This window comes from Emys orbicularis, chromosome 2 (genome assembly GCF_028017835.1).
Source record: "Emys orbicularis isolate rEmyOrb1 chromosome 2, rEmyOrb1.hap1, whole genome shotgun sequence".
Taxonomy (NCBI): domain Eukaryota; kingdom Metazoa; phylum Chordata; order Testudines; family Emydidae; genus Emys; species Emys orbicularis.
The window spans coordinates 129,589,736-129,727,547 of NC_088684.1; the positions used below are offsets into that span (position 1 = coordinate 129,589,736).

The window sequence follows — 137,812 nt, forward strand, 5'->3', positions numbered from 1 at the left end:
GAGGAGGATAAAAAGAAATACTGAATAGCTATCCATTCAGTGAGCACCGGGATCCTGTGTGGACTGCATTGGGGGGAGGGGGTGAAGTGTGTGATCATGTAATTAAAGACAGTATTATTTCATAATGCGCACACACAAGGTGGTTGCATGGGCAACCTTAATTCTGGCAATTTGTTACTTTTCAGTGGTTGACTTTGTAACCGTAAAATTTTTCACATACTCCTTTTGTATCTAATTAATAGAAACAGAGTCTTCCTTGGTATTGAAAGAATGGCAGTTCAGGTAGGAATTTCTCTCTAAAGACCATGGGGTGACGGGGTCTGGCTTTTGTGCTCCCCCAAGAACCCCACTGAGATGTAGGTTTCTACTCCAAGCTTCAGTCAACAGGCCTTCAGTTTTCCATCCATAGTAATTACCTTGTTTTGCCTTTTTTTGTTTTTAATTTGTAAGTGAGGTTCTCCACTGCAGAGCGACTGTAGCAATAACACCGTCCTACTCCGAGCTGCCCCGTGCAACATCTGCAGTGTCCTGTCTGCTGAACAGCCCATGTCTCCTGGTAGTATTGGCCACACCATACAAATGCAGAGGGGTTGCATCATTGGCCGAACTGCTGACTGAGTTCCAGTTGCAGAGTCTAATTCTGGGCTGAGCTACTTGTAGGTGCGGGGGCGACACAGGTGTAATGAAGGGCAGCATTTGAAGGCAATGGTGTTGCACAGGGGTGTGTGATACCATAAGATGCAAGTCAGGGGAGAACCAGAGCCTGCATGTCTTGCTAACTCCGTGGCTGGAGGAATGGACCCCTCGTATGTGTGAGATGAAAATGGTTCTTCAGTCATCCTGCCTAGACGATGTCATTTTAAACATGGCACTTGGTCTTTTCCTGAAGTGGAGCAGGCCATTCACCTCAATCACAAGCCTGAGCCCAGCCCATACCCCTTCATTGCTCCACTGCTGCAGGTGTGTGACCCAGCACAAGAATCCAGTTGTTTGACTTGGAAACATCTTCTCCAGTGACTGCCCTTCTTTTTGGATGTAGCTGCCAAGGAAGGGATGAATAGACACAGATTATAAAGCCAGATGAGATCACTGTGATCATCTAGCCTGACTTCTTGTATAACATGGACCATAAGACTGCCCTGAATTCATTTTCGTTTGAACTTGAGCAGAGCTTTTTGAAAAAACATCCGATTTTGATTTTAAAACTGCAAGCAATGGAGACTCCACCATGACCCTTGGTGAATTGTTCCAGTGATAAATTACCTTAACTGTTAAAAATTTGCATCTTCTTTCTAGTCTGAATTTGTCTAGCTTCAACTTCCAGGCATGGGATCTTGCTATAACTTTGTCTGCTAAACTGAAGCACTAGAAATGCTTTTCAAAGTTGTGCTCTCCATGTAGGTATTTATAGACTATGATCAAGTCAGCCTTTAACTTTCTTTTTGTAAACTAAACAGATTGAGCTTGAGCCTATCACTATAAGGCATATTTCCCAACCCCTTAATCATTCTCGTGGCTCTTCTTTGAACCCTCTCCTGTTTATCAACATCCTTCTTGAACTGAGGACACCAGAACTGGACACAGTTTTCCAGTAGCAGTTGCACCGGTGCCAAATACAGACATAACATAACTACCTACTCCTGCTCAATATTCCCCTGTTTATACATCAAGGATCACATTAGTCCTTTTGCTACGGTGTCACCCTGGGAGCTCATGTTCAGCTGATTATCCACCACAATCCCCCAAATCTCTTTCAGAGTCCCTGCTTCCCAGGGTAGAGTCCCCCATCCTATAAGCAGGGCCTACAGATTCTGTTCCTAGGTGTATGACTTTACATTTGGCCATATTGCAGCACAGCACTGGGCAGGAGATACTAGACTTGCAATCTAGACAACAGAACCTATGATTAGTTACAAAGCACCGACGCTTGTGCCAGCGGTGCTGCATGTATGTGCCGGCTTGTTGGCATGCAGTCCCTCAAACATGCCCCTTTGGGTGTAAGAGATGAGGGGTTTTGGGTGGTGTGTGGAGTTGGTCTTTAATGAGCGGAGGAAGACTGGTGTAAGGCTACGTCTTCACTACAGGGGGGGGTCGATTTAAGATACGCAAATTCAGCTACGCGAATAGCGTAGCTGAATTCGACGTATCGCAGCCGACTTACCCCACTGTAAGGACGGTGGCAAAATCGACCTCCGCGGCTCCCCGTCGACGGCGCTTACTCCCACCTCCGCTGGTGGAGTAAGAGCGTCGATTTGAGGATCGATTGTTGCGTCCCGACGAGACGCGATAATTCGATCCCCGAGAGGTCGATTTCTACCCGCCGATTCAGGCGGGTAGTGTAGACCTAGCCTAAGAGAAGGCAAGACTGGAAACTCTTGGGTGCAGGGGCTGTCTCTTTGCTTGTGTCTCACCGAGAACAATAGGGCCCTGTCCTGCTCTGTGAGCGACTGCAGTATAAATATTACATAATGATCTCCAGGAGTCTCCTTGAATAAAGCCCCAAGGAGCGTGTCTCAGTGAGAAATGGATTTCCCTGACACTTCATTGTTTTGGTGGCTATCCCAGGCAGTGTTTGTTGTGGAGTTTGTTCTCCTCTGATGTTAGTGGCATTCGCCCAGTTTGTATTGCTGTGTGCAGATGGCCTCAGGGGCTGCCTGAGGGGCGGGTCAACTACAGCGAGTCAGAAAATGGAAATTCCTTATGACTATTTTCCTCAAAGTTTGATTAGGATGGAAATTCTGCGGCCAGCTGCCCTCCAATGCCCAGCGCAGCGCTCCAGACGCTTGACAGCACTGCCTCCGAAGGGCCGGGCGGCTCATGCAATTCCAGAATGTTTCCTGCAGATCATCATTTTTTTACGTCTGCCCAGCCACTTGTCACATCCGTTCAGAGAAGTGAAGAGCTGAATAAGCTGCAGCAGATGCCGTGGTTTGAATATAGATTAGAATTAATTGAATTTCTGGTGTGAGCATTCCTGCCCTGATATTGATATCTGAGCCCTTCCTCAGACATTAAACAATTCCTATAGCAGAGGGCAAGTGTGGCACCCCTCTCTACTCCTGCAGGATATGTGAACTCTGGCTTTCTTTGAACGCTGTTCTCTGTGGCTGCGAGCAGTGGAAAGGCAGAGCTATGGTCTCAGGAGGGACCACGCCACAACGCTCCTCCAGGGAGCAGCTTTACTCCACAGAGCTAACCCTGCTTCCCAGTGACAGAGCCTTGGCACTCACGGATGGTTGAAGGCAAGAGGACTGAGGAGCAGGCGGGACAGAAGGGTGGTAGCAAGAGGAAGGCATACGGGTGGGTAGGGGGAGAGAGTGATTTTAGCCTGGGTTCACGATTGAGACCCTGGCTAGGCTTCTACCTCACTGCCATGGGAGGAACTCGGGGGGCTGTGCACAGTGGAAAGGGTCTCCACCGCAGCCCTGCATGGGCTGTCATGGCAGGACATGATGGGGATGCGGCTAGCTTGGAGCGGCTGCAGCCTCTTTCCAGCTCCTAGCCTGGAATAGCAGGGGAGGGGGCTGCACAGCAGCCCTGGTCACTGACTCCATGTTGAGCAATCCACATACCCAGTGCCCGACTCTGGGGCTTTGCAGGATGGGAGTGGAGTAGATTTCACACACCCCCGAACTCAATAGGAGCATAGAAGTTTCTGGACGGGATCAGACCAGGGCTCCAGTTAGCCTGTGTCTGGCAGTGACCAGCACTAACTGCAGCGGGGGCAGTGATGGGCTAACCTGCCCTCAGTGGCCATTTCTTCCCTAATCTCCAGTGTGTAGAGGGGGTGCATGCCTTGCCATAGGAGGGTTTGTAGTCCTTTCTAAACACTCATTTATCCATTTAATATTTACTGTCACAACTCCGGGTGTTTCTGTTATCCATGTACATGGACAGTCTCAAGCCTGGTGAATCTTGCCCTAAGTTATCTGGTGGCAGTGATTTCTGCTTGCTAAATTATACGGTGTGAGAAAGTATTTCCCTCTGTGGGTGGGGATTGGCCAGCCCAGGTGGCAAAGCCCTGTGGAGAGGCTGGGTCTTTGACAGCCTGCTCCCTGACTTGCAGGCCTAGGTGGGAAAGGGTTTGACAAAATGCAAAGCAGAACCAAATTTATAAAGATGGCTTCTCTCCTGCTGTCTGAGCCCATGTGACCCAATAAAGGGCCCTGGTTTGCAGAGCCCGACATCCTGGCATGTTGTAGGCCTAGAGAATCCAGGAGGCTGTGCGGAGAGTAAAGGGCATATTAGGAAGGGCTTGAGCCCACCTGTGGGACTAGTCCTGAACCCTGGTTCTCCCATTGCTCCTGTGGAGAGTTCCCACTCTCCTTCCTGCAGGAGTGCGCGAGGAGCAGGAGCCGGTGGCGTCTCGTGTTCCTTCTGCACCCTCAGGATTCTCAGTCTGCCCTGCACACCGGCATACAGCATTCCTGGCCACCAAGAGCAAGGTGTCGGCCTTCCGTTCGTCTTGAGTTCCCCAGGCAGGCATACTGTCTGAGCACCCAGGTGCAGCTGTAATCTCTCCAGTTACAACAGGACCAATGGATCCACCCAGGATCAATAGCTGGGATCGATTAACTGCAGGCTGATGAGGGGCTCAGCATGTCTCTCAGACCGGTGGCTGTCCAAGTGAAAGCATAAACCTGCACTGTAAGCAGTAATTAAGAAGCAGTTTGCCCTTGGCCCATGCTGCTGGGCACAGTGCCAAGCTCTGCAAGTTCCCAGAGCTGGGATTTTTCAGAAGCGACTCAGACTGAGACAGGTGCCACTTGGCTCTCTGACCAGCCTGGCCTCTAGCCGGGAAACAACAGTGGGTGTTAAACCCGGGGGTGGGCTGCTCCCTGCCCTGGGGAGATGGAAGAGGGGAATGGAGTAATCCAATGGGCACTCCTCTACAAGTACGAAAATTGCCTTCTCTATTCGGGCGAATCTAGAGCTGAGCTAGCGGCATAAATGCTTATCCGTGAATATTCATTCGACTCAGCAGCAGCTGGGTTTGCGCCCCTTTCGTGTTTACATTCTGTGAACATGTGAGCGCTTGAGCTTTACTTGCACAAAATACGTGTGACCCAGATGGTATGTGCAGTGGTAAAATTGACAGTTTTCATTAGCTAAGTCATCCAGTCAGGGAATGAAAAGAATAGCAAAGTGAGTCATGTAACAAGCCAATGCAGCGCTTATTCTCAATGTGCTGTGTACGTATAATTCCCAGACCAAGAACTATCCGCTAGAGAAATTCACAGAGAACATAGAATATTTCATGTGTTTGAAAACTTCACCATCTGCTTGTGATTGGTTCATGAACAGGCACAAAAAGGAGCGATATGCCGGGAAGTGGGGTGTTGTGAATTATTTGCTCAGTTCTAGGAGAATTCCTTTGGCCCTGGAGATATGAGCCAATCCAATTGGTATAATGTGCCATGATGTATTAGCAGCCAGGTGCTGGTGAGGAGCCCACTGTCCCCAAATGAAGCCAAACATTCAGGTCAAAAGATTTAAAAAATAATAATTAAAAAACAATTCAGACTTCAGGCCCCCAATCCATGTGTATTTGGTATCAGTCAATTTCACACTGAGGCCTGTCCCTATTCTATAGACTTTGTCAGCTGGACTCTAATGGGGACTGGCCTCACCACATTCCCTCTCCTAAAGCTAGGGTGACCAGATGTCCCAATTTTTGGGTCTTTTTCTTATATAGGCTCCTATTACCCCCCACCCCCATCCCAATTTTTCACATTTGCTGTCTGGTCACCCTACCTAAAGCCCCAGCTGCTCCTGACTGGCTCTGCAAGAATACCATCATATGTATTTCAGCTGGGATTATTTTTAACCATCCTAGACACTCTCCGGGGCACACAAGTGGGGTGAGGTGATGGCCTCCCTCACTCCAGTCAAGTTCTGGAGAAATCCTTGATATCACGGTAGCATTTAAAGCTATTTAAAAGGCATGACTCTTCTTTTTGCTTAGCCCGGCCAAGTGGTGTTTCATTATCATCATTCATGTATTGTGTGTATTACAGGAGTGCGTGGAGACCTACCTAAGATCAGGAGTACATTGTGCTAGGCACGTTCCCTCCTAGTAGCATGTTGTCCACAGACATGGAAATGCAGTTGTCTGTATGTCTGTCTGATTTATTGCAGTTCTTTTTTATTATACATAATTTACTAATGTACTGAGATTTTAGAAGGGTTAAGGAGGTGACAGCTCTCCAAGCCAATGGAGGGAGAGAAAACAGCAGCAGCAGAGAATGGGAGACAGTTACATGTTAGCCTTTGGCTTGGAGAGATGTCACCTCCTTGCCCCTTCAAACCCTTACTCCTGGAAGTAAGGGCAGCTCTTACTCACTGCAGTCAGTGGGACTGTTTATGTGAATCAGTGATGCTTGAGTGAACAGTGATTTGCAGGGTCAGGCCCTAGATCTTGTGCCTGAGGGGACATTATTCTCTTGGTGCTTGCTGTAACGAAGGGTTTGTGAATGGTAAGGATTCAATTTATCACTGAAATTGCTCCACATTCAGCTCTGTCAAATGTCATGTAATTCCATCGGTTCATGTGCATTAGTGTTGTGTGTGTTATGATAGTGCCTTGGGACCCCAACCCAGAACACAACCCCTTGAGCTGGGTGCTGTACCCCCACAGAGTAGGAGTCTGGAGGCCTTATAATCTAAATATTGCCTGTGAGGCATCTTCTAGTTAGATTTGAATCAGGGGCTAGGGGGTTCCGCGCCTCTGGATTTTTCCCTGTTGGGATCCTTGCCAAGACGAAGGACAGGGAACTCTCCTGTTTGTGTAACTGAAAACTTCTGCCAGTGTTGGAATTGATTGATTTGGAAAGGTTTTTGCAATTGGCTCAGACTATCTGGCCCTGCAGTTTTAAGTTTCTCAGTTGTTACTGCTCTTTAATACCTTTATCTACTGTATGATTTTGTAATGTGTTTCTGGCTTTCAAGTGTGATCTGGTGACTCAGTATATGTACAGTTGAAAAGTCTGGCTTTCATGTTCTAAGGCTGTGTTACTGCATACAGAGTTTGCTGTAAACCTGAGTGAAAGCTGATTGATTTCTCAAACTTTGTTCAAATTTCTCTTGTCTCTCCATGGCTGTCCCTGCCACTGAGTAGCTGAGGGATGCTTTTTATGTCTAGCTGCAGGACATCAGTCAGTGCAGACCAATGTGAGTTCATGTCACAATCTCGTTATGCCTCTATCTGTGCAGCATGTCTCTCCCAGCTGCTTGTGCATTGTCCCAACTAATTGCTATCAGCTCCGAAGTCCCAAAGCACCTGGTTGGCCCATTTCTAGGAAGGGCTGTTTCCACCCTTTCCCCTGCCTTATTCTCACAGAGAGGCCTTCTCTACTCCCACTGCTGTAAAGAAAAAATATTCAGTTGGGGAACTCTTCACAGCACAGTTAGATCTGGTACGGTAAGAGCCATTAAGGCAGCATTTGCTGATAATGACTGTGCAGTTACCGTGGGTATCTGCAGGGCCGCCCAGAGGGGGGAGGCAAGTGGGGCAATTTGCCCCGGGCCCCACAGGGGCCCCCACGAGAATATAGGTTTCAGAGTAGCAGCCGTGTTAGTCTGTATCCGTAAAAAGAACAGGAGTACTTGTGGCACCTTAGAGACTAACAAATTTATTTGAGCATAAGCTTTCGTGGGCTACAGCCCACATAAATTTGTTAGTCTCTAAGGTGCCACAAGTATTCCTGTTCTTTTTACGAGAATATAGTATTCTATAGTATTGCAACTTTTTTTAATGGAAGGGGCCCCTGAAATTGCTTTGCCCCAGGCCCCCTGAATCCTCTGGGTGGCCCTGGCTATCTGCTATTCTAAATAGAGCAGGAAACTGGTAACCCTGCAGTTCCACTCTGAGCTAATTCCTGGTGAATGGTGAGCCCCAGATCTCGCTGTGCCATGCTAGGTCTTTTACCCTCTGCTTTGCACTCCTGGGTTGCCTGGGCCAGCTCTGCTGTAATGAGAGCATTCAGCATGAGGGAGGCAACTTTCTAGCTGTCAGCCTGAGTCCTCCAAGCCAGTGGTTCTCAACCAGGAGTACGTGTCTTCCTGGGGTACGCAAAGGTCTTTCAGGGGGTACATCAACTCAGCTAGATTCATAGATTCTAGGACTGGAAGGAACCTCGAGAGGTCATCGAGTCCAGTCCCCTGCCTAGTTTTACAATAGGCTACGTAAAAAGCACTAGCGAAGTCAGTACAAATGAAAATTCCACACAGACAATGACTGGTTTATTCTGCTCTGTATACTATACACTGAAATGTAAGTACAATATTTATATTCCGATTGATTTATTTTATAATTATATGGGAAAAAATGAGAAAGTCAGCCGTTTTCCTGTAATAATGTGCTGTGACACTTCTGTATTTTTATGTCTGATTTTGTAAGCAAGTAGTTTTTAAGTGAGCTGAAACTGGGGGTATGCAAGACAAATCAGACTCCTGAAAGGGGTACAGTAGCCTGGAGAGGTTGAGAGCCATTGCTCCAAGCCACCTGCCCCAGCTCAGACCTGCTACACCCAGCTGATAAACACAGCAGTAACTTTGGTGTCTGCTGTGTGTGCAGAACCCCCAGGAGAGCAGCTGGGCAGCATGTGTAGTTTCTGACATTGGGCTCTCACACTGGATGTTGCACTGTTCAGGCTGAGCTGCCAGAAAGAGGCTCAGAAAACCAGGTCCAAATCAGAGTGTCTTTCAGATTTTGCTTCTCTGGATTATTTCTGGGGGCTCCCTGGGGGGTTTATGGAGGTTGACTTGGAGGGGAGCCACCCAAGCACCTCAAGGTGGATGTAAAGCAGTTTAGTCCTGGGGGAATTCTGTGCCACTGCACGTGCGCAGCATTCATGACCCCCGCAGATTTCTTTGCTTCCCCACAGAAAAATGACTTCTGACAGGGAAGAAAGGGAAGTTGCAAGAGCAGTGATGCACCACTCCCTAGCAGTGATGCACCACTCCCTAGCAGTGCAGGTGCATTATTTCAGGAACCCAGAGCAGCCAGCGGAGAGGTAAATCACTGCAGGACTGGGGACACCCCAGCCAGTGGCTCCTACCCTGAGCCGGGATCAGCTGCTAGTCCCGGCTGGGCTGGAGGCAGGAGAGGATGGGACTTCCTCTTCCCCTGCAAGGAGTGGCTGCGTCTGCGTCAGACCCACCCCCAGAAACCTGCCCCAGCTGCAGGAAGCTCAGCATCCTCCCCTGCTTCCTGCCCCCATCGCTCCTCAGCTGCAGGCGAGGGGTTATTGTACAGGGAGCTGCTCCCCCATCCACCCAACCCCTGTGCGTCCAGACCTCCCATACCCAGACACCCCCACCAAGCCTCACCCCATACGCCCAGAACCCTCCTAGCCCTCCATACTCAAACCTCACCTCATTGAACCTCAACCCCTGCATCTGAAGCCCCCTGTCCCCACACCCCCTTCCTCCGGACCCCGACCCCTGCACCCAGAGCACTCTCCACTGAGTTCCCTGCACTCAAACCCCCACCCTGATGAGCCCCACCCCCTGCACCACCCTGAGCCCCCACCTCCAGACCCCCATGCCGCTGACGCCCAATTAGCTACACCCAGACACCCACCCCACCAAGCCCCAGTCACCCAGCAACCCCTGCTGAGGCCCCCCAGACTCCTCTGCTGAGCCCCAACCACTTTCACCTGGAAGCCCCTGCAGAGTCCAGTTGCCCCTGCACTTGGAACACCCCCCCCCAAGAAGCCTCTGTGCCTCCAGATCCCCCCACACCTAGACCCCCCCACTGAGCTGCCTGCACCCAGATTGTCCCACACAGAATCCTCTCACCCCACACCTGAATCCCCCCACACTGAGCCCCTCCACACTTGGATCCTGCCTTGTTGAGCCTGCCTGCCCCACACCTGGTGCAACTGGCAGAGAGCGGCAGGGCCCCAGGGTGTTTCTGGGGCAGGCCCAGGCCTTGTGCTGTGTCAGGGTCGGGTGCAGCCTCACCACTGAGTCCATGTCCCCAGGGTAGGGGATGGGGATACTGGGGAGGCTACAGGGTGATCTCCCACCTTCATGCAGCCAGTGGTCTGTGCTCCCCACTGCCATTCTGGAACCTCTGCATTTATGTATTAACAAAACTTTCAGAATTTTGCAGAATTTTAAAATATTGTGCACAGAGTTTTTAATTTGTTGGCACAGAGTTTTTAATTTGTTGGCACAGAATGCCCTCAGGAGTAAAAGCAGCAAAAGGGTTTGTTAGGTAAAGGGAGAGCGGGAGAGGTTTCCAGGTCCTAGAGGAAAGTGCCCCTCACTTGCTGGGGTGAGTAAAATTGGCCCAGGCTTTTTCCAGGAAGGTGTGGTCTGCCCCATGTTTCTGGGAGCTGGAAATTGGCCTGGTTTGGCCGAGGCACTTGCTGCATGGTGCTTTCTGTCCATAAAGGCGAGAGACCAGAAGGGTGGGTAGTAAGAGCTATAGCCTCTCCTGTGTGTGTGTGTGTTCATCAGACTACTGGCCTGCCTGCTCTACTGCAGAGCTAACCGACAGACATGGACCAGGCCAGGTGTCCCATGTGCGTTGTCAGCAGTCTGCCTTGGGTGGCTCTTTGGAAGCGGAGGGGCTGGTTGTCAGAAGGGCAGAGCTGCGGCCACACCCATTGAGGTCCCTTGGAGCTATGGGTTCTCAGCACCTCCCACGACTAACCAATGCAGCAGCAAAGCAGGTGGCTAGACAAGGCTTGCAGAACCTTATTCCAAACTGCAGAGGACCTGTAGCCCGCAAAGAGCCTCCTGCTCTGCTTTAAGGGGCTGTATGCAGCACTGCAGAGCATTGCTGATCTTCTCATCCCTGCCTGCATGACTGCTGTACTGTTTTCCATCCCAGTTTCCTCACCCCAAGCCGAGTACCTTTCTGTATCCAGGGCTAGGCAGCAGCAATGGAATTGCTAAGGATTTAAATTATTTAGCTTCAGCTACTGACTCAGCTTTAAAACAATATGCATGTTTCTTACAGTAACAGCCTGGTGGCCAAAACCTGAGGTGCCGGCTGCTCCCTGAAATCACAGGCGGGTGAGTGGAAAACAGGGATTATCACCAGACAGGATTAAAGAGGAAATACAGTGCAGGGACCAGGTAGCTGTTGATGCACCCGTGCATGGTGAATACACTCACATTGCAGTCACCTGATACAAACTTATCCAACACCCAGGATCCATTGCAAATGCTTGATGGGAAAAGTACAATCACCTTCCGAGAGATTCAGATCTGCACAGCTGTGGTTGCACCAAGACCATAACAGGGTTCAAAAAAGAACTAGATAAGTTCATGGAGGATAGATCCATCAATGGCTATTAGCCAGGATGGGCAGGAATGGTGTCCCTAGCCTCTGTCTGCCAGAAGCTGGGAATGGGTGACAGGGGATGGATCACTTGATGATTCCCTGTTCTGTTCATTCCCTCTAGGGCACCTGGCACTGACCACTGTCGGCAGACAGGCTACTGGGCTAGATGGATCTTTGGTCTGACCCAGTAGGGCCATTCTTATGTTCTTATGTAAATACAGAAAGCTGCTGCATTATCGTACCAGTTCCCGTCAGTGCAGCAAAACACATGGCTTCCCCTAAATACCATAGCAAGCTGTTAAAGGAAGGCATTTACTCTTCCCCAAGGCAGTGTATTTAAGAGCTCTTTGCCGCATGGCCTCCCCATTCCCTTAAGTGAAAGAAAAAGTACAGCTGAGGATGGTGTCTTGAATATTGGCACCAGGCAACAAACAGTAAAGCGAGTGGTGCCCAGATTTCTCTGTTCTAGTTACAGTACGCAGATGATAACAGCGCGGTCAGAGGAAGGAGCCTTGCATTCTTTCAGGACTATATCTGAGCACAGTTGAAGGTTTTCTTCAAAGTCTCTCAAGAGAAACTCAGGGACAGAACTTTGCAGCTTTAAAAAACTCTTTGTAGCTAAAGAAAAAGTTATCTTTGCAGATCACCTTTTCCTTCTCGCTCCTGTCACAAAAGCCAGGCTTTGATTGCTGGGGTCCTGACCAAATCCTAATCTGGTAACTGCTTTCTACTGCCCTATATTCCCCCTGCAGTTGCAATTGGAATACAGTATTCTTCTCACTTCCTACCTAAAACTGTAGTACAGTATAATAGTGGCAGAACGGCTGCAGTGTTCCAGCCCAGATGTGTCTGCATTTCAGTGGGGGAAGAAATTAATTTGTGGGAAGTTGTATGGCCTGTGTGTGTGTGTGTAATATGGCCATATCCTAGCATCAGATGACCATGGCTGAATTAAGGGAACTGCATGTTTTTCTAGCCCAGATTTGGATCCTAGTTTACGAAGTGTCTGGAGGCCCCTGGGGGCAGAGGGGACAGTGTAAACTGGAAATGATAACTGGTACTAATTGTGAGTTTTCTTGAACTTCTGTTTCCTGCCACAAGTTTGACCTTCTATAAAGGACATCTTGTTGTGTGCATTGTAAATGGCTTTCCTTTGCAAACGCTCCTCAAGGGTCTCTGTAAGGAGAACTCCAGGTGCTCAGTCACCAGAGATAGGGGCATGGTATAGAAGCTTAGGCCTTGGCTACACTTGCAGCTGTACAGCGCTGTGAGTTAAACCTGTCTTCGTACAGCTGAGTAGGGAAAGCGCTGCAGTCTGTCCACGTTGACAGCTGCCAGCGCACTGTTGTGGCCACATTTGCGGCAATTGCAGCGCTATTGGGAGCGGTGCATTATGGGCAGCTATCCCACAGAGCACCTCTTCCCATTCTGGCGCCGTGGGTTGTGGGAAGGGGGCGTGGGTGCGGGGCATTCTGGGTCCTGTCCCAACGCCCCGTGATGCATCGCTTCGCATCCCAGAAATCCCTTTGTTTCCGTCCACCTTTGGTGCCATCTTTCAACGGTTTCTGTGCAGCGCGATCTGTCTGCGGGAAATGGAGCCCGAACTGCTGAGGCGTATGCTGACGAGTCTCGCCAGCACGTCACGTTTGGCTGTCAAACTATTCCTTAAGATCCAAAGTGACAGTGAGAGTGAGGAGTCCGACGATGCTATCGAGCCGCGTAATGCATACGACACTAAATTGCTTGTGGCATTCACGGACATGCTCAGCACCGTGGAACGCCGCTTTTGGGCTCGGGAAACAAGCACTGAGTGGTGAGATCACATTGTCATGGAAGTCTGGGATGACGAGCAGTGGCTGCAGAACTTTCGGATGAGAAAAGCCACTTTCATGGGACCGTGTGAGGCGCTCGCCCCCACCCTGCGGCGCAAGCACACGAGATTGAGAGCTGCCCTGCCAGTGGAGAAGCGGGTAGCTATTGCAATCTGGAAGCTGGCAACTCCAGACAGCTACCGGTCGGTCGCAAACCAGTTTGGAGTGGGAAAGTCGACTGTTGGAATTGTGTTGATGCAAGTTTGCAAGGCCATTAATCGCATCCTATTCAGAAGAACCGTGACTCTGGGTAACGTGCAGGACATAGTGGATGGCTTTGCACAAATGGGTTTCCCTAACTGTGGAGGGGCGATAGATGGGACGCACATTCCTATTCTGGCACCACCCCACCTAGCATCCGAGTACGTTAATCGGAAGGGGTATTTCTCTATGGTTCTCCAGGCGCTTGTGGATCACCGTGGGCGTTTCATTGACATTAACACAGGCTGGCCCGGAAAGGTGCATGACGCTCGAATCTTTCGGAACACTTGGCTGTTCAGGAAGCTGCAGGCCGGGACTTTTTTCCCAGAGCGGAAGATCACAGTAGGGGAAGTTGAAATGCCCATTGTGATCCTTGGAGATCCTGCTTACCCGTTAATGCCGTGGCTCATGAAACCCTACACAGGGAGCCTTGACAGCAGCAAGGAACGGTTCAACTACAGGCTGAGCCGGTGCCGAATGACTGTGGAGTGTGCCTTTGGCCATTTAAAGGGCCGCTGGCAATCTCTGTATGGGAAGCTGGACTTGGCCGAACACAGTATCCCCGCGGTTATATCCGCGTGCTGTGCCCTCCATAATATTTGTGAAGGGAAGGGTGAAAGCTTCACTCAGGCATGGACCTCCGAGGTTGAACACCTGGAGGCTGAATTTGTACAGCCAGAGAGCAGGGCTATTACAGGGGCCCAGCGCGGGGCTGCAAGGATTAGGGATGCCTTGAGGGAGCAATTTGAGGCTGAAAACCAGCAGTGATATCTGGTGCCCTGCACGGGAGTGAAGTGCAGTAGTTCCAATCTTTAGGAATCAGTGTTTGCTAAGCAGACTTGCAGTGCCTGTTTATTTCCTGGGCTAAGGAATCTTTTACTTTATGCATTAATAAAGAATGTTTTCAAAGCCAAAAAATCCATTTATTGAAAAGAAAATTTATTTATTGAAAAGAAACACAACTGCTTGGGAATCAGAAAGGGCAAGGGGGTGGAGTGGGGAACGGTACAATCAGAGATTCGCGTATGTCCTGTCTGGTGTGCTGTGCAGTGAGTGCTGCACTTCAGGATAGCTATACTGCATGGTGATGGGGGTTGAGTGCAGAGGGTAAGGGTCGTGGTTTTCAGGGCTGGGTGGTGAAGATACTGGTGTTGGAGGCAGCTGGTGGCGTGAAGAACCGGGAAGTTGGGGAAAGTGGGTTGGAGGTAACAGTGGGGCACAAGGGAAAGAGTTTTGGGACAAGGGCTGTGGGGGGGGGGGGTGGCGTTTGCATTTGCGGTACTGCTCCTTCTGCATGGCTACAAGCTCCTGGATAGCGTCTGCTTGGCGCTCCAGGATGCTTATGAGCCGATCCGTGCTTTGCTGCCGGTGCTCTGTGCTTTGCCGCCGGTGCGCTGCGTTTTCCTGGCGGATTCTGCTTTCTCTCTCCCTCCAGTTCTGTGCTTTTTCATTCTCTTTAATAGATTGCCGCATCACTTCTTGCAGCATGTCTTCTTTGGTTTTTCGCGGTCTCTTCCTGAGTCTTTGCAGTCTCTGAGCAGGCGATAAGAGGGACGGCTGAGGTCTCAAGGTTGTTGCAGCTGTATAGGCAAAATGCAACATTTAACAGAGGCCGCATTGTTTATACCAGACAGAGTAATGATTTCCCCCGCACTTAAGGAGGGCACACACAGGGTCTACACAATAGCATAATTTTCCCATCCCAAACAGAGCACACATAACCCACGGGAGCCTCAAAATGGTGAGTAAGGGGGACTGATTGTTTCAGGGCTGTACTGTCCTCTGGGTTTCTGTGCCTTGGGGAGAGCCAACAGCTGCAAGGGCACCTACACTGAACACTGTCCCAACATTTTCCACAGGAGTTCGTCCTGGACGATATCTCGCTGCTGAGGGTGACCTGGGAAGCAAGGGAGGGTCTTCTACTGCAATGTGGCTTCCGCCCTGGCCCATATGCAGCTTGCCTGTGTGCAGCAATGGTCCCCCCACCCCTCGCAGCACAGTGGCGCGGACACGTTAGCCTGGCTGGGACAAGGACCACGGTGGCTCTCCCGATAAACCTGCGCAAGCGCATTGCACACGTTCTGGATGAGACATTCGAAGAGATTACCGAGGCCGATTACTGCGATGTGATAAACCACATCAATGCACTATTCTGCATCTAGGCATGCATGCCTAACCCTCCTCTCCCAAAGAGCCCGCACCAAAAAAATTCCTTCCCGAAAAAAAACCCGCTTACCGGGAACCTGCTCTTCTGTTTGTCCTCCACCACGTACCGTCCGCTGTGACTGGCTACCTTCCTCCTGGCTTGAGAAGAGCTCCTGGCTGCATGGCTCCAGGGATTCCGGGGTGTCTCCATCCGCCCCACCACCCTCACTCCCGTTTTCCTCCTCCTCCTCCCACCCCGGCTCTGAAGTGTCCATGGTGGTGCTCGGAGTGGAGGTGGGGTTAACCCCAAGTATTGCATCCAGCTCTTTGTAGAATCGGCAGGTCACGGGGGGAGCACCCGAGCGGCCGTTTATGTCACGGGCTTTGCGGTAGGCACTCCGCAGCTCCTTCACTTTAATCCTGCACTGCAGGGCGTCCCGGTCATGGCCCCTTTCCATCATGTCCTTTGATACCTTCCCGAAGGTATCGTAATTCCTACGGCTGGAGCGCAGCTGGACTGGACAGCTTCCTCCCCCCAAACACTGATGAGGTCCAGCAACTCGCCATTGCTCCATGCTGGGGCTCGCTTGGCGCGTGGAGGCATGGTCACCTGGAAAGATTCGCTGATAGCACTCCATGCCACGCCTGGCTGAGCAAACAGGAAGGGGATTTTTAAAATTCCCGGGGAATGTCAAGGGTGGGTCACATGGTTGGTTACCTGAGGGCAGGGCAGTAGAGTTTGAACTGATGACCTGAGTGGCTAGAACAGGCATTGTGGGATACTGCCGAATACTTCTGGAGGCCAGTCACAGCGCATTGGGCAGCCACACTGGTGCTGCAGCGGCGGCGCAATACACGGTATTCCTCTCGGGAAGATGGAGTACATGCAGCGCTGTAGCCACGGAGATACAGCGCTGTAAGTGCCTTGCCAGTGTGGACGGGGAGTGAGTTACAGCGCTGGGGGAGGCTTTATTGCGCTGTAACTCGCAAAAATAACAGGAGTACTTGTGGCACCTTAGAGACTAACAAATTTATTAGAGCATAAGCTTTCATGGGCTACAACCCACTTCTTCGGATGCATATAGAGTGAAACATATATTGAGGAGATATATATACACACATACAGAGAGCATGAACAGGTGGGAGTTGTCTTACCATGTCTGAGAGGCCAATTAAGTAAGAGAAAAAAAACTTTTGAAGTGATAATCAAGATAGCCCAGTACAGACAGTTTGATAAGAAGCAAGTGTGAGAATACTTACAAGGGGAGATAGATTCAATGTTTGTAATGGCTCAGCCATTCCCAATCCCTATTTAGCCCTGAGTTGATTGTGTCTAGTTTGCATATCAATTCCAGCTCAGCAGTCTCTCGTTGGAGTCTGTTTTTGAAGTTTTTCTGTTTTAAGATAGCCACCCGCAGGTCTGTCAAAGAATGGCCAGACAGGTTAAAGTGTTCTCCCACTGGTTTTTGAGTATTATGATTCCTGATGTCAGATTTGTGTCCATTAATTCTTTTGCGTAGAGACTGTCCGGTTTGGCCAATGTACATGGCAGAGGGGCATTGCTGGCACATGATGGCATATATCACATTGGTAGATGTGCAGGTGAACGAGCCCCTGATGGTATGGCTGATGTGATTAGGCCCTATGATGGTGTCACTTGAATAGATATGTGGACAGAGTTGGCATCGGGCTTTGTTACAAGGATAGGTTTCTGGGTCAGTGTTTTTGTTCAGTGATGTGTGGTTGCTGGTGAGTATTTGCTTTAGGTTGGGGGGTTGTCTGTAAGCGAGGACAGGTCTGTCTCCCAAGATCTGTGAGAGTAAAGGATCATCTTTCAGGATAGGTTGTAGATCTCTGATGATGCGCTGGAGAGGTTTTAGTTGGGGGCTGAAGGTGACAGCTAGTGGTGTTCTGTTATTTTCTTTGTTGGCCCTGTCTTGTAGGAGGTGACTTCTGGGTACTCGTCTGGCTCTGTCAATCTGTTTTTTCACTTCAGCAGGTGGGTATTGTAGTTTTAAGAATGCTTGATAGAGATCTTGTAGGTGCTTGTCTCTATCTGAGGGATTGGAGCAAATGCGGTTATATCTTAGAGCTTGGCTGTAGACAATGGATCGTGTGGTGTGTCCTGGATGGAAGCTGGAGGCATGTAGGTAAGTGTAGCGGTCAGTAGGTTTCCGGTACAGGGTGGTATTTATGTGACCATCGCTTATTAGCACAGTAGTGTCCAGGAAATGGACCGCTTGTGTGGATTGATCTAGGCTGAGGTTGATGGTGGGATGGAAATTATTGAAATCATGGTGGAATTCCTCAAGGGCTTCTTTTCCATGGGTCCAGATGATGAAGATGTCATCAATGTAGCGCAAGTAGAGTAGGGGCGTTAGGGGACGAGAGCTAAGGAAGCGTTGTTCTAAGTCAGCCATAAAAATGTTGGCATACTGTGGGGCCATGCGGGTACCCATAGCAGTGCCGCTGACTTGAAGGTATATATTGTCCCCAAATGTGAAATAGTTGTGGGTGAGGACAAAGTCACAGAGTTCAGCCACCAGGTTAGCTGTGACATTATCGGGGATACTGTTCCTGATAGCTTGTAGTCCAACCTGTAACTCGCAAGTGTAGCCAAGGCCTTAGTGAAAGATTCACACACCCATGGGGTTTAAGGTCTGGAAATAGACAGATGAGGCCTCTTAGGACATGTCTACACTACAAGTAAAAGCCTGCGGTTGGCCCGGGCCAGCTGACTCAGGCTAAGGGGCTAATTAATTGCTGTATAGAAATTCAGGCTCAGGCTGGATCCCAGGCTCTAGGGTCCTGTGGGGGGGGAGGTCCCATAGCTCAGACTGCAGCCAGAGCCCAAACATCTACACTGCAATTAAACAGCCCCTTAGTGCGAGTCAGCTGGCCAGGGCCAGCCGCCCGCAGGGGTCTCACTGCAGTGTAGACAGGCCCTCAGTGTTAGTGAATCCCCTGACCAGAAACTCCCTCCCACCAGCACTGACTTTGTTCTGTGGTTGAATGGGGATGGAGACTCAGTGGCGTAGCAAGCTTCTAAGAGGAGGGGGAGCAAACATAAAAAAGGCGCCCCCCTTGGCTCCTCCTCCGGCCGCTCCGCGCCGCCCCCCCTTGGCTCCTCCTCCGGCCGCACCGTCCCTCCCCCCCATGGCTCCTCCGGCCCTGCCGTGCCACCCCCATGGCGCCCCCCCCTCGCTCCTCCGGCCGCGGCTGCCGGCTGCCATGCTGCGCCCCCCCACTCCTCCGGCTGTGCCCGCCGCCCCCCCATGGCTGCCGGCCGCATGCCGCGCCCCCCGCCCACTCCTCCGGCCGTGCCCGCTGCCCCCCCATGGCTGCGGGCCACCAGCCTGCGCCCCCTCTCTCTCCTCCGGCCGCGGCTGCTGGCCGCGCTGCGGGCCGCATGCTGCGCCCCCCGCTCCTCCGGCCACGCTCCCCCGCTCCTCTGGCCGCCCCCCCATGGCTGCCAGCCTGCGCCCCCCCTCACTCCTCCGGAAGCTGCTGCTTCCCCTGCACCCCGCTAGCTACGCTACTGTGGAGACTGCTTTCCAGGCTCAGACCCCCAGCTTTATTGGGACACTCCTATTGTGAAAGGTTTAAACCCTTCTTAGCCCTGGCTCCCTGGATGGGATTGCTCTCCTGTGCAGACGGTAGCCTTCCCCAGAACCCGCAGCACTGGAGCTTTTACTTTTCTCTGTGGAGAGAGGCTGCTGATGGAAGGTTTCTAAGGCTCATTGCCATTCACCCCTTGTGCTTGCCCACAGAGATAGCCACATGCAGCCATAGCCCATCTGCGGTGAGGGCAGGAAGGAGTGCAGAGATGGAGCTTGTTGCAGCTCCCATGCTAGTGAGTGAGGTGAGGTGAGGTGTAATACAGGGATGAGGGATCAATGGGAAGTCTTAGGAAGCGTGATGAAAATGGGAATGCAATTAACGTAGCAAGGAGAACGGTTCCACTGGGAGCCGAGCCTGCTTCATCTACAAATAGCAACAAAAACAATTAGGGATTAATTTATTAAATGCGCTGAACCACAGAGCTGACTGGTGAGAAGAGAGAGCCAGGAGGGTGCAAAATGACAGAGCCCATCACCCGTTACCACTAGGTGCCTAGCGATTTTCATAGGAGGGCAGGAGTACAGATGATGGCAGGATTTGGCCCTAGGAGTCTGCAAATGTCTCCTCCAATCACTGCACATAAACCCGGAGGCAGGGCGGGTTCCAAGCTGCCTGGGGTTGGTTCTGGGGCACACTCTGAGGTGGACAGGGTGCAAGGCTGAATGGGCTGGTTCTGGGGATGGCTGGGTGGGAGGTTACGTGGCATTGGCTCTGGGCAGAGGTTCAGTTCTTAATGGGGTGGATGAAAGATTTAAATGACGGAATTCGAGTTGCCTCCCAATCCTGCACCAGGCCCCAGTGGGCGTGGAGCCAGGGGGTGAAGCACTTGGCTTTCTCAGGGGAGTTCCAGCCTGCCAGTGGCCCTGTGTAGGACCCAATTTTTGCTGCCTTCCCATTTTTGCAGCCCAAGGAAAGCTCTTGTGGGCTGGTGGTGCTAAGCGGCAGTGACCCTCACTGTGCTCTTGCCCACAGCTTGCTCCAGAGACTTCTACAAATCCATCCGTTTGTCACCATTAAGATACCACACAGTCACCGCAGCTATTTCCTGCTCTGGGCCCAGAGCGTCCCGTTCACTGCTGTGCCCTAGCTGTGGGCCGTTAAGAGAATTCCGAAGGGATGAAGGGTTCTGAGAGGAGGCTGTGTGATGCAGGCTGGGTGTTCCCTGCTTCTGGCTGCTCACTGGGCCTGAAGGACCTGCAGGCAGCCGTGACTCTGCCCAGCACAGCCACGGTGCTTTATCATGCAGAAAATGACTTCCTGGGCGAGCAGGAAAACCCAGGCTCCCATTCTGGTGACCCAGTCTCTAGCTGGTGCCCTGCTAAGGAATGAGTTCCCTCACCAAGGAAATCACACCCAAGAGATGGCCTGTCCTCTGTGGGCCTCTCTGCAGCAGCGGAAAAGTTGCTCTTCTGACTCTTGTTAGTGGTTTCTGGTGGCAGCCATAATATGCCGGGTGCTGTACCAACCCCAGATAAAGGCCTGGCCCCAGCCCTGAGGAGCTCATGTTCTCAAAGGACACAGCAAAGGGGAAGAGGAGAGGATCCAGCATGCAGGGGTAGTGGCCAGGCAATAAGCAGGCTAAAAGGGATGGTGTGAGGTGATATGTTTGCATGGCTGGCGGTGTGTTCCTTAGAGGCAGGTGGGTTAGCCCCAGCCGTGTGCACGTGCCTGTCTCTGGGGCCCTTTCAGCAGTGGTTTAAAAGTGACTTGGTTTAACAGTGAGCTTTTAACTGGTCTGTGTGGAGAGAGGCTGCTGATGGCAGGTTTCTAAGGTTCATTGCCGTTCACCCCCTGTGCTTGCCCACAGAGCTAGCCACATTCAGCCATAGCCCTGGCCTTGTGGAAGGGTGGTCTGCATGGGGCTGCTCCCGGTGTTTTGGAGTGGCCCCGTATCTCTCCTAGACGCCACCAGCCTTCAGACTCTGATCTACATTCATGACATGCAGTTATGCAGAAAAAAATGCAGCATTGCATAAACTGGTGATACTGCTCCCTAGCTTAGGAGCAGCAGCATCTACTGCCAGGCAGGAACCATGGACTTTCCAGAGTTTGAAAATGAACGGGATACATTCAACTTCTCTAGCATTTTAAAGCAGGTGGCCAAGTGTGCTAGGGAACAAACTCCAGAGAGATTGCAGGCTCCTAGGGAGGGTATTGTGCCCTGCACCTATCCCTAGGCTCTGCACTCCTCTCTGTGGTGAGCATGGGGAGTGCCTCCCAGTCCCGGCCTGCCCCCCGCTGCCTCTCCCCCCTTAGCACCCACTGCCATGGAGCCCCGGGTCTGCTGGGGCCTTTGGCTCCTGCCGTAATGTAAAGGTTTGTTAGGGTAGGGGCTTAGGGCCAACCAGCAGCCAGGCCCCCCCCACCCATGCCAGCACTGTGCAGACACTGAGCAGCAGCTGTCTCTGCCCCAAAGAGCTGACAGTCGCAATGGACCGGGCAGACCAGGGTGGGGGAGAGGGAGAACCCACAAATAGAGTGAACAATGATAGCTGGGTGCATGCGTTTCCTATTAAAAAGAAATGCATGGCCTGAGAGAGAGTGCCTGGCTGGGGGGGGGGGGGGGGGAGGGGAGCCGCTCCCCTCAGCCCCCAGTTACAGTCTGGTGTGTGTGCAGTGACCGTTCAGTCCCCTGTGCAGTTAGCTGTCTGTCTAAAGAGTTTGGTGGGCCTGGTCTAGCGCCTAGTGGACAGCTGACCGCACTGCCATTATCCCTATTGGCAAAGTGAGCATAGAGCCCAAACTGCCTCGCCTCCCAGAGGTGGTTGGCTCAGGCCCGGGGGGAGGTTGTTGGGGGAGGGGGTGAAGCCCACGATGTTGCTGCCTGCTCTGTATCTGTCCCGGCATAGGTAGTGGTCTTCAGCTCCTAGGCTTTCTAGCAAACACCTTTCAGCAGCCCAACATTAACTTACAAACCAATGCATCACCCTGGGCTGGGAGTGTGCTATGGCCGCAGCGCTCTTCCTGGCACTCTGCATCCCATCGTTTCCTCTGCTCTTCTAACGCTCATTGCACACAACTTGTCAGCTCGGAAATTACACACTGTGCATCGGTAATTGAGAGCATGCTTCAGTCTCCGTTGGAGTGCCCACTGTGGGGTTGGTGTAGCATGGAGCAGCACGTAGTTATGTATTCGAAGCAGTCTGTACCCTACAAGGTTCTATGTGTAGACAGAAGAGCCAGTGACCACCGATAAAGCTGGACTCCCCCACCAAGCCTTTCCTGAATGCTCAGTCGCCTCTCCCTTTGCTCTTCATACTCTCTCTTGCTTTTCCTCCCACCAAACAACTCAGAAATGCAGGTGAAGGACTTTTGGGGGGGAAAGGGCTGACCCTGAATGCTTGGACAGGACTCTGCACAGATCCACAGTTCAGTAACAGCTGGATGGCTAGCTAGCTAGCAGCACCTGTCAGTGCAGGATCAATGTACTCCAATCATTCACGGAAGAAAAGGAATGTGAATGGAATACCAGGGAAGGCTTGGTTCTGAGGGACAGGCCCACTCACTGTTTTGTTTGTGCCCCACCCACACACAGTAGACATTCCTGCACTTTTATCACAGTGGGGGATTGTCACTGAACTGATTGACATGGGACGCAGGACACTAGATGCCATGGAAGGGATTGGGGTCACCAGCCTGCACTGGTGTTGGCAGCTGTGTGGTGAAGGTGACAGTGCTGTGCATCAGAAGGGACTCCGCAGGGCTGTGATTCAGAGCTGCAAGTGTGTTATGTTATGGAGCAGGCAAGTGGTTTAATTTCAGGACCCTCATCTGGCCTCCCAGACCACAACAGGCTCCCTAGAACCGCATTCCCTGAAGGTTTGCTCGCTGGTTCTCATGCATTGCCCCTGTCTCCAGGCCAGCGTCTGGCAGAGCATCTTCCACCCAATAACCTCTCTTGGGTAGCAGAGCTGGGCAGTGTCTTCTGCTCATTTGACCCTGGGAAGTTAATGAACACAAAGGGTTTTTATAGCCCTTTCTGGCTCTCTCCTCTGTGTCTACACGAGAATCTGCAAACAGCATGCTCCTGCCAGAGTCTGTGCAGTGTTTGCAAAGGACTCCTGGCTAATCTCCGGAGAAATTGGAACTGGTCAGTGGAGCAGGATTAGCTGCGAATGAAGAGGGGAATAAAAATCTGAAAGGGGGCCCAAAAGGGGGAGACATTCGGCACCAAGAAAACCGTGCAAACATGTCCTGCCCTTGCTAGCAACAGTTCATCTCCACTGGTGTTACTGATGCAGGGCGGCTGGGTGAAGATGGTCCACGAGTGGCTGTCAGCATTTCAAGCACTGTGGCATCTGTTCTGGCTAGACAAGAACACGGAAGATGATGTGATGCTGGCAGGCCAGGTGCCAGCTCAAGCCAAGGTCCCCGTGTCTCAGCTGAACACTGACAAATCCATCGATGGAGCAAGTCTGGCTCACTTGCACATTGGGATTGTTACGATAGTTGTTAGGATTATAAGAATGTGTTTAGTGTTTAGACTTTATGGAATGCTGGTGAGTGGCTGCCTGCATAGATCTCATAGCATCTGTATCTCACATTGTATGGTAATATCTGAGCATTTGCATTGTGAGCTTTGGTAGCTGTGTAAATCACTGGGCAGGAGAGAGAGATTAAGGAGTGTGAAATACTGGTCTCTCAACAGATGGTGTTCTGTCCTGCCCCACAAAGAAGGCCCTCAACACCAGACAGACTAGAGTGGGACATTAAAGAGAACAAAAGACCTTGTTGTTTAAGCTCCCCCTCCAATGAAAATGAGTCTTGTTTACTCTCCCCCTCCCATCAGCTGAGTTTGCAGCTCAAAGCAGAAGAGGGGAAGGGAATAAACCCAAGTACTGTGGAGGAACTGGAGCTCCTGAGCCGACTGCATACCTACGCCAGGGTGGCACATGCACAAGCTGCCTGAGAATTGCACTCTGGCTCTAGGAATCTGCCTGCTGCATTGTGGCACCTACTGCTAGAGTGAAGGCTCTGCCAGTGTTTCCATCAGCCTTGGGGGCGCAGCGTGCGCATGCACGTGTGCAAAGGGGATTTTTTTTTAAGGAAACCTTTTCTGATAAGGCCTCAGCTCTGCTGCCACTGCTGTAACTTGGAGCACAGCCCCCGCTGGGGTCAACCCGCATCTCTCTATCATGTAAAGCATTTGGCAGGCTCCATTTTCCGTGCCTGCATCTGAGCACATCCCAGAGCACTTACTGCGATGAGCGCTTTCCCAGGGACGGGCTCAGCTGACTTGCAAGCATCCAGGTGGGTGCAGCTGGCTCAGCCATTGCTGTGAGCACCCCACAGTCACGTTTGTGCTCAATGACCTGCCCACGTGTAGTCACCTCAGGTTCTGAGGCATCTACTGGCATGGCCCCAAGGCATCCAGATCACCACAGTTCTGCAGTCAGCACATGGGTTCCTGATGAATGGGAGCTAAAAACAGAAATGGAGCACTGTGCTGTCCTGCGTTCACCTAGCGCTTTGCAAACACCAGCTAATTAATCACCGGGCACCTGAGCAGGGTGAACAAAGCCACTGGCACCCTTTAATGGAGAGCAGAATCTGGTCTTCCAGCCTGGAGTGCCAAGTAAATGCTCCCCCGTCAGTATTCATAGTGCACCCGTTGTCATGGTATTGGAGCACAGACCGTCTGGAGGGGCTGTTTCCAAAGGGTCTGTTCTCATGAGCTGTGCTGTGACTTCCCGGTAGAGCAGGTGGAGAGACCCTGCTCCAAATGGCTTAGGGCTCACTCCCCTTCTCCCTGCATGCAGGGATCTCCAGGGGGGAAGGCTGGAGCTGGATCTGCCCTGTGACTAGGAGAAGTGAGTTTCACTGTGTTGCAGTAACGTGTAGGGATCCGGTCCCCTTGCGATGGGTGCTACACGCACAAGGTCAGAGGCAGTCCTGGCCCTGAGCAGCTTTCAGACGAGCAATTCTGTCCTTACTGTGTCTCACGTTTCCGAGGCCTGTCCTGCACTTTTCCTGTTTGAAAGGCAGGGTTCAGGTGCCCGAGGTCGGAGCCCCATTCACGAGCCTGCAGACGTGTTTAGAAAGCATGTTCCAGACACCCTGCCCTCTCAAACGCTCAGAGAAGAGCCCAGCCACTGTTTACCATGGGCCCTGGCATGAGGCAGCCCCTGTAATCTCCAGTCCCCAGGCAGGAGCCTCCCCTCGGCATCTGCACGTGTGAGTGGCGATAGGGCGGAGGGCTGCTGCTGCTGCTGATAAAACCCTGTGCCTGCTGGGATCTTGGGCACTTGTTTTGGAGGCAGAACTCACTGTGCATCTGTGCAGACCCCAAGCACGGACATGGGGGCTTCCTTTTCACCAATAGGGATGCCAGACCTGCTGCACCTACGGAAAGTGAGTACTTGGGCAGCCTCTAAAGGCAGCGGGGGGCTCTTGCAACTCAATTCCTGGGGGAAGGATAGCTGGGAGGCTGTTTACCTATCCTGCCTGGCGTGTGTCTGTCAGAACTGGTAGCATGGGATCAGGGCCCCGTGGTGCTGGGCACCTGTGTGCACATGGTGAGACAGCCCCTGCCCCAGAGAGCTTGCAGACCAAACAGACGAGAGACACAGGATGGATCATTGTACAGATGGGGGACTTGGCCAAGGTCACACAGGGAGTCAGTGGCAGAGCCAGGAACTGATCTGAGCCCCTTGTTTCCAGGCTGGAGAGTTAAAAGCAAGACCATCCCTGCTCTCCATGCCAGCGTATTCTGAGCTGATATAGCTGAGGGGGAAGGGGGATTGGCTGCCAGTTTTCTTTTGTAACGGTAAACAGCAGCTGCCAAGTTGTCATCTTTGCTGCCCATCTAAAGCACTGGGTCAGGCGCACTGGGTGGGGTTTCCACGCAGGCTCCAACTGCCTTTGAAGCCATGCTAGCAGCAACTTTCCTTCACTAGGCGCAGGCGTTGCTCACAGGGTCCTGGCACAGCTCCCCTTGCCAGTGCAAGGGGGGATATTGTCTAAGCCGTGCTGCAGGCAGCCTTCCTCGGGGCCTTCTTCCCTAGATGGCTTAGAGCAGTGGTTCCCAACCAGGCATCCGCGGGTGCTGCAAGCAGGTTTCAGGGGGTCTGCCAAGCATGGCTGGCGTTAGACTCGCTAGGGCCCAGGGCAGAAAGCCAAACCCCCGCCACACAGTACTGCAGCTCGGGGCTCCGAGCCCCACCACCTGGGGATGAAGCCGAAGCCTTCACGGTGCCCCCTGTGGCATAGGGCCCTGGGCAATTGCCCTGCTTGCTACCCCTTAATGCTGGCCCTGGCTTTTATATGCAAAAAAACAGTTGTTGTGGCACAACTGGGCCGTGGAGTTTTTATAGCATGTTGGGAGGGGGCTCAGAAAGAAAAAGGTTGAGAACCCCTGGCTTAGAGAGCACTTCTCATGCACAGCAGCCGGGATGGCATGAGAGCCCCTGTGTCTCAGCCACAGCACAGCGCCTGCCTCTCCCGCAGTTCCAGCACACTGATCAGTCACCGCTGTACAGATTCTAACAGACAGTTCCCTGCTCAGGGCTTTTGCCCACTGCATCCAGGCAGAGCAGGTGTGAATCAGTCCTGTTGAAGCAGGGCTAGAAAAAATGAGTGGGAACAGATTGTAGAAATTAGAAGCTGCTCCCAAGCAACATTTAAAAGCCTTCCCCTGGGCACAGAATGAATCTATTTGGAAGCAACCAGATTTGGGTCTGGGGCACTGTCGGTGGGTGCTGGAACCCAGCCCCTCTCCTCAGTGCTGGGAGCCATGTGCAGTGTCTGGGATAGATGAGGCTGGGTGCACCATACACGCCCTTCGCTGGAAAGGCTGCCCCCACTCTCTGGGCTGCACCAGGCAGGCCCAGAATTTGTCCCTGTTTTTTACCAGCAAGTGGCAATCTGTCACATACCTTCTGTGCACTGGGTTTTCCTGGTGTATTCTCTGCACACCCCCGTCTGTACAGACTCAGCTATATTTATTTGCTGTCATGGTCCAGGAAGAAAGTGCATTAGTAGAGTAAGAGGTAAAAAATCAAGTCGTCACGTTGCTGCTGTGTCTCTCTAACCAGCTGTAAGCCCTGGTAGGTTGTAATAAGAGGTGTAATGCATGAACAGCAAGCTCTAGAGGTTTGTCTTAAGTCAGAACCTGGTGATATAAAAATAGCATTCCCCGCTCAGGAGGCACAAAATTGCGGGGGGCTCCTGCTAGCCTCAGGAGGGAGCGACAGGTTTCACTGGGGTGTGCATGCCATGGCCCATGCTGACAGGAGCTGCAGCCATGTTAACTCTTTCATAGCCTTGGCTCCCCTGGTCAAACACCATGGGATGGTGTTCTATTGACACCTCTGCTGGTGCTGGCTGCCCGGCTGTTGATCCAGGGCGATCGTGATTTGTGAATAACAGGACAGACTCTTAATCCTGCTTCTCAGAAAACCCATTCATGTCACATGGGCATAGTCTGGGAACAAATGTGCTCAGAGCAGCTGGATTTACGCCCTTATCAAAGGGTTTTGACACACCAGCGCGGGCTGTTCCCTCCAAACTGCTCCTTGTGGCACCCTCCCTCTCTGTGTCCCCAAAGCTGCTCTGGCTGCAGCTGCCAGTCAAGTGGGACCCATCCACGGGGGGGAGCTGAGGAGCATTTCTAATCCTCAGCCACAGCAGCTGTTTAAGACCTTAAATGGCTCACCAGAGATCTAGCTACCCCGGGCTCTGAGTGCGCTGTGCATCGGTGAATGGCAGGCCGGATGGCGGTCGCCAAGAGTGTCTGTGTCGTTATTTGTGGTCGCAAGCGACTGCACATATACAACAGAGGTGACAAACTAGAAGCGGTTCCTGAGAATTTGGCCCCCAAATGAAATATTTGAAATATGGTTTCCTCTCTCACATCCCTGCCAGGGTCTGTGTTCCCCGGCAAGAGAGAGGGACCATGGCGGAGTGGGAGTCAGGAGTCCTGAGTTCTGTTCCTGCCTCTGTGACTAAGCCGCTGTGAGACCTGGAGCAAATCACTTCATGTCTCTGTCTTTGATTTTCCCCCCTGAAACCCAGGACAGTTGGGAAGGTTTATCCCTGATCCCTATAGGACTTGTGGTCTGCATTAATCCTTGACCTACAAGCTGGCTGTTAAATGGTGCCTGGAGCCCTAAGGATTAATGGAATCCCTTTGTAGTTGAAAACAATGTGGATTTGGTCAGTGGATGATCTGGGGCTTTGGGTGTTCTCTTGTGTTGGTGAGTACATAGAATCCTTGGAGCTAGCCTGGGTCATGCATGCCAGAGAGGCTCTCCTAGCTGGTTGGGTTTTATTTGGCACCGACCTCAGCAAGCTGGGTCAGCTAGCAGCCTCCCTAGGTCCCTGTGCCAGTCCCTTTCCCCTTCCCCCCCGGCTTGCTGCCTCTGGTTCTGGAGCTATGCGAGAGGAATTCAACTGATGCCACATGTCTCTCTCTGGTTGTGAAGGGGAGGGTTCGGGGGGCCAGAGAAGTGCTGCTGATGGCAGTGATCCTTTGCTTGCTGTGGAACATCAGACAGGCCACGGCGCTCATGTCCCAGCCCAGCCAGCCCCACTGCCTTACGCTGGTGTCTGGGCCAGTTCAAAATACCATTTCCCAGTAAAATGGTTAAACTGGGGGCATTAAAGGGGAATTAAAAGGCATCCCAGCTGGCATAAATGCCTGGGCTGGAGATCCGGGGCTAGAAAGTTTCAGATACAGAAGGTGCCTGTAACCTAACAAATGGGGGAAAGGTAATGAAAGCAGCAAAATAAAATGTCTGGAGGTTGAGAAAAGCTTCAGCCTCCCTCTCTCCCCAAATGATTTGCCATAGTTGGGGAAGTGCAATATGGATACATTGTACAGCAGTGTTAATGCTGTTTCTTCCTGGGCCCGTTAGCACGGGTGTGCTGCCTGTAGGGTGACCAGACAGCAAATGTGAAAAATCGGGACGGGGGTAATTGGAGCCTATATAAGAAAAAGACCCCAAAATTGGGACTGTCCCTATAAAATCGGGACATCTGGTCACCCTAGCTATCTGCCAGGCCGTGGTCACAGTGCTGGGCTTGGACCAAGGAGGTTGGTGTCGGGCCCCTGTACTAGGGAACCTGATGAGGGAGCGAAGCAGCATCTCAGTGCTGTTTGCAGGGGCAGGGAGCGGACACTCGGGAGGCCAAAGTAGAACAAAGGGACCCACTGAGGGCTTAGAAACATGGGGCAGAAAATAGCAACCTGAGGGAGGTGCAGCTACAACATCTGGGAAGCTGTCCAGATGGCAGACATGCCACTCGGAAAGCTGGTGCGCTGGACAGCAATGGAGCGCCAGTCGGGGAGGAGCTTTCGGGGTGATAAGTAAGACAATGCTGTTTGTTTGGGGCTGCCTGTGCAGAGGCACTGAGAGCCAGGAGGTGGTGGTGGGGGCTTGTCTGTGCTGGGAAGTTTCATTGTGTTAGAACAGGCTGTAAAACCTGCCATAGTGCAGTGTAGACAAGGGCCGACCTGTTCCATGCCCTGTCAGCTGGCTGTGTGTAGCCCCAGGGGGACCATAGAGGGTGAGCCATGACCGGCTCTCTGTTAGACCTGACCGTGTGTTCTAAGGTGCTGCAGCTTCTCAACGTAAGCAGCCGGGTGGGAAAGGACTCGGTTGTTGATCTGGGCACCTTGATACCAGCAAGGCAACAGCGGGAGGGAGGGGCCATGCAGAAGAGCATGATGAGGTCAGAGAGCAGGTGGGATGGATTTATGGAGAAGATTAGAAATGCTGCTTGTGTCTAACTTGGCTAAATGACCACAGGGACTATGACTACATTAGCCTTCCCCTCCCCCCGAACCCGAGGAGGGAGCAATAGGCCAGTGCTGCCAGCATGTTCACCCCACTGCAGGTCTGATTTGATCAGAGTTACACAGCACAGCCCCCCACTAGCAGGGGAGCTGCACTGTGAGAGGCAGTGGCTGGAGATCTGGAGGGCAGAGGCTGATAGACCCAGCCGAAGGGATCTGTGATAACTGGCCAGGTGGTGAACACGTGGAGAGGATTTGTTTAGGGTGAAGCTAGGAGCACTGGATGGAAATGAAGAAAGGGCTGAACCTCAGAAACCATTTCCCTCTGGAGCCATCTATCAGATGGAAGAGTCATACCCCAGGGAAGCAGTGGAAGCCCCGGCTACGGGGACCAGGTAACCCCCATGTTAATTAGTATTCCAGTGAGTGGCAGGTGTCAGCTTCTTGGCGCAGGGGCCTTCTCTGTCTGTGTTCTGTACAACACAGCTGCGTGCCGGTGGCGAGCCATACTGCATGGGATGAAGCACAGGCTAATGTGCTGGAGGGGAGTATCTTGCACTGGTCTCCAGGGACTGGACAGGAGTCCTTCCTACCCCTGCTCCGTTCCTAACGCCAAGTCTGCGAACCTCTGGCTTTGTTTCACGTCATTGGCAGGCTTCTCTGGCTGCTTTGTGTCCAAGGCCAGCACTGTCCAGCAGCACGCAGGGTTGGCTCTCCATCAGCTTGGCTGTGTGGCTGGCCATCACTCACCCCTGGTGCTGCTGAGCAGTGGGGATACCTGCGTGCAGGCAAAGGCAAAACTGCCTCTTCCCCTTAGCACTGCAGCTTGTCTCTGGGATGGGGCTGCTGCCCTGCGATCAGTGACTTCGCTAGCCCAGCCCTTCGCTAGCATGCACAGTCTGTCTGCCAAGCAGCTTATGTGGCAGGGACAAGGTGGGTTTGGGGCAGTGGACTGTCCTGACCTGGTTCCTCCAGGTTGACTCATGCCTGTGATGGGAGCAGCTTTACATCCTGTCTTGTGTCTGATTTAGCTAAGATAAAGCGTGCCACATGCTGCTCCTGAGCCTCAGACGTGTGGATTTGCAAGCAGATGTCAGCAGGACGCTGAGCAGGAGCTGCTAAGTACCATGCTGATAGGAGCACATGGCTGTCCAAAGGACTTGGAGGAGACAGGAGTTTGAAGCTGTAATGTTATCACAAGTGGTAAAACTCAAGAGACAGACGTGCATTTAGTGGTTTAATTGGGTTGAATTGCTTTCAAGTTCTCCGCCTGAGAGCAGCCCAGGGAAACTTCACTCAGCAAAGCCCTGTGATAGAGCCGGCTCTGCTGTGTGCTTCCTTGCCAGCAAGGAGTGCAGAGTCCTAGGAGATGTCTACACTGCTGCCTGGCCATGACTGCCCTGGCTCTCAGACCCCGCAAGGGGGGAGGGTCTCCGAGCCCAGGCCCAGCCCAAATGCCTACACTGCTATTTTTAGCCCCGCAGCCTGAGCCCAAGTCAGCTGAGCTGGGCTCAGACTTGGCGCGCAGGGTTTTTATCGCAATGTAGACATACCCAGAGAGTTCAAGGCCAGAAGGGACACCAGGTCGTCTAGTCTGAGCTCCTGTATTTCACTGGCCACCAACACCCGCACACTAACCCAACAACCAAAGTGAGACCGAAGTGTCACAGCCCACAGTAGACTAGACTGCTGTGCGCCACAGGCAGCGAACGGGGGGACCAAGGTGCCCCAGTGCCTGAGCCTCGCCCTGCCCCCAAGTGGCAGGGAAATGATTAAATGAGGTATACCCACTTGCCGGGTAGAATCCTGGCAAGTGACCCACACCCACATGGTGTAGAGGAAGGTGAAACCCTCCAAGGTCACTGCCAGTCTGACCTGGGGGGAAATTCCTTCCCAGCCCCACACGTGGGGTCAGTGAGACCCCGAGCGTGTGAACTAGAACCAGCCAGCCAAACACCAGATACAGAGAATACTGGGTGCCACCACAGTCCGCAGAGCCCTGGCCCACCCTGCCCAATGTCCCAGCCCCAGCTGTCATCATCGCTGATGCTCCAGAGGAAGGAGACCAGCCCCCTCTGGGGGGGACCCTTTCCTGACCCAGGCTGAAGCCCTGATGCTTGAGCTGTTAGGAACATAAGACAAACTGGAAGTGAGCCCCAGGGCTGCTGAGCCCTGCCCCTTCCATCATACACAGACTTGTCAGACAATCGCACTCATACGTTGGGACAGCTGTCTCTTAAAACTAGTTGTTTGGCCCCACCACTCCTATTGGGAGGCTGTTCCAGAACCTCGCCTTCTGACGGGGAGAAACCTCCTTCCAATTTCCAGCCTGAATTTCTGCATGGCCAGTTTTTACCCATTTGTTCTTGTGCCAACATTGTCCTTGAGGACTCCTGGGAGAGTGGAGCCCACTTCATGTCTGCAGCCACTGCCTCTTGGGGGATTGGGACTAGCACACAGGCAGCTGCAGGACCCCCCTCCTGAGCCCACGTGTGAGTGAGGAGGCATCTGCCCATTCTGTTAGGTTGCAGAGTAGTCTGGGGCTGTCACGGCACGCTCCCGGATCCTGAGGCGGACAAGGCTGGGTGCAATTTGATGGGTCACTTGTCTGCTGGCAGGGGGGTGGAAGCTGAGAAATGGTGTCTGGGGGATATTTAGCATCAGAGGAGATGTCTAAGTTGCAGTGGGTCCATTGCCACTGTCCCTGCGGGCCGGCTGGGGTCTCCGAAGATGCATCACAGAGATGCCAGGGTAAGGGGGAGGGGCTTAACTAGATGGGTGAAAACTGCTATAATAATTGTACTGATTGAGGTGGAATAAATGGGCTTAAGAGGTTAGTATAACTTAGTCACCGTTCACCATCAAACAGTATTAAATGGTATTAACACCTATAGCCCATTTATTCCTTCTCAGCTCCCGGAACAGAACCGTTGGTGCTTCTGCTGGACTCGCTGTTAGCTCTGTTTGTGTGGGGAGGGACTCCAGCAGCAGGAGTGCTCTGTGCAGGCCCCAGCTGTGCTGCATATCACTGGCCATGTGGGAAAAGCGTAAAGGCCCTTTCAGAGTAGGAGCTCAAATCGATAGCAAATCCCCCAGCTCTCGGCTCCACGGTAAGTGCGTCTCTTCCCACAGAGCCGGGCAGAGAGGCTGGTTTGGCTAGCTGCTTGCTGTGCTCTGGCCATTCCACTGCAGGTGGTGGAGGGGCCTGGGGATCTCTGCAGCAGCAAACACTGGGGTCATAGAAGAAAACCCATGGGGAGGGCCCAGAAAAACCGATCTAGGTATCAGAGCTTCCTGGGAGCCGTCTGGCAGGTGCCAGCTCTTTCCCCAGCACCCTCTCTGTCGGCTGGTGGAAGTAGTCAGTGCTGCCCTTGGCAGAGCTGTCGGGGCCAGCTCCTGAGCAGGACAGTGGGGAACTCTTTGGAGAGGGAGCCCTGGACCTTCTTTCCCTTCTCTCCTCTTGCTCTCCTTTCATTATGCAGAATCTGGGATTTGCTCTTGGTGGATTCCTCAGGCACCTTTCTCTGGGGCTGCCAGCCTGGGAAGAGTACAGTGCATAGATGTGCTGGATGGCCAGGGGATCCCTGACTCAGGTCACAGGCTTTGGGATCTCTTCTCTGCCATGTTCCTAGCCAGGTCATCTCCCTGGATCCTCCATGTGCACATCTCCCCTCCGTCGCAGGGAAGGTCCTCAGCAAATTGGAAGCTATAACGATTATTCCGCTGCTGCTGTCCACCAATAAATATGGCAGATGTGCACCGTGCCATTGTTATTCAGCATTTCCAGTGCAGTCAGGCAGACGGGGGTGGGGGGGCTTTGTGCTCGGTGCTGTACAAACAGTCCCTGCCCCAAGTCGCGTACAGTCCAGCAGACAAGCAGGCGGGGAGAGTGGGGTAACAAGTGTCTTACATGTGCATACCCTTTAGTCCGTCAGGAGCAGTGATCACTACGTGCTACCTGCCTAGCTCAGTGACTGAGGTAACATTGCTGAAGCAGCCTTAGCCTCCAGGGACCCTAGCAACTGGGGGCTGAACTCACGGTGCTGGGTGTTTGCATGGAAAACATTATCTGCTCAGAGCTTCCAAAGGCAGCGCGGGCTCCCTGGGCTGATATAAATGTGTCTGTGTTTCATGGAACAAGGTGGAGTTACTAGTAACCTCCCTTCCTTTATCAGCCTTGTGCAGAGTTGCCTGGGTGGGACTGAAGGGGAGGAGATGAGAGCAGGACTCTCTCCCTGTCCAGTGTCCTGAGCAGTGATCTGGGACATCGATCCTCTGACCACGGGCCTGGAAACCCAGCCTGAGCCCAGGTTTAGGGACTTGCACAGTCTCTCATGTATGCATTTGTTAACTACAGGAAGTTTATAGCTTTCTGTTTGCAGCTAGCTCCAGCAGTGCCCCAGAGCAGTGGTTACTGCGGGGGACTAGGCGCCAGGGCTGAGGTTCCCCCGCTGGCTCTTCCAGCTGCTCACCACGGGCTTTGGGCAGATACTTGGGCCTGCATTTCGAAAGTGGCTCCCAATTTGGGTGAGTCCCACAGAGGCTGGTGCAGCGAGTGCAAAGTGAGTCTGAATTGAGAGCCTGACGTGTGTGTTGCATTGGGCTGGACTGCTAGGAAGAGCCCAGCGCTCGGGACTGAAGGGAAAGCCCCGTGCCGGGGAGGGACAAAGGGGGAGTAAATCGTCAGCAGAAAGCAGGTAGAATAAGAGTAGTGTAATGTGCTCCTCTGGCCGTTCGTCCTGGGCGTTGCAAAGCCCTCGGCAAAGTCTGGGTCTGATCCTTCTCCCATCGAGTCTCTCTCGTCTTTGCGTTCAGTGGGCAATGCCAGGAAGAATATCTCCTCCCATTGGACTAAACTGTCCCGGAAAACTGCCCGGGAGACCGAAAGGCACAGAGACTCGGTCCAGACAGTTTGAAGACAGAAAAATACAAATGGCTTCTCTGTGTATGGAGGCAATGAGTGCGTGTGGGCGTGCAATTACTTGTGTAAGTGGTGAGTGAACATGCTGGGGTGTTTGTGTGCAAGGCTGATGGCAGACACATCCCTCTGAGCTCCTCTCAACCTGCCTGCCCTTATTTTAAGAATGATGCAGAAGGTCCTTTTGTTGGAAATTAGCCCTGCTCTATCATCCCTTTGGTACTTTTTCAATGGCTGAGTTCATCTGCTCTGGCCTCTGTCATGGTGACTCACTGATGTAGAAGAGAGTCGCCATGAAAAGACACCCAGAAGTGACAGACAGACACACTGTAGCGCCAAGAAGACAGTAGAGTCACAGATCTGTTTCCTGTGCCGCTCACATCCAAGCCGAGCCGTCCCCTCTTCTCAGGCTGCCCGCGTTGTCTGGCTGCTGCTGTCTGACATCCTAGGATGCGATATGCATCCCTGAGACATGCACATGGGTTGTGGGGAGAAAAGCAACAGTTTGCCTGGCTCCCCCAGGCCTCAGCCTGGTCTGCAGGCCCTGCCCCCCAGCAGTTGGTGGCCACAAGGACACCGCAGCCCCCCTCCTTGGTGGCATGCATTGACCATTGAATGCTAGGCTCCTTGGCATGTCTTCTGAGTTCATCCTCTCTGCCGTTCTCAGGAGGGCACCAGCAGCTCCGATCCACGCCCTGGCCTGGGCAGCAGCCAGCTGCTTTCTGGAGGAGGCTCAGTAGTAAATATCCCCACTGACAGAATAATGGAGAGAAAATGAACCAATTCCATTAGCGTCTGGCGAGCCCTGCAGGGCCCGCGCTGAAGCGAGGAGGGAGCCTGTATTTTTAGCCAGAATGCAGTGTAACTTACTGGCTCGCACAAAGCCGGGGAGTAGCTAGCTACGGAGGGGGTGAGGGGAGACCAGGTTTGGGTTTCAGCTCAAGTGCTGGACTATGGCAGTTCGACAGGGCAGGTCCGGTCCAGACACGGCTGTGAGTATTCAACACGCCTCTTGTTTGTGCACCAGGCGAGCTCTGCTTTGCTTTTCTGTTTGCTTTCTAGCTGCATTCCTGGCCACCTCCCTGCTCCGCTCTGTGCCCGGGCTTTGGCAGCCACGGGCTGTTGGAGCCCCTGGAGTTATCTCATTTTAATCATCGCAGCGCTGTGTGTTATGGACAGGGAAGCTGTACTGTGCTCTGCGCTTCCAAGGGGATTTCTCTGCAAGGTCTCTGGGCAGCGGCTGAAATGCCCACAGCAAGCTGAGGTGCTGCCCTTCCGCTGCTCCTGACTGAGCAAAGGAGGCTTCTAGCAGGCTCCAGAGCTGGAAAATCCCCCTGCATTGAGGCTGCAACATAAAATGCTCAGCTCTGCCCTGCTGTGAATCGTGGACTCTCCAGCTCAGCACCCCAGGCTCAGCGTGCAAACTGTGCACTGCCGAGCACGGCATGGGGACGTCTCTGGCCGCGGGTCCTGTCTATCACAGTAGATAAACCTGATTGAGCAGAAGGCATCTCAGTGCCACGTGATGCCTCCCTCGTTACTCTGCACCATAAACAGCAGGTCAGTCCCTTGGAGTTGGGTCTTCCTCGGAGGGCTGGAGGGGGCCAGCAGGCAGGGGGGTTCACACAGACCGCACACGCTCGCCTGGCATGAGGAGGCTGCTCTGCTGTGATCGGAAACCGTAGCGCTGCCTCCAGCACCTCTTCCTTGTAATGCCAAGTATGCTCACGTCAGGAGCCTTGCTAGCCAGTGCTGAGTCCAGCGGCTCCTGCAAGAAATGCGGCTGAGGAACTTGCTGCACATAGGGCTGAATGGTGGCAAGGACTGGGTGAGCCTGGTGGGCTGGGTGCTACTGGGGGCAGCCAGTGCTGCTTTGATGGGACGGCCGCCCAAGTAATAATCAGACTCTTGTTTCTCTGGCGCGTGGGATTGGATCAATAGCAATAGTCGGGGCTTGGCTGCATGTCCCTGAAGTGGGAGCAGAGAGGTCAGTCGGCACTGGGTTATCGGACCAGGAGGCTGCAGTTGGAGTGGAGAGAGAGCTGGGTGATTGGGATGTCCTCACTCTACTGAGCGAACCCACAACTACTGCAGAGAGAGAACGGAGCCCCAAGCCCAGACACTGCTTCAGCCTGCAGCCGTGGTACCGCTGGCTTGTGTAGCAGCACCCGTGCTGTGCGTCATGTGTTCCAGAAGGGACCGTCCCTGCCCTGAGGGCCTTGCAGTCTCAGGGGAGCACCCAGCTTTGCTCATCGGGCTGAGGTGGGCCAGGCACTGGTGATTACGTGCTGCCTCATGCTGGGTCAGAACAGAGCAGTCCCCATGCCTGGCATGAGGGGTGCTGTGTTGCAGAAGTGGCTGCCTTTCCACTGAGCGGGCCTGCCCACTTGACAGACGTTCCAAGGCACCTGGTGAAAGATGACTCTAGGGGTCAGATTGCTAAGAGCTCAGACTCCGTGTGCCATGCTTACCTGAATATCTGGCCCTAGGTGTGTGAACTCTGGTGTCCTGGGCAAGTCCCAGCCTGGGTCATCACCTACTGCCACTCAGCGTTTGCCCCATAGTTTCAACTGGATCCACTGTTCTTCACTTCCTATCCCAAGTTGTTGCATAGTGTTACTTAAACAGCTGCTGCATCACCCCAGAGGTGGCTGCATTTCAGTTGTGGCTGGATTCCTAGTTCCTGTTTGTGAAGTGTTGTGTGATCCTTCGGGGTGCAAAGCGCCCAATCAATGTGTGTTACTGGCATTACTTCCGTTGCTTTAGTACAGAGCAGCTCAGCCCTGTGACACTGGGGTCCCTTCTAGGCCCATTTGAAGGGTTTTCTCCAGAGAGCAGAGTTGGTTTTATTATCATTGTAGTTTAACCCACACCGGTTGTTGTAGTTTCTGTGCCAAGAGACCCGGCTCGTCCCAAGTCACTTCTCACAACCTTTGAGCATCTCCGCCCCAGTCTTGCTTTGCTCTGCTGCTAACAAGTCATGATTTGCTTTGAAAATGTTACTGAACCATGGCTGGGGCCTGCCAGCCCTTGGCCAGCTCTGCCAATAGGTGCTCGTCCGTAGAGAAAGGGTGGCCATGAGCTTACAACTCTGGGCTGGAACGCCGGAGATCTGGGTTCCTGGCTCTGCCATAGATTGCCTGTGTGATTCTGGGCAAATCTCTCTAGGCCTGGTCCCCGTATGCGACAGAAGGGTGGTTATCTTTCCATCCGGCCAGCCTGGCCTGTTTACAGCATAAGCTCTTTAGGGCAGGGACTGTCTGTGTATCTGTGCAGAGCCCAGACCCCTGGGTGCTGCCATAATACGCACCCTAATGCCCACAGGCAGTTCTAGTATCGAGGGAAGCCGCCAGGTGTGGCCTGGGGATGGGCCTAGCCAAGGGTTTGACTTGCTAACCAGCTCTCTTGTCTTCCCCTCATGTTAGCTAACACCCCCTCTTCCTAACACCGACACGGCAGCAAGCCGCAGCCCCAAGCATGCACTCCTAGGGGGCTATGGTCAGAGGCTCAGGGTCTGCATCAGCGTGCGAAGCGCTTCTCCCTGCCCCCCCGCCCTGTGCTCTGTCACCTCCTGCTTTATGACCCATGACTATATTAGCATCACCCTGCACAGGAAGTGCAAGGTTAATAATAGCCCAAGTGTCTCAGTTAGCCATGTCTCACCGGGGGCTGTGCCTGCTTCGCTTCCTGAGGGGCATTGCGTTCCTGCTCAGGCTGGGGGCCAAGGCCAGGGGCTGTGTCCTAGACAAGCGCACAGAGCTGGGAGGGGGCCCCGCAGAGCCAAGCAGGACCAGTAGCGGCTGGAAATGGTTCTGGATAAACTGGTGAGATGTCTGGTGTGGAGAAGGAGGGCTCTGTAGCAAGCTTGGGTTCATTGCTGATTCGCGGCATGTCTATTTCAAGGGATTTTTTACTGATTTCCATGCCAAGAATGGAGAAATAGTCCATGTCCCTCCCCCACTGACTTTTCCTGGCCAGGGGAACAGGACCCTGGGACAGACAGATGTGCCCAGCTGTGGTCAGGGGTATTGCTGGGTTATAAACTTTGTAGCTGTGGAAAGCCTGGCTCTGTGACTAGCTTCTCCATCTCTCCCCAGCTGCTTTGTGTCAGGCCAGCCTTGGGAGCCTCGCCATGAAGTGGCCAGGGACCGCGTCCCTCATGGTGCCCCATCCATCCATTCCCTCCCCTCCTGGTCCCAGTGCAGCCGTCGCTGCTGGGAGGTGCAGCCCCGGTCAGGCGGCTGGTTCTTTAACTGCCTCACACCGAGATTGTGATGATGCTGGAATGTTTGCACTGCAGTAGCACCCTAGGCCCTCTTTCTGCGAGGTGCACAAACACATTGGGCGTGACAGAGCTCTCCTCCCATCCCTTCCATTGACCTGATGCAATCCCCTCCCAGCACAGCTGGGGGAGCCTGCCCTGCTGGCAGGGGCCGGGAGGGGAAGCGGGGTTGAGACAGGCACAGTGGAGGGTTTGAATGGGGCATTGCCTGTTGTTGCAGCACTGAGAGCCCTGCTCCCTTTTCTTGCACATCCAGCGGCTGGCTCAGGCCTTTCAGCGCCGGTGAGAGCCAGGCGGGGTGAGAGCACTGGGGAAGGAGGCCGTTTCCCTCGTGTTCCTGAGCTGGGTCTGCATATAAATGGCAGCTTTGCTGGGGGGCACTTCAGCCACAGCTCCTTCTGCTTCACCACAGACCCCCAGCCAGGCTCCAGCACTGAAAAGGCTGCCTGCTAGCGACAGGCCCTGTGCTGGTGTGGGACGGGGGCAGCAGGAATTGGGGGGATGGGGTGATTGAGCCCACTGTTGATGGAAGATCCCTGCTAGGTGCCCTGGAACTGGCTGGTGCAGCTTGTTCCCTACAGCGTGTGCTCGGTTCTGGGAATGACTCATGCCCCTAGCCCTGCAATGGGTACCCTGACCCGACATGGGGCTGGTAGGAGCCCGGGCACATGCTGACTCATGTGCTCTCTTTTCTCCCCCAGGCCGATGCTGCAACCAGCTTTCTGAGGGCTGCGAGATCCGGGAACCTGGACAAAGCCTTGGACCACCTGAGGAATGGGGTAGATATTAACACCTGCAATCAGGTAGGTTAAGGTCACTAGGATTCTGGTACCAGCCCCTGAGGTCCTATAATCATGTGCCCTCTTAGCCCATGTATGACCGCCCCAGAGTGGGGGTGTTTGCTGGGTAGCAAGGGGAGTGAACTGGTGGGCAGGGAGCGTGGCTTGTGGCTCCCTTGAGGGGTGTGGGGGGTTGAGGCCGCTGGGTGGGGCGCAGAGTGCTCGTCACAGGATAGAGGGCAGATCAGCAGTGGCAGGTGCAGTATGGGGGCCTGGAGGCCCATCCTCAGGGCCTTTTATGGACCTCCCCACCCTCAGCACTTGGTCCCCTGGCTCTCAGCACAGTGGATGAAGATGGAGAGGGGTGTTGCTGAAATGCCAGGCCCTTAGGGGTCCCTGGAGGTGCTGGGCTGGTGGAGCCACTCACACTGCCAGGCCCGGCTCCTCTGTCCAGGCAGCGAGAGCTGCAGTCTCCAGAGGGATTGTCAACAACAGTGGGGCAGCTGCCAAAGAGCAGGGCCCGGGCTGAGCAGGGGGAGGCGCCTGCAGGGGGGCGGGATGGCTCAGGCTGCAGTGGCTGCTCTCAAGAGGAGGCTGGGCTAGAGGGGGGTGAGCTCTGACGTGCAGACTCTGCAGACAGTGTCAGTGTATGTGCGTCTGCTTCGTGCTGAGCCCCAGAGCCGCCCCATTCATACTCACCACTCCCATTGATCCAGCCACTGCTGCTACGGGAGCAGGTGCTACAGGCAGGTTGCACCTGACAGTGCCTTTTGGACACTGCCGGATGGGGGGTACCTGTACAGTGCTGCCGTGCCCTGACTCCAGCGAGCCCCTGGGAGCACATCAAAGGCCATGCTCTGCTCCCAGTGACACCGGGCAAACTCCATTGACTGCAGGGGGTTATTGTTGTCACCACGAGCCTAGCCCAGCCCCAGCTCTCTGTAACAGAGTTTGCTCCTGAGGGGGGAGCAGGCGCCTGCTGTCTCTCCCAGCTTGGAGAGAACTCCTCTGCTCCCAGCATCCGGCTCTGGGCTGGGCCCCTGCAGCGCCTTTGCTGATTGGCATCCAACAGGTGCAGGGGCTATGTGGGGCCACTGGAAGGTTAGCGGAAGCGTCACTGTGGGCAGAGGAAGGAGAAAGTTACCATGTCTCTGTTGCAGCTGGATGAACTGAGGTTCTCTTCACCAATCGGTCTGTCAGACGCATACATGGCTCATGCAAATGTACACGCTCCCCCCAGACAGATGTGCACCCACGCACTGCCGCTCGCACGTTTCCCCCAGACAGATGTGCACCCATGCGCTCCCTCTCGCACGCTCCCCCCAGACAGATGTGCACCCATATGCTTCTGCTTTCATGTGGACTCAGACTTGCCCACCGAGACTCTGATGTTTGCAGGGACATTGGCTCATACTTGTGTCTGCATGTCCTGACAGACACGATGAGATCACAGCGGGTCATGGAGCTCCCAGTCCTGCTGCTCTGGCAGGAGCCCCTGTCCCCGTGCAGACCCCTGCCATGGGACCCTCACCCTGGGGCTGCTGCTCCCACTGAGGATCATGCACTCTCTCCAGCCCCTGGGACCGGCAGCAAAGGCCATTGGGGCATCTGCTAGCCCTGCTAGAGCCTTGGCTCACTGCCCTGTGTAGGAAGGAACAAGCCCCTTGGCGGGTGCTTGGCAGAGCCCAGAGACTTCGGCTTGTGACCAGAACGTTGGCTGTCCCTGGTGGTTCTGATCCTCCGGTGCGGGCCTGCCCCAGCCCCGGGCCCGGCCCCCTGCTGTTTGCTCCCTGGGTTCAGCCATGCACTTGTCCCCTGTAGGTGCCATTAGCCGGTCCGGGTTAGAGCGAGAGCAGCAGTAGAGCGCGCCTCAGCAATTCCTGCCCAGCACACGTGGCTGTGGAGTGAGCCCCGCAGGGGGTGCTGCTGGGCTGGCTGGGGGACCGGGGTCTGGAGCGGTTTGTTATCTCTTAGTTGCCGTCCCAGATCCTGCTTCCCGGCCTTAGGGACAGAGCAGCCTGGGCAGGCTAAGGAGTGACCCTCCCCTCTGCCGGAGGCCCTGGAGCTGTCCCAGGCCAGCCCTGGGGAATGGGGGGCACTCCGTCAGGGCTGGGCCTGCTCCCTGTCGCCAGGTAAAGCATGGGGGGAGCGAGGGCTCTGGGCAGCGCTGGGGAGCCCTGCTTGGAGGGGGAGCATTTCCGAGCTCCACTCCCTGCTTGAGCTCTCATCTGTTGCCTCCTCGGTGAGAGACCGCGAGCAGCATGGGAGCCGAGTGGGGGGGCACCTGTGGGCATGGACAGGCGTAGGTGTGCTTCCCAGGGCTGGAGTGCATGGGGGGGCGCTCTGTGTGTGTGTGTGTGTGTGTGTCTGTGTGCACGGTGCTGTGTGTGTGCACTGTGTGCACGGCGCTCTGTGTGTGTGTGTGTGTGTGTGTGCATGGCGCTGTGTGTGTTTACTGTGTACATGGTGCTGTGTGTGTGGGCTTGCAGGGGTGGAAGTCAGAAGTGAATTGGCCCAGAGCTGACTTGTAGAAAGTCTCTACCTTTGCTGATCCTTTAAACTCTTTGAATGAAAGCTGTTCCCTTGGGCTCTCCCCTTTCCTGGGCTCCTTCCTCTGGGACGGAGACTCGGACTCCTGCCTAGGTCCTGGCAGGTAAGCAAAGCAGGAACTGATTGTGTATTTTGCTACCGTGTAAGTCTCCATGGGGATGCTGCTATTGAGTCTCCAGCATGTGAAGGATTTGTAGATCTGAACAGTTTTGCAGTTCACCCTCACCTTAGCGCCAGGCCCCTGGGCTTTGTGCCAGGCTCCACGCTAAGTAGATCACAGACTTACACCAAATCCAGGCAGGATCTTCCGAGCGGCTGTGCTTTCGTTTCCGAATCCAGCACGCTCATGAAACCCAATTGCTGCTCTCTCGTGTGGGCTCCCCGGGGGAGCAGAGCCCTGGTACTGAGCTGCAGCATGAGGCCGGTTACTTGGCACGCTCGCCCTGCTCCTGGGTTGGGTACATTCAGTCACCCCTCAGTGAGGGTATTGAACGGGCCCGCTGCTCTCTCAGATCACTGGGAATGGGTGTGTGTGGGGGAGGATTTAAAGGGGGGCGAGGGAAGTTTAATTCTGAGTCACGTTCTTTTCCTACGAGTTCTGGAGCTCCCCGCCCGGTGCAGCACGGCGTCGCTGGATGCAAAGGGAAGCTGGGATCCATTCGTTCTGCCTGCTCTGCACTCAGCTTTGGGCGTCCCCAAGGCTGGGGGGTAGCAGGCGAGAGTGAGCTGAGGGGGCTGTGGCTACTTCCAGGGTGTGAGAGGCCATGAATAGAGGGTGACTTGAACCATACTGCTACTTCACCTTTGAGACTAGCTGAAAGCTCCTGAGGAGACCTGGGAACGTGCCCCACCCCATCGCGTTATTCCCAGAGAGGAGGAATTCTGGGGCCTGGAGGAGGCTATGCGGGTGGAGAGCAGAGCTCACGTGCCTGGTTCTGAACAGCCCTTTCCTAGCATGGTGGGGTTCCCTTCCGCCAGAGTCTCCATTCGGTGACGTGCAGGGAGCCCTGCCAAGCCTGCTGCTGGTGAGACGTTGTACTGCCTGGACTGGGAGGATCTGGGAGCGTGTGACTGCGGCAGTCAGGAGCCTCCGTCAGTGATGTCTTCAAACTGGTTCCCGTTTGCTTTGTGCATCTCGCTGTGGTTAGATGGCACCTTTGGGTTTTCCTCCTGGGGAATATCAAACCTGTGGGAAAGGTCCAACCTCACATGTCCTGTATGTAATAAAGGGGATGTATGTGGTCAGACCTATCCCACAGGCCCTGTATTCTTACACAAATGCAGAGACCTTAACATGCCATCTGATCTTCATCCCCATCCTTCCGATTCCATCATCATCATCGGCACCAGTACCAGCATCTTCACTGTGCATCTCCTTCCTCCACATGCCTGTCCGATTCCCAGGCACTTCGCTGCCTCGCTTTCGGTTCGAGACCTGAGAACAGGCAAGGCCCGTTGCTGCCAGCTCCCTGGTCAATAGGAGCTAGCATTCTAGTCTGTCCAGGTGTGCAGCCAGGTCAATCTCCTAATCTGTAACCTCGCCCAGGCCCTGTACCTCGCTCCCTGTGGAGAGCAAAGCCCCATCTCTCGTGTTTTCCGAATGGTTGAGTGCATTGTGCATGTAGCCACGGGGCAGAGTATTTCTGGGTGGCATTCACAGCAGTTAGGTGTGGGAACATGACACTCTCCGATTAGGGCACTGCACAGGCTCCAGTCCTGCAGGTTGGTTTGGGGCAAATGATCGAACAGATTGCGTTGTTCTTGAGGCTTGGATACAGACTTTGTAAACACTCAGCTTGTCACTCTGGGGCCGGAGAATAAAGATTTTTCACAGGTTTCCGAGCATCTGAGAGGATATTTACTACCCCTGTAAGTGACAGGATATGTGTGTTACAGAGGGAGAATCTGAGTGTGTTTATTGCCGTGTGTGTGTCATGGACAGAGCACCTGTGTGTCTATGTTCACGTGCCTGGTATGCAAATATTCCAGAATGTGTGTCTATACCCATGTGCTCTCTCTCGCTCTGTGTGTGTGTGTGTGTTAGTTACAGAGTGAGTGTGTCTATGGCCGTGTGTGTGTGTGTGTTACAGAATCTGCTTTCACTGCATAATATCCATCTCTCCATTTCAGCTTTTTTCTAGGAGCTTTGCATCCTCCCAGGCTAGATGCATTTCCGCTTGGCATGATGCCTCTCCCCTTGTGGGATCTGAAAGTCTTTCAAGTCAATTTTCAGCAGATGTGTGTGGATTTGTAGGTTTTACTCTGGTACAATTAGGGCTGTTGCCAGAGCTGAAAAGAAGAATATTTTACAAGGAATAAATTCATCTCTTGGCTCTGGTACTTTGCAAGGGGCCCCTCTAGCAGGAGATAGAAGGAAAGCCTCTTTTTAGTTTTCAGAGTAGCAGCCGTGTTAGTCTGTATCCGCAAAAAGAACAGGAGTATTTGTGGCACCTTAGAGACTAACAAATTTATTTGAGCATAAGCTTTTGTGGGCTACAGCCCACTTCATTGGATGCCTGTGGTGGAAAATACAGTAGGAAGATATATATATACACAGAGAACATGAAACAATGGGTGTTACCATGCACATTAAAAGGAGAGTGATCAGTTAAGGTGAGCTTTTATCAGCAGGAGAGAAAAAGAACTGTTTGTAGTGGTAATGAAAATGGCCCATTTCCAGCAATTGACAAGGAGATATGAGGAACTGTAGGGGAGGGAAAATAAGCATGGGGAAATAGTTTTACTTTGTGTAATGGCCCATCCACTCCCAGTCTTTATTCAAGCCTAATTTAATGGTGTCCAATTTGCAAATTAATTCCAATTCAGCAGTCTCTCCTTGGAGTCTGTTTTTGAAGTTTTTTTGTTGTAATATTTTTAGTAAAATTACTCAACCATGAGGGTTTTTTTAAGTTGAATGTTAGTGTTGAGTATTTCCTGGAAGCTGGTTGGAGCTGGAGCCCCAGGGGTGCTGCTGGGAGCCCTTCCTTGTGTCTCCCCCCAAGCCGGATTTCCGTGGAGACAAATCAGTGCCCTACAGTGACCTTTTACCGGTTTAGAGAAGCACCAGCAGACAGCCAGCACGTGTGATGCACCAGGCAGGAGTGTGTCCCCACAGCGGATGCTCACAGCTCAGATGGGCTCCACACACCCAGCTGCAGGAATGAGGAAGCACCCAGGTGCGGGAGGCGTTCTCTGGGGGCAGAAGTCCCAGTTGAAACAGCCTAGGAGGGTTTAAGCCCCTCCCCACCCGCCACCCCAGCCCTGGTGGTCACCCCTGGGAAACCAAACTGGGCACCAGAAATAAGAGCAGAAGCTGCCTCAGCGGCCTCTCGATTGCTGACTGTGCTGACAGCTGGCTGTGGTGAGATGCTACCGGGGCGCTGGCTGGGCAGCCATGCTGCACACCGAGGCTGTGTGTAGGAGAGATGCCAAACCGAGCACTAGTAGAAATGTCCCTGGGGGGGTTGTTTTATTGATGACACAGTTTCCTGGAGTGTGTGCAGCTTAACAGCCGCACAGTCTCCTCCTGACCCTGCACTCCTCACTACCAGTGAAGACAATGGAAGCTGTAACTGAGTGAGAGCAGCACGCCTGGGCCCTCCCTGTGCAGCTTGCAAAGCAAGGAAGAAACCAGCACCTTGTTTGGGTTTGGCCTCCCCTTGCAGGGTTTGCAGCCCCAGTAGTGCAGCGCTGGGGGGTGGAGGGGGTTAGGGGGTGCACAGGAACCACAAGGCAAGGTTGGCTAGGAATGGTTCTCACCTGAGTGAAGGGCAGAACAAACAGTATCAAAGGGGAAGGTGAATGAGCTGTACATCGTGTCGGGCGCTGTAGGGTAACAGAGACGTGTGAAAGTCATTTGCCATTGGACACAGGCCTCTGCAACTGGTTCTTCTGCTGATGAAAAAAATGACCTAATATTTGCAGCTAATGTTTTGTACGGTAACTTCAGTGAAAAATGTTCCCCTGGGGCATTTCCTCTGATACCTGGCGGGTTTTGTGTGCCTGTGTCTGGAGCCAAGGTTAGCGGCAGCTGCTGCTTCTGATACGATCAGTGGCCCAGACAGAGCACCAAGCTACATTTTAAGTTTTTATTTCAATGTTGGTGAATGTTAGGGCTTCTGCAGACTTGTCCCTCCCGGCTGGTCCAGTGCAGCTCAGTCCTAACCTGCAGCCCCTGCTAGCCGAGCTCTGGGCGCGTGCACACCCACCTTCGCCCTGGCAAGGCACCGTAATGCTGACCTGCAGCACCTAGTGCTGGGCCCTCTTCAGCAGGGACAGTAAGTCATTCCCAGCTGTGCGCTGTGGGGGTTGAGCTGAGCCCACCGTATTAATGTCATTGTGCCAGGGTGGGGATTTTCCAGGACCTCCAAAGTGAGCAGATGAGCCCCGGGGCCCTGCCTGGGCAGGGAGAGCTGCATTGTTGTAGCGTCGTTATCTTTCTCATGGAGCTGCTGATGGCTCCCGGAGTTCATTGAGCCCAATCCATAGCACATGCCCCTCACGGTGCCCACGGCTCCCAAGTAAGCTCCAGCACCAAGCACTACGTCAGCCTTCATCCTCCAGTGCAAGGTGCTCCTGCAGGGAGAAGACTGCATCAGCAGCTGCTGTGCGGCGTCTCGGCATCGGGCTCTGACAGCAGGGCAAACACTCCCGCTGCTTCCCCTGCTGCAGCGCCTGCCTTGTAAAGACACCCTCTGGGAAGGGGCTCTGGGCAAGACTCCCCAGGGGTAGGGAGGGCTGCTCCCAGCTGAGGCTTTGGAGCCCACAGCTCTGGGTCCAATGTACTGGGAGTGAGCCGGGGTTTGTACTGTGCCTAGCCCAAGGGTTCCTGGTCTCTGAGCGGGGCCCCTGGTGCTGCTGCCATGCCGATACTAAGAGCGAATGCCTGGAGGAGTGGAGCATTGTGCTGGCAAAGGGAAAACAGTTGGGGCGCTTGTGTTCACCTGCAGCAGCCAGTGGCATCCCAGACACCAGGGGCCGGGGGGACCTGAGCTGGGGGCGCCCTGCCAGTGCAGGGCCCACCACACATACTGATTGCAGCACCATCTGAAGGGGGAGGGGTGGGCACATGGGGGTGGCATCTGCTCAGAGGCAGCCTCAACGCAGGAGCTTCTTGCTGCAGAAACCCTCTCTCGCAGCAAGAGCCATTGGGCAGGCCCGAGGGCGCTGGCATGGTCTAAGGCAGCAGGAACTGAGAGCACAGTTGGGCCCAATCAGCATCTGGGCTCAAAGCGACCTGGGCAGAGATTTGGGCCCGGACGGGCAGCAGGGTGTGTGTGAGCAGAGCAGGCAGCGGTCAGAGCAGCACCACAAGGCGTTTGTCCCAGCTGGGGCGGTGGGTGTCGCTGGGAGTCCTGGTGTTGGCGTGGCTGGTGGGGGTTTGTGCTAAACCTAGTAGCCCACTGTGCAGAGCGCTGGCACTGGGGCATTGCTGGAGGAACGATGCTGGGGGTGGTGATGCTGCTGCCAGATGCTGGTGGGTTTGTCTGGCACAGGAGCACTGTGGGTGGGCAGATGGCAGGCACCAAAACACCAGGTGCCAGTGGATTCTCCCCGCTCCATCTGGATGCTGATGTGAGCTGATCTCCTGAGGCAGCAGCTCCTCACCCACCGGCGTTTATAGCTCTGGGATTCTGATGTCCCTGCTTTGAGAGGAGCAATTCGCAGGGAGAGCAAACTGGCTGGGCACCAGGAACTGCTGAATCGTAGTCCCAACTCTGAGGCCTCGAGCAAGCTACACCTGCCTCTGTTTCCCTGTCTGTATCATGGGGCAGCACGATAGATCTGCATTGGGTCTAGGGTAGCTGGTATCTAAAGGCTCAATGTTGTTAGCAGCTGGTGGCCCAGGGCTTCGCTCTGCTCCATGCAGCCTCGTGGGCTTTGTGTTTGCAGCCCCGTCTCCATGGGCTCCATGGCAGCAGGGTTCCCCTCTGCTGCCCCCAGCTTCCATGAGTGCGTTCCCCAACCTGGCTAACCAGCCCGCCTCTCTGCTCATTCCAGAACGGGCTGAACGCCCTGCATCTGGCCTCCAAGGAAGGCCACGTGAAGATGGTGGCTGAGCTGCTGCACAAGGAAATCGTTTTAGAAACGACAACCAAGGTAAGGGCTGGCACGGGCGGGAGATGGGGGCTCAGCACATCCTTTGTCCACATTGTACCCGCGGGAGGCTGGGCTTGTAGCAATGGCACTGGGCTGACACTCGGGAGACGTGGGTTCTGTTTCTGTCTCTGCCACAGCTTCTCTCTGCAGCCTTGGGCAGGTTCCTTCCCCTCTCTGCTCTATAAACTGGGGCAGGGGATACTGACCTGCCTCCTGGGGCGCAGGGGCTTTTGTCCATGTTGTGTGTGAAGCACTGCGGGACTCCCAGTTGGATGACAGGGCTAGAGGAATCATAGAAGATTAGGGTTGGAAGAGACCTCAGGAGGTCATCTAGTCCAACCCCCTGCTCAAAGCAGGACCAATTCCCAACTAAATCATCCCAGCCAGGGCTTTGTCAAGCCGGGCCTTAAAAACCTCTAAGGAAGGAGATTCCACCACCTCCCTAGGTAACCCATTCCAGTGCTTCACCACCCTCCTAGTGAAAAAGTTTTTCCTACTATCCAACCTAGACCTCCCCACTGCAACTTGAGACCATTGCTCCTTGTTCTGTCATCTGCCACCACTGAGAACAGCTGAGATCCATCCTTTTTGGAACCCCCCTTCAGGTAGTTGAAGTCTGCTATCAAATCCCCCCTCACTCTTCTCTTCTGCAGACTAAACAAGCCCAGTTCCCTCAGCCTCTCCTCATAAGCCACGTCCCCCAGCCCCCCAACAATTTTCATTGCCTTCTGCTGGACTCTCTCCAATTTGTCCACATCCTTTCTGTAATGGGGGGGCCCACAACTGGACGCAATATTCCAGATTTGCCTCACCAGTGCCAAATAGAGGGGAATAATCACTTCCCTCGATCTGCTGGCAATGCTCCTACTAATGCAGCGCAATATGCCGTTAGCCTTCTTGGCGACAAGGGCACATTGTTGACTCATGTCCAGCTTCTCGTCCACTGTAATCCCGAGGTCCTTTTCTGCAGAACTGGCACTTAGCCAGTCGGTCCCCAGCCTGTAGCAGTGCATGGGATTCTTCCATCCTAAGTGCATGACTCTGCACTTGTCCTTGTTGAACCTCATCAGATTTCTTTTGGCCCAATCCTCCAATATGTCTAGGTCACCCTGGACCCTATCCCTACCCTCCAGCGTATCTACCTCTCCCCCCGGTTTAGTGTCATCCACGAACTTGCTGAGGGTGCAATCCATCCCATCATCCAGATCATTAATGAAGATGCTGAACAAACCTGGCCCCAGGACAGACCCCTGGGGCACTCCGCTTGATACCGGCTGCCAACTAGACATTGAGCGGTTGATCATTACCCGTTGAGCCCGACGATCTATCCAACTTTCAGGCCACCTTATAGTCCATTCATCCAATCCATACTTTTTTAACTTGCTGGCAAGAATACTGTGGGAGACCGTATCAAAAGCTTTGCTAAAGTCAAGATATATCACGTCCACCACTTTCCCCATATCCACAGAGCCAGTTATCTCATCATAGAAGGCAATCAGGTTGGTCAGGCATGACTTGCCCTTGGTGAATCCATGTTGACTGTTTCTGATCACCTTCCTCTCCTCCAAGTGCTTCAAAATGGATTCCTTGAGGACCTGCTCCATGATTTTTCCAGGGACTGAGGTGAGGCTGACTGGTCTGTAGTTCCCCAGATTCTCCTTCTTCCCTTTTTTAAAGATGGGCACTATATTTGCCTTTTTCCAATCATCCAGGACATCCCCTGGTCGCCATGAGTTTTCAAAGATAATGGCCAATGGCTCTGCAATCACATCAGCCAACTCCCTCAGCACCCTCGGATGCATTAGATCCGGCCCCATGGACTTGTGCATGTCCAGCTTTTCTAAATAGTCCTTAACCTGTTCTTTCACCACTGCGGTCTGCTCACCTTCTCCCCATACTGTGTTGCCCAGGACAGCAATGTGGGAGCTGACCTTGTCTGTGAAGACCGAGGCAAAAAAAGCATTGAGTATTTCAGATTTTTCCACATAATCTGTCACTAGGTTGCCTCCCCCATTCAGTAAGGGTCCCACTCTTTTCCTGAACTTCTTCTTGTTGCTAACATACCTGCAGAAATCCTTCTTGTTACCCTTCATATCCCTTGCTAACTCCAATTGTGCTTTGGCCTTCCTGATTACACCCCTGCATGCTCGAGCAATATTTTTATACTCCTCCGTAGGCATCTGTCCAAGTTTCCACTTCTTGTAAGCTTCCTTTTTGTGTTTAAGCTCCCCAAAGATTTCACTGTTAAGCCAAGCTGGTCGCCTGCCATATTTGTTATTCTTTCTGCACATCGGGATGGTTTGTTCCTGCAACCTCAATAAGGCTTCTTTAAAATACAGCCAGCTCTCCTGGACTTCTTTCCCCCTCATATCCTCCCAGGGGATCCTGCCCATCTGTTCTCTGAAGGAGTCTAAGTCTGCTTTTCTGAAGTCCAGGGTCCGTATTCTGCTGCTCTCCTTTCTTCCTTGTGTCAGGATCCTGCACTCGACCATCTCATGGTCACCGCTGCCCAGGTTGCCACCCACTTCTACTTCCCCTACCAATTCCTACCGAGGGCATGGGGAGGACAGCCTTCCGGCAGCTCCTACCTCACTACCAGGTCTCTGCTACCTCCTCTTCCCTTTCTCCCCCCGTCCTAGTTTCCCTGCCTGTCTAGTTTCCATCCCTCGTTTACGAAGCGACTGGGCAATGGGTGTAATTGGCGGTGCCAGGCACTGCACCTTCTCACCCTGGGAGGATGCACAGCATGTAGGGACTGGCAAACCTGCTCAGGGGCCTGTTCCCCAGGGGCCTGTTCCCCAGCTAGCTCTTTGGGCTCCTCGCCTGGCCCTGGAAGCCAAGAGCGGGGGTTCTGACCCCCAGCCTGGCACTGCAGGCGTTTCTGGGCCTCCCCCAGCCCTGGCATCACAGCCCTGGTGTGAGCTGGCTGGGAAATGGGGCTGAGGACTAACGTGGTGTCACTTGCACCAATTGACATTCCATGGGAGTGCAAACGTGTGTGCCCTGGACTGGTGAATCACTACCATTGCACACCTGCTGAGAGCCCAGCCAGCCTAGCTTACACGCTGCCATTCACACCAGTTTTCTGAGCAGGGTTAGGGCCCTGCAGCCCTCAGCACATAGACACCATCCGAGTCTCCCCGCAGACATCGGGGGCTGCTAGTCACATGTGCCTAGTGCTTGCAGAGCTGGGCCCAGCACAATGGGCCCCTATCCTGATTGGGGCTGCTGGAGGCTCCCTCCTGTCTAATTAGTCAGTAACAGTCACACTCTGCGCATGGCCCAGCTGCCCTGGGCCCCACGTGTCCCTCTCTCTTGCCCTGTCCCAGTGCCATTGCCCTTGCTGCAGTGATCCTGGAGCAAGGGAGGTGCAGCTGTTCCCATGCGATTGGTTCAGATGTGCCCAGGTGCACTGCTACTCTTAACAGCAGGAGGACTGTGCTCAGATCTCACACACCCCCTCCTCCCAGCAGAGCAGCTGGTGCCGTGAGCACAGGGACAGTCCCACATTCTCTAGCCATTGCTGGGCCTCCCAAAGGAGTGCAGGGCTAGACTTTGACCAAAGCCCATCCTTACCCTGTGCCTCTCCTGCCTCTTGGCCTGGAGGACAGGCTGGGATTCATGGCTTTGAGTGTCTCCAGTTCAGCTAAAGGGACCCCTCTCCTGGAGGGAATGGGTTACAAAGGGCATCAGGCTGTGCTCGGTCCCGGAGCAGGGGAAGCAGCACTCCTCTACAGAAACAGCCGGGGATAAGACCACTGAGGATGTGCCCTGAGCTTCGCCGATCAAGCCCATTGAGACATCCCTGGGTGAGTAGGTCTAAAGGTGGAAATTGAAGAAATTCAGGCCCGGGCTCAGAGCCTGCCAGGGGAGCACAGGGGGAGAGCCCACTCCAGGAGCAGTGAGGGGCTTTTCAATGCTGGGAAAGAGGAGACCACTTCACTACGCATCCAGGAGAAGGGCAGCAGCAGGTACCTAACCTGTGAGAGCTCCTCCTGTCCCAGGTCCAGCAGAACCCCATAGGCCCTTCCTCCCAGCCCTGGGCTGAGCTGCTCAGGCCCAGCCTGGGCCAGCCGTAGTTCTGTGGCTCTCTGAATAACGAGTCATTGTCACCTTGCTCACCCGAAAGTCACCGCGGAGGAGAGCAGCGCTCACTCGTGACAGGCGGGACAAAGGCTTTAGCGAGGTGAGCAGGCTGATGAATGAGCAACCTCCAGCACAGTCTGAAGTGAGCTGGGACTGCGAGGCTGCCTGGCTCTGTGTGCACCACATCACTCACTGCACAGTGTCCGTGGCGTCAGCGTTCTGCCCTGTCAGCCAGAGGCAAACGCTGCAGAGGCCTGTGTCTGCATCTCCCTGCCGGCGCGGTCCCAGCATTTCAGGGTTGGGAGGGCGCTGACATCCATGGCATGAGATCCGCAAAGGGGATGCAGCGCGGCCTGGAGATGGATCGGCTCCTGCTCCCGCTCCCCCTGCTTGGGCTCTGGCAGTTGAGGCCCGCTGAGCCTGACTCAGGGTTTTCTGGCTGCGCTGCCATTGATTTAATGTAGAATACAAAATCCTCCTCCTCCTTGTGCTGAAAAAAAGGATGTGGGCCAAGCATCCTGCGCGTGCTGCACGGAGCCGTCGGGCTGGCTCAGGAGTATCCGCTCCCGAGGGGGCCAGGTCCTGCTCTCCCCTCCCCGCCCCAGTGCTGGGGGCTGGGCCTTGCCTGCTTCAGTACTCGCTCCTAGCCATGACTGGCTCTGTCCGCTGACTTGGGGCCCTCTTGCCTTTCCTCTGTCACTAGTGGCCAGGCTGGTGGGCTGGCTCCAGTCTCTTGTTCTCTCTTGTTTATTGTCTCCCTTCCTCTGCCTCCTTCCCCTCCCTGCACCGCCTTCGTCCTTCCCTGCGCTGTCTGTGTCCCCCCCCCCCACACCTTTGCCTCTTTGCTTTTGTGTCCCACTCCCATGCTGTGGCCTCGCCTCCACACGAGCCCTGTTTCCCCTGCCTGGCGAGGTGCCAGCTGGCCAGGTTCAGCGGGGCCCCTCTCGCTGGCCCAGGGACTCAGGCAGACTGTGGCTCGGCAGAGCTGCTCACAGAGCAGATGCAGTCAGGGCAGCAGGAGCAGCTGGGGGGCACAGGGAGAACAGCCTGCCGGGTGAGTTAGCAGGGGGGCAGCCCTGGTCTCAGGCAAGCCCAGCTCAGCAAGGGGCACCTGGGATGGGCGTTCAGCAGCGCCCTGTCCCACACTGATCTTCTCCAGGAGGCAGGGTCTCCACAGCCGCCTGTACACTGTGAATCCCTCCCAGTTGCCCGCTATGTGCCTCTCCAGCATGGAAACAGCCACCAGCCCACGTGGCCCCAGTGTGGCCTCCCGGCTCCCAGGACCAGGGACACACAGACATACATGCTTCGTCCCCCTCCCTGGCACAGAATCCATGCCCATGGCTAGTGCACACAGCCCTCCTGCATGCACGCTGGGTTTGCCCACCCTGGAGTGTTTGTTTGCAAATTAACTCTCTGTGCCCTCCTCCCCTCCCCCTGGACACGTGTGGAAATGCCGTGGCTCGTCTGCACACGGGGTTTGCACGTGTTGGTTAGGTGTCAACTAACGCATGTTGAATTACACGTTTCCCTGAGTCCAGACTTGGCTTGCGTGGCTAGTGTGCGCACTCCCCAGTAGCTCGCAGCCGAGAATACCAGCTCCAAGCACACCTACCTGGCTTCCCCATGCACAGCCGCTCTCAGACCCTGCCCCGTGTGCTGCACCCTGACTCGCCCTGTCCCGCTGTGTTTCAGAAGGGGAACACGGCCCTGCACATCGCAGCCCTGGCAGGACAGGAGGACGTGGTCCGGGAGCTGGTGAACTATGGGGCAAACGTCAATGCGCAGTCGCAGGTAAAGCATGCTCTCCAGGTGTTAAACAGCCCCCAGGCAGGTGCGCTGGTCCAGGCTTGGCCCCTGACAGTGCTGGCAGCCATGTCCTAGAGCCCGCCTGCTGCCCAGCCCTGCAGTGCTGCCGGCCACTCCTGGGCTGGCTTTTCTCTGCTCGTTTTCCTTTGAACCATTGGCAAGCCTTGTGCCTGAGCAGACACGGCACCTCTGGCCGGCCGGGGAGGGTTAGAAATGTCATGGCAGGAGGACACGGCCACGCTACCAGTGCTGGCCTGCAGCTGCTGCTCCCCTGGAAGGTCAGTAAGAGCTGGAGAGAGAGAGAGAGAAACATCCAGGGCCAGGTTTCCGAGGGCTCAGCCCCCAGCGTACTCCCAGCATGCTGAGCGCAGCTCGAACTCGGCCCCTAGTGAGTAGGGGCGGGGATGGGGAAAGCATGTTACCACACTTCACGCACAGAGCTGCCCAGGAACTGGGTATGTGACAGGGAGATGGCATTGATTTGATCGCCTCCCTGTAACTGGTCCCCTGTCTGGCGAGGCGCATAGCTTGGCTGTGTCTGCGCAGTGCCCGGCACAATAGGGCCCTGTCTGGAGCCGCTGGGTGCTGCTGAGGTGTGGATATTCACTAGCACTAGCGAGTAGAGACACTTTCCCATCTTGTACGGACCAAGCACTTGACCCTTTGTTCTCCTCAGAGATCCTATGGCACTTTCTGAAGACTAGGGGTGTTACCCTGGCAGGTTTCCTGGGCCAGTCCCAGCATCCATTCTGTCCCGCAAATGCCATTGGGGTTTCACTCCTCCTCCCACCCCTGCTGTGTTTCACCATGTGGGGTGGAGTGGCTGCAGGCTTGCAGGGAGCTCTGGGTCCTACAGGGTGAGGAGCAGTCCGTGACGGTCATGCATGGCTCTGTGTTTGCAGAAAGGCTTCACGCCCCTCTACATGGCAGCGCAGGAAAATCACCTGGAAGTCGTCAAATTCCTGCTGGAAAGCGGCGCCAACCAAAATGTAGCCACAGAGGTGAGACCCTGCAGGACTGGTGCCCAGAGCCCGTGGCCAGTGCTGCTGTCGGGCTATCGTGTCCTGCACTGGCTCCCCCTTGCTCTGCATCTCACCTCCCTCTCTGTCTCCGGCAGGACGGCTTCACGCCGCTGGCCGTCGCTCTGCAGCAGGGGCATGAGAACGTGGTCGCCCACCTCATCAACTATGGGACGAAGGGGAAGGTCCGTCTGCCCGCCCTGCACATCGCTGCCCGCAACGATGACACCAGAACGGCCGCGGTGCTCCTGCAGAATGACCCCAACGCCGACGTCCTCTCCAAGGTACCGCGGGCTCCCCTGCGAGGGCTGGTGTCAGCCGGCACTCCCACTGGAAGCCATGCTGCAGCGGCTGCCCAGAGCCTGGCACTCCCGCCCTGCTCCCCTCTCCCCACTGAAGGGTTTGCAAGCCCCATTTCCTCCCAGGCCCTGCGGCCCCAGGCCGGCTCATAGCACACTGCAGAGCATGCTGGGGCAGGGAATCGGGAGCTGGCCCAGGTCCCTGGGACAGGGGGCTGCAGTCAGGGTCCGAGCCTGTCTGCAGTCAGTTGGTCTGTCTGTGGGGCTGCATTGACCCGCCCTTTCTCTCCCCAGACCGGATTTACCCCCCTGCACATCGCGGCTCACTACGAGAACCTCAACGTGGCCCAGCTCCTGCTGAACCGCGGTGCTAGCGTCAACTTCACCCCACAGGTGGGTCAGAGGCAGCCCAGCGCCGCACGCACTCGGCAGCGAGGGGCAGGGGCTCGGGAACGTCTCGCTGTGCTGTCGGAATGGCACGATCCGCCTGGAGTCTGCCCGGCTGCTCTCGGGTGTGCGGAGAGCAGAGATCCCGTGGGCGGGGCAGACGGCCGCCTCGCCAGGGGCTCCTAATGGCAGTCAGCAATTACTACCCCTGCCCACATGGAGCCCATCCCCTCCCGCCTGTCCCAGCCGCCTTCGCCCAGCTGGGGACCTCCAGCCTCTCTCAGCTCTGCTGGCAGCTGCCCCCTCGCAGCCCCGCCTGCATGCAGCACACGAACGACCCGTGTCCTCACGACAAGCATGTGGCCTGGGGGAGCGGAGCAGGAGCTGATCCACGCCCTGCTGCCTGGGGCCCAGGGGGGACTTGCTGAACTCCCCACAGGTGGCAGAGTTAAGCACATGCTGTGTGACTGGAGAACTTTCCATCAGACGTGCTCAGCAGCGGCTGGGTTGGGAGGCTTTTCTCTGCGTCAGGCCTGTGCTGCTGTCCGCCAGCTCTGGGGGGCAGTGGGTGCTGACTGCCCCCCACCTCTCCCAGCTCCATAGGGCAGTGGGCACTGACCTGCCCCGCACCTCCCCCTGCTCTGACTGCCTGTCACGGAGTGTGGGGGAGACAAGGCCCTGCACCCCCGGCTTCCTGTGATTCACCATGACTCTCAGCCAGCCAGTAAAACAGAAGGTTTATTCAGACGACAGGAACACAGTCCAAGACAGGTCTTGCAGGTACAGACAACAGGACCCCCTCAGTTAGGTCCCTCTTGCGGGGGAGGGGGGGCAGGGAGGCCAGAGCCCCGTCTGGGCTCCCCTCCATTTCCCCATTCAGCTCCAAACTGAAACTCCCTCCCGCCGTCTCACTCAGCCTCCCCCCGGCTCCTCCCCCAGCCTTTGTCCAGTTTCCCGGGCAGAGGTGTCACCTGGCCTCCAACCCCCTTCCTGGGTTCTCATGTTACGTGCTCAGGTATCCTCCCTCAAGGAAAGTCTCCCATCCCCAATGCAGACAGTCCCAGCAAAACTCCCCCGCAACCTTCCCAGGTCAATACACCCCACTCAGTATTTAAAGAACACATCAAGAACATTCCCAGTTTGTCACACTGCCCTCCCCAAGCTCCGTGGGGCAGTGGACGGTGACTGTCCCCCCATCAGCTCCATGGGGCAGTGGATGCCGACCTGCCTCCCCCAGCTCCGAGGGGAATGGGCGCTGACTGTCCTCCCTCCAGCTCCGTGGGGCAGTGGGCTGTGACGGCCCATGGGGTTCCCAGCTCGACGCTCTCCGATGCTGTTTCTCTGCCCCTAGAACGGGATTACTCCGCTGCATGTGGCCTCCCGCCGGGGCAACGTCATCATGGTGCGGCTGCTGCTGGACCGAGGGGCCCAGATAGAGACAAGGACCAAGGTGAGACTCACCGGGTCCCCAGCTTGTGTTCCCTCCCCCACCCCAGTGCGTGCATGGGCCCGAGACACCCCCTCCCCCCACGCAGACCAGAGCCCTTGTGCGGCGGGAGCCACTGGCCACGTGCATGCACTGTCCAGACGGGCTGGTGAGCGGGCGTGTCGCTGGGCCCTGGGGAGAGGGCAGCGTGACGGAGATGTGTGGCTGGCTCCTGGAGCGTGCAGGGAGCATCAGGCTGGGACAAGCCTCCCGTACCCTGTGCGCTTGATTTCACATCCCTGAGGTCCACAGAGTCTCTTGCCACCCCCCGCCCGCCCCGAGGTCCTGACCTCCCTCTCTGTTCTCTAGGACGAGCTGACTCCCCTGCACTGTGCAGCCAGGAATGGACACGTGCGAATCATGGAGATCCTGCTGGACCACGGGGCTCCCATCCAAGCAAAAACCAAGGTGCCTGGCCCTGGCCTATGGGGCTCTGGGTGTTGCCTTGCCTCGGCTCTGCCTTGGAGCCTGGGCCTGCTCCCTGGGCGCTGGGGAAGCGAGGGCCCTGAGCGGCCCATGCTAGCTGGGCACTAGTGGGCAGAGACCTGGGAAGGCCCCACACGTTAGAAGCTCCCTGAGCCGTAGTGCGTGCATGGGCCTGCCCCGGCAGCCTGGAGTGGGCTCCTGGCGCTCCGCGGGTGGGGAAGAGCAGCTCTGATTTGATGCACAAGGCAGCGTGGGCGTCCCCGGCCCACATCGAGCAGTGCCCCTCACTCAGCGCCCCGCCTGCTGCCTCCCGGGGCCAGGCCACGAACGTCCCCTGCAGTGGGCTCAAGCTTCTGAGAAAGGTGCAGTCCCCATACCGCAGGCAGCAGTGCTGCAGCTTGTTCCCTGGCCCCAGCCCAGCCTCACGCATCCTCTGCCCCTTTGCAGGGATCTCAATGCCTGTGCGGGGCCCCCAGCCCCCCTCCCTGCCCTGGGTCTCCGGCAGGGGCCAGATTTGTGCCCCATTGGCCCAGGGGAAGCCCCTGTGTCCTGCCTGACTCTGCCCTAATGCCCAGGCTGTTCCCTGCCCTCAGAACGGCCTGTCGCCCATTCACATGGCGGCTCAGGGGGACCACCTGGACTGCGTGCGGCTGCTGCTGCAGTACAACGCTGAGATCGACGACATCACGCTGGACCACCTCACGCCGCTGCATGTGGCCGCGCACTGCGGGCACCACCGCGTGGCCAAGATGCTGCTGGACAAGGGGGCCAAGCCCAATGCCCGAGCACTGGTGAGCAGCGTGGGCTGGGCAGGGGGCCCAGTGGGAGGGCTGTCCCCCGAGGGTCTGACCGGCTGTCACGGAGTCCCCGGGTGATGCTCTGGAACTGCTCCCTACGAAGCCAGGCAGGACTCTGGTGAAGTCTCCTCTCTGTGAGCAGACTGTCTTCAGGGCAAGCAGCTCACACGGCTTCCACCTTCCTGGGTCTGACCTTGGAGCATTCAGCATCCTCTGCCCCTCCATGCGCTTCCCACAGCGAGTCGCCCAGGCGGGGTCCTGGGGAAGCCAGAGGGTCCTGCACCCCTACTTCGCAGTCAGACGTGACTCTCAGCCAGCCAGTAAGGTTTATTAGATGACAGGAACACGGTCTAAAACAGAGCTTGTAGATACAGAGAATAGGACCCCTCATCCGGGTCCATTTTGGGGGGGCAGTGAGCCAGACACCCACGTCTGCACTCACTCCATATCCCCAGCCACCCCCAAACTGACTCACCCTCCAGCCCCTCCTCCTCTGGGCTTTGTCCCTTTCCCGGGCCAGGAGGCACCTGATCTCTTTGTTCTCCAACACCTTCAGTTGGCATCTTGCAGGGGAGGGGCCCAGGCCATTAGTTGCCAGGAGACAGAGTGCCAGCCATTCTCTGTGCAGACAGTATCACAGGGGCCTTCTTGGGCTCTGCAACAATCACACACCCTGATCCCCCCACCTAGATACCTAAGAACTGCATAGGGGAAACTGAGGCACCCACACAGTAGTCAGAGAAAACATTAAGAACATTCCCACTTCGTCACACCGGCCGCTTCCCTGTCTGTCCGTAGAATGGCTTTACGCCCCTGCACATCGCCTGCAAGAAGAACCACAGCCGGGTGATGGAGCTGCTGCTGAAGACTGGTGCCTCCATCGATGCTGTCACGGAGGTACGCTGCCCTGCCCCTGCTGCGGAGACGCACTTGCCTGGGCTGCCCTTCCTGTGTTCAGGGCGCTGCTGCCGGCAAGCCTGCATGCAGCAGGATGGGCCAGCCCGGGGGAGGCTGCGGTCCGTGGGGTGGTGGCCCCAGTCCTGCCAGGCGCCTTGCTCTGGTGGCGCTGCTGTCTCTGATGTGGTGAGCAGAAAGGCCATGGCCAAGCAGCACCTTGGAGCAGTGCCCCAGGCTCACTGCCCATGGTGGGAGGGAGCAGGGAGCCCTCCTCTGCCAGCCTGGCCAGGGGCCCGGGGAGCTGGGCTGGGTGGGGTGGGCAGCGGCACCTCCCAGATCTGGGAGCAGGGACACAGTTCTCCCTCACCCGCGGCCTGTGATTTGGGCACCAGCATGAGACACCCCAGGGCTTTGGGGCCTGAGGCCTGATCTTGGGGCACGTCGGAAACTCCCCGTCACTGAGCCAAGGTGACGACCCTGGAATGGGCAAGGCCGTGGCTGCTGCTTGTGTCAGCAGGGCTTCCCCACGCTCCTTGCAGGGGCTGCTGGCGGCCTGGAGCAGAGCTGTGTGCAGGAGCTCAGACACCCTCTGCCCGGGCTCTTCCCAAGCCCCAGATCCCCCCTCCAGGCCCAGCAGATACACACGGGAGATAAGCGGGGGGGCTCCTCCCCCGAGCCCTTCCCTAGGGTTAGCCTGTCTCAGCTGGTACTTATGTCAGTGCTTGGCAAGCAGAGCCCATCTGGCAGCAGGACCCTGGTCTTTCGGTGCCCGTGTCAGCCCCTGGAAGTGGGGGGTGGAGGAGGACTCTCATCCCCCGTGTGCAGGCACCGTGCCGGCTATCCTGACTCTCTGCCTGTTTCTCTCGTCCCCCGTGTGCGGGCACCGCGCTGGCTGTGCTGACTCTCTGCCTGTCTCTCTCGTTCCCCGTGTGCGGGCACTGCGCTGGCTCTGCTGACTTTCTGCCTGTCTCTCTCGTCCCCCGTACGTGGGCACCACGCCGGCTGTGCTGACTCTCTGCCTGTCTCTCTCGTCCCCCATACGCGGGCACTGCGTCGGCTGTGCTGACTCTCTGCCTGTCTCTCTCATCCCCCGTGTGCGGGCACTGTGCCGGCTGTGCTGACTCTCTGCCTGTCTCACTCGTCCCCCGTGTGCGGGCACTGTGCCGGATGTGCTGACTCTCTGCCTGTCTCTCTCGTCCCCCATACGCGGGCACCACGCCGGCTGTGCTGACTCTCTGCCTGTTTCTCTCGCCCCCCGTACGCGGGCACCGCGCCGGCTGTGCTGACTCTCTGCCTGTCTCTCTCGTCCCCCATATGCGGGCACTGCACCAGCTGTGCTGACTCTCGGCCTGTCTCTCTCATCCCCCGTGTGTGGGCACTGCACTGGCTGTGCTGACTCTCTGCCTGTCTCACTCGTCCCCCGTGTGCATTCACTGTGCCGGCTGTGCTGACTCCCTGCCTGTCTCTCTTGTCCCCCGTACGCGGGCACCACGCCGGCTGTGCTGACTCCCTCCCTTTCTCTCTCATCCCCCGTACGCGGGCACCACGCCGGCTGTGCTGACTCCCTCCCTGTCTCTCTCGCAGTCTGGCCTGACCCCTCTGCACGTGGCCGCTTTCATGGGGCACCTGTCCATCGTCAAGATCTTGCTCCAGCGCGGCGCGTCCCCCAACGTCTCCAATGTGGTGAGTCCCATCAGGGCAAGAGGGTGTGTTGTGTGGGGTCCTGCCATCCCCATTTGGGTTTCCAAGCTGCAGAGGCTCCCAAGGGGTCTCCCTGGACCCTCCCTCGCATGTGTCCGGCCTGAGGCTCTCTGCGGGGTGAAGCCTGCGTGCAGTGACTGACAGGCTGCACTGGGGCAGCTCCCCGGGGAGCACGGAGCCCCCGATTCACTCTCCTCTCCCTTGTCCCTGGATGCAGAAGGTGGAGACACCCCTGCACATGGCAGCCAGAGCCGGGCACACGGATGTGGCCAAGTACCTGCTGCAGAACAAAGCCAAAGTAAATGCCAAAGCCAAGGTATGTCTGGCGGGGAGGGGGCTCCGGCCAGCTGGGTCTCCTCTCTCCTTCCACCTGCCTGGGGCTGAGCTGGGCCGGGGGCTGTGCAATGGTGGGAAACGGTCTGTGGGTTCCCCTTGCGGTTCGGGACCTTCCTGAACCAGGAGCTGCCATTCGCCCTGGGGAGCTGCAAATATAGGCAGGTGCCTGTGGGGCCAGGCTCCCTGGGTAGGTTGGTGTCCCCAGCTCTATGGGTCTCCCCCTTTCCCTGAAGCCAGGCTGGGTGCTGGGCGCAATGGGTGCTGGTCTCTCTCCAGAGTGCCATGCAATGCCCCAGTGGCAGGTCTGAGCCCTGAGGGCTGTCACTCGGGGGGAGGGCTCCGGACTCTGACAGGGCACATCTGTCCCCAAGGCAGCTGTTCCTGGCCTGATGGAGACGCCCGCCGGGTGAGCAAGAGCTGCCCCGAGCATCACCCCGCCTGCTGCCAAGGCACAGAGCTCAGTTGGGAAGAGGAGATCAGACCTGTGGCCTGTCTGGTCTGACTTGGTGTCACGGAGTCCCCGGGCGATGCTCTGGAACTGCTCCCCACAAAGCCAGTCAGGACTTTGGGGAGCCTCCTCTCCCTCGGAGCAGACCATCTTCAGGGCAAGAAGCTCACACGGCTTCACCTCCTGGGTCTCTTCTGGGAGCATTCAGCATATGCCCCTCCGTGCGCTTCCCACAGCGAGTCCGCCCCGGTGGGGTCCTGGGGAAGCCAGAGGGTTCTGCACCCCCTACTTCGCAGTCAGACGTGACTCTCAGCCAGCCAGTAAAACAGAGGTTTATTAGATGACAGGAACATGGTCTAAAACAGAGCTTGTAGGTCCAGCGAACGGGACCCCTTCGCCGGGTCCATTCTGGGGCCCAGCGAGGCAGACCCCCGTCTGCCCTCCCTTCCAGTCCCCAGCTAGCTCCAAACTCCCACCCCCGTCCAGCCCCTCCTTCTCTGGGCTTTGTCTCTTTCCCGGGCCAGGAGGTCACCTGATCCCTTTGTCTCCAACACCTTCAGTTGGCACCTTTGCAGAGGAGGGGCCCAGGCCATCAGTTGCTAGGAGACAGAGTGTCGGGCATTTATGTACCCTGGCCCTTTGCTCTGCAGCAACCATACACCCTTATCCCACCACCTAGATACTTAAGAACTGCATAGGGGAAACTGAGGAAAACATTAAGAACAGTCCTACTTCGTCACACTTGGGCCAGCCCCTGCCGAGCGTGGGAGGATGGGCTCCCCTACATGCCCCTGGCTGGGCTGGGAGAGGGCAGTGGGTCCCTCCCTAACCGCTGTCTGCTCCTCTCCCAGGATGACCAGACTCCGTTGCACTGCGCCGCACGCATTGGCCACACGAGCATGGTGAAGCTTCTGCTGGAGAACAACGCCAACCCCAACCTGGCCACCACAGCCGGGCACACACCCCTGCACATCACTGCCCGGGAGGGGCATGTGGACACCGCCCTGGCACTGCTGGACAAGGAGGCCTCGCAGGCCTGCATGACCAAGGTAGGCTGGTGCAGCCTGTGCTCACAGTCCAGGCAGGGGTCCCCGGGCGGTGCTGAGGCGGGGCTGGGTCAGGCCACTGATGTGGAAGCCTGGGCCATGTGTCTCCTCAGTGCCTTCCCGAGAGGAGGGAGAGGAGGGCTCCCTCGCGCCCCGGCTAGTCTACACCCTGCATCTCGGGTCCCAACCCAGCTGCGCGTGGCCTTGACGCTCTGTGTTTCTCCTCAGAAAGGATTTACCCCTCTCCACGTTGCAGCCAAATACGGGAAGGTGGATGTGGCCAGGGTGCTGCTGGAGCATGATGCCCACCCCAATGCGGCAGGGAAGGTGAGTGCCGCCCAGCCACGGGAGCCAGGGAGCCAAGGGCCTGGGCTGCGACTGACCTGTCTGTGCTTCCCCCCAGAACGGCCTGACCCCGCTGCACGTGGCTGTCCACCACAATAACCTGGAGATCGTGAGGCTGCTGCTGCCCAAGGGGAGCTCCCCGCACTGCTCAGCCTGGGTAAGGCACTGGCGGAGCTGGGACCAGCGGCCTTGGGGCCTTGGGCTGTGTTATGATTGGGAGAAGAACCCGCGTGGTCCAGCCCTGTTGTGTGCAGGACGCCTCCTCCGGCTGCCCCTTGCCCTTTCACCGTGACTGGGCACGGAGCCACACCAGGGACCAGCAGGCCCACTTGGGAGCAAAGCGTGCTGAGCCAATTAACCCTGAACATGCCCTGTCCCTCTGCCAGCCCCGTGGCACCCTCCCCGCTTCCCCTTTCATCCACAGCCTGCCCAGCTCTCTGCCCCTCCTTCCCCTGCAGCCTGTCCGGCTCCCTGCTCTGCCACTCCCCCCAATGGCCGGAGCCCTTGACTGGCTCTGGGCTCCCAGGCTGGGAGCCGGCTGCGTGGGAGGATCACCCGCAGACAAGAGCCCCGTGCAGGCCATCAGCGAGGGACGTGGCCTCCATGGCAAGCGCTGTTAGACGTGCTGCTATCTGGCAGTTTGGGAAATTGCACGTGGCCTGTGCACGTTCCAGGGGAACCGCCAATGTTAGAAACCTCCATGCTGGCAGCCAGTGGGCCAGGTTCGCCCCTGCTCTGAGCCACTGGCCAGGCCTGGAAGGGGTCCCATACACCTGTCCAGCCACCTCGGAGACAGGGTCATTTCAGAAGCAGTATTCTCCGAATGTGCACGCAGCCTCCTGTGCTTGGCTCTCCCACTGCCTGGTCTGCACGCCAATACCCTCCCGGCCTGACGGCCCCGCTGACACCCCGGCGAGAGGGGTGCTGCACTGGACGGGCTCCCGCTCCGCGCTCACACATGGCAGAGCACAGGACAGCGAGCGGGGGAGGCCCAGTCTGCACCCCGTCCCTGGGACACTGGCCAAAGGCTGAGCCAGAAGCAAGCAGGAGCAATAACTGCCAGTTCCTGGGGAGTCCCTGGCTGGCCCCGGTCAGTGTTGGAACAGGTGGTCTCTCAGATCCATGCCCTGCTTTGAACTTCGGCTGCCTGGCTGAGAGACGCTGGCTCCGGCAGAGAGAGGGAAGCCTCGGGGCCCTGGATATGTGCTGTGGGAAGCAGCCCTGCCACGAGCCCGGCCCGGGGGTGGACTGGCTGGGACCTAGCAGGGCTGTTTGCTCCTCTCTCCCTGCAGAACGGCTACACCCCCCTGCACATTGCAGCCAAGCAGAACCAGCTGGAGGTGGCCAGCAGCCTGCTGCAGTACGGGGCCTCTGCTAATGCTGAGTCCATGCAGGGCGTGATGCCTCTGCACCTCGCTGCCCAGGAGGGGCACGCAGACATGGCGGCGCTGCTCATCTCCAAACAGGCCAATGGGAACCTGGGCAACAAGGTGAGCAGAGACGCTGCCCGCTGCGGAGCCAGGGACAGGGGCTCTTGCCTAGCAAGCTGGGAACAACCTGCTTCGCCAGCCTTTTCTGGCACACTGGGAGCCCTCCGGGGTGGGAAGGAGTCAAGGAGGCAGCAAGGGCTAGTGGCTGGAGTGCAGGGCCCCCACGTCCTGATCCCTGCACTGCCCTGCTGGCTCTGGGCAAGTCCTGCCACCTGGGTACGTTGGGGAGCCCCCTGAGGCAGGGGCAGCGGTTGTGCCCGGGGGACCTGCCTCGCTCCTGCTCCAGGGGATCTTTAAAGATGTCGCTGGGTGCGCTGTGTTTGAACCATGTATTTGAATGCCAAATTCAAACTGACGTTCCCCAGAGCTGTTGCGCCAGCTTCTCGGGGTTACGCTGGAGCTGGGCTCGCCGGACGCTTGCCTCCAGTGTTGGCTGCGCTGGACGGCAGTGCCCACGGTCGTGTGTCTGACGTGTTGATAACTGACTCTGCATCGCGTCACGCAGCAGCTCCCCCATGGAGGGGGGGTGTCACGGCCCTGCCCTTCGTGGAGTGGGGGTGCCATGGCCCTGACCCCCGTGGAGGCATAGTATGTGACCTGGCTTTCGTTTCAGAGTGGCCTGACTCCTCTGCACCTGGTAGCCCAAGAGGGGCATGTGCCAGTCGCGGATGTTCTGATCAGACATGGTGTCACGGTGGATGCAGCAACCCGGGTAAAGAGGCAGGCACAGGCTCTCAATGCAGATGTGCAGGGGCTTAGCCCCCCCGCCCCCTCAGCCCTGCTCTCTAGCTCCCTGTTCCTGAAAGCCAGCAGCAGAAGGCATTTCTCCTTCTGACACTGTCTCCTCGGCTTACCGCTCAGGGCCCCTGCCCCACTGCTCCCTTCCTGCCCCAAAGGCCGCACTGATAGGAGGGGGCTCCTGGCACAGCCAGGGGGCGGGGTGCTTGGGCACTCTGCAATGGCTCTGAGCTCTTAGCATGGCGCTGCCAGGGCAGAAGGTTGGTGCCAGGAGTGGCTCCAATCTGATGTGCCTGCTGCCCTGTGGGACCCCCAGCCCCATGTGGATGGTGCACCCTGAGTCAGGGTGGGGGGGCGGGTTGGCGTGCGATGGCTGTGTGAGACTGGGTCCCTGGTCTGCCTTTCAGATGGGCTACACCCCGCTGCACGTGGCCAGCCATTACGGGAACATCAAGCTGGTGAAATTTTTGCTGCAGCACCAGGCAGATGTCAATGCAAAGACCAAGGTACAGAGAGCCCCCTAACCTTCTCTCCACCCACCTGCCACGCCTGCCTGCAGTGGGCAGCCATGCCCGCCACCTCTCTGCTCTGGGGGATGCCCCCACAGGCTGTGGGAGGGGGCAGGGCACCTGCGTTTGGCTCCATCTCATGCCTTGGCCTGGTGGCTGCTGCTTTTAGGGGTCAGGTGGTGGCTGGGCCCAGCACAGAGTATGGCTGACTGAGCCTTCCTGGGATCCCAGTGCCAGCAGCGGGCTCTGCCGGGCACCTCCCCACAGCCCAGCTGCTTTGAGCAGCCCACGTGTTTCTGGCTGGGAGGGGCAGCGTGGGAGAGGGTAGAGCAGCCTGGGACCATCCAGCGTGTCTGGGAGAAGGGGCCCAGCCCCCGAGCCTCTCTGATCCTGGGCACCTGGAGAGGTGGAGAAATCCCTCTCCCTCTGGGTCGTTGGCTGCTGGGTGTCGTGTCCTGGGGGTTGCATTAGCCGTTGTCTTTTGAGATGCTCTATTGATCTGGGGTTAGCCTCAGCCGGTCCTTTCGAATGACCCATTCAAGCTTCAGGCCAGGAGGTGACATTCCCGCCTGTGTCTCTTGTCCTGCCCTAAGAGCAAACAGTCCCCCCGCCGGGTAACAGGGTAGCTTATAGGGGAATCTGAGGCACACTTAGGGATCATAAAAACATTGCAACCTGTCGCTTTGTCACAGCTCTCTGCCTCCCTTTGCAGCTAGGGTTCACCCCTCTGCATCAGGCCGCGCAGCAGGGTCACACAGATATTGTCACGCTGCTGCTGAAGCACAGGGCCTCCCCCAACGAGGTCAGCACGGTGAGTACTCCCGGTTCCCGGCACCGCGGGTGACACCAGCCCCGAGGCTGCTCTCTGAGATGTGCCACTCACACTCACCCAGCCCTGCGGCTCACGCCTCCCCTTGCTCACACGTGCTCTTACACGCATCCTCTCGCTTGCCCCCTCCACTGCCCCTCGCACTCCCACTCTCTGGGATCCTGCCCCCAGACCCAGCTAATCCTGCCCCTTCTCTCCATGTGCAGAATGGCACCACGCCCCTGGCCATCGCTAAGCGCCTCGGCTACATCTCTGTCACGGACGTGCTAAAATTAGTTACAGAAGAAACCAGCATCCCGGTGAGTCCCTGCCCCTGCCTCGCAGCGCTGGGCGCTCCCTGCACATGCTCTGGGATGATCCCTGGGCCTGGCCTTGGGGAGAGGATCCCATGGGGGGTTGGCTCAGCCAGTGCTGCCCACAGCAGCCCAGGCTGGCGAGGTTCCTGCTGCCCAGTTGTGGTGTCAGCTTCCGCCTTGGTTTGGGTCATCGGTGGAGAGGTTTGAACCCAGAACTTCTGAGCCTCTAGGGCGAGCTAAAGGCCCAGCTCCATTCACTCCAGGCTGGCCCAGCGAGCCACACTAGGTGGGCTGGGTGTGCCCGGCTGAGGCTCTGGGACCAGCCCAGATCTGACTCTCTCTTCCTCTCACAGTTGGTCAGTGACAAGCACCGCATGAGCTTCCCTGAGACAGTAGATGAGATCCTGGATGTGTCCGAGGACGAAGGTGAGGGCAGGAAAGCAAAGCTCCAGCAGGCAGGGAGCCCCCCGGGCTGGGGGCTCCGCCAGGCACAGTGTCTCTGGAGGACAGATAGGAGATGTGCCAGGCAGAGTCTTGGCAGTGGAAGTAGCGCGAGCTCTGATGGGTGGGGTCTCCCTGAGGGGTACAGGGGGGAGCTCTGATGGGCAGGGTCTCCCTGGGGGGGTGAAGGGGGGAGCTGTGCCGGGTGGGGTCTCCCTGGGATCAAGGGGGGAGCCATGCCGGGCGGGGTCTCTCGGGGACCTGTCACATCAGAGATCTGCACACCAAGGAGAGACACTCCAGAGCCCTGTAGTCCCTGCCTAGGCACTCTCGCCATGGGTGCAGAGCTGCCCATGGCTGAGGCTGCCCAGGGAGGGTGGGCGCTGGCAGCACACACCGCTGCCCCCCGTCAGGCCGCGCCGTCAGGGGTCCCATGTGTAGCACGTTCCCCGCTGTGGCGCGCCCTGGTGAGCTGCCCCACGAGCGTGGCAGGGGCCGTGCCTGGTATCCGCAGAGCAGTGAGAGTCACATGTGGCTCACGCACCTCTCCTGCCTGCTCCTCAACTCTGACTCTTCTTGCTTTGCAGGCTCTGCTCAGGTCACTGTCATGGGTATGGACTGTGTGTGTCACTGTGGCCCCACTTCACCGCCCCATTTCACCCCCACGCGCTCACTGACCCATCCCACTCCGCGGGGCTTCCCATCGGCCCTGGAGCCAGCCTGGGCCCTAACACCATTGCGCCCTGCCCATCTGTGTCTGTGCCCATGCTGCCGTCCTTGTGCTGATTGCATGAATGGGCATTGTCGCCTCCTGCCCGCCCCCCACTCCCAGGGGCTCCCAGGCCAGCCAGGGGCAGGCAAAGCCCCGGGCAAGGGGCGCTTGCTGGAGGAAGGGAGAAGCACCTGAGCCTGGATTGTGTGGGAGATGGGCGCCCAGGTTTGGCCAGCAGGGACTGCCCACTGCAGGGCTCCTGATTTCATCTGGGCGCCTGGGTGCCAAGATGTCCCTGGGCTGCCGTGTCCAGGCCCCTCCTGCCCCAGGGGTTCTGGCCTCTCCAACACCAGCACGCTGGGTTTTGTTCCCGGGGGAATCCCATCAGAGAGAGCCCCCTGCCCCAAGTGTAAATTGGGCTGGTGAGCGGGGAGCATGGGTCTCTCCCGTCCCATGCACCACGCCCTCGGCAGGGCACCTGGGGGCAGGCCAGGCAGGAGAGCACCCATCAGCAGGAAGGGTAAGGATCTGCTGGGAAAGGGGCCGGCGGCTCCCTGGGCAGCTCTGACATCAACCACAGCTCATGTCATGCTAACCTGCAGCATGGGCCTCGCGCCCAGCGACAAGGCAGCCTAGCTGGCAGACAGCGTCCCCTGGAGCCAGGCTGGCCAAAAGCGGCGCAGCGACATGGGGGGCGTTGCTGGCTGACACCAGGAGCCAAGGAACAAGCCCTGGCTTGGGGGTGGAGACACCAGCCCATGTGGAGCTGGGCACAACCAGCTTAGCTCTGCGCCAGCCCAGGCCAGGGGCGGGGAGAGGCCCTGACATCTGGCCCTCTGCCGTTCTGCCCCCGTGGGCTGAGCTGTGTCTTGGTTCCAGGGGAGGAGCTGGCTGACCCCAGGCCTGAGAAGCAGGATTCCAGGGAGCAGGATGAGGAGAAGGAGATGGAGTTTGTCCCCAAGCTGGATCAAGTGTAAGAAGCACTGCACAGCGGTGTGGGGGCAGTGATGGCACAGTGGGGCAGGCGCTGTGGGGCAGAGGTGGCGTGTTGCTGGGAGGGTGCTCTAGGGAAGAGCAGGCATGGCAGGGCAGGCAGGTGCTATGGGGTGGCCGTGACATGGTGAGGCAGGTGTGGTGCTATGGGGCAGAGGTGGCGTGGTGGGGCAAGCATGGGGCTGTGGGGGAAGCGCTGTGGGGCAGAGGTGGCATGTTGCTGGGGTGGTGCTCTAGGGCAGAGCTGGCATGGCAGGGCAGGCAGGTGCTGTGGGGTGGCCGTGACATGGTGGGGCAGGTGTGGTGCTGTGGGGCAGAGGTGGCGTGGTGGGGCTGTGGGGCAGAGGTGGCATGGTGGGGCAGGTGGGGGGATTCAGCTTGCGAGGCCCTTTCCAGCCTGAGCTTTACCTCCCTGCTGCTGTCTCCAGGGTAATGGAGACATCCCTTCCCCCCAAGCCAGTGGCTCACACGGGGGGTGCTGGGAGCATGGAGATGCCCCCTGCCCAACCAGCGCTCAGCACAGGGCCCGCTCCCCAGAGACACGGTGGGGTGAGGCCAACGCCGGGGAGTGCAGGTCACTCATGGCCTGGTCCTTTGCAAGAGTCGGTGCTCGTGGGCCTGGGGGCTGTGCAGAGCCCTCTCTCAGGGACACCCCACGCCCGGTGGCTGCTCCGGGACTGGGGCCCACAGGGAAATCGTATCACACGAGGCTGCTTGTGACCGTATCCCTTGTCACCTGCCCAGGGTGGAGTCTCCAGCCATCCCGCGGATCCCGTGCGTCACACCTGAGACCATGGTGGTCAGACGGGAGGAGTCTGAGCAGGTGGGTTTTGCCCCACCCAGGGCCAGGGAGTGCGGCTGGCTGCACTGCAGGGTAATTCCCAGCACAGCCGAGGTCAGGCCTGGTCCATTCCAAACGCCTTGTCTAGTGAGAGAACAGCTGGGGACATGGGGAGCAGGAGCTGCAGAGGAGCCGCCTCCTTCACCTGCCCTGGGGAGAGGGTGCTTGCAGCCACCGCATGTCCGCCCTCACGTGGAGCTGGACATCCAGCTCTTGTGGGGTCTGGCTCAGAGCTGTGCTCTGGCAGGGGCTTTCCCCAGCCATCCTGGGCTGGCAGGCCCCCTCTCTCTCGTGTCCCTATTCCCACCCATGCAGAGTGGGTGCCATCCCGAGCTGCATCCCCAGCAATGCCCTGGTGGGCAGGCTAGGCCCAGGCTGGGAGGTCGGCTGGGGCAGCTTTGAGGGGCCCCTGGCAGGCGGGTGCTGCGGCTGTATCTCTGGGTGCATGCTGGATTCCAGGGGCCTCAGAGGAGGATGGAGCTGAGGCCAGGCCCTCTCTGGCTGGTGGCGAGAGGCAGAGCTGCTGGCAGAGATGAGGGTGCTGAGGTTCCTGGCCCCAGGGCCTGTAGGAGTCCAAGGCCACTGCCTCTTGGTTCCTCAGGTTTCCAATATTCAGGCCCTTCCCAAGCTGGCTCTGAGCCTCGCCAGGTCCCAGTACCAGCCCCTTGGCTGAGGTTTTGTAATGGGCCATAATGAGAAGCGACATTTGCTCCCATCGGCCTTCAGTAGGCCTGGCCCTGTCCTGAGCAAGGTCTCAGCTGGCATGGGAGTGGTGATAGCCCACCGTACGGGAGCCAGGGTTTCACCAGGAGCCCCAGCGTAGCAAAATGGGAAGGGCAAGCGAGCTGTGTCTAACGAGCTGTTTCCTATTTGCTCAGCCGTCCAAGGAGTTTGACGAAGACTCCCTAATCCCCAGCAGCCCCGCGACAGAGACCTCGGACAACATCAGCCCGGTGGCCAGCCCCGTGCACACAGGGTGAGTGCCTGGCTCCCATGCGCACCCGCATGCCAGGCAGTTGGTGAGTCTCGGTGGGACACCTGGGTTTGTCTGTCCTTGCAGGTTCCTGGTGAGCTTCATGGTGGACGCCCGTGGCGGCTCCATGAGGGGCAGCCGACACAATGGGCTGCGAGTGATCATCCCCCCCCGGACCTGCGCCGCGCCCACCCGCATCACCTGCCGCCTAGTCAAGCCGCAGAAACTGACAACTCCACCGCCCCTGGCTGAGGAGGAGGGTCTGGCCAGTAGGATCATCGCGCTGGGGCCTGCTGGCGCCCAGTTCCTGAGGTGAGCGGTGGGGAGGTGTCAGTTCCCAGCCAGAGCCCCGATCTCAGCCCCCTGGAGGGAGCAGGGGAGATGACAGCCAGGCCTCTGCTTCACTGTGCTGCGAGCACTGGCAGAGAGGGGCCTGGCCCTCCGCTGGGGTCGACTGGCACAGCCCCACTGGAGCCACAGACACTGCCCAGGCCAAGGGTGCCGAACCACCCTGTGGCCAGTGGCACTGCCAGAACCAGTGGTGCTGTGGCCGTTTGCACCAGCTGAGGGTCAGGCCCAGGGATTTTATACCCTGGTCTGTGCCCCGTGTTGAGCTGCCCTGCAGTGACATGAGCGCGTGAGCTCTGACCTCAGGGCACCTGTGTGCAAGCCTCCATTGGTGGTGAGTTCTGCCCTTAGAACCAGCCAGTTATCAAGGTTAACTCCTTGGGCACTGTAAGAGCCTTAACATGAGTCACAGACCGGTCCCTAGCGCTCTTGTCACCCAAGGGGGCCTGCCTTTGTGGCAGATGGTCCCTTACAGCACCAATCATAGCAGTGCCGGTCACTCCCAGCCCCAAAGTCCAGCCTCTTACCCCAGATCAGTTGCACCTCGGAGCTCACCCCAAAGCCAGTGCTTGTAGCCAGTCCTGGAGCAAATGATGTACAGATTTGTTACCAGGGAAAGGAAACAAGAATGTTATTTACAAGGTTAAAGCAGATACACATAGATACACACAGAGTTCCAGTCTGACGTTTCAGAAAGTATTAGAAGCTTCTATAATAAGCAAGCTCCGTACGTCCTTTAGGGCTACCCAGGCTGAGCAGCTGGGGATCCCTAGAAACCTTGTCTCCAGAGTTCAAGCAGCAGAGAGATCCAGTTCCTTCTTGTCAGAGGTTTTCATTCCCTTCCCCCCCGTGCTCTGAGCTGAGAACTCAGCTGCTGGGAGGAATCCACTTGTGTGACTCATGTTCATGGGGGGAAGAACAAAGCTACAAACTCTTTTGTCCTCTTTAGTGTCCCACTTTAGTCCACCTAGTGTCAATGAGGCTTCCTTGTTGGCCAGGACATAACAGCTCTTGTTGGAGAGCAGCACGTTACACTAGTTAATGTCTCTCTCCTGTCTGGTGCTTGGCGATGGCAGAGACGCTTACAGAACAAATGCTCAAATATTACCGTACAGTCTGGGATACAGATGCTATGAGATCTATGCAGGCAGCCACTCACCAGCGTTGTTAAAGTCTAAACACATGCTGAGAATCTTAATGCCCATTTTAACAATACTAACACACAGGTGAGCCGGACGGGTGCCAGCCACGTATTTGTCAGTGTGCAGCAGAGACGTGGGCCCTTGGCATGAGCTGGCACATGGCCTGCCAGCGTCACACCCCGTAGGCAGGGGCTTGGCCTGGGAGCCCAGCGCACTGACATCAAGTGCTGCAGGCAGGCAGGCAGGCCCCATTATAATGGGCCAGTGGGATCTATGGAGTCCTTTGCAAGCAGCCAGTCCCGTGACCCCTAGGGGGCATTTGCACCTTTGGGGCGGGGGGAGGCCGAGGATCAGTGCGAAGCGACTTGCCCAAGTCCATAGGGTGAGTCCCAAAACACAGATGTCCTGGCTCCCTCTTCTGGGCTTTCCCCACTAGGCTCCCCTGCCCTCCCCCATCTGGGCGGCTTGATTCCCTCCTGGCTAGGCCCTGCTGAGCGGCGCTCGGTGCTGTGGCAGCGGCACACCTCAGCCCCAGGCCCCTCTCAGCGCCGTGCTCTCCTGCAGCCCTGTGATTGTGGAGATCCCACACTTTGCGTCGTACGGGCGGCGGGATCGGGAGCTAGTGGTGCTGCGCAGCGAGAACGGCTCCGTCTGGAAGGAGCACCGCAGCCGCTACAGCGAGAGCTACCTGGACCAGGTGCTCAACGGCATGGACGAAGGTGAGTGCGCTAGGCCAGAGGCAGGCTCCCCGTGGGGCAGGGCGGCCCTGCCTGGCTGCAGGGGACAGCCAGGGCAGTAGGCAGAGTGTGCCTGGGCAGGGCTGGCACATGCAGGCCGGGCTGAGGCTTGGTTGGGCAGAGTGGGGGCAGGAGTGGGGCTGGTGCAGAGTGTTGGCAAGGCTGGCACGGAGCTGGGTGACATGGGGCCGGGCGAAGTGGAGGTGGGGCCAGTGCATGGCTGGGCCCTGCTTTCTCACGGTGGGGCTGCCACTGCAGAGCTGGAGAGCCTGGAGGAGCTGGAGAAGAAGAGGATCTGCCGCATCATCAGCACCGATTTCCCCCTCTACTTCGTGGTTATGTCCCGTGTCTGCCAGGACTGCGACCTGATTGGCCCCGATGGGGGGTGTCTGAAGAGTACGCTGGTTCCCATGGTACAGGCCACCTTCCCGGAGACAGCCGTCACCAAGAGAGTCAAACTGGCTCTGCAGGTATCAGGTGTCCCTGCCCCTGGGGACGGATAGAGGGACAGAGGGATGGGGCCTGGGCAGGCTGTGCAGGTACTGGGTCTCCCTGCCCCTGGGGACGGACAGAGGGACGGGGTCTGGGCCGGCAGTGCAGGTACTGGGTCTCCCTGCCCCTGGGGACGGACAGAGAGATGGGGCCTGGGCCGGCTGTGCAGGTACCGGGTGTCCCTGCCCCTGCGGTGGATGGGCAGACGAATTAGAGACGGGCTCTTCCAAGGCAGCGGGCTGGTTCCGGACCGGCCGTGCTGGGCAGCAGTTACTCCATCGTCTCCCAGGGCAAGGGGTGCCAGCCAGTGACCGGTTCCGAGCTGGGGTGGGGGGAGCTGGCCCTCATGGCCCTGCCTGTTCTGTCCCGCAGGCACAGCCCGTGCCGGATGAGCTGGTGACGAAGCTGCTGGGGAACCAGGCGACCTTCAGTCCCATCGTCACCGTGGAGCCGCGCCGCAGGAAGTTCCACCGGCCCATCGGGCTCCGCATCCCGCTCCCGCCCTCCTGGAAGGACAATCCCCGAGACAGCGGGGAGGGCGACACCACCAGCCTGCGCCTGCTCTGCAGCGTTATCGGTGAGAGCACCTGCCCCGCCCTGCTGCAGCCGCCATGCTGGGGCTCTTTCCCCTGGCACTGCTCCCCCCACCCACTCCCGGGCTCCTTCTCCTCCCCTTCCCCTCTGCACGGCTCCCTGGGGTCCTTCCCCCTTCCCCCCTGCACGGCTCCCTGCTCCCTGGGGTCCTTCCCCCTTCCCCCTTCCCCCCTGCACGGCTCCCTGCTCCCTGGGGTCCTTCCCCGTTTCCCCCTGCACGGTTCCCTGGGGTCCTTCCCCTCTGCACAGCTCCCTGCTCCCTGGGGTCCTACCCCCTTCCCCCCTGCACGGCTCCCTGCTCCGCGGGGTCCTTCCCCCTCCCCATGCTCTCCCCTGCTTTGCTGCAAATGAGGTTCACTCTTCCCCTGCTGGGTGGGGGCTAGGAGGTGGAAGCCAGTGTCTCCAGGGCAGTGGGGTCTCTGTGCAGACAGGCGGCTCTGGCAGTGGCTTGGTGGGGGTGGTGAGGGGAAGGTGCTGAGGGGGCGGGATGGAGCTAAAGGAGCTGGGGGCAGGCAGACAGGGGGTGCATCCTGGGCAGTAAGGGTGCTGGGGGGCAGATCGCAGTAGAGTAGGGGGCAGATCACAAGGCACTGGGGGGTCATATTCTGGTTGATGGAGCCAGGGGGCAGAGCCTAGGGGACGGAGGGGGCCAGGGTAGACCACAGGCAGCAAAGGGGCCTGTGGAGGATCCCGGGGGACAAGGGGGTGGATCCTGGGTGGTGAGGGAGCGGAGGGGCAGATCCCAGGGGATGAAGCAGCCAGGGGCAGATTCCAAGCAGCAAGGGGGCCAGGGGGCGGATCTCGGGGGTGGGCAGGGGTAGATCACAAGCTGTAAAGGGGCCAGGGTCAGATTCTGCGGGCTGGGATGGTGTGTCAGGCCCTGTTGTGTTGTTACAGGAGGCACAGACCAAGCGCAGTGGGAGGATATCACAGGAACCACAAAGCTGGTCTATGCCAACGAGTGTGCCAACTTCACCACCAACGTGTCCGCCAGGTGAGCGACGGGTGCACAGTGCCTCATGTGGCCTGGGGCTGGTGACCCGGCTGGCGCTCTGGGGCGTGTGGAGCTTGGCCAGAGCGTGCCATCCAGGGGCCGGGTCACAGAGCAGGGCTGAGGCCCAGGTGATTCAGTGACTCAGCCACAGTCCCAGAGCTGGGACCTAAACCCAGCACTCCTGAGTCCCAGCTCTTGCTGCCCGAAGGGAAAAGTGCCAGCATTTCCCAGGGTTCCCCCAGGCTGTGAATCCAGGACCTCTGGCACCTCAAGCCCCTGGACCACCAAGCCCCGGTGGCATCTGAACAAAGACTCCCACGTGCCTAGGCCACTGCAAGCCTTGCACGCTGTACTATCACATATGTGCAAACACAGGCCTGCCCTGTCTTCGTGAACACAGCAATGTCCAGCAGGGGGCACCCTGGCCAAAGGCAGGGGCCGAGCAGTCCCCCAGGGCTAGTCTGCTCTGGGCTGCGAGTGGAGAGCCCGCACAGTCATGCTGGAGTAGGGTGACCAGATGTCCTGATTTTATAGGGACAGTCCTGATTTTTGGGTCTTTTTCTTATATAGGCTCCTATTACCCCCACCCCCGTCCTGATTTTTCTCATTTGCTGTCTGGTCACCCTATGCTGGAGGGTTGCCTTGGAGTTCATTTTATTTTATGGGGTTTCCCCCATTTTTCTGTTCTCTTCCTTTGTCGCTCTCTCGTGACCATCCAGTGCCCGGCGTGCCTGGCGTGCCGCGCACTGCGATGCTGGCCTGGCGCCCCGGGATGGCCCGGAATAGCTGACATCTTCGTTCTTGGGATGTGGTTTATGGGAAGCCAGCGAGGGCCGCTGGTGTTTAGTGCTGGGGGAGGCCTGGCCTGGGCGTGTCAGGCTCGAGGGGCCCCCGGCTGGGCCGTAATGACCAGTTTGGGGCTCGTGCCCTGCAGGTTCTGGCTGGCGGATTGCCCGCGCACGGCCGAGGCCGTCCATTTTGCCACCATGCTGTACAAGGAGCTGACGGCCGTGCCCTACATGGCCAAGTTCGTGGTGTTTGCCAAGATGAACAATGCACGGGAGGGGCGACTGCGCTGCTACTGCATGACTGACGACAAGGTGGACAAGACGCTGGAGCAGCACGAGAACTTCCATGAAGTGGCCCGCAGCAGGGACATTGAGGTAGTGCCCCTCCCCCTGCCTGGTGTGCGGACAGCCCTCAGGGTGTCCGAGCCCTCCCCTGCTCACTCCACAGCAAGGCCTGATCTGTGTGGCCCCCGCCTGCTTACCCAGCTGCAGTGCTGGGGGCTTGGAGGGGCTGGGACCTGCCTGCTCCTTGGCTAAGGGACGTCGGGGAGGAGTCTCTGCACCCAGCTTTGCCTGAGGCCCCCACACCGTGCTGGGGCCCTGTGGGGCAGGGGAGAAGGGAGCTCTGAGCCTGACCCCTCCTCGCTCTCCCCAGGTGCTGGAGGGGATGCCTCTGCATGTTGAGCTCTCGGGGAACCTGGTGCCTGTCAAGAAGGCCACGCAGCAGCGCAGCTTCCACTTCCAGTCCTTCCAGGAGAACCGGCTGGCCATCCCCGTCAAGGTAACAGCCACCTGAGGGTTTGAGCGGCTGGGCCGGGCTGGGCAGCGGGCCTGTCTCTGCTCCATGCCCACCTGTGTTGTGGTGTCTAGGTGCGGGACAGCAGCCGGGAGGCAGGTGGCTCACTCTCCTTCCTGCGCAAGGCCATGAAGTACGAGGACTTGCAGCATGTCCTGTGCCACCTGAACATCACCATGCCACCATGCACCAAGGTCAGTGAGCACTAGGCCAGGGGCCTAGGCAGCATTCCTGACGCCTTCCTCTAGCCATGCAGGGAGGTGCTGGGCACTGGGGCCTCCCCCACACTCAGCCATAGGGGAGCTGCGTGCCCCACACCGCGTTTCACGCCAGCTTGGGACACGCCCGGCCAGGATCTGCTGCGGCACCACGACATGCTTTAATGTGTCCCTGACAGTGACGGCCGGGGCTGGCTCCAATGTTCTGCCAGCCGTGCCGAGCTCCTGCCCCTGCCCTCACGCCATGGCCCCCCTGGGGTGGGCTGGGCTCCCTGGGCCCTGCCAGTCACCGCCAGGGAGCTCCCAGGCTGAGGGGCTGGATGGCTCCATTCCCTGTGGGGCTGGTGACCTATGGTGGCTTCTCCTCCAGGGGACCGGCAGCGAGGAGCGAAGGAGGACTCTGACACCGTTGGCTCTGCGAGAGAGATACAGCATCCTCAGTGAGAGCACTCTGGGTATGCAGCCTGCCCTGGCTATCCACGCCCAGCTGGGCACCATCCTGTCCCGCCTATCCACCCCCGAGCCTGCCCCGCCTATCCACCACCGAGCCTGCCCCGCCTATCCACCACCGAGCCTGCCCCGCCTATCCATCCCCCCGCCTGCCCCGCCTATCCACCCCCGAGCCTGCCCCGCCTATCCACCCCCGAGCCTGCCCCGCCTATCCACCCCCCCAGTCTGCCCCGCCTATCCACCCCCGAGCCTGCCCCGCCTATCCACCCCCGAGCCTGCCCCGCCTATCCACCCCCGAGCCTGCCCCGCCTATCCACCCCCGAGCCTGCCCCGCCTATCCACCCCCCAGCCTGCCCCGCCTATCCACCCCCGAGCCTGCCCCGCCTATCCACCCCCGAGCCTGTCCTGCTTATCCGCCCTGCGGCGCGGCTTTCCCCACCCCCCTGCCTATCCATCCCTGGCCTGGCTTCTCCTCCTGGCCCTCCACAGCCCACTGGTCACAAGAGGGAGGGGCTGGGCCCAGTGGCTTGGCTGCCTCTTCCCTACCCCACACAGAGGGGAGTGCAGTGCTTTCTCTGGGTTCTGGCCGGTTCCCTGCCTGCGACCACACCAGGCTGCGAGTAGGTAGCAGGGCCTGAGCAGGGACAGCTGTGACATGCTCATATCCCCCTAGGCTCTCTAAGCGGCACGGAGAAGGCTGACGTGAAGATGGCTGTTATCTCGGAGCAACTGGGCCTCAGCTGGGCTGGTGAGTCTGTGCCTGGCGCTCTCTGCACCGCGGGGATGCAGACTCCGGCTCTCTGCTGCTCAGTGCACCAGGGCAGGCTTTGCTCGCGCTGCGCCCAGGTCCCAGCAGGGCAGGGCAATGCAGTGCGGGGTGCTGCCCGGCCCAGCTCGCTCTGACATCGAATCAGGTAGCTGGGCTGACAGCAGGCGCGAGTTTGCGCTGCCTGTCCGGTGGTGGGACTGTTCTGGGGGCTGTGGAGCAATTGGAGGCTTTGCTTGGGCAGCCTCCTACATCTGTGGACACCCCAACAGCAGCACATGGGTAGGCTGCTGCGGCAGGTGGCTGGGTGTGTTCACTGGGAGCACCGGGTCCACATCCTGCTCTGTCTCCCTGACAGCGGGGCTAGGAAAGAGAGTACAGTCCCAGCCAGTGTGCATGCACGCCGGTGCCCCGTCCCCTTGCACGTCTCCGCACGCAGGTGCACCGTCCCCTTGCACGTCCCTGCATGCTGGTGCATTGTCCTCTCGCACATCCCCCTTGCACATGCCCATGCACACATGCCTGTGCACTACCTCTTTGATTCCACACCAGTGCACCACTGCCTTGTGTGCCCATGTACTCTGGTGCACCGCCCTCTTGCGTGGATGTGCACACACACCTCCACATGCACACACTGCTGTGCACCGCCCAGTGGCATGGATGTACACTCTTGTGCACTGCCCTCTTCCATACACGCAGGCACGCACCTGTGCACTCTGCACACCTGCTAGCATGCGCACACACCCCATCTCTGTGCCAGCCAGGACAGGATTTTGCTCTGCATTTGTAAGTTTTCCTGCTTCCTGAAGCAGGGCAGCGAGGTCTTTGGCACTGGGTCCCAACCCGGCAGGGGCAGTGCTGATATCGCTTGTTACATTACAGCCATTGCTACCAGGAGGCTCAGGAACTGTCCTTCCCAGCTTCTCCCTAGCTGGAGCAGTTTGTGACCCAGCTGCAGGCAGCCAGGCTGAGCCCAGTGGGCCCAGTTTCACATCCGGTGACACTAAATTTGGACCTTCTGCCCTTTTACTCCCCACCCCTTCCCATTGTTCTGTCGCACGGGCGGGATGTCAGCAGCTCTGGGTGGACGTGGGTGGAGACACGTGGGGGACGGCTGGACCTGGGTGGCATCCCCAGGGCTACTTGCCTAGAAGTGTCTCGAGCAGAGGTGCTTCCCCCTGCTCTCTTTGCTGCACGGGAGCCTGGAATGATGCCTAACACACAGGCTGTGTTTCCTACAGAGCTGGCCCGGGAGCTGCAGTTTGGGGTGGACGATATCAACAGGATCCGGGTAGAGAACCCCAACTCCCTGCTGGAGCAGAGTGTGGCCCTGCTCAACCTGTGGGTCAGCCGTGAGGGCAAGAATGCCAAGAGTGGGTATTTGCCACCTTCTGCAGGGGCGGGGGCACAGCTAGCACCCCAGGGTTCCACAGGTGCTCTGTGCCACCAGTCTGGGGCTCTAGCAGGCGTGTTGGCCAGGGAGCTGGGCCGGGAGTGGGTAGGCAGGGCGGGCCGGGGCGCAAGGCCAGGCATGAGTAGGTAGGGTGGGCCAGAGAGCTGGGACAGGTGGTGGATATGCACAGCAGGCCAGGGAGCCGTGCCAGGCATGGGTAGGCAAGGCAGTTTGGGGAACAGGGGACCACTATATCCTATCCAGTCTTTCCCCTCAAAAGAGGCTGGGCCAGTTTGCCCATCCCATGATGGAGCTGTGGGGCCGGCCCATCCACAGACATGCAGTGCTTCCTTGCACACGCCATGCTACGCTGGCTCATACGTATGCAGATGTGTGCTGCTGGTTTCCGTGCACAGCTGGCCTGTGCTGGGTCACAGGTCTGCATGCGTATCTGTTCCCAGGCGGGTTTGCAGTTTGAGGATGGCCGAGTCCTCGGGCTGGGCCCTCTTTCCAGAGGGTGGGTGAGGCTGGCGTGCCGTGGGTGGGGGCAGCGGAGATAGAGCGGCCTGGCAGGGATTGGCCTGTGCTGCCTTTTGATGACACCAGCTGCTCCCCCTGACAGTGGAGAATCTGTACGCGGCCCTGAGGAGCATTGACCGCAGCGAGATTGTCAACATGCTGGAGGGCTCAGGCCGGCAGAGCCGCAGCCTGAAGGGCGACCGGCATTACACTGACAAGGACTATTCCCTCTCGCCCTCCCAGATGAATGGTGAGTCCCTGGCACTCGGCTGTGAATCCACTGGGGACCCCATGCTCCCGCGGGTGAGTCCCTCGGCAGGGCGGGCGTGACATTGCCCCGGTGCGGGGTGACAGCCAAGCAGAGACAGACACGTCACTGAGACCAGCGGCCCTGCCAGGCTGCTCTGCTTCAGCCGTGCCGAGGAAATGCGAGTTCCCACTGACGTCAAGGCAGGGGAGCCTCGGGGGCCTGGGGCAGGACTTTGAGCCTGCCTGGGCTGCCCACAGACTGTCTGAGTGTGTGGGCAGAGACAGCAGCCTCAGACCAAGGGCCAGGCCTGCGTGGCTCTGTGCTGTGACCAGGTGTGAGTGCGACACAGGTAGACATCCCCTCAGCACGGCTAAGAAAGTGTCGATGCGGCAGCACGAGCTGCCCAAACCCGGCACCCTGGGTCCATAGCCGGGTTGCTAGCCCGGGCCGAAGTCTGCACCACTGCATCTGCACGATTTGTAGCCTCCTGTGCTGCAGGCGCCACCTGCAGGGGACGTCTGCACTGCAGTGGGGGTGGGCGTGCCCGTACTAGCGCTCTGGGAGAAGTGCAGCTGCAAGGAGCTAAGTGCCCCAGGGCCAGTCCCAACCAGGCTCTAGGAATGTCCTGGGAGTGGCCTGCCCCTCCTGCCGCCCAGCCTGCAGCAGCCACACGGCTCCTTTTAACATGCCCATACGTCTGCCCATGCTGGAAACGACCCCTCCAGCTCCAGTGTAGACTTACCCCACCCTGTAAGGCCTGACCCCAGCTCTCCAGCCTGCACTCCCATCCTCCTTGGGCCCCTCAGGCTCTTCAGGCTCAGCCTGGGTTGCAGCATGTTACTAGTGAGCGGACGTGCCCTGCTGGCAGGTCTCTGCCCTCTGCCTGCCTTCTGCTGCGAGCTGGGCTCACACCACTTCTCTTGTAGCCTGTGACACCCTGTGCTGGGCAGCAGCATGTGATCAGACAGGGCTGGGGGCCGGGGGCACGGTCAGGCGCCTGCAGTAAGTGTCGTGGTCCGGTGTCCCTTTGGGCCCAGGCGGGGGGGTGAGGCTGGGTGCCGGGGGTGTGGTGGGGTGCCAGCCTTGGCGGCAGGAGTCCCTTTGGGCCCCTGTGCCTTGCCCTGAGGCGTAGCCATGAGCTCTGCATGCTGAATGCTTTCTTCCCCCTTGTTCTGTGTTCTCTCATACACGCCATTCAGGGCTGCCAGGTGCAGGCCGCTCCTGTTGATCACATCCTGTCACCTTTCTCCTCTGACCTCCTCCTGACCTGTTGTTCTCTCATCCTCCTCCACTGCCTGTCTCCACTGTCTCCACCTCAGCTGAGCCCTGGGAGAGCCGCCGTCCTGCTCCGGCGAGTGCATGGCACCAAGGCACTGCCCCCACCTCATGGCTGTGTGTGTCCGCGTGGCCCTCCGTGTGCTTCCCCCAGCAATGCCCCAGGGCCGGCTCCACACGGCACCCCCAGCACCCCCGCTCTGAGTGGGAGCCGGGCGAGCAAAGCCACCTGCCTGGTGAAGAACCCGGGTGCTGCTGTGCTGTGCCAGGCCTGGCCCTAACTCACTCTGTGCCCAGCCCAGGGGGTGATGGCCCGTGCCCAGCACTGAGCCCATGGCCCAGAAGGGTTAGTAGCCAAACGCCCCTCAGAGGGAGTCGTGCCCCCTGCAAGGAAGTGTTGCTGGACGCCCTGGAACAGCTGTGGTGCACCCCGCTGCCTCAGTTAGCAGCAAGCTGCCAGCGCAGCAGAGCCCTGCAGAGCCCTGGGCAGCAGCGACTCTGGGCCCAGCCAGCAGAGCCCCCAGGCTGTGTGGGCAGCAGAATCGCAGGGGCCGTGCAGGCTGAGGAGGCAGGTGACACATTCTCCGGGTGCTGATGTTGGGGGAGAGGAGGTTGGCGTGGCTCAGGGGAGCTGAGAGACGGGAGTGGGGCAGCCCCCGTGCCGGAGCCATTGCAGCCTGGCCAGTCTGTAGGGAGCGACCCAGGCCTGTTCCCTGGGTTGGGCGAGAGGTGATGGCTCTGGAGGTCTGGTCAGGGTGTGCCCAGCATTGGGCATGTCTTGGCTAGTGCTGGTGAGTGCCCTGCTGCAGGGCAAGGACGGCTCTGTGCTGCAGACACGAGTTCAGATCAGAGCCAGTGACTGGGTGCCTGGCACCTGGGCAGAGCAGGGCATGAACAGGCGGAGGCAGCGTGATGTGCAGGGCTGCCCCGTGCACTCGGCCACAAGGTGCAAGGACTGGCCACACTCGCAGCCCCAGAGTGACCGGGGCGGGGTCCTTCGTGCCGGAGCCCCAGGGCTGTGTGGAGCCGGTTTGGTTACAGGGCAAAGTGCCAGCGCAGCCTCAGCGCCAGGGCACAGCTCCCTGCGGAAATGCCCGTGACATGCTCTCCACGGGCATGCAAATGGCAGCAGAGGTGCCACCACGATGCCCCCTCCCTGCCCACCACAGGTGCTACTGGGATGCCCCTACCCTGCCCCCAAGTGTCCCCAGGACGTGCGACGCCCTGTGGCCATCACTGATGGTTGCCTCAGGGCTGTTGGGTAGGAGAAATGTCCAGAGCCCTCCAGGGCCTGCAGGGTCTCTGGGCATGGCCCATCCGTGCCCCACCACTGCCCAGCCGCATCTCCATTTTAATGCCCACCTGGGGCTCAGCGGGTGGCTCGGGAATTGAGCAGCTGCTGCCGGGGCATTGGGTCCCTGTGCACCCAGCCTCCCCCATGCACAGCTGCTGCGCTGGGCCTATAGGGCAGGAGGGGCCTGGCTGGCTAGCTCTGCCTGCAGCCCACAAACCAGCCAGCCCTGATCAGAGGGGCTTCCGAAGCCCCCACCCTCCTGCCTCTGCCCCATTCTGTTTGGGAGCTGCAGTCCAGGGGGATCCCATACCGTCTCTCACGGAGCCAGGCCAGAGTTCAGCCCGGAGGCTTAGCTATGTGGAGGCACAAGACTGGCAAGGGGGCGCTGCGGGTCGGAATTGAGAGATCTCAGCAGGGATGGGGAGGGAGCCCAGGCAGGGCTAGCAGGGGGCTGGGGGACACCGGCAGAGCTGTGGGGCAGGGGAGCCCAGGGCAGGGTTAGCAGGGGGCACCGGCAGAGCTGTGAGGCAGGGGAGCCCATGGCAGGGTTAGCAGGGGAGCCGGGGCAGGGTTAGCTGGGGGCACCGGCAGAGCTGTGGGGCAGGGGAGCCCGGGGCAGGGTTAGCAGGGGGCACCGGCAGAGCTGTGGGGCAGGGGAGCCTGGGGCAGGGTTGGCAGGGGAGCCCGGGGCAGGGTTAGCAGGGGGCACCGGCAGAGCTGTGGGGCAGGGGAGCCTGGGGCAGGGTTGGCAGGGGAGCCCGGGGCAGGGTTAGCAGGGGGCACCGGCAGAGCTGTGGGGCAGGGGAGCCTGGGGCAGGGTTGGCAGGGGAGCCCGGGGCAGGGTTAGCAGGGGGCACCGGCAGAGCTGTGGGGCAGGGGAGCCTGGGGCAGGGTTGGCAGGGGGCACCGGCGGAGCTGTGGGGCAGGGGAGCCTGGGGCAGGGTTAGCAGGGGGCACCGGTGGAGCTGTGGGGCAGGGGAGCCCGGGGTGGTTATAGCAGGGGGTTGGGGGGCACCAGCAGAGCTGGGGGGGGCTGGCACAGCACCACACCGTGCACTCAGGCTCCAGAGAAGTAAAACACGAGCAGGTGTGCCCGCCCCTCCCAGGAACCCAGCTGGAGGCAGCTCACCCTGCCAAGGGGGTCCTGTTGTCTAACTCACTGGGACCAGCCCAGGGCCAGGTGCTGCCCGAGGCACCCGCCTGCCTCCCCCGACACATCCCAAAGTGCCCTCAGGCTGCCTGTGCTCCTGTCTCAGACCCTCCCACTGGGGCACGGGCAGAGCCGCTAGGGGAGCAGTGCAGGGCGCTGGGGCGGTGGCTGCTCTGGGGCGCTCCTCTGCCCTGGACTGTGACACAGGGAGCGCAGCGCTGCCCAAGGGGCTGGGGGCAGCGTGGGCCTGTCCCCTCCTCTCCGTGTCTGCGGAGAACGGCTGCTGGAGCTGTCGCCTCTGTCTGCCCCTGCAGGTTACACTTCGCTGCAGGATGAGCTCCTCTCCCCTGCCTCCCTGCAGTACACGCTGCCGTCCCCGCTGCGTGCAGACCAGTACTGGAACGAGGTGGCCATCCTGGACGCCATCCCCATGGCCCCCACTGAGCAGGACGCCCTGCTGGAGCTGTCCGACATGCAGGTGTGGTCCTCGGGGCTCACCCCCTCGCTGGTAACTGCCGAAGACTCCTCCCTGGAGTGCAGCAAGGCCGAGGACTCGGACGCCGTGAGTGAAGGCCGCTTCCCGGGGCAGCTGCTGGATGACGTGCACGGCCCGGACCACCTGGGCTCACTGGATCTGGCTGAGGACGACACAGTGGATTCAGATGCCATGAATGGCCTTATCGACCTGCTGGAGCAGGAGGAAGGTCAGAGGTCAGAGGTGAAACTGCCAGCCTGTGAGCGCCAGGCCGGGCTGGCGGGGGAGCAGGGCTCGGAGGATGAAGTCTCTTTTGTTTCAGGCCAGCAGAGGGTGCAGGCCAGGATCCTGGAGTCGCCAACTGTGAGCCGAGTCGTGGAGAGGAGCAAGGGCAGGTAATGCTCCCTGGCCAGGCTGCCTGGAGCTGGGCAGGGCAGCCCGAGGGACCCTTGGGGTGCCCATGCCACGGGGCAGGGCCCTGGGGGGAGGTGGGCAGTGCAGCTGCTGCGCCGTAGGCCCCCGTCTGAGCATGATGCCCCAGAGAGCCGGGTGCGCACTGGGCCAGGGGAAGGACTGGATCAGCCAGGGAGCTGCCCGTGGCTTTGGGGAATCCCTCACAACCACCTGGCGTGCCAGCCCAGCTCCAGGGGATGGCCGTGGTGCTCTCGTTGGCAGGGAGCTGAGCTCCCGACGAAGGTGCTCTGCCAGGGCGGAGGGCTGCCTGGCAGTCCCTGCCGCTCCTTGCCATAGTGCCTGGGGCAGGCAGGCGCAGGGCGTACCTGACCCTGTGTAGCATGAAGGGCCTGGCTGGCCTCTAGGCCAGCTCCCGCCCCTTCCTCACCTGCTCCTTGTGCCATCAGACAGGGCGCGGCTGCCCCTGGGTGTCTCCGGAGGGCGTCTGTTGCTCCGTGGGTGGGGTGGGAAGTAGGATGTAGGGCTAGTTCGAGATCCACGTTACAAACGGGCTCTGAGTGCAAAGGCCGGTCAGGAGGGCCGACAGCCTGTGGGGGGCAGGAGGGCGAGGCTGGGCCCACATGGGGGGCACTGTGCCGGAGGGTAGAAACTGACGGTGTCTCTCTCTCTGTCCTTGTTCCTCTCTCTGCTGCCCAGGCTGAGGGACTGGAATGCAGAAGGCTCCTTTGTCTCCTGCCTGCAGGACCTGCCTGAGGGCTCCTGGCAGGAGGGGGTCCCCAGAAGCCCACGTCTGCTGCCCAGAGCGGCCCCTGGTGCAGCCCCCCAGGGGAGGGGCCAGGAGCAGGTTCTGGGGCCCCCGGCCGAGCGTCTGCGAATCGACCCCCCCGAGGAGAGCGACTGGCAGCCCCAGCACACGAGGAGCCAGGACTACAGCCAGTGGCTGGAGGAGGCGGATAGCAGCTTCTTCAGGCAAACAAGGGTACGAGGGTGGCAGCGAGAGCCAGCCCCCGGGGGCTGGGCATTGCAATAGAGCCCACTGGCTGGAGCCCCCTCGCTGTGTGTGAGGCCCACGGTGCCCTCGCCGGGGGCCAGAGCGCACACAGGAGTGAACGCCAGGCTGCCCTGTCTGGGGAACCTGCGCTTCTTGAACAGAGGCACTAGAGCCTGGTGATCTGCCCAGCAGCTGGGGTCCCTCAGCAGGATAACCCATGCTTTGGACAGAGTGCTGGGCGAGTGCCTCCCGCTGCCCTGCCCCCAGCTCCGGGCACTGCCCCCTGCCAGCCTCCCTGCCCTGGCTCCTGCGGGGGAAGGGGCCCAGAATAGCCTGGCTTGCGCTAGACCCAGGGGTTTGATTTCACATATGAGCCTCTGCCTCTGTTCTTCATTTATAACCCAGACAGCCACCCTGCATGCTTCCTAATTGGGTAGCTCCCAGGGCGCCTGCCCTCTCCGGGTCAGCCAGCACCAGGCATGGAGAGTCCAGAAATAGAGCTGGCCCGGATGGCCTGGGGCAGGGCTGGGGTTTTGGGAATCCTGCCGTGGCCAGGCAGAGCTGGGCAGTGCCGGGGCAGGGCTTGTACAGAATGGCACGTGAGCAGGGTGGGCATGGCGTAGCAGGCCCTGGGGTGCTGCGGGGTGCCCTGGACCCACTCCTCCCAGAGCACTTCCCAGGAGCCCCAGGGTGGGGGACGTGGGGGGAAGAGCCCTGCAGTGAATGCAGCAATGCTGGGGGCTGGCTGGCTTGCAGCCCCTTGGCTGGAGTCACTGAGGGGCTGCGTGACTTTTCCGCGCTCCTTACAAGTCAGCTGGGGGGTGAGAAGTCCCAGCCCCAGTCCCCCGCAGGAGCCTAGGCTCATATCACCCATGCTGCCCTCCTGCCCCATCTGCAGCCAGCCCGCAGAGGCACTGGGAGGTGGTGGCCCCCACTCTGCCTGCGGGGGAGGGGCCACGGCTGTCAGTCTGAGGCCAGATGACTTTGACAGAGCTCCGAGTGCAGAGGACAAACCCACCTGCCTGCCCAGCAAGTGGTGCAGCCGACTGGTATGCAGCGGCTACAATTACAGCAGCCTGCCCCAGGCTGTGCGCAGAGCAGGGGGCAGCCGAGCCAGAGGCAGGGTGCACACGCCCCACCGCAGAGCAACGCCAGGGCTGGGATCTAGGCTCTGGGCTCAGCAAGTGGCCATGCGCTTGTGGCCATAGCAGACGCACCATGTTGGCCTTCCTGACCCAGCTGCTGATCACCCTGGTGCTGCTGGGCTTCTTCCTGGTCAGCTGCCAGAATGTCCTACACATTGTCAAGGGCTCTGTGCGCTTCTTGCTCAAGCACGTCCACCAGGAGCTGGACAAGGAGCTGGGCGAGAGCGAGGAGCTGACGGACGACGAGGAGTCCATCTCCACCAGGGTGGTCCGTCGGCGTGTCATCGTGAAGGTAACACGGGCGGGGAGTGGGAGCCCCGAGGCAGCGGGCACTGCCCTGCCTGTGGGGCTGTCGCTGGCCCCAGGGGAGCCATGCAGAGCCAGCCTGGCTCGGCACCTCCTCTTCCAGCTCAGGGCGCTGAGCCTGGCTCGTTCCTGCCTGCACAGAGTGTAGCACTAGCGTGCCCTGGTGCTGGCCCTGCCCCTGCGCTTTCCAGTGAGGGGGCTGGCAGGGCCGGGGGCTGGTGGGGTGTGTGCAGGGGGTTGGCAGTCGGCGGGGAAGTCGGATTTGGTGTCACTTATGCAGGGGCTGGGGACTTTTGCACTTGGTGCCCCGCAGTGAACACAAGGGGCTGCCCGTGGGGTGTTGGCTCCCTGCCCTCCCCCTCACTGCCTCACTCTATTCTCCCCTCTGGCGCTGCAGGGCAATCAGATTCAGGATATTCCGGGGGAGCAGGTGACCGAGGAGCAATTCACTGACGAGCAAGGCAACATTGTCACCAAGAAGGTGAGTACGGGCCAGACACAGAGCCCCCCAGTCTCTGCCCAGCATCTGCCCTGCTCTCCCTGTCCCCAGGGATGGATATTCTTCCCTGGAAAAACCCCTCCCCCAGCCCTGTCTCAGGGGAGCAGCGTGCCCCAGCGTGGGGTGCCGATGGCAGGGCAGGGCCAAGCGGGAGTAGGACCGGCAGGGTGCTGTGGCCGCATCCCTGGGGGTGTCTGGGGCCTAGCCTGGCCTGTGGCAGGCAGCTCTAATGCCTGCTCTCTGCAGATCATCCGGAAGGTGGTGCGGCGGATCAGCGCGGGAGACGAGGAGAAGGAGGTGATTCTTGAGGGCTCTCTGCAGGAGCCCCAGGAGCTGGAAGCTGAGGCAGATCACTTTATGAAATATGCCATCCTGCATCAGGACAGTCTGGGCACCAAGGTACAGAGCCTGCTCCTCTTCCGGCCCTTCGCTAGCTCTGGGCAGCACAGCCATGCACCCGGCCATGCAGGGCTCCCTGAGGGCTCTGGCTGGATCCTCCCTGGCCTCCTCTCCTTCCCTGTGCCCTTCTGCTGTACCTCTGGGGCTGCGAGGGGCCACGCTTCCCACCTTGCTGCAGCCTTCTCCTTGCCAGCTTGCTCTCCCGTCCTCCTCCTTGTCCTCTCTCTGTCTGTCTGTCTGTGTGACGCCTCCTGCTTCCTCTCTCTGCTGCTCTCCCCAGGAGGAGGCGCGAGGGCACGTCCCAGAATCGGAGCTGATCGGGGGCAGGATGGGGGCTTACATAGTGAAACGAGCCAGCCTGAAAAGGGGAAAGCAGTGACCCCCCCCCAGGGCCTCTTCTGAGGTAATGCCACCTTTGTTCTGACTACAGATCCAGCTCTCTGTGCCATGTGCCCTGCATGGAGCCCACCCAGCCACTGTGCGCTCCCCCGGCCCAGAGGGGCAGGAGACACAGCTGCTCCATTAGGGCATGCTGGAGAACAAGCCCAGAGCTGGCTGCCTCTTCCCCTCTGCTGCCAAGCCTGCGAGCCCCATGCTGCTCCTGGGGAAGGAGGCTGGCTTCTCTGCACACTGCACGCTGTCTGTCTGTCTGTCTCACATGGCATTCCAGGGGAGGGGTGTGTCAGGGTGTCACCTTGGTTACGACAGCTAGGGGGATTGTTACCCTGGGTTACAGTGTACCGTGGGGGCTGCAATGGTGTCACCACGATTATGACAGCCAAGGGCATTGTTACCCCAGGTTACAGTGTACCGTGGGGACTGCAGTGGTGTCACCACGGTTACGACAGCCAAGGGCATTGTTACCCCGGGTTACAGTGTACCGTGGTGGCCAGGATGGTGTTACCATAGTGACAGCATTCCAGGGGATTGTAACCAGTAACTACAGCCTGCAGTGCTGTGGAGATTGCCTGTGGCACAGTCCTTCCCTGCCAGCTCTCGGGCTGAGCTTTGCCCTGGGCTCCACTCCCCATTGCTCTGCGTGCTCACCTTGCCGCTTGCAGAGGCCCCGGTGCCGCTGCTATAAATAGCCCCGAATGCTGCACCGGTGACAAGTTGCTGACATCCCAGCCTGTCAGGCAGCCCCTGCGCTGTCAGCTGTGACCCGGAGCTTGTCCTGGAGCCTGGGTCTGGGGTCGGGTTTCCTGGAATGAGGTGCCACGTGCCCGGGAGCATGGGGCTGACACACGGCAGCTCCTCCTCATGTCAAACACCTTCCCGGCGGCTGGGTGCCGCAGGGAGCTGCGCATTGCCCTGGGGGAGGCCAGCCCCTGCTCATAGCACCCATAACTCACAGCCGCTTCCGCCTGCCACATGAGCCGCTTGCACCCGCAGCACCCATTGGGCGTTGCTGACTGGCAGTGCTGTAACATGCCATGCAGGGCCTTCTCGGGGGTGTCATGAGGGGCTCTGGGCACCAGAGGGCAGCAGGGAACCTACAGCTTGCAGGCGGCTGTAGGTAGGGCTGGGGGCTGTGAGCAGTGGTGGGAGGAGGGTGCAGGCAGTGGCCCATGGCTGCGGGGGCCATGTGCCCAGGGTGGAGTGTAGGGAGCAGGCAGCGGTGAGGGAATAGGAAGGTCAGTGTGCCCACGGCAGGTATGTGTGCAGTAGTGAGGGGGCGGGGGGCTGCATGCCCGTGGCAGGGTGTCCGGTGCATTGTTCCTGGGGGGCGAATGGGCAAAGGGGGCAGCGGGCAGTGCCTGCCGATGACAGAGATGGTTGATTTTGCCGGCGGGGTGGAAGCACCAGGCTCCACTCCCACCAGGATCTCCTGGCTGCTCAGGGCCTGTCCCCAGTGACGTCTGCGCGGGTCTCAGAGCGCTGAGCCAGATCTGGCAGCTGGATGCCAGGGCCGTGGGGCGAGCACAGGGCTGGTGCCTCCTGCATTGCCCTCGGTGCGGCTTGTGCATGGGACGCCGTGACTCTGGGTGTTGGGTCGTTTCCTGGTGCTGGGACATCGCTCCCGTGGCCCGGTCCAGCCGGATGCCTGCTTGGACACGGCCTGCACTGCTGTCCCTGCAGTGCTGCGGTTCCTGCTCAGAGACCAGGGGGCTGATCTGCAGCAGGACCCCTTTCCCAGCTGCCTCTATATTGCTAGAGCACAGCCAGGCACCGACTGAGCCGGGGGATGGGTGCCTGCCCCACAAGGACAGGCGCTCCCTCGGGTCTCTGTCGTTTGTGCCTGTGCTGCCGGAACACAGGTATCCCCCTAGCTCATTTCTCTGCAGTGCTCCTGGGAGGGAGTCCTGGGGCTGGCTGTCGCCGGGGGCAGGGCCTCCCTGCTCCCTCAGCCGTGCTCTGCGAGCTGCCAGTCTGGCCCAGCCAGCTGTGCTGCCTGCACTGCATTCACCATCACACCCTGCCCAGGGACCACCTCCCCTCCCAGACCACCACAGGGCAGTAACCGCCAGTCTGTGCATTCTGCCTCACGCCTCTGCATCCCCCACACAGCCGCCTCGGCTGAGCACATGCAGACAGCCATTGCCGGGGCCTGTTCCCTTTGAGCCGGTAGCTGACTCCTACTGTTCACAGCTGTGGCTCCAGGCCCTGGGCAATGAACAGGCAGGGGCTGGTTTCAGCCGGCATCTGGCCCTTTGCTGGGTGCTGCAGCGTTGGGTGCCAGAGGGTCTCACATCCAGCCAGCTGCCCCCCTCCCTTTGTCCCTGCCCCCAGCACCAGCCAGTCCCTCTGAGCTGCTGTGGCCATGCCTGTAAGTGGAGCACTGGGTCATGCCCCCAGCTCTGGCCTACTGCGCTGCGGGGGCCCCCAGCAGGGCGCTGTTTGTAACCCAAGCTCTGTCTTTTCTGTTCTTCAGGATCTCACCTCCACCCCGAACCACTGAACTGCAGCCACGTGCGGCCAGCCCCGCGAGGCGAGGCGAGAGCGGACAGGCGACGGGAGCAGGGCTGGCTGTACACGTTGCTCTAGGCTAATGGCATGACTTCTGTAAGAGACTTACTTCCCGTCCTATTCGCATGATTGACTGACTGCCAACGCATGAGCCACAGTTCTTACTACGGACGGGGACCCCAGGAGCCAGCAGCACCCGGGGCAGCATTTCCCTGGCAGCGACAGGACTCTGCTGCCTGCACCCTGACTCCGGACGGAGGCTGCGGCTATGAAGGGCTGCCCGGGGCGGGGGCGTCAGCTCCCACCTATCCCTCATGTTGTCTCTTGGCTGGGTTTTGCTGCTTCATCCCCTTCCAAGGAGTGTGTCGGGAGGGGGGATGTCAGAGCCTAAAGGGGCTGCGGGGGGAGGGCCGAACCGCAGCTCTCGAGGGGGCGCCCCTGGCAAGGGCAGGGGCAGGGGATTGGCTCGTGGCTGCCCTGCCCCTGTCTCTCCAGGAGCTTCCCCCAGTGTGTGTGCAGCTCCCAGCAGCACTGAGCTCCTCGCTTGTGTTGAAAGTGTAAACTGTACAGTACTCAGCCTTGTGTATATGAACAAATCAATACTATGCAACGCCTGAGGGCACGCAGCGGTGTGCAGAGCACTGCCCGCTCAGTGCCCGCATACCTCGCCGGCTGTAGGACAGGGATGGCCCCTCAGCCCCCGCCAGGGAGGAGCTCTGGCTAGTGCAGCTGGGAAGCTGGAGGTGTCAGAGGGCAACAGAGCCAAACCTCCCAGTGTCAGCCTGGCGCTTTTACTCCCCTTGGCCTTGTTCATTTCCTGACACCCACCCGGGGCCGGGCAGGGGGCTGGGGCACCTGTGCCAGCGCCTGCCCACTTTGGTTACAGATGGAGCAGAGCTGAGGGCCTCCCACCAGGCCCTGGTGCCCCGGCGCGGAACGGGCAGGTGGCGAGCACTGGCACAGCCCAGCACCTACTCAGCCCATGCTTGGCTCTACCCAGCACAATGGCTGTTCAGGAGAGATGCAAGGAAACAGCAGTGGGGTTTGCACCCCTGTCCTCTGCACCATTCGTGAGGCCCTCCAGGGTCCCGCGGCCTCTCTGAAAGGCCAAAATCAGCACAGCCCCCGTGTCCCCTGACCCTTCCAGGACCAACCCCCAGTGCCCAGGGCAAAGGAGGCCCATCAGAGCAGCTCTCCCAGGCTCTTGCACTGCGTCGGCACCAGAAACCCTACTGCTGCAGTCCGGCCGGAGCAGACAGGGTCACCCTGCGACCTGGAGTCTCAGCCCCGGGCGCTTTAACTGGGGCCAGCAGAGCTCTGTCCCAGGCTGGCCCCTTGGTTCAGCTGTTCCTGCCAACAGCTCTGTCCTGGCAGGAGGCTGGGGGTGGGGCGGGGGGGCAGCTACCTGGGCTATTTAAAGGCGCTCAGTAGATGGAACCTGTTGTGACGTGTGTGACCCCAGGCAGGCTGGTAGCAGGAAGGGGGTGCTGGCTGCCACGTCCCTCACCTCCCCTAAGGGTGCAGGAAGGAGCCAGGCAGAAACAATTGGACTTGCGCTTTCCCCAGGAAGTCGCCATGGCCCCATCTCAAAGGGGCTGATGTGTTTCCTGGTGGCAACACCCAGGCCGAGCCCACCACTGGAGCCAGGCTGCAGCCGCCATGCCCAGCAGGCCTTGGCTGGTGGGCATGTCTAGTAGAAAAGCCCTCTGCTCCCCTGCAGGCTGAGGAGGTGGGGTAGCTGCAGAGACGCGACTAGGCCAGCCTTCTCCTCGGAGAGCAACAAACCACGTAGGGTACAGACCGTCCATCCATAACCCTCCGCTCTGTAACATAACGTCCCTAGAATGGCTGACTCTGATAGCATCTCCGTAGAGTCTAGTGCAGGCCCCCTGCTTTGGCCTCTATACTCCGTAGGGAATGCTCCACTGCACTCGGCCAGCCCCGCGGGAGCCGCTGCTTCGCGCTCTGATTGCTAGTAGGAGCTGGTAGGGGCGGGGGCGCGCTCGACATGACACCTAGAGAATGCTGCAGGCTGTGCACTAGACGCTTTTTAGAAGTTTTAAAATAATTTTATTTCCTTTTTTTACTGTTATGACAATGAGCCTTTTGGCTCTCCCTGCCCCCATCTTAGCCTCTGATGTATAGACCATTCTCCCTGGACACCAGCTACCAGACTACAACTTAATAAAGAAATCAACATGAGCTGGGCCTTGTCTCTGCTTCTCTGCGGGGGGCCAGGGGTGTCCTGGGCAGACAGCAGCTCCCTCCCTGGGATCCCCATTGCCTGGCCAAATGGAAGGAGGGGGTAACAAGGCTGCAGATCTGGCGGTCAAGTCCATGTCCTGCTGTGCATGCACACCACTGCCTTCCCCGCTCACCAGGGTGGGTGGGAGGGAGAGCTGCAAAGAGAAAGGTGCCCAGGGCAGCAAAAGATTCAGGTCTGCTGCCCCAGCACAGGGCGGTCCCCTTGAAGGTGGGACCCAGCAGTGGCATCCTCTGGGGATGTGCCGAGGCCTGGAGGATCGATATCCTGGTGGGACACAGGGTAGCAATACCCACACGGACAGCACCAGCCCTGTGCGGGGAATGACGTCACCACCCCTGCATCTCCTGCTTCAGCTGCTGCCTTGTGGGAGGGCCCCCCGGAGGCACAGCCAGGTGCACTGGCTGCTTTCACTGTGGCTGCAATGGCATCTTTCCTGTGACCTTCGCCTCCCACCCCCGTCCCGTCAGAACAGTGGGGACTGGCCCATGGCTCTGGCCATGTGGGCACCTGTGCACAGAGCCCCGTGCGCACACACAGCAGGCGTCTGGCTGGATTGAACAGCACCAGCTCGAAGGAGGGAGCTGGGCACCAGCTTCCTGGTTGGTGCCATTTGTTAATCATGTTTTCCTGCCTGGGCAGGGGAAGGGTGTATTTGCATGGGTGCACGCATGACTGTGCATGCAGGGATAGATGTATGGCAGGGTGGGGGGGCGTGTGCAGGACAGGTGTGTGGCTGGGGACGCGTGCAGGGACAGGTGTGGTGTGGGGCGCGTGCAGGGACAGATGTGTGGCGGGGGGGCGTGTGCAGGGACAGGTGTGGCGGGGGCGCATGCAGGGAAAGGTGTGGCGGGGTGTGTGTGTGCAAGGACAGGGGTGGCGGGGGCGTGTGAAGGGACAGGTGTGGCGGGGGCTGGCAGGCTGGGGCAGGAGGACATGGCTTGTACAAGTAGGGATGAGTAATACTAGAAAATGGAGCCCCCAGGCTGGGGCAAGCGCCCCCCACAGTCATGGAGCTGACACACCACAGGAGCCAGCTGTGGTGCCTGCAGAGCCATGCGCTGCAGCCCAAGGGATGAGGCCTGTTGGCTGCTCGCACGGCACCACGGATGCTGTCCAGCAGCGCAGGCGGCTGCGTGGGCCCTTGGGTCAGACAGGGAGCGACGCGGCCTCTGCCCAGGATCCCCGCAGGGCCCAGGCGCCAACCACAAGCCAGCAGGCACGGGGACCTCCACCCCAGACACATGCGTGCCCCCTCCGTACACACAATACCCCCCATACACACCTGCACAACACACAATAGCTCCCCCCCCCCGCACACACGCTCTATCACATGCAGCCCCACCATGTACACACCAGCCATGAACAAATACTGGTGCACACAGGTATGGAACCACCCCCCCCGGCTGAGGCTGGGGCGCTGCACACACAGGCAGCCCCATGCGCTGTGCACACAGACAGACATGCACAATCGCCTACACCCAGCTGCACACATGGCTGCGCACCCTCTGGTCCAGACAGGCCGATGCTCACTGACCCCGTGGCCCCTGCACACACCTGCATGGTCCGGCCCTGCCCTGCCCAGCCTGGGCTCTGGGCCTCGTCCCTCACTGTGGCCAGTGGGCGCCCAGGCATGGGGCAGCCAGGCGCAGCCCCAGGAGCTCTGAGCCCAGCAGCAAGCAGCTGATTATTTTTTTACAGCTAATCTTTCAAATTGCAATTTGTCTGGGACGAGCCAATCCAGGGCCTGCCCTGTCACCCAGCCAATGGGAGCTTAGCCCCAGCAGCTCAGCCAATCGGGGCCCAGTATTCTAATAGCCCACACCTTTATCAGAGAAATGTTGCTTCTCCTGAAGTTAAACTTCTGTGGCAGGGACCTGGGTGCAGGTGCTCTGGGGTCAGCCTGGCCAGCCGGCCCCGGCATCTCATGGGCTTGGGCCTCAGCCCTAGACAGCACCTGGCAAGGTGCTCCCGGACCAGCCTGCCCCCCAGGAGCCCGCCTGGGTCACGTGGCTGCCGTGGTGCCTGCTGCCTGGGCAGTGCCAGCAGCTGACGCCCAGGCCGGGCTGTAGGGAAGCAGCAGGATTGTGGCCAGCTGGCACGGCACCCCACTGAGCTGGGCTGCCTGGGATGGCTTTGCTAGCACGTGGCACGCAGCTGGGGCGCTAGGGGCCGGCTTGGTGCATTCGCTGGCCTCTGCCAGGGCGAAGCAGCGCCATGGACTCCAATCTGCAGGGGACATTCCTGCTCAACAGCCCCTCGCTGGCCCCCTTCCCGGAGGCGAAGGCCCCCATGTGCCAGTACGCGGTGCAGAACTCCTTCTACAAGCTCAGCCCGCCAGGACTCAGCGCCCAGCTGGCAGCCGGCACGCCGCACGGCATCACCGATATCCTGAGCCGGCCAAACAGCAGCCTGCTCTCAGCCTACCCCCACGCAGGCGGCTTCAACGGCCTGGGCTCCCAGCCCGTCTACTACGGACCCCAGGTGGGGCCCTTTGCCAAGGCAGGGAGTGACTACCCGTCCCGGGGCAGGGACGGCTGGGCAGACCCCGGTCAGGACTGGCGAGGAGGCCGACCGTGCGGCAGCAGTAAGTACCTGGCGCGGCACCGCAGCTGAGGGGGAAGCGGGGGGCTGGCAGGAGCCACATGCTGATGGGGCCCCACGGGCTCGGCAGCATGAGGCCAGATGCAGAGGTTTGGCTCAGCAGGCCCCACCAGCCCATGCCCCTACCAACTGCCCCAGCCCAGCCCGCCTGCTCCCCACAGCCCGGACTCTGCTCCCTGCCTGGGCAGCAAAGCCACCGCTGCTCCCACCCTGGGGCAGGTGCCAGGCGCTTGGGGCAGGGCCACCCCCCACGGGACCGTGCTGCTGGGGCAGTCAGAGACAGCTCACCAGGGCCCAGCCCTGCCCCCTCCACTCTGCCCAGCCATGACCCACTCCGAGGCAGGGCTGGGAGGGCCCCGGAGCTGTGCTCAGAGGCTGGTGAATGCCCGTGCTGAGCACCCTGGTGGGTGCCCGGGAAGGATGGCAGGTGACAGCACAATGGCTTGCCTGGGCCACTGCTGCTGGGACCCGAGTCACTGTTTACGCACCAGCTGGGGAGAGGCGGGGAGAGGTTAGAGCCGGACTAGGGCAGGGCAGAAATCAGTGTCCTTCCTCCCGCAGGGACAGAGCTGAGCCCCCCAAGGAGAGGGGCTGAGCCTCAGAACCCTGAGCTGGGAGCAGAGCCCCCCTCCCCCTGCCCCCGCTGGGCGCCTGCACGGGCGGGAACGCTGCTCTTTTTGCCACCAGTGCGAGCTCCAGGACGTGCTGCATTCAGCCCACGGGCAGGGAGAGGAGCCGGCTCAGGGACCACCTGGCTCAGGGGAGAGGGTGGGACAGCAGGACTGGGGCGGAGCCTGCCCCCCCCCCAAGGGATGAGTTGGATGAGCACTGGGGAGAGGGGGTTGATTGATCCCCACCCCTGTGGGGGCCCTTAGGGGCTCAGCACCCAACACGGACCCGGCATGCGGGTGCCCCGGAAAGCCTGGCCCTGCAGCCACAAGCCCCTGTCCCAGAACCCCACAGCGGCCAGCATGGGGGGAGCCCAGGCCCTGAAGGATGGGCTGCCCTGGGGCACTTCCCCACTGCTCACCCTAGCACAAGCCCTTGGGCCACGAGTGGCTGCTTTAAGCCGGCCAGAGCAGCTGGCCCTGACTTGGGAGCAGCCAGGATGGGCGCCTACAGGCGAATGGCGCGCTGGCCGCATGCCCCTGGCGGGCTGGGCGAGGCAGCGTGCGCGCCCCACTCGCTGCCGGGCACCGGGGTGCCCTGTGGCACAAGGGCCGCTGGGCCTCTCAAGGGCATTCGGTGTCACTCGTGGGGGTGGGGCTGGGACCGCGTTTCCCTGATGGAGGCATGGGGGGGGGGGCAATCCCATGTGGTAGTGATGACAGCATCCGAAACAGGCCCAGCAGGTGCCAGACCCCACTCAGGGGACAGAATGGCGTGCCCAATACAGGGCGTTACTGTCACCCTGGGGGCTGGGGGGACAGGGAGCAGCCCGCTGTGGGGGGTGTTACTGTCACCTCGGGGGGGTGTGTGTCCTGCTCTGGAGGGGTGTTACTGTCACTCTGGGGGGGTTACCAGCTCCCTGGGGAAGGCTGCAGGGCACATTCCCCTCTGGGGGGTTACTGTTACCCGGGGGGCATGAGGCATGTCCTGCTTGGGGGGGGGTACCGTCACCCCGGGGAAAGGGGGGGCCGTGGGCCACAACCCACTCCGGGGGGCTAGCGTTAGCCTCGGGAGCGGGGTCTGCAGGCACAGCTCCCCTGGGCTCCGTTAGGGCTCCTCGCGTCCTGCCCAGCCACGCCCTCTGGGGCAGTAAGTGCCTGGCTGGCCAGCTCACGCGGCACCAGCCCCCCGCACTGACCGGTCCCCTCCCTCCACCAGCCCCGGCTCACCTGGCCGACAGCATCCACAAGAAGAAGCACACGCGCCCCACCTTCACCGGCCACCAGATCTTTGCCCTGGAGAAAACCTTTGAGCAGACCAAGTACCTGGCAGGGCCCGAGCGGGCACGTCTGGCCTATTCCCTCGGCATGACCGAGTCGCAGGTGAAGGTGAGTGAGGGCCCAGGGCTGTCTTGTTAAAGGGGCCAATGGAGACTGACCCGCGCCCCCTCAGGGCCAGGCTGGATCCTTAGGCAAACTGGCCTGTGTGGGGCGCTGGTTCGTTGGGCAGTGAGGGGCCTGGCCAGGGCAGCTGGGGCTGGTCACCCCCCAACAGCAGGGAGCTGGGATGGGGGCCCATCAGCTCAGTACAGCCTTAACGCGCTCCCCATCCCGGGCCAGGTGTGGTTCCAGAACCGACGGACCAAGTGGCGGAAGAAGAGCGCGCTGGAGCCCTCGTCCTCCTCGCAGCGGGCGGTGGGCGAGCGGGCCGCCTCTGAGACCGAGGACGACGAGTACAACAAGCCCCTGGACCCCGACTCGGATGACGAGAAGATCCGTCTGCTGCTGAGGAAGCACCGGGCTGCCTTCTCGGTCCTCAGCCTGGGAACCCACAGCGGCTGAGCCCCCGGCCCCCTGCAGCGCCTGGCACTGGCCCCGTGCCCGAGACGCCTGTGCACCACTCTGCACGCCGGCTGCTCGGAGCCAGAGACACGCAGAGCAGCGCCCGAGCTGGCAGGGGCTGCTCTGAGCAGGAGGGGTTGAGCCGTGAGGTACAGGGTCCTGGAGCCTGCCTCCTCCCCGGCTGAGTCGTGAGGGGACAGGAGCAGCCCTGACCCCACAGGAGCTGCCGGCGCAGCCTTGGGCCATAGAGCCAGGCTGCGAATGGGAAAGGGGGGGCTCTGCCTCTGTCCCTGCCCCACGCTGGGAGGGGGCTGCCCCTAACCTGGGCAGGAGGGAGCCAGGCTCCAGCATGTCCCGGGCTGTTGGTGTTACAGACCTTGCCGGGCCATGAGCAGTGATGAAATAAAGGTCCCAGCCCCCTCTGCATCTGAGCAGTTATTTGACTGTGGCGCGTCCGTGGGTGCAGCTGGCTGGGGCGGGAGCGGAGTGTCGATGGCTGGGCTGCCTGGTGGGGGGCGGGGGGGTTAAGCTGTAACCCATTGAACCCCCCACTGAGCAAAGGGTCCCTGCGGGGGCTGCACCGAGAGGCGGCTGGCCTGGGCCTCGGCTCAGAACGCAACCGGGGGGAGGCGCTGGGGACACTCACTGGGGAGCAGCCAAAAAGACGCTGGCACGCAGTCCTGACAGCACGGCTGTGGGGAAGGGCGCAGTCCTGGAGCCGCCAGCACTAGATTCTTGCGGGTACATTATTTATTAATTAATTAATTTGAAGTTTGACCTGGGGTGTTGCCCCATCTTTCCTCATTAGCCCAGCCCTGCTCTCTGCCCCATGGACTCAGCAGGCCCTGCATGCCGTCACCCTGCTCCCGCCTGAGTCAGTGCTGCTCCCTGGCCCAGACGCACCCGACCCGCGCGGCTCCCTGGCCCAGATGCACCCGACCCACGCAGCTCCATGCAGGGCGGGTACTGCGGCAGGTGGGGTTTGAAGCCGAGGCCGGGCCAGTGGCGGTTGCTGGGGCACTGTTCATGCACAGGCACTAACGCTGTGGGTGCTGCTGCCCTGAGCCACAGAGACCCAGCCCAGCAGTAAGGGGCGATGGCCATGGGGTGCTGGGGAGCCGCCCAGACAGGCCAGGGGCAGCATGACCAGTCCCAAGTGAGAGGTTAGGCCAACAGCCACAGAGACACTGTTATACACCAGCCTCTCCCAGCTGGGGTGCTGTGGGGAGCAGGGTCAGCACCCTGGAGGGGGAGGGGAGCTCTGGGTTTCTTTGCAGAAGGTAGCTCTCGGGTGCTCAGTGTACCCTGAGCTACTGCATGAGGCACCAGTTCAAAAGTCGCTCGTTAGGCCTCTTGTTGGAACATATTAGCAGCAAATAAATACCATTTATCTTGGGGCGGTGAGTGAAAGCCCATTCACCTGTCGCAGCCACACGATTGATGCTGTGTCAATAGCAAAGGAGTGTTTACTACCACTCCAGCCTGCGCACGGCCTCCGTCCACCCTGTGCACAGGTCACAAGCGGGCGTGCGCAGAGCAGCGTGTGTGAGCATGTGCGCGCTCGCCTATGCTAGGCCCCAGGCCAGCTTGCCCAGCCCCTCTTGGGCACAGCGCTGCCTGCAGGGCGTGTATGGGCTGCCCCTAGGGGGCTGGGCTGGCCTGCGCTCAGAGCTGGAGCCAGGCTTGTTCTGAGGTGCACCGGGGGGTGGGGGTGGGCTACACACCATGTGTTCAGTTGAAGTACTGGCACAGTCCCTGCACCAGGGGATGTGTGCAACACTTGTGCAAGCATGCAACATTCCCGTGTAAAAACGGGTCTCCTGCTCCTACTGCACCAACCACGGGCTGGCCAGAATCTGACCCTGCATCCACGGGCCTGGGTGCGGTAGCCCCGGGGGGGGGGGTAGTTTGGGGTGGGTGGGAGGGGGAGGCTGTTGTCTTACAAGCCAGCCCCACTGCAGCTCTTTTCCCATGGGGTTGGGCTTTCCTCTCAGTTCCAGGCAGCGCAAACTGGTGCAGGGGGTTGCAATGCCACTCAGATTTGGCCTGGCTGCCCCCCGTCATGCACAATAGTGCTGGTGGGGAGCTGGCCACAGCCCCACAGGACAGGAGCTCCCGCTGCAGGGTGAGGGCGGGGCAGGCTACCGTTCCACCGCCCGGGAGGGATTAAGGTGGCGATGCCAGGGCAGAAGGTGCTGTGGCAGGTGCCAGGAGGGCGAGGCAGTGGTGGAGGAGGAGGCTGGCCTGACTTTAGGTCCCTGGGTGAACTGCAAAAAAGACAGACTGCAGTTGGTGGGTCACCTTGGTACACGGTTTGGGCCTCACGGTGTTGGCCATGCCAAGGCAGGGGGACAGGGGGGCCTGGCCAGGTGCATGCGATGGGCCTGGGCACCCCCAATTGTGAGCCATGTGTGCGTCACTGTGCGCTAGCAAATAACCAGCCCCGATAAGCTCGCCCACTTTCCAACAGTACGAGCCAATAACAGCGGCCAGCTGGGAGCAAACACGCTGCAGCGTCCCGGGGAGGAAATCGATCGGAGATAAGGTGTTGTGGGCCCATCATATAGCGATTAGTACGGGAGGGGTGGGGGGGGATACCTTTAGCCAGGCAGCACAGCCCAGCTGCCATGACCCACTCGGGGCTGGACCCCAATGCACCCCCAGCAGCCCCCGCCAGTCCTCATGGCCCTGCACCCACCGCCAATGCAATGCAGCCCCAGGGTTACAGCACAGCCTGTCTGCTGGTGCCACGGCACGGCCCCCTGCCCAGCCCCCCCCCCGCCACGGTATGCCCCCCCCAGTGCCACTGCCCAGGGCCCCCCATGCCATGGCCCCCTGCCCAGACCCCCCAACACCACTGCAAGGCCCCCCCCAGTGCCACTGCCCTGGCCTCCCCATACCATGTCCCGCCCCCCCCCCCCGCTCAGCCCCCAAACCCAACGCCACAGCATGGACACCCGCCCCTCCCCCGCACAGTCCGGCCACCCCAATGCCACGGCCCAGCCCCCAGCTCCACCGCGCAGCCTGGCCCCTGAACACCCAACCTGACTCTACAGTAATCTCCAACACAGCCCCAGGCCCTACAATGACCCCACCCCACCCCCAGCACAGCCTGGCTCCTGGCAGCACCTCCCAGGTGAATGACGGGCTACAGCAAAATCTCTGCCCTGGAGCTACGAGGGATCCTGTCAGGGTTGGGGGCGGCCCCAGGGAACTCCATTGGGGAGGGGGCTCAGGTGACAGGCAGAGGCCTGCGGCATGGAGACTAACATGGCCCCATGAGCCTGGCCTGTCCGCATGTGTGCCAAGCCCCGGTCCCCAGGGCGCTGCCGCTGGCTGCCCAGCCCTGGTGCCGGCGCTGCTCCCAGGCCAGGGAGGACTCCGGCCCCGCCAGGCTCCGCTGCTGGCTCCAGGCACACGGGCGCCGGTGGCCAGCCCTGTGCTGAGCCTAACAGGCTGCACAGCCCCATCTGGAGCATGCATGAGCCTGGCCAGGTGAGTTGTGACCATCTGTTGGGACACAGCAACGTAACTGTCCTGAGCCCCCTCCCCGGGAGCCGATGCCCCTTCCCACAGTACCGGGCTCCCGCCGGCTCTGGCCCTGGCATCCCTCCCATTCGCCTTTGGTCTCCACGCGGGCCCTGTGGCACCTGCATTCACGTACCTCCCTGCTGCCAGCCTCTCCCTTGGTGCCGCTCCTCCTTGAACTGCCCCGGCTCCCTCATTCTCTCATGTGAGGGGCTGAGCCCAAAGCCAGGCGCCCGGCAGAGAGGGACTCTCCCTGCCCTGCAGGCACAGGCCTCGCAGGCCCCTCGGCTGGCCCCACTCTGAGCACAGCCCCCACCCCCTCAGTGGGGTCCCCTGGTTGTCTGGGGCCAGCACCCCCCTGCCCTCTCCCACGTAACGAAGAGGTGCCAGGGGCAGCAACCCTGCCCGCCTTGTGCCAACCCCCACTTCTCCTGGGAAGCAGGTGGGGCTGAAGGAATGCCAGCAACAGAAGCAGCCCCAAAGAGACCCAGGGGAGGCCTCACACCAGCGTGCCAAGAGCATTGTGACCCGGTCCTGTACAGAAACTCAGGTAAGCTGGTGGTTGGAGAAGCCAGGCCCCAGGAATATGGGGCTCCCCCTGCAAACTCCTCTGGTCAGTGTGTTCTTGGGGGTCTCGGCAGCCCTGAGCCCCAGAGGCAGCCGCTTGGCCAGGAGCCTGGGCTCTGCTCTGCGAGGAAGCTGGCGGGATATTTTTTTGACATTTTCTAAGCTGCCCGGTGTGGCTGACAATTTTTAATGTACTAACTGCCTGGTCCAGTGAGCTGATTAATTGGTGCTGGGGAGATCAATACAAAACAGAAAATTAAAACAATTTTAAAGTGATTAAGTAGTTTAACACCTGTCTGCTGCCACGTCAGCACCGGGAGACAAATAAAGCAGGTGGCAAAGGGCCTCCTCCAGCCAGGGAGAGTGACAAATAGCAGCTGTAGCCAGCCTGCCCCGGCTCAGCTCCTCTGCCTCAGCCCTTCCAGAGAGGCCGGCTCTGCCCCCCAGACCACTGTGCTGCCAAGGAGGGCTAGCTCACCCCCTTCGCCCCCCTTCCAGGCCCCCCCATCACCCTCTGGCCTAGCCATGCTCATGTCTCCAAGCCAGGCGACACAATGGGGCCAGAAGCCCCCCCCCACACACACAGATCTAGATGTGCAGCCATTGACTGGACACTGCATAATGGTGCTGCTCTACCTGCCCTGGGTTACACCTGGGCAACAGGATGGCAGCCCCTCCCCCGGCCATGGGGCTCAGACAATGTCCATGGCTAGGCAGGCCCCCCCTACCCTGAAAAAACTAGTCACCCCTTCCATTCCCTCGGCCCCTGCCTCCTACGCCATCCACTGGTCACCTGCAGGGAGCTCAGACTGCTGGGATGGGTGTGGGGGTATCCTGCTGGTACCTCATTGCTGGAGAGAAGCTCACAGAATCTGAGCTGGGCACTGTGCTGGGGGAGCTCACAGCAGGCTGTCAGTCCCTGAGTTTGCAGGTTCCTCCTTTACCTCCCGATCCAAGGCCGCAGGAGTGGTCTGTGCTCAGGCCTGCAGGGCCGTGGGACGCGGACGCTGCCCAAGTTAGGCGTTCGCAGAAACGCAGGCTGGCAGCTGCTCCGAGCAGAGAACCCTGACGCAGACAAAGTTTCCCTGGCCCCCAGCTCCCTGGCCGGCTGGGCTGGTTGTGTTAAAAGGCGATTGTTTGCGGGTGGTGAGCGCGGGCAGGCAGGCTGGCCTGGCAGGCAGATGGATGGTGTCTCCACTTCAATTCCACATCCCTTTTCTCCCAGACAAACCCCGTCGGATTTTCATAAATCAAAGCGCCACACTGTTTAATAAAAATTTATTGACTTACAAGTGATTATTTATCAAAAGGCCATTAATAGCGGCTCCCGGAATGATGTGTTACAGGGTGGTGCAGGGAGACTAATAGGAAATCAATGCCGGCAGCAGGGCAGAATGTAGATGAGGGGCCAAGTGCCCCCCGTCCCCATCTCCCCACTGCTGCACCAGCCAGAGCCAGCAGCAGCTGCCTTGTGGGCCGCCCAGAGCGCCCCCTGTTTATTTATCGTTTACAAATGAAATGATCAATACTTTTAATCTAGAGCTAAATTTATTAACTTTCCCATCGGAGAGAGACATATTGACTGGGGCCACAGGAAGGGGGAGCGCGCCAAGATGGATGGTAACCTGGCCAGCACGCACCTTGCCTGCCAGAGCCTGCCCAGGCAGCAGGCGGGAGCAGCCATCCTGGCTGGCAGGGAAGACATGGCGCGTGGCTCTGCAGCATGGAGACACTTGCAGCACCTAAGAGCTGAGGCCAGGAGCAGGGACCCCCAGACACCACCACGGCGGCCTGTCTGCTCTCCTTACCCTAGGGGGAGCAGGACCAGGGCCCTGTAATGGTGAGAATGAATGGATCCCTGTGATTAGGCACTCCTGGGGACAAGGTGTCACGGAATCACAGATCGTGCCCACTCTTGGCCCCGGCGGTCCGTGGGGGGTGCCCCTTTCAGTGCGACAGCCCTTCTCGGGGGTCCACTCTCTCTCGGGGTCAGGCCCCTCCACCTCCTGGAGCCGCACCTCTCTGAGCCTTAGCACGTCTGTCTCTGCCATGGGTCCCCTCAGGGAGTCCACTCGCTCTGGACCTCCGGGGCCTCCACCCCCGAAGGGGTTGATGCAACCATGTTCTCTAGACCAGAGTGACTCTCAGCCAGCATAAAACAGGAGGATTTACTGAGAGTTGAACACAGCACAGGAAACTCTCAGGGCCTCAGGCCTGGCCTCCCTCAGCCCAGCACATCCCAGTCTCTCTGCAACCAGGTGGGCTCTGCCTGCTCCCCCTCTCCAGCCCAGAGCCCCCCTGCTTCCGAGCTGGGCATCTGAGATCCCCGGCCCCAAGCCCCGCCTCTGTCCATTGTCCAGGTAAACAGGGTCGTAAACCGGGGCCTCCTCTCCTCGCTTCTGTCCTCTGGCTGGAACCAGCTGGGTAGGTCACTGGCTCCTCACTCTGCAGGCCATTGTCCTCCCACTGGCCAGAACCGGCTGCGATTCCTGAGCTGGGTCTCCGGGTCCGGTTGCTGGGGTATCCATCCTCCAGGCCATTGGCTGGGGTCCCACGTTCCCTCTCCGGTCCTCTGTAACAACAAACTCCCTCTCCCCTCACCTCGTTAAACCAGTAACACCCAGGGAAACTGAGTCCCACCCCCTCCGCATGCAAAACATTGAAACCCCACCGAAAACAAGAAAACAAACAAGAAAATCCCCCACTTTGTCACACAAGGCCATTGTCCGTAAAGAGCCCCCCCCCCCCATTGCCCCTGAGAGCAGGCACTTCTAAGCCCCAGCTGGGGCCTGGCATCAGAGCCACGGTGCCCAGGTAACCGCGCTGGCTAAGGGGGCGCTGGCAGGCTTTGGCTGTCCACGCGTTCCGAGCCCAGCCCCACTGCGTGGAGGGAAGGATCCAGCCACTGCTCTCCGCAGCCCCACGTGCCAGGCCCACACATGAGCAATGCCTGAGAGCTGCAGGAGGCCTGGAGCAGGCACTGCCCCTCAGCCCACGCTCTGCAGTCCTGGGTATCTGCTGTGGAGAGACCTGGGAGAGGCCGAGCAGGGGGGCCAGGTATCGGGAGTGGGCACCAGGACTGGAGCTGCATGGGACTGGGCCAGGCTGGGGGGTGCTGCCGTGGGCAGGGCAGGCTGTGTGCCCACCCCCCAGAGGCTGCTCCCCTCCCTGCAGCAGCTAGTCCCCTCTCCTCCCCAAGGCCCCGGGGCAGGGCTCTGGCGTGTGGGGGAAGGGCGCCCCCTGCAGGGCCCGGACAGCGTGCACTGCCGGCTTTAGCCCGATTCGCCGATTCCCCCGATCTGGCCCCGCGCCCAGCCGGAGAGCGCCGAGTCCTGCGGTCCCGCTACCCCAGCCGGAGCGCGGCATTCCCGCGGCCCCATTCCCCGGCCGGAGCGGCGTTGGCTCGGGAGGTAAAGGAGGTACCAGGAAACTCAGGGAGAGAAAGGACTGTGAGCTCCCCCAGCACAGTGTTCAGCTCAGATGCTAGTGCTGTGAGCTTCTCTCCAGCAGTGCCCTACTCTGCCTCGCTGGGCCTCCAGTGTGGTGAGCTTCTGCATAACAGTGCCCTGTCTGTGCCCAGCCAGGCACCCAGTGCTGAGAGTGGCAACAGACTGTCCATGCCAGTCTGGGCTCCCCCGGCCGGAGCGCGGCAAGTCCCGCGGCCCCGATTTCCCGGCCGGAGCGCGGGGCATCGGGGCCGCGGGACTTGCGGCGCTCAGGCCGGGGGATCGGAGTCGCGGGGTTGCCGCGCTCCGGCCGGGGTTGCGGGACCATGGGACTTGTCGCGCTCGGGCCGGGGGATCGGGGTTGCTTGGCTCCGGCCGCGGGAGCGGGGATCGGGATCGCGGGACTTTCCAAGCTCCGGCCGGGGGTCGCGGGGTTGCCGCGCTCGGGCCGGGGGAGCGGGGCCGCGGAGCTGCTGGACTCCGGCCGGGGGATCGGGGCCGCGGGGCTTGCCGCGCTCCGGCCGGGGTTGCGGGACGACGGGGCTTGCCGCGCTCCGGCCGGGGGGAGCCCAGACTGGCATGGACAGTCTATTGCCACTCTCAGCACTGGGGGCCTGGCTGGGCACAGACAGGGCACTGTTATGCAGAAGCCTATCACACTGGAGGCCCAGCGAGGCATTGCAGGGCACTGCTGGAGAGAAGCTCACAGCACTAGCATCTGAGCGGGACACTGTGCTGGGGGAGCTCACAGCAGGCCCTCAGTCCTTTCTCTCCCTGAGTTTCCCGGTTCCTCCTTTACCTCCTGAGCCAACGCCGCTCCGGCCGGGGGAAGCGGGGCCGCGGGAGAACCCCGGCCGGCGCGCGGCAATCCGAAGTGCCCCCGAAGACTGGGCCGCCGCCCAGTGAGTACAAGCCCCACGGATCGGGCCCGCACTTGCTAAAGCCAGCCCGGAGAGCGTGACATGACCAGGTGTGCACATGGAGGGCCCGATCCCTGCAGCAGTTCACAGCTGAGGCAGGGGAGCCTGGGAGACAGTGAGAGTCCAAGGGCCAGCAGCACGGCCAGGGAGAGCTGAGCCTGCAGGGACACCTCTGTGGGGCAAAGGCCTCGCTTACACCTGTCAGCAAAGGCTCAGCAAGGGCCCTGCCCCTTCCACCTGCTGCCTGGGTGACTTGCTCAGCTCCCCCAAAACAGTGTCCCCATTGTTCACACATTGTCCAGTCACACTGGCTGCCGGTGGCCCCTCTGGGTACACAGGTGCCCTGGCCAGGGGTGCCTGGTGCTCATGGTGACCCCCCATGTACATGGGCCCCAGGATGGGGGAGCCTGGTGCTTACCCCAAGCCCTGTAGGTACCCAGATCCTGGGATGGGGTGGGCCTGGTCCTCACACTGACCCCTGTGCCAGGGCCGGCTCTAGGTTTTTTGCCGCCCCAAGCAAAAAAATTTTTGGCTGTCCCCCGTCCCAGCCCTGGGCTCCTCGCCGCACCCCCCTGCTGCCCCAGCCCTAGGCTCTCCCCCCCACCCACACCCCCTGCCGCCCCAGCTCTGGGCTCCCTCATTCCTCCCCACCATTGCCCCCCCACACCTCCTGCCGCCCCAGCCCTGGGCTCTCCCCCCCCCCACCACCTGCACCCTCCTTCCGCCGCAGCCCTGGGTCACTGGTAACTCGCTCCCACGGCAGGTCATTCAGCAGGAATTTTAGATGTGCACAGAACACAGACAGGATTGGTTCCCATATGGTTACAGAACTGCAGTAAAGTGGAACAATTTTCAGCTTGTGTGATTGGAGGATATCTGGATGCATATTATGTAGGATGACTGTCCTACATAAATGAGGAAAAGTTGCGGTGCCTTTATTATTCTTTTGTTCCACTCTTTCTTTCTATGGGGAATTTGCCAATGCAATATCACTGTCTTCCTTTTAAACAAACAAACAAACAAAAAAGGCAATGGCTGTTGAAAATAGCAATTCCAGTCCTAATAACCACTGGGAAGCATTTCTTACTCAATTTTATCCTACTTTTTCTACAGCAAGTTACAGTGCATCAGTATATTTGATTTGGGAGAAATGAAGTAACAGCTGCCCAAACTGAGCTTGAGCACTCCTGAATTTTGAGGTGTTCAAATCTGGAAGGCAGGTGCTGGGGGGCTGTGGCTCCACAGGGGAGCATGGCAGCATGTATGCAGCAGTGTGTCTGGTGCGGCGCGGAGCCAGACACGCTGGCCTGAGTGGCACGGTAAGGGGACTGGGGGGTTGGATGGGGCGGAGGTTCGGGGGGGCAGTCAGGGGCAGGGAGAAGGGGGGGTTAGATGGGTCAGGGGTTTGGGGGGGCGCAGTCAGGGGACATGCAGCGGTTGGATAGGCATGGGAGTCCCGGGGGTTTGTCAGGGGACAGGTAAGGGGTGGGGTCCTAGGGCAGAAGTTGGGGGAGGTCTCAGGAGGGGGCAGTTGGGGACAAGGAGAAGGGAGGCTTAGATGGGGGTGGGGTCCCAAGGGCAGTTAGGGGCAGGGGTCCCAGGAGGGGGCAATCAGGGGACAAGGAGCAGCGGCGCTTAGATAAGGGGTGGGGTCCTGGGGGGCAGGGGTCCCGGGAGGGGGGTGATCAGGGGACAGGGAGCAGGGGGGGTTGGGGTTTCTGTGGGGGGCAGTCGGAGGGAGTGGATGGTGGCAGGGTGGGGCTACCCTCCCTCCCTGTGGAGTGTCCTATTTTTTTAATGTTAAAATATGGTATCCCTACCCTTCCCAGTGCAGCTCTCCATTCACAGCAGGCTGCAGCATGAGGTCTCAGCTACCTCCCTCCCTCCCCCTCTTTCCTGTTGGTAGTGGCCAAGGGAATGATGGGAAATGTAGTTCTTTCCCTGCTCCAAGGCTGGCTCTGTAGGCAGGGAGCTAACCAAGGAACTACAGCTCCCAGGGCCCCCTATTGGGTCTCAGCTCCCATGCTGGATCCCTGCCACCCCTGCAAATGGGCTGCCCCAAGCACGTGCTTGCTTTGCTGGTGCCTAGAGCCATCCCTGCCCTGTGCATACACAGGCCCTGAAGTGCTTCAAAACACTGTGCGCTGCAGCTGGAACTAGGCTACTGCTGGGGCTAAAGCCTCTCTGCCTTGAGGTGGGGGCCATGCAACTTGAGGAGAGTGGAGGGTGGCAGGAGGGATCCCCCAGAGAGAGCCCAGACCCTGGCATGGGGGGCAAAGACTCCCCTTGGAGTGACTCCCACTGACTGTTCCTTCCCCCGGGTTACAGGGGCCCAGTGGAGCAGTGCTGGAGCCCCTTGCCTGGGTTAAACAGGCACATTGGAGTGTGCAGTGCCCATGGCAGGGGTGCTGGAGCACAGCCCACTCATCTCCAGGGGAAAGGCCTGGGTGTGGAGGGGCCAGGCCACAGACGCTGTGTGGGAGGCTGGCTGGAGCAGGGCCTGGGGGAGGCATCCAGCACAGCAAGGACTCACGATGGGGCTCCAGGCCTCAGTGCTTGGTGGTATTGCTGCAGGGGAGTGGCAGCAGCCCAGCACTGGGGCAGAGGGAACAAGGAGCCAGGCCCTCCAGCCCCCGTGTGGGAGGCGCAATAAACCAGCCCAAGCCCCAGAGGGAGGAGAATGGGGCTGTGGGCAACCTCCATCCAGGACCCACTGCAGCTGGGCCAGGGAGATCCAGAGAGCTGGGGGCTTGAGCATAGCACACGGAGGCAGCAGTGAATTTAGGACTAACGTAGGCCTGGGCCCAGGCTCACAGCACAAAGGGAGAACAGTCCCTGCAAGGCTGAGGCCTGGGGTGTGCTCAGAGCCAGAGACGGCACCAAGCACTCCTGGTGGGCAGGTGGGAATGGCTCCAAGGCTCCTAAGGGACTAAGCCCATGGCTCTGGGGATGCACAAGCCTGCCAGGCTCACTCCTGGGCTGCACTGCCAGCCTTCCCCAGGCCACCCGTGTGCTGATCCCGTGAGCACCCACTGGCCCACTGCAGCTGAATCAGCACTTCTGGAACTTCTGGACACCTAACTTCCAATTCATAATCGCCAGCAGCCTCATCCCATCAGGGAACATATTCAGAGCACATAGCCGAGGAATTAGCCACAGAAATCCATCCATCCAGTCCCCCGATTAGGCAGCAGAGCCAGGGTAGAGGGGGGCTGGCTGCCCAGTGGCCAGGGAGAGCAGCCCATCACTTTTCACCTTCATTCCAAATCCAGCTACTCTCCCGTTCCCTGGCTGCTGCTCTCCAATCCATGCCTGGCCCAGCCTTTCCTGACTCCTTCCCCGTTAAGTCAGGCGATAGCCCCCCTGCAGTCAGGAAAGCAGGAGCCAGTGCTAGACTTTGCACTCACTGTAGCTTGGAGGATGCACAGCACAGAGCCGAGGAGAAAGGGCTGCAGCAGGACGGCTCAAGGCCTGGGCAGCCATGCCCACAGCACTCTGCTCAGACAGCGATTGGGGGGCTGGTGGTTCCAGAGGCAAATGCACAAGCTGCACTCAGCCCCTGGCAGGCTCCACTGGGGGGCTCTGGAGACTGAACTCTCCTCTCACCCTAGAGGTGGTCCTGCTATGCACAGGCTTTCCTTGTGGTGCTGTGGGCTGTGAAATGGCTGATGCCCTCTACCCCAGAGTTGGTTGCATGTGTGGGGCTAAAAGAAGGGAGTGCAGGGTGCAACCCTGGGGCTGGAAGTCACTAGGGACACAGGAGACTGGCAGTAATTTGACATTACACAAGCAGCCTGCGTGCCAAAGGTTGCGCTCATGAGCTTTCAGCTTCATGTGTGTCTGCGCAGAACTCCCCTCCCCACAAGGCCTGATGCTGACACAGGGCCAAGCGTCACCAGCAGGGCCCTCTTGCCACAGCGTCTTTCCTCCCTGCACCACAGGGTCCCCACCCCACCATCCAGGGAAGAAGCTGGGGTGGGGGGTGCGCACATATCGGTATAGCAGCTCTGAGTGCAGGTGGGTCCTTCTATCCCCTGGCTTCCCCCATAGAGGTTAGAGCGTGGAGGGCTGACACATCCAGGGCCACAGGGGATTGCTGCACTGGGGGAGGGAACCCCTACGCCGCAGCCATCTGGGCACAGGGCAATGCAATGTGCCCAAGCTGCGCAGCTCTGAGGTGCCATTCAGAAGTCAGGCCTACAAGGTCCCTTTGTGCTGTTGAGGCATCTGTGGCAGCAGGGACCCCTCTCCTGGCTGCTGGCAGTAGCCTCGCACTGACCCACTCGCACCCTCAGCCCCTCCCACTGGACCCCGCAGACCACGGCACAGCTGTCAGTGTTCCATTTAATGCTGGCCCTGCAACGGGCTGAGCTGTAACAGTAACAAGAAGGCATCTTTGCCAGCAGCCACTCAGGGCCTGCAGGCTCCAGGCAGCGAAGTGTCTCTGGGGCAGAGCCAGAGGATGGAGGAGTGGGCTGAGCAGCTCTGGAGCAGCCTGAGGCCCAGGATACAACGTGGCTCCAGAGGGGCCCGGGGCAGCACTGGAGGCAGAGCGCTCCGGATGGGCCCGGGGACAGCGTGCAGGCAGAGAGCTCAGGAGCGGCTCCGGTCCTCATGGTTGCCAACGATCGTCTTGCTGTAGAGTTTCTGCTGCTCCTCCTTGAACGTGTCCTTCACTTTCTCCCTCTTCAGGCCCCCGTCCCTGGGGAGAGTCGGGCGATCAGACAGGCCATGGGGGAGGACTGCCCCTGGACTCTCAGTACCTTTCCCCAACCCCTATTGGTGCTGGGGCTGCCCAGACCACCTCTCACACACCTGGGGTGGGAACACTGTCCTCATTTTCCAGTGACTCGCTGAGCCAGGGCCAGAACTCAGGAGTCCCAGGCTTCTGGCCGTGCTCAATCACCAGACCCCCGGGCAGCAGAGGGACCAAGCTGCTCAGCCATTGGCTACGATACAGGAGCCTGGCTGCTGGACTTTCATTCTCAGAAGCCCCAGTGATTGGGAAAGGACACCCACCTGGCTTGCTCTTCCAGGACAGCACCCAGGGGAGAGGCTGTGCAGAGCAGGGTGTCCCACCGCAAGCTGCCATCCACGAGTAAGGCCCACACGGCATGAGCAAGAGGCAGCTGCAGGCTCCAGAGGGCACTGCCAGGGCGTGCTCAGCACATGCTTCTCTACAGCATGGATCCGAGGCCTACACACCTCCAGGCAGGGCTCTGTGCATTGCTCCCAGCACCCCCGACAGTCTTGTCTTACCAGGATCCCCCAGAAAACTCCACCCTGCCCCGGCACGGTTCAGTGGGGCTTCGTGTGCCTCACCCCACCACTCTGCCTATGTGCACACACTGCAGCTAGGAGTCGCTGCCTGCCTCCCAAGCATCGCCCCCCTGAACCAGGCAGCCAGAAGGCTGGCTCTGGCAGCTGGGCCTCCCCCTCCTGTGGGCTGGAGTCTGGGAGCAGAGCAAGCCGGGCACCTCTGAGGCCTTGGACCCAGCACTGGGAGGGGAAGTTCTGGTTCTGACTCACCACAGCAGATCCACAAGGCCTCCCTGCCTGGCAATTGCTGACTTCACCCGGTTGGCAAACTGGACAGCATCCTCTTCAGGCTGCGGGAGAGTAGAGCTGTTTAGTACGAGCAAGGGACCCGACCCTCGGCAGCTCCCCCACAGGACTGGCACAGCCCCCTCACTCACCTGCCTGGTCATGGGGGGCAGGTACCAGACGCTGCAGACGATGGCCCAGCTGGTCATCATCCTCAGCAGGTAGGTCACCATTCCGTACTTGCTGCTGTTCCAAAAGGCATCTCCAAACTGCGGGTCATACTGCAGAGGGTGAGAGCGCTCATGGAACTGAGACCCACAGCAGGGCTGGCCGAGGCATCGCCCTGGGCAAGGCCTCAGTCTCAGGCTCCCCAGCCTACAAGCATGGCCAGTTCTTGGCTTCCCCACCCCCACAGGACAGGCTCATGAGATGAGTCCCAGAGATTCAGGACCATCTCCCTACTGCCCACAGCTCAAAGCTGAGAACAGCCCCTCACGAAAACCAGGGCTGCACAGCTTTGGGGCCCTGGTGAGGGAAGCTGGGCCTATGCCCCTCCAGTTCCCCGCACTGCCCCTGGAAGGGCCTTGTTCTATAGCACCCCTGCCCCCACCCTCCATAAGCAGCCCTAGCGGGATGGGCTCATCGCAGCCAACCTCCCAGAGCCTGGGCTGGAGGGGCACTGCTGTCTGCCCCAGGCACGGAGCCGCTCGCACCTTGATGGCTACCGGGTAGACTGTGGCTCCAATTTCAAAGCTTCCCTTCTTGAACATCATCACAGACGTGTTGTTGATGCAGGTGCCTGTGAAGAGACGAGTGCAGCTGCCTCAGCCTCCCCCAGTGAGCACATGCCGGAGTCCTGGCTGGGAAGGCAAGGATTGTGCCCCAGGGCTCCTCAAGGGCCAGCCCCATGGGGTCCCCCCACCACGGCAGTCAGTGCCCAGCACTGTCGCGGGCTCACGCAGCTCAGCCCCAACCCGAGGGACAGCCTCAGAGCTCTGGCAACACAGAGGATGCAGCCCCCCTTGCCTTGCCCCGCCCCAGAGGAGAGGGGATGACACTCATGCTGGCATCAGCCATACGGTGTCCTTCACAACCTGCCATGGGTCGGTGTGGCCTGGCCTGCAGCTCACCTTCCGGGAAGATGAGGATTGGCAGTTTGCTCTTGTCCTGGACGTGCTCTGTCAGCCTGCAGGGAAGAGAGAGTCACTGACTGGCACGGCTCCCTGGGGCTGCCCTGCTGGCTCTGCACCCAGCAGCCCCGAACTTACAGTGCGCACCAATTAACCTTCAGTCAGGGTACACTAGTTGGATGCATGTAATGCCCCTGGGACGGGACAGGTCCCAGGCTCCCAGGAACCACCTGGGACAACCAGCACCCTGACAGCAAGCACGTTCCTCCTCCACTGGAGCCCGACAGCCCTGGCTCCCCCTCCCCAGCCACGCCTGTGTGGAGTTCAGGAGAACGCACTGTCTCCAGCAGGCCCTCCCTTCCCCTGCCTGGGGGGAAGCTATTGCCTGCTATCCTACCTTTTGGCCACGAGGTGGCGATCTTTGACTTCAGAGCGTTCGAACCAGACATGGGGACACGCCTTCACCACGGCCCTCTGGATCACACCCATGAGCCCCCCGTGGATCTGACCCACCTGAGCCAGAGGAAGACACAGGTTACAGCCTTTGCCTCAGTCTGCAGGAGTCGCCAGGCAGCTCCTAGCCTCACACAGACAGATTTCCATCCCAGCAGAGTGCTGGAGGGACAGCCCTGCCCCTCCCAGGTGGCTGTTAGGGGAAGGTCACACCTGAGGGGGGGTCTGGGAGGAGCCCAGATCCCCATCATACACTTTGTGCTCAGGGCAGCCAGGCTGGGACTGGGACCTGCCCTTTCCACAGCCAGCAAAGCCCATGTGCTGGGGCCTCTGGAAGTCCTGCGTCCCCGCACCAAAGGAGCACTGGCCTCTGTAACCGGGGCGCCCAGAGGCTGCTGAACCACTGCGGGGAATCAACCAGATGTGAGAGGGGCTGAGTACACAGGCAGTGCTGGGCATCCAGGTCCGGGGCCCCAGACAAGCCCATTCAGGTCCACGCGCTTTGCAAACTCACTAAGCCTCAGAACCCCCTCCTCCCCCCCGGCAGGAGAGCATCGGCTCCATCGTACAGCAGCACAGTGACCTGCCCAGGCCAAAGCTGGGCTCCGAGCTCAGCCCTCCCTGGGGACGGAGGGAGTGGCCCTTACCATAGCGTAGTAGCCATCGCTGGCCAGGATGATCACGTCAATGGGGGAGGTGTGATTAGCCACGCAGATGCCTCCATTTTGGGGTCTGTTTTCCCTAAATATAACACAAAACCAAGATGGGGTGACAAGGGCAGCGGGAGCCCGGCCTGAGCCAGGGAAGAGCATGGCAAGGCAGGCCGGGAGCCAGTGTTGCCCCTTACTGGTCATGGTAGGTGATGATGGCGGTGAGGGCACGCACGCAGATCCGGTAACACATCAGGTGAACGTGCTTGCTCAGGAACTCCTTCCACCTGCAGGGTCAGAGCAGAGATTGTTACCCCAGACTGCCCCACAAGCCACTCACGCTGGAGTGCCCTACCCTGAGCCAGGAGCTGCCGCAAGGGCCACGTGGTGAGCTGGGCTGGGGGAGCTTGGGGACACAGAGTGGGGGAGTGACAAGGCTGACCTAACTGTGTACCCCACGTAAGAGGGACCAACAACTTCCCCTCCCCTCATGGAGCATGCGAAGGGCAGAGGTGTTTGTAACTGTACTAACTCAGCCCAACTGGGACACCATGCAGGCTGGCTCCCATCCCATCCATCCGTCCAGCCCGACCCCTTTCCAAGCTAGTCACAAGCCGAGACAGAAACCCATGACCTGAGAGCGACACTTTGCTCATCTGAGCTGGGCTTTGTAGAGTTCAGGGCTGTGAGGTTTGCCACAGGAGCGCCGTAGTGGCATAGATCCTGCTGTGTCCGCCCCCCAGGGATGCAGGTGCCAGTCACCTTGGCCCCTCGCCCACAGACATACATCTCAACAGTGGCTGGGATGTCGAGGGGGAGACTCCCCTTCCTGCCCCCCCATCCATACTCCTCCATGTTCAGTGAAGGGCCAACTCACCTTCCATTGGGCAAATATCCCACCACTGTGGTGCCAACCACCAACAAGCTGATGCCTGTGAAGGCCAGGGCAATCCTGCAGGAGGGAGAGGGATGTTACAGGCCGGTGAACAAAAAACATACAGCCTCGTGGGCGTGAAGCCCTGCTCCTGTCTGCCAGGCAGCAGTCTCTCAATGGACCCTGCTGCAGGGTGGGTGTCTCTCTGTGTCCTTGTGCTGCCAAGAGGAGCAGGCACCTCTGGCTCCCCTGGGCCAGTTGGGATTGCTGCAGAGAGGATGGGCCCATGGGAATGCGTATGGCCATCTTGGGAACTCCCACCCCAGCTCATGCTACCCAGGCTCCCCGCCACTGCTCTAACCGCCAGACCACACACTTCTCCCAGGGCCAAAGACAGAGGCAGGAGCCCCAAGTCCCAGCCCCTGGCTCTAACCATCAGCCCCGGCCCCTCTCTTGTTGTGGGCAAGACGACTGGAAGCAGGCAATGCGCCAGCCAGCGCAATGGCGGGTTGCCTGGCAGGGAGGCTGTTGCCAGGGGCAGCTCCTCACCTGAGTGGCAGCAGGAAGCCGTACCGGATGAGCACACCCAGCCCCCACAGCACAGTGAGGCGCAGGCTGATGTACTGGAAGTTGTAGTTGGTCCGGCTAAGCAAGTTCCAAGACTCCAGCTCCTCAGCTGAGAACCGCTTGGTCACCTCGTCGTCCATGATGGTCTCGATGCCCTTGCGGCAGAAGTAGAAGATGTCAGAGAGCTCGAACTCAGGTGTGTCCAGGGCTTTGCTGCTGCCGCTCCGGCGGATCTCTTTGATCTCCTCCTCCAGGGACGTGGGCTCCTTTGCAATGATACCTGCAACACGGGCCAGGTGCTCCAGTGATGGCAGCCTGACAGGCCCGCCCCCTGGCTGCAGGTGGGGCCAGCCCCAGGCCCACCCTCCCTCCCGCCCCCTGCCTGTAGGCGGGGCCAGCCCCGGGCCCTGTCCTAGACATGGGACACCCACGGACCAGATGTGCCCCACTTATCTCCCTTGCCCAGAGATGAAGCAGTCCCACGACAGGGACTTCCCACATGCACACACAGACACGGAGCTGCTGATGGGAGGGGACGGCAGGCTCTCACCATTTACATAGGGCTTGTACAGTGGGTGGTTCTTCTCCTTGGCGCCACGCTCTATCCTCAGCGTCGCCCACTGAAAAGAGACACAAGGTAAGCAGGACTTCCACCCCCACCCCCCCCCAAGAACCCTCATCTTCCGGGGCTTCTTCCCCTCCAAGTCCCTGGCTGTACAGACAGAGGATTCCAGGAGCTCGAAGAGCGGTTCTTAGCACAGCACTGACATTAGAATGGGGATTGGGCCGGGAAAATCCACTAGCCCACACTGGCAACCAGCCAGGACAGCTGTCTGCTGCGGGACCTGGCTGCTAATGAGGATGGTGCATGGCCTGGAGCTGGGGGAGACTGTTGTGAAGGCATCTGCATTCAGTTCTGGGCACCGTGTTACCTGAGAGATACTGACAGAGCAGATGGACTTCAGAGAAGAGCAACACCTACCCCGGGGCAGGGGGAGGGCGTTATGGAATACCTCTCCCCAGCCCCAGAGCACGCTCTGCTGCTTTCAGGCAGTCCCATGGCACTCTGCTGCTCCCTCACTGGGTGCCATTGGCTGGACTCCATACGGACCCTGATCACTTGTTCTTGGCCCTTGGCAGAGAGGGCTCCAGCATAAGGTGAGCAGGTGACTAACCCAGCACTATGTTCCGATTCTCATTTCCTCCCTCCTGGAATCAGAGGCTGCATTTCAAGGTTGCTGATGGAACCAGCAGGCCAATAGTGTGCGGGGCTGGGACCCCTCCCTCCTCCCACTTGGCTAACAGCTGCTCCTACTTCTCTGTGCACCATTGCTCACAAACAGCAGCGCTGAGCAGCCCCCAGGCAGCTATCTGGCAGCAACAGCCAGAATCAATGCCCAGATCACCCTTATTCACAGAAATCTCCCCCCTCAGCTGCTCCCCAACGGCACCAGATAAACACACGGGTTGGATTTCCAGCCAGTCAGCCTGCCCTCCACGGAACCTTCGCGATAGCTAAGCTGGGAAGGGTTAGATTTTTCTCTAAATGTCTATTTCACCATACACATGCAAACCACAGAAAAAATAATTCCATCAATAACAATCAAAATTTATAGCTAAGCAAAGGAAAAAAGGCTGCTTGAGAACCTATTGGAGTTTGACTTACAGAGATTTACTTTGTAAACTCTGATGTGTGATATTGACAAATTTGTGTTTGAACCATTATAAAGCTTTGACTTTATGAATCTCAATGTCTAGTGTCATTTTATAACGGTCTGCACCCCCCCACACACACAATTTCCAACAACAGTGAAAAATTAAACGGATAAAAATAAAAAATGTTTAAAAATAAACATCGCTATCACTTGTCAAAATGAGAGCAATTAAAACCAGAATTCTATCACACCCGCCTTCTCAATATGGGCCTGGAAAACAAACTCTGAAGGAGAACAAAATGTGCACACCTACTCCAGCCCCATCTCTCCCAGCTGGGGCACTGCAGGGAGCAGGGCAGGAACGCTGGCTGCGGGGACCTCCCAGCCCCAGTCTCTCCCAGCAGGAACACTGGCTGTGGGGAGGAAGTACTGGGATAATGGCAGGAATTGGTGTCCTGGAAGCCTTTGGAGAGGTTCCTGTCTGAGGTCAGTCCCTGTTACCAAGGTTTGGGGGAAAGGGCCCTTGCAGAGTTCTGCTCACGCCTGCTGAGCTGGCAGCACTGAGCCAGCCCTATGCCTGGAAAGGCTGGCTGAGAGCATGTCCTAGGGCAGTCTCCAATCCCCAAGAGCTAAATCCTGGCCATGCCCCATGCTTTGCCAGGGGTCAGAGGAAACACTGCCTCTTGGGCTAGGAGTCTCCCCTGAAACCTCCCACACAGCTGGCTAGGTACATCATGGAGCCCCGCCACTGCCAGAGGCGAGAACAGGAGTGGATGGAGCTGGATAGACCAACAGTTTGACTTGGGAGAATGACCTAGCTGTCGTTAGAGCTTGCAGAGCTGAGCATGCTGGCCAGTCCTGAGACCCATCACCCCAGGCAGCACCCTCCTTCCTATTATAGACACTTATGGCTGGGCATGAGCATTGTCACACTGCGCTCCGGTTCCCTGCATGGAACTTCACTACTGAGTGTAGAGGACACAGCATCACTCTCCTGCGGTCTTGGCCTCCTCCAGCCCCACCTCCTGGGAGCTCAGCAGAGTCCTGGGCCTGCATGGACCCTGTCTCGGGGGAGGCCCCAGCTCTAAGGCAGCCCAGGAGATCAGACTGCCAAGGGCAGGCAGGAACAGACTGGAAAATTCCACTTGGCTTCTCTGAGCCAAGAAGCGCAGGTCCAGAGAGGGCTTCTGGAAACAGCACCACCCAGCCCTCTCCACATATGCCTGGCAGCAGTGCCAGTTTCCTTGGGTCGATGGGCAGATGACAGCACAGAACACACTGACCTCAAGGGGCAGAGTGTGTGGGCCAGGGACCCTGCAGGGCAGAGAGCCCAGCTGACACCCAGCTTCCTTCACCCAAACTTGTGGTAAAGAAGAGATGCTGTTTCTGCTGCCCCAGATGACCAGCTGTCCCCAACCCCAGGAACGAGGCGCCTGCTCCTCACCCCACCCCCAGGCCCTGCTCCCCTTGGTCTCCTCCCACCACTGGGCTGTTCTTGAGAGGTGCTGAAATCTGCCCTTGTTTGGGTCTGCCATGTGTGAGACTCAGGCCTTCTCTCTCCAAGGGGCTCTGCTGCAGGCAGCCAGTGACAATACAGACTCTGCAGCACTTGTTTACAAGGCCTGTGTCCAGCATGGGGGCCCTTTGGAATGACCTACAAGCACAGATCTATGGAGCTGAGATGCCTGAGCCACCCCAAGGACCCCCCTGGAGGTTTCTAGCACCAACACTTGCATCACCAACAGCCCAGCTCTCTCAGCAACTCATACCACCACCATCCAGGGACAGGGACACCCCCTACTCAAAGGCACGTGCCCCTGGCAGGGATCTCCCCCAGGCACATGGACAGTGGTCAGGGCACCCGAGCTCCTGCACAGTACATCCCGGAAGCATGACTCACCCGGAAAATCTTTAAGAGTGTTTTCATGTAAATCCTGCGGATGCCAAAGGAGACCCCAAAAATGGCTGGCACAATGATGAAAACCAGAAGCAGTGTGAAGAGGACGGTCAGGGAGATTCCCAGCAGGTTAACAACCAGGCTGTCAAAGGGGAGCAGGAGGAACATAATGGAGGGTCCGGGCAAGGCCAACGCCCTGCGACCCTGGGGCCAGGAGAGAAGGGCTGTCCACAGTGATCAGCCAGTCCTCCTGCTACTCAGCAACAGTCCCATGCATGCTCCGAGTCCCCAGCTGGTCACAGACTCCATTCCAAAGTTCACATCCTTTTCTAGCAGCCCGCGGGAGGAGGAATACGAGGGAAACAGGCAAGAGGACAGTCAGGTGAGACTGAGCAGCTTGGGCTCTGGGGCTCAGAGCAGCTGGAACATGGAGGGTGAGTTCTTAGAGGGTCTGTGAGTGGCACTGTAACAAGGCAGCTGTGTGAACAGGGATTCCCCCTGGGGCCCACCAAACAAGTCTTGTTGCAGGGTGACTCCTGCGTGGCCAGGAAGAGGAATTCCCTTTGGCTTGTTGAGAGAACGAAAGGTCTCTTCACAGGGGTGAGGTGGGGTCCATCCCTGATCCCGCATTGGGGGAGCGCTGGAAAATCAGTATTTCTAGGAGCCTGCCGCGTGTGGAGCTACTGTCTTTGCCACCAGGACGCAGGCACTAGTTCGGAGCCTCTCCCACTGCCTGTAACAAGTGTTGTTCCAGAGACCTCTGGCATCCACCCACGCTGGAGTCCTTGCAGAAAGGGACGGTGCCTCTGCCCCTGTGAGGGCCCCCGAGCTGTGAGCTGCCTTCTTGGCAAGAGAGCCCCTCACATGCCACCAGTGCTAGGGGAGGAAAGAAAAACCAGAGTCAGGCAAATCAGGTAGCGAGACGTCAACGCACAGAGGGTCTCCTGAAGCCTAGGAGCAGTGAGCGCTGGATCTGAGAGGGCAGAGATCAGGCTGAGGACACACTGCTCACAGTGCAGGGTTCTGGAGTCAGCAGGGTCTGACTCCTCAGCTCCTGCCTCACACTGGTACAGCGCGAAGAGCTGGGAAGTGGTCTTGCTACCCTCCTGGTCCCTGCATTTTCAGCCCAGGTCTGCAATTCAGATCAGTGCAGGAGCCTTCTGTACCTTGCCCTGGCTCACAGAGGTACTGCATAAGGCTGGCGAGTTTCCAGAGCAGGAGAGGAGCAAATGGAGCGAGGGACCCCCACCCTACTGATACGGATATCACCACTCAGCACCTCTATCCTGAGGGATCCCCGAGCACTTTACTAGCTACACCCAGAAACATTTCTTCCACCACTGAACACAGCCTCTCTGAGGTGGGGCTTGGCAGCTGTTTGACACATGGCAGCACTACAATGGAGTTTAGGACAGGAAGTGAAGTAATCCTGCAGCGAGAATTAAAGGAGGCTAAATATGATTATCCAAATTGGAACTTGCCAGGCCACTGTGACTAAAACCAAGGTCAGCGTCTCAGCGTTATCTCTCATCTGAGAGATGGCACCTCCAGGTGCACAGCATCCTTTGCATCATGCTGGGCCACAGCTCAATTCCCACTCCATAGAGCGCGTCTCTCGCTGGATCACCGGGGTGGGGTGAGGGGGCAGTTCCCATCAACCAACTGCCCTGGCCTGACCCTCTGATACACAGTGACAGGCAATAGGTGGGGGCATGAAGCCCAGCTCTGCAGGACAGCCCTCCCTCCCCCTTTCAGACAACCCTCTAGCCCCCCCTTGGCTCCCCTGATACTTCCCACAGCACATTGGAGGCTCTGGCTGCTGGCTCAGCACCACTGTATCGGGCACTGCTAAGAGCATCCTCAGTGCTGCATGGAATACACGCACCAGTAAACCCTGCTCCCCAAAGAAGTCACCTAACTCCCCAGAATGTCAGCCCCCTCATGCACCAAACCCAGGAATCCCACATGGCAAACTAACCAGTCAGCCCAGCCAGCCTACCCACCACCACCCTGACTCACCCGAAGGTGCTTGGGTGGAGAAGAGAAAGAATTATAGGACTTAATTAGCACATTCCTTCCATGTAACACCCTGTCCTGGCCTAATGGCCCAGTTCAAGTCATGCTCTGCCAATGGCCAGCAGCACCAGGCATAATGTGAGGCAGCCTTGTTCAGCTTTGCTCACAAGCTTCAGCCACAGAAGTCTCCAGACAGGGTGGTGACACTGTCACTGGGATCTCTAGTTGGTGTCACCCTCACGCTCTCCCTGTGGAACTCAACTGCTGGAATGATTGTCTCAGAGGCCCTCTGCGGGGCCAATCCTGCAGGGATCTCATGCTGAAACCCACAGAGTGCAGGCTCCTGTCCGCCACTACCAGCAGGGTTGGATGAGGAACTTTTACCCCAACAACCAGATGTTCATAGTGTAATGTTGTACAAACTACAATTACTCCTCACAAGCGCCTGGGAACCAGTCAGGGAAGCAGCATTCTGCCCATTTTACTCATAAGCAATAGCAGCACGAAGAAAAGGGACCAGCCCAAGGTCACGCTGCAAGTAAGTGAAAAGCATGCTGGAGGAAATGGATTGAGATAGGACAGGTAACAGCTTCCTCTGAATAACACACAACATAACAGCCAAATGACATGAAGAGTCCCTGCCCAAGGGCATCAGCCTGGTTTCAAGGGCTCGGCAGCAGTTCCAATGCAGGTGTCTGTTTTGCGGAATGGGATGCGGGACCGGATGGCCTTATCTGGCAGCATGGAGTTGGTGACACCTGGTAATACCGAGCTACATGGCCCCATTGATCTGATCCTGCATAGCATGTGTGTGTGTGTGGCGGGGAGAAATGACCCCGCCGGTCTGATCCAATGCAGCAGACACAGGGCTAGGTGAGCCTACTGGTTCCACCCAGCACAGTAGTGGAGGAAGAGGGGAAACCAGGCTAAATGGGCCCTCTGATGTGAACCACCCCAATATTTTTCCGCTCAGAGCTTGGGGTTGTGCAGAACGCTGGGTGTCTGGGGGTGGGATGCCAGGTAAGGGAGGAAGGGCGTGTCACAGGAACTGTCCCCCTCTGGAGTCAGGGTGCCTGGGGACGGGGAGGGGATGGCACAGAACGGCCCATCGCTGCAAATTGCCCAGGCCAGCGGGTGCGGGACACTGCGACCAGGGAATCCTCCCGCAGCGGGGGCTGCGGCCCATTTCCACCTCTGGGGAACAGAGGATTGGGGGACTCGCCAATTTCTGAGGGGGGAGGGGAGCGCTGCGCGGACGATCCCATCTCAGGGGACGGCAGTGGGGAGAGGGAACTGCGCGGACAGTCCCATCACACAGGACAGCAGGAGGGAATAAAGGGGGGGGCGGTGCGCGGACGGTCCCATCTCACAGGACAGCAGGTGGATGGGGGGGCGCTGCGCGGACGGTCCCATCTCACAGCACGGCAGGGGGGAATAAAGGGGGGGCGCTCCGCGGACGATCCCATCTCACAGCACGGCAGGAGGGAATAAAGGGGGGGCGCTGCGCGGACGATCCCATCTCAGGGGACGGTAGGGGAGAGAGGGAACTTCGCGGACGGTCCCATCTCACAGGACAGCAGGGGGATAAGGGGGGGGGGTCGCTGCGCGGACGGTCCCATCTCACAGCACGGCGGGGGGGGGGGCGCTGCGCGCACTCAGTGCAGGCCAGGGGCCGGGGATAACGGTTTGCCATCGCCGCCCGGGTGGGGCTGGCGCTTCCCGGCCGCGCGGGGCTCTCCCCGGGGCTCGGCGGCAGGGAGCTCCCAGGGATCGGGGGTGGGGGGGCATGTGAAGCCAGGCCGAACCGGGCCAGTGTCACTCACCTGCCGCCGCTGCCGCCGGGCTCCAGCTCCGCCCCCACCACGTACCGTGCGTGTGCACGCCCTAGGTTACGTATTACGTCAGCGCGCAGCTCGCGGGGCCGCGCACGGCGACGAGTCAGCGCTCTGCGTGCAGCCTTGGCGTCAGGGGCTGCGCGGGGCGGGCCGTGGAACTGGGTGCTGCTGTGAGGGAGCGGGGCGGGGCCGCCTCAGTCTCGTCACATGGCCGCGACGTGGTGACGTATTCAGAGAAGCCGGCGGAACAGCGCCCCTCGGCAGGAGACCCGGCCCCGCCCACCCCGGCCTGTCGCGCGGGAGCGGCCCGCTGTAGTGACGCCTCCGGCCCAGCAGAGGGCGCAGGGCGGCCGTGCGGCACCGCCTCCTTCTGGCAAAGGGACACGCCGGGGCGGGCAGGACGCCTGGGTTCCGCACCGGCCACCACCCCCGAGGCTCCCGTCCAGCATCCGGAGGGCCCGTCCCGGGAGGCCGCCGCGCATTGCCGGGGACCTGGCCTGGGAGGGTCAGTCTCGGGGAGCAGCACCCTCGCCCGGCTGAGAGCAGCACAGGGGCTAGGAGCCAAGGCTTGTGCAGGGGGCAGGTGCTGACAGCTCCCGGGAGCCTTTGCAACCGGTAATCACCCAGCATGCAGCATGCCAGGGACGGGTCACGGGCTTGTGGCCACCCCCTTAAGCAGCACGGGCCCAAGTGACCTCTGGGTGTTTCCACACTCCCTCCCCTGCCCGGCTGGGAACCGCTCACGCTGGCTGTTTCTCAGGCCAGAGCGAGGTCCCGTCCTTTGGTAGCTACAATCATGGGCAATCCAGTTCCACCTAGCCAAGCAAACTCCATTCAGAGGGACGGCAATGTTACGAACTACGTCTGCCGCCTTCTTTCCCTTTATCAGGTGCAGTGAGAGGGGTGCAGTACAAGTCCTGAGTCCTAGGCTCCAGTTCTGTTACTGAGGCACTGCCAGACCTACTGCGAACCATCTCCCTTCCACATCCCTCAATTTCTTCCTCTGGCCTGTAAAAGCGCTGATGGGGTGGGCGAGGGAAGAGGTTTAAAGACACCTCGTTGAGACTAAGGGGGCAATTGTTAGTTATATAACATGGCCTAGGGCACAAAAAAACCCTTTAACCCTGAGCCCCAGTCCAGGACCTACCCCTGGCAGGGGAGAAGCTGTTTATGATGAGAGGAGAACATTGCTGCTCTTTGCACCTCCTAGCTAGGGTTAAGGTTGAGTTGGTTCGGGGCTTTTAAGGGTATTAGGCCTAACTCGATAGCCACACACCATCTGAACACTTCGGCTTCGCTAACCTGCAAATTGCAAGTCACACAGCCAAGCCTCACTTGTCTATTTGTGATAATGGTCAAGGACTTACAGCCAGAGGTGCTTTAATTTACTTACCAAGCTACCAGTGAAGTCAGGTTTCCCCACTGAGCAGGGGACACAGGAGTAACGGAGGAGAGGGGTGCCGGTTTGGCTGCAGTCATGGCAGATCTGTGGCTCTTCCTAGGGCTTGTCCACTCTACTCAGTTTTGTTAACAAAACTTATGTCAACACCCAAAAGTCAACAAAACAAAAATCGCCAAAGGGTGTTCACGCTTGCTCCCTCTGTCGACAGATCATGTCCACACTGGGGACACCATCATGGACAGGGTGAGAAATGCACCGTGGGTATGTATCCCACAGTGCAGTGTTGTGGGAAGGAAGAGCTGAGCGCTACCCATCTTGGGATTCTCTCCGAGTTCTCCCACAGCCCCCTCAGCTGCCGAGAGCAGCATCACGAGTAGCTCTGAGCTCTCGGTGCTGAGGAATGGCAAAGCAGCACAGCAGTCTGCCTGCTGCTGTGTTCCTAGTGCAGGGCAGAACAGGAGCAGCCCAATGATTTGCTCTTTCTTTGTTCCTCAAAGGGAGCAGCACACAGATACTTCCTGGAGCTTTGAAAGGGGAGAGGTGCCTGCCTGCAGGGCAGCAGAGATCACAATACTGAGCAGAGCAATCAGGGCAGGCATTGTGGGATACTGGTGGAAGCCAGTTGTCAATAAAACAATCAGCAGCGTCTACGCTGGCTCTTTGTCAACAATAAAGGGAGGGGAAAAGACAAAAGTCTCTCGTAGGGGTGGAAGTTTCTTGTCGCCAAAACTGGGTGTTTTTCACAACAAAAGTCCCATTGTAGCTTGTATGCTCTCGCTGTTTTGTAACCAAAAGGCAGTTTTTGGTGACAAAACATGCCAGTGTAGACAAGCCCCTAGCCCCACTGACCACCCCTCCCAACGGGAAGGGCCTGGATCAACCTAAACTTGCTCAGCTCCTCCTAGTGGCACAGGGAGCTCTGGCAGCTGTTGAGAGGAATGGGGGCTGCCCACCCTAGGGGCAATGGGGGCCAAGGCTGCTTGTTCTGTAACAGATCCATGACGCTCTGCTTTCCACAGGCCACACACCAAATACTGCACTCAGCAGTGTGTGCTGCAGGCACTCAGAGCTGGGGGGACCCCTACCTGGGGGGCACTGCGCTGTAGGAGCCAGCCTGCACCTGTCACTGACTGCACCACAGCTGCTGGCCTCTCTGAAGGCCACAAGCTACAGAGGGGTATGCAAGGAGCGGAAAGGGACGGTGTTTGGTGGTAGGAGCTGGATCCATGCAAGGCGAGTCACCTAGGACCCAGGTACCTGCCTGGAGCTGCAACTTACCAAGGCCCAGGGTGAGTTATGTGCTGGTGCTGGGCCACAGTCCAACCAAAGAGGCTTTTGCTCTAATGGACTCAGGAATTAGGAGCTATAGATATCACTGCTGTGTCACCTTCCAATCCCAGCTGCCTGCTAATCACTGGCAAAGGACACAGGAGCTAACGGGCTTTCAGTTCCATGACGCAAGCCCCTGAAATCCTGGCTCCTTGGGGCAGCTTACCACTTAAAGGTGAGGAGTGGAGAAGGGCATAAGAAAAAGGGACCCTGAACAGACATACATCCCACAAGAGGGGCAAGAGACCCTGGGGCTGCACCAGCAACCAAGTAACACAGGAAAGCCAGGGAGAAGAGGCTTCTGGCACAGCCCTAGACTCTGTCACACCATTGAAGCTACTGGCACGTGGCAATTGGGTTGAAACTCCAAGAGGCAGTGTGGGTTTGGCATTTCTTCCCACAGCACTAGGGCAAGGGAGAGACAGATTTTGGTCACAGTTCCTCGTGCCTCCAGGCACCCAGCCCTGAGCAGAGTGGTGGAGGCAAGGCAGATGGTGGGCAGGGAAAGATTCACTGCTCTTGCTAAGCTTGGTGCAGTGACCAGAGGCTCCAAGCAGGAGGTGCACTTGGAGGGATGAGGAGGAAGGTGTTGCTATTTCTCTGGTTTGCAAAATTGCTCCTTCCCTTGGTGAAATGGGATAAGCTCTGTTCAGGCGAGGGATAGGAAACTTAAAAGCAGGCTTGTGCCTATCATCCACCTACACTGGCAAGGCAACTCTCCCCAGCAGTAACCCAGCTGGGGGACAACACACTCCATGCAGTCAGGGGGTCTGTGACTCTACTTCCATGTGATTCATTGAGGGGGGTGGGCTACCTTAGCAATACCAGGGAGATCATATTGCCCCATCCTGTGTTTTTTAAGGGTGGGGATGGGGGGTGTCAGCCCATTATTGGAGCAGTCGGTGCTGGACCTATTCCTTGTGCTGGAAACCATCAGCATTTGGCTGGTTAGGTTGCAGTCCCAAGAAGACGGGCCTATCTGCTTACTGGTCTGCAGCTCCATGAAACAGAATGAAACTAAACTTCTGAAAAAACTTCAGATAGTCACAAGCTCTGCAGCTTTGCTGGCAGGGGGGCAGTCTGCAGGGCAACTTTCATGCTCTTGTGCCCTTCAGCAAAGCTACAGGCAGGCACTGCTCCCACCTCTCACCAAAGAGCAGAGCAACCCGTAGAGGATGGACCTGAGGCGGAGGCTGCTTAGTGCACGGCATGGCGTGTGCTAGAGGGGTGGGAGGCGCTGTCCATCGGCTGGAGAGATAGAGGAGCAGGGTTCACAAAATACAGAGACTTTTATTAAGGTTCTAAATCTATTCACAACAGCTAAAACCGGAAGGTTTCCCAGTGGCCCAGGACCGAGACCACAGCAGCAGCTGGCCCAGCTAAGCACTGACAGCCAGTCCAGCTCAGCCTGTGCCCTGCACGGGCTGCAGACACACAGACCTCAGAGTGAGCCAGGCTACCCTGGGCACTTGCACTTCGCACACTGCACTGCGCTGAGTCACTGCACTCCCAGAGGGCGGCCAGTGACACCAGACGCAGGTGAGCATGGTCCCCTACGGAGGCATGATACGAACTGATGCAGCGACCCATGTGCTGTCACTAGCAGCCTCAGTGAAAGCCAGCCGAGCCCAGGCCAGCCTTCCTCCCACAGCAGCAGGTCCTGAAAGAGCACATCCCAATGAGCCTCTCACCACTGTGCCAGGCCACCTGCAGTCTGTCATCTTCAGTGTGAAGAACCTGCCAGCCACCCCCACCAGGGTAAATGAGACGGAAGCCCCAACAGCCAGGCCGGTGCCTTGTCCCACAGCCCCTTGCCATTTATGAGGGGATTTAAAGTGACAGCCACTGGTTCCCTTCAGGGGATGCAAGCATAGCTCATGGTACACGTGCTGGCCATTGGGTGCAGCAGACAGTCATATTATTATCTGCGGCACGGGCCTGGATGCCTGTTTGTCCCAAACACCTGGCAATTACAAGGCACTTAGGCAGCCTCTCCCATTCCTGTTTCTATGCCCACCGGGTCTGCCATTCTGACCTGCACCCCCACCGAGTCCAAAAGCCCTTGGTTGCTAGGCTGGCTGGGCAGTTTTTATTGCGGGTTGGTCGTTTGACCCGCCAGCGGCTTTGCCGGCCTCTGCAAACAAGCCACGGTCTGGCCTGGCCCTTCCCCAGCGACTTTCGCAAGTGATGAGACAGCAGCAGGAGATGCCCACACACAATCCCTGCCCAGCCTCCCTGGCACAGTCTCTGCTAGTGATGCGTTGTGCGCGGAGAACCCAGACCCGGGATTCAAGCTGAGCTACGACCTCCAGCTTCTATGGCAGGTCCTGGTGCTGAAGCAGCGTCCACGAAGATCAGAATGGACACAGACAAGCTAGTGAAGTAGCGAGCAGTGTTTTCCGCAGCAGAGCTCCCGCAAGGCATTGCCTCTGCCAGAGCAGAGCGTTTGTACCCACACCTAGAACACTCCTTCCTACCAGTACGGACCATGGTTTTCCGAACGCCTCCAGGTCTGCCAGTGAGAGAGGACCAGTGCTGCTGCCTTGGAGGGGCCCAGCTGCTCCCCAGCCACACTGGACCCCCTTACTAGCTGGGAGAGGGTACTGGGAGGGGATGAGGAACTCGTGTGGCGTACCTTGTAGTTGCTCCCACCATTGTTGTCCCAGTAGGTTTTCTGCCCACACTGGAAGGAAATACAGAACTCGATGGCTCCGCGGAGGCTGGGTGCTTTGGGCAGAATGATGTCGAAGGAGAACGTGTCCGCATCAGCGGCGCCGTATGTGTTGTGCATATATTGGCAGCAGACATCCCGGAAACTCCTCCAGGAGTCAAAGGTGATGCGGACATGCACCTTCTTCTCATAGCCGATGTTACTGACCTTGACGGTCCCCGACAGGGAGCGCTCCTGGATCAGACAGTTCTCCAGGCATATCAGGTTGATGTGCAGCTGGTTGCGGAAGGCCGTGTAGTCGGCAGAGGGCTGTGGGAAGTCCAGCGTGTACTTCTTTGTCTCCGGGCGAGGGTCTCGCAGCTTGGGCCTGAGGCAGGTCAGGTCAGACAGGGCTTGCTGCAGGTCACACAGGTCCTCCTCGATCTTGGAGAAGAAGCGGACGGCTGTCAACGAAAGCCCCTTCATGTCAGCAAACACCACCCTCTTCTTCTTGCTCCGGCTGCCCTTGGCGCTGTCCCGCCGCTCCGGCTCTGCACTGGGCTTCTGGTTCAGGCAGGAGCGGAGGGGTTTGCGGCCCCGGCCACCCCGCAGCTCCTCATAGGAGTTCAGCAGCTTGCGGATGGGAGGAGAGTGGGTCAGGCAGAGCCGCATGGCAAAATCCACAGGCATGGCTGGGGGTGTGCTAAACACTTGGAACAGCCTGGAAAGCAGCACAGACATGGCGTTAGGGGCGTAGCCTGGGGATGGGAGAGCCGAGAACAGCACAAGATATCTAGCAGGGCCAGAGGACATTGCGATCAGACTGAGAAGAGCTCAATGAAACCCTAGCAACAACCCCCCCAGAACCTCCCAAACCCACTCACCACAAATCACCAGGAACCCCACTGCCAGAGACCTGCAACCAACGAACCAAAGGCCACTGCCTCCCACCCTGCCGGTCAGCAACCCCCAAACTCCTGCACACTAACCACCCACCAGCCCCACACGAGACCAGTAGCCACTTCGCCTGAAAAACCAATCAACATCCACCTCCCAATTCACTGCCAGCACCCCCAGCCCACCTTCGCCCCACCGACCAGCCCCCAACTCCCACTGTTCCCCTTCGCCCCACGGACCAGCCTCACCCTACTCGCCTTCACCCCACCTGCTCCCCTTCACCCCCCAGACCAGCCCCCCCTGTGCCCCACCAACCAGCCCCCCTCCGCTCCCCTGACCACCCCCCTCCGCTCCCCTTTGCCCCATCGACCAGCCCCACTGTGCCCCTTTGCCCCACCAACCAGCCCCCCCACTCCCTTTCGCCCCACGGACCAGCCCCCCCGTGCCCCACCCCATTCCCCTTTGCCCCATCGACCAGCCGCCCTCTGACCAAACCCCCGCCTGCTCCCCTTCGCCCCACGGACCAGCCTCACCCTGCTCACCTTCACCCCACCTACTCCCCTTCGCCCCCCAGACCAGTCCCCCCTCCGCTCCCCTGACCAGCCCCCCTCGACCAGCCGCCTTCCGACCAAGCCCCCGCACTCACTCGCTGCAGCTCATGACTCCGCTCCTCGCCCCACTACTACGCCTGAGACCCACGAACGGCAGGTACACCCCCCCCGTCGGCCAATCAGAGTGCGGGACACGCCCCCTCGGGACAGAGCGACCAATGGGATCCGAGAGTGCCACTGCAGTCCCGCCCTCGGAGCCCGGCCCCAGGAGCTGGCGCGGGGCGTGCAGGGGAGCTGGGGCGCTCCGGGGCCGGGCTCCCTGGGCCCGATGTGCCAGCGCGGCCTGTCAGCCCCAGCACCCCTGGGCGCTCCCCGGGCCCCCGCTCCAAACCCCGCACCCGGGACACATGCTGGGCGCGGGGACAGCCCGGGGCAGCTGGGATGAGGAAAGGGGCCGCGCGTCACTTCCCTTCGGGGAACGGGTTATTGCTCAACCTCCTTCCCGGACCAGACGTGCTGCTACACGGGGCAGACGCGTCCCTCCTCCCCCAGCCTCCCCTCCCTCGGGTCGGCCTGGTCCAGGGCTCAGGAGCCGGTCACTGCCCGATTGGAATGAGCTTTAGCCTGGGCCGGGCGGCTAATGGCTAATCCTCCCCCGCTAAATCAGCCGCCGACACCCACCCTGAGACACTGCTTCTAAATCCATCCGCCAGGCTTAACAACAGCCCCGTAATGCGCTCTGTGACCAGCTAGACCCAGCAGCCGCCCGGGGTGCCAGGGATTGCTGAGAACTCCAGGGGAAGGTGGAAATCTGTGCTGGGCGCTGACAAGGGTGCAGCACCTGAGTGCAGGGTCTGGTCTCTCTGCTAGGGAAGTTCATGATTAGTGCAGTGTATCACTGCAGGCCACAGAGGGCCCCATGAAGATCAGGACTCTGGTACTATCCAGGTGGATGCTAACATGACCCTCAGCATTGTAATAGCGGAGCACCCTGCAATCAGGACTGGCTTTATCCACACAATGTCCGAGTGAGGTGGGAAAGCGTCCTCATGTTACAGAGGGGGAACCCAGACACAGAGAGATGAAAGGAGTTGCCCAAGGTCACAGAGTGTCAGAGCCAGGCACTGACCCCAGATCTCCCTTTTGCTTGACAAACTTCACAAAGCATGCTGCTTTCCAGTCTCCAGCTGTGGATGTGTGTTTGTGAACAAGGACAGGCTAGCTAGCAGATGGACAGAACTCCCAGTCTGTTCCTAGTTGAGATGCCATGTGGGGAGAGCAGAGGGAGAGAGGCCAAGCCAGCAAAGAGCCCATTCCAGAGAGGCCAGGGAAACAGGCAGATAATAGTTTCTGAATGTCTTGACTCCACTTCCAATGGCTCTGATGGGCGAGACCTTGGTATTTAGATAGCCCATGTGGGCAGGGCAGTTCTCACCTCATTGACCAGGGGGAAGGAGAGAAAAGTTCACAGCTTTGCAGGGCTGGGTTAACAGGGCACCAGCCCATGGGTGGCTCTGAAAAAGCTAAAAAAATAGTTTCACAGCATCACAGTTTTCTTTTTAAACTACAACCCTCAGTAATGGCCATGGAAAGACCTAACTCAGAATCCAAAGGCAAGGTAGTGGCCACGGTTTCTCAAGGTCTCTCTGGCTAGTAGAGATGGATAAAAATGGCTCACTCTAAGCTCCCCTCGCTAGTTCTCCAGTGTCTAAATACAGAGATTTAATCCCAGAGACTATGGCCTGACCACTGGCTGGAACTGTGTTTGTCCCAGGTTTCCTGCAGTTGCAGAGAAACACACCTGTATCTTGAGCAGATGAAGAGTCCTAGAATGGGAGAACCTGTATTAGACTGTCCAGTAAAAATGATCAATATAGCATCTCTGGAAATAACATTCAGGCCCACCTTTCCTGGTCAGCCCTCACAGGGCTTGCTGGCAGAAAACACCAGCACTTGGATCATTCACCCATTCCCTGCGCTGCCTGCAAATCTCTCTCAAGCTGCCTAGCCACTTCCGTTAAGCATGACTGATTCGACCTGCTGACAGCACAGATCTTCATCAGCCACTGACTGACACAACTCATCTATTGAGTTTTTACGTGGTTACCCATCACCAGGGTATCTGAGAGCCTTCCAATAAGGGTAAACGGAAATCCTGCTCTCTGCCTGGCAGCAGAAGCAAATTTAGAGCTAACTAGGGGTGGGGTGGAGATTCTATTATTAATATGTAAAGTGATACAATGCTGTGGGGTTTAAGAGGGACCTTTGAACTAGAGGCCACAAACCAGAGGATCATGCAACAATCCTGCTTGATGTAGACAGACAGCAGATGCTGCAGACATCTATCTCCTTTCTGAGGCTTCCTACCCCCCAGCCCTGGGGGATGCACATAGTCTGGAAGAACAGTAAGAGCAGGTGACATTTGCCTTTGGCTGGCATTTTACTGCAAGTCGAAGGGAGGAGCTGTCATTTCAGGGGCATTATCATCAGTGGACTGTACCTTCCCAGAAGCTACTCACTTGTGTGGCCTCTGATTTGGGTCAAGGAGTCGGTAAATCTTCCGAACTGGGACTAGCCTGCAATCCCAGGCAGCTAGAGAGCTCTGTCCCTGTCATAGGGCAGCAGAGGTAGAGGAGTCTCAGGAGAGGAAAAAAACCCTTTCTGGTTGTCATTGCGCCCCCAGGACAACACAGGGCTGAAAGGCCCCTTGTTGCCCCCCCTCAATCTTTCCTTTGCAGTGACACCTACAAAAAAACCTGACAACAGGTAGGCAGCTGGTGTGCTGGACTGTTGCTGACACGCAAGGTGGGGAGGTAATATTTTTTATTGGCTCAGTCTCTGTTGGTGAGAGAGAGAGAAGCTTACACAGAGCTCTTCAGCTCCATGCAGCTCAAAGGCTTCTCTCTCTTACTAACAAAGGTTGGTCCAATAAAAGATGTTACCTCCCCCACCTTGTCTCTCTAATGTCCTGGGACCGACATGGCTACAACTGCACTGCTCTTCATGCTGAAGTTTTGTCTCACTGTTACCTTGTGCTCCTCTCTTTTGTTGTATCCCCTTGTTTTTTGATTTATACACCAGATTCAAGCTCTTTGGGGCTGTTACGGGTCTGTAAAGCACCTAGGACAGTGGGGCCCTGGTCCATGACTAAGGCTCCTTAGATGCTACAATACAATACAAAATAACAACCTGGCAGCCACTTCTCTACACTAGCACACCACTCCAGGTGCTTCTCTACACCAGCACACTGCTGCCAACTCAGGAGTTTAATCACTAGTCTTACAATACTTGGTGTTTCTTTAAAGCTCCAGCTGCTGGAGTCATGGGAGAATCTCAATGGTGGTGGGGTGGCTGCAATGGTGGGGAAATTTTCCTTGAAGCCTGATTCTCCAGTGCCAGCACCTAGGGCCATCATTTACACCTGTGCAACATTTCACACCCATCTCACTCAGTGAGAATGGCAATGGGGCCAGAGCTGGAGCAGCAGGCCATAAGTTAGGGGCTTTGGCAGTGGATCTAGCAAGAAGGCGCCAACCTTCCTGCCTCTGTAGCGGCATGTAGTCAGGGAAGAAAGTAGGACTCCTTGGTGTAGAGTACAGAGCCTCAGAAGGCGCATACTGCTGGGGTCAGCAGGCAAGAGGCCAGGTGAACACTGGTGGCTTTTGCCAGCACAGTGATGTTGGGCACAAATTGCACCTCCTCACACCCGATGAACAGCTATGCCAGCAACAGGTTACGGCATAGACCTCGCCCGTCAGCCTGCTGCTCTGAGAAAGAAGCAATATGGACACAGCTGCATGCACCTGACTTTTTTATACATGGCTAAAAGCCACCAACAGCCAGCCAGAGGCGAAGGAGCTGGGATGGGCAGTACTGCCCTCTGTGCACCCAGCCCACGTTACACTCCACAAGGCCTCAAGGTGTGGGGAGCGGGGGGAGCGCAAGGCCCTGTAGCGAGGGTGGGGAGGGTCTATGGGCAGGCACTAGTCACGCTGCCCTCCATTGCCAGCTGCAGAGGGAGAGAGTCATTGGGACATCGCAGCTGCAGAGAATGGGGCAGCAGCCAGGGAAGAGTTGCTCCGCTGAGTACCTGGAGCTCTGAGCCCTGCCAGCCGCAGCCTCTGCAAACACCTGGGGATTACTCATTAGACATTGCCTCCCAGGGGCTTGCAGAGTTCCGGGCTTTCCTGCAGCTGTGGGTAAACAAAGGAAAAGAGACAGATAAGGGTGGGTCAGGGCCAGTGGGCTAGGGAAGGAGCACACGCTATGTGCTCCGCAGTGATCACGCAGATCCCTGCACAGGGAGAAAGAGCTTGACAGCGTCCTTGACTGATAACAGGGATCCAGCTACACCTCTCCATGTGCTAGCAGCATGCCCAAGGCTGCTGGTACAGGGCAGCGCCTGGCCTTTCCCAGCGCTGTGCCCTGGCACTGTCCAAACACTTGGGCTGTTCCTCGCAGAGCCTTGTTCTCCCTAACAGGCCTGTTCTCCGTCAGCCCGAGCAGGCTGCTGGCGCAGCAGGATCAGGGTGCCCAGCTAGCTGTGGGGGATGTGGGTCCCAAAGCCCAGGAACTCAGGCCCAGTTTGGCAGTTGTACTTAGGGACTCTAACATTAGCAGCAATGCTTCCTCCTCCTGGGATCTTCTGATGCCAACCCCCACAAGGCCTCAGCAGCTGCTGGACGTGGCTGCTCTGCTTCCTGCAGCTAAGGTTGGTGTATGGGTGAGGAGCCAGCCACCCCTAGGAGAAGGAGCTGCAGCCCAAAGCCCCAAAGATGCAGCCCTGAGTCACAGCTCCTGGGGGCAGGACAGCAGGCTCCTTCTCAGAAGCCCAGAGGACTCTCTCTCAGACATTTTCCCCACACATCTCAGGAGCACAAGGAAATAATTCAGGGCCTACCTCTGAGCAAAAGCGACATGCCCAGGATACCCAGAGGATGATATGGAATGCAGCACTACGCACATACGTGTAATGTGCCACAGGGGCTAGGGTGATGGGGAAGGAGGAGCACTGGCCTCCAGCACACCCTGCCCTGCCCACAGGAGCTTACACGCTAGTCAGAGCAATAGCACTAGGGACATCTGGTCTGACTCAAGTGCGGAGCCCGTCCCAGCCAAGAGTTCACACCCTACCCAGAACTCCAGCGGTATGCAGCAGGGGTTGTGGATGTCAGCAGCTGGGCTTCGGCGAGGGATGGCAGCAGAAAGACACTAGTGCAAGGTGAGACTCCGGGGGCAGGTTTCCCAAGCCATGCCTGTCATTCTGCTCCTGTGACTGGGAAGCGGCTCATGGGAGTAACTCCCTGGAGGTATGTGGCCTGTCTAAAAGCTGTGCTGTGTTCGCGCACTAGATGGAGTACAGTGCTTGCATGTCTGCACACGTAGCTCCCACTCCACACACGTTTGTTACTTTTTGGCAGTGACCAAGCCAATAGCTTGGGTGAGCAAACTTGCTTTCTCCGAATCACCCTTTCACCACATCCCCTGTGGCTGTCACTTCCTGCCCCTTGCTTTAGTGACAGGCAGATCACCCCCATTGGGCATTTCCCCACCCTCCGCCGCCCACTTCCTGTGGGGAAGGGATGTGGCTCAAACTGGAGGCTGCGGAAATCAATGCCCTACCGGTGCCCCATCTCACCCTCCTCCGGCTCTGGATTACGAACTCATCACACAGACAAACCAGAGAGCTTGAGCCACCTTGAGTGGCAGGAGCAAGGTTTGAGAGCCCTAGCCTCCTGCATCAGCGTACCTGGGATGCTCATTTCCAGGCCCTGCTTTCTTCTCCAGTGCTCAGCTTAACATAAGAACATGAGAATGGCCATACTGGCTCAGACCAAAGATCCATCTAGCCCAGTATCCTGTCCGCCGACAGTGGCCAGTGCCAGGTGCCCCAGAGGGAATGAACAGAACAGGGAATCATCAAGTGATCCATCCCGTCGCCCGTTCCCAGCTTCTGGCAAACAGAGGGTAGGGACACCATCCCTGCCCATCCTGGCTAATAGCCACTGATGGACCTATCCTCCATGAATTTATCTAGTTATTTTTTGAACCTTGGCATAGTCTTGGCCTTCGCAACATCCTCTGGCAAAGAGTTCCACAGACTGACTGTGCATTGTGTGACAAAATATTTCCTTTTGTTTTAAACCTGCTGCCTATTAATTTCATTGGGTGACCCCTAGTTCTTGTGTTATGAGTAAGTAACACTTCCTTATTTACTTTCTCCAAACCAGTCATGAGTTTATAGACCTCAATCATATCCCCCCTTAGTCATTTCTTTTCCAAGCTGAAAAGTCCCAGTCTTATTAATCTCTCCTCGTATGGCAGCCGTTCCATACCCCTAAGCATTTTTGTTGCCCTTTTCTGAACCTTTTCCAATTCCAATACATCTTTTTTGAGATGGGGCGACCACATCTGCACGCAGTATTCAAGGTGTGGGCGTACCATGGATTTATATAGAGGCCATATATTTTCTGTCCTATTGTCTATCCCTTTCTTAATGATTCCCAACATTCTCTTCGCTTTTTTGACTGTTGCTGCACATTGAGCGGATGTTACCGTGCTGTGGCCTGGGATTGGATGGGAAACCAAGGAGGCTCCCTGCTGGCCTCCACTGCAAGGGCAGCAACAGAGCATTGACTAACTCCTCTCCTCTGAAAGCACTTGGCAAACATTCATTAATGAAAGAAACCATAACACCTCCACCCTGTCCAGTGGGGAAACCGCAGCACAGAACAGAGTAGTGACTTACCCAAGTCCACACACACTAAGTAAATCAGAGGCAGAGCAGGGCAAAGAGCTGCAGGGCCAGGTTTGTAAATGTATTTACACACCTAATGTT

General features: G+C 58.8%; 4 protein-coding genes across 7 annotated transcripts; 2 read left to right on the top strand and 2 right to left on the bottom strand.

Annotated features, from left to right (window-relative positions):
- The first annotated feature begins 25,382 nt into the window (after positions 1–25,382).
- On the top strand, positions 25,383–92,016 carry ANK1 (ankyrin 1). 3 transcript variants are annotated; one of them, XM_065397797.1, is made up of 44 exons: positions 25,383–25,488; positions 34,688–34,858; positions 39,774–39,875; positions 48,402–48,500; positions 54,282–54,380; positions 55,298–55,396; positions 55,513–55,698; positions 56,008–56,106; positions 57,452–57,550; positions 57,896–57,994; positions 58,606–58,803; positions 59,608–59,706; positions 61,291–61,389; positions 61,625–61,723; positions 63,043–63,240; positions 63,466–63,564; positions 63,641–63,739; positions 64,875–65,072; positions 65,686–65,784; positions 66,218–66,316; positions 67,032–67,130; positions 67,355–67,447; positions 67,798–67,870; positions 68,473–68,496; positions 69,477–69,570; positions 70,335–70,413; positions 71,310–71,407; positions 71,492–71,716; positions 73,459–73,613; positions 73,890–74,101; positions 74,496–74,700; positions 75,615–75,711; positions 76,646–76,874; positions 77,155–77,280; positions 77,370–77,489; positions 77,884–77,968; positions 78,637–78,711; positions 79,971–80,102; positions 80,745–80,891; positions 84,925–85,480; positions 86,196–86,478; positions 88,339–88,422; positions 88,687–88,839; positions 91,712–92,016. In XM_065397797.1, the coding sequence occupies exons 1-44, from the start codon at positions 25,435–25,437 to the stop codon at positions 91,736–91,738; spliced, it is 5,865 nt and encodes a 1,954-aa protein (XP_065253869.1). In that variant the 5' UTR covers positions 25,383–25,434; the 3' UTR covers positions 91,739–92,016. The 3 variants fall into 3 exon arrangements, with proteins under 3 accessions (XP_065253869.1, XP_065253866.1, XP_065253867.1); XM_065397794.1 differs by lacking the exon at positions 34,688–34,858 and having other exon boundaries at positions 91,712–92,014; XM_065397795.1 differs by lacking the exons at positions 25,383–25,488; positions 34,688–34,858; positions 39,774–39,875; ... (37 more) ...; positions 86,196–86,478; positions 91,712–92,016 and adding exons at positions 87,709–87,927; positions 89,120–89,218 and having other exon boundaries at positions 88,687–88,737.
- A 4,210-nt stretch (positions 92,017–96,226) lies between these two features.
- Positions 96,227–99,063, top strand: NKX6-3 (NK6 homeobox 3). Its single transcript, XM_065400080.1, has 3 exons — positions 96,227–96,596; positions 98,441–98,610; positions 98,842–99,063. Exons 1-3 carry the CDS (start codon positions 96,227–96,229, stop codon positions 99,061–99,063), a joined length of 762 nt encoding a protein of 253 aa, XP_065256152.1.
- Positions 99,064–111,854: 12,791 nt separating this feature from the next.
- On the bottom strand, positions 111,855–124,172 carry GPAT4 (glycerol-3-phosphate acyltransferase 4). 2 transcript variants are annotated; one of them, XM_065397741.1, is made up of 13 exons: positions 124,134–124,172; positions 120,298–121,170; positions 117,293–117,362; positions 116,725–117,022; positions 116,179–116,253; positions 115,499–115,588; positions 115,299–115,392; positions 114,596–114,711; positions 114,199–114,254; positions 113,782–113,867; positions 113,221–113,349; positions 113,054–113,133; positions 111,855–112,226 (listed from the first exon to the last, which is right to left on the bottom strand). In XM_065397741.1, the coding sequence occupies exons 2-13, from the start codon at positions 120,460–120,462 to the stop codon at positions 112,118–112,120; spliced, it is 1,368 nt and encodes a 455-aa protein (XP_065253813.1). In that variant the 5' UTR covers positions 120,463–121,170; positions 124,134–124,172; the 3' UTR covers positions 111,855–112,117. The 2 variants fall into 2 exon arrangements, with proteins under 2 accessions (XP_065253813.1, XP_065253814.1); XM_065397742.1 differs by lacking the exons at positions 120,298–121,170; positions 124,134–124,172 and having other exon boundaries at positions 116,725–116,897; positions 117,293–117,349.
- Positions 124,173–128,155: 3,983 nt separating this feature from the next.
- LOC135874484 (protein phosphatase 1 regulatory subunit 3C-B-like) lies at positions 128,156–131,101 on the bottom strand. Its single transcript, XM_065399316.1, has 2 exons — positions 131,070–131,101; positions 128,156–130,247 (listed from the first exon to the last, which is right to left on the bottom strand). Exons 1-2 carry the CDS (start codon positions 131,081–131,083, stop codon positions 129,350–129,352), a joined length of 912 nt encoding a protein of 303 aa, XP_065255388.1. The 5' UTR covers positions 131,084–131,101; the 3' UTR covers positions 128,156–129,349.
- Positions 131,102–137,812: the final 6,711 nt, after the last annotated feature.

Bases quoted from the DNA above. Each gene is read 5' to 3' on its own strand.
- ANK1 (XM_065397797.1), top strand. From the start codon at position 25,435: ATGGGGGCTTCCTTTTCACCAATAGGGATGCCAGACCTGCTGCACCTA. The intron at 71,717-73,458 runs GTGAGCGGTGGG...GCTCTCCTGCAG, and splicing joins GCTGGCGCCCAGTTCCTGAG to CCCTGTGATTGTGGAGATCC. The intron at 77,969-78,636 runs GTATGCAGCCTG...ATATCCCCCTAG, and splicing joins CCTCAGTGAGAGCACTCTGG to GCTCTCTAAGCGGCACGGAG.
- NKX6-3 (XM_065400080.1), top strand. From the start codon at position 96,227: ATGGACTCCAATCTGCAGGGGACATTCCTGCTCAACAGCCCCTCGCTG. The intron at 96,597-98,440 runs GTAAGTACCTGG...TCCCTCCACCAG, and splicing joins AGGCCGACCGTGCGGCAGCA to CCCCGGCTCACCTGGCCGAC. The intron at 98,611-98,841 runs GTGAGTGAGGGC...ATCCCGGGCCAG, and splicing joins TGACCGAGTCGCAGGTGAAG to GTGTGGTTCCAGAACCGACG.
- GPAT4 (XM_065397741.1), bottom strand. From the start codon at position 120,462: ATGTTCCTCCTGCTCCCCTTTGACAGCCTGGTTGTTAACCTGCTGGGA. The intron at 114,712-115,298 runs GTAAGGGCCACT...CCTCTGGCTCAG, and splicing joins GCGATGGCTACTACGCTATG to GTGGGTCAGATCCACGGGGG. The intron at 113,868-114,198 runs GTGAGCTGCAGG...GTCTCTTCACAG, and splicing joins AATCCTCATCTTCCCGGAAG to GCACCTGCATCAACAACACG.